The sequence below is a fragment of the Falco peregrinus genome, chromosome 1 (assembly GCF_023634155.1).
Source record: "Falco peregrinus isolate bFalPer1 chromosome 1, bFalPer1.pri, whole genome shotgun sequence".
NCBI lineage: Eukaryota > Metazoa > Chordata > Aves > Falconiformes > Falconidae > Falco > Falco peregrinus.
The window spans coordinates 27,683,521-27,789,639 of NC_073721.1; the positions used below are offsets into that span (position 1 = coordinate 27,683,521).

At 36.6% G+C, this 106,119-nt stretch overlaps 1 protein-coding gene across 7 annotated transcripts; it reads left to right on the plus strand.

The window, feature by feature from the left end:
• Positions 1-1,956: 1,956 nt before the first annotated feature.
• Positions 1,957-63,318, plus strand: LOC101919371 (heparan sulfate glucosamine 3-O-sulfotransferase 1-like). Of its 7 annotated transcripts, none has more exons than XR_008744946.1 (4): positions 47,066-51,015; positions 51,308-51,421; positions 56,732-59,342; positions 60,506-63,318. XR_008744946.1 is itself a non-coding variant. In XM_005238940.4 (2 exons), the coding sequence occupies exon 2, from the start codon at positions 56,851-56,853 to the stop codon at positions 57,778-57,780; it is 930 nt and encodes a 309-aa protein (XP_005238997.1). In that variant the 5' UTR covers positions 2,504-2,895; positions 56,732-56,850; the 3' UTR covers positions 57,781-59,892. The 7 variants fall into 7 exon arrangements, 1 of the variants encoding a protein (XP_005238997.1); XR_008744947.1 differs by lacking the exon at positions 47,066-51,015 and adding an exon at positions 51,816-51,919 and having other exon boundaries at positions 51,042-51,421; XR_008744948.1 differs by lacking the exons at positions 47,066-51,015; positions 51,308-51,421 and adding an exon at positions 1,957-2,309.
• Positions 63,319-106,119: the final 42,801 nt, after the last annotated feature.

The window sequence follows — 106,119 nt, forward strand, 5'->3', positions numbered from 1 at the left end:
AAGTGTAGTGAAGTAATATGGCGGATATATCCAGAAGCAGTCAGAAAACAATGAAGAAAATGAAATCCACCTGAAAAACAGGCACCAGAATTAAAAGAAAACTTCATCAGAATATTAATCCAGGACACACACTTTTAAAAACAAAATCAGAAGCAGCGCTCTCTGACAAATCTTTGCCAAATTTAATTGGGCTGTGACAAATACTGGGATGAATTCATATGCTTAATCTTAAAAGTTCAAAGTCAGCTTTACCTGTGTTCTTATCCTACAGTAAGAATGGCTTGCAATATACATGGGAACCTTCAGAATTCACGAATGTGACAAAAATGTGAACATTTTGAAAAAGAGGACAATTGGGATTTTTCTCTATAGAAGCCAAATAAATATGTTTAAAAGAAAATTCAGCTGTAATTATCAGATGCTATTGTGCCAAATGTGTAGTCTAAATATAAGCATTCAAATATTAAGTGGAGAGATTTTAGTCCTGCTGTAAGTGCAAACCACAATGCAGCCTCAGCTGTGGAGTTACAATAATTACTGTCTTGTAGACAAGTAACACAAAAATTCACAGCACAATGTGAGAGGAAAAACAACAATAAAATATCATGTAAATGATTTTTTCCCACAAAAGTGCTCTACCTTTTCAATTTATTTTCCTCTTCCTCTTTACACAGCTTTAATCCTCATAGCCTATGATTATCCAACCAAGGGCTTATGACAATTTGGGGGATCTATGTAAAGCTTATGAATTCTGTTTGATTCTTGGGAATCTCTATATATAGCTGTGTCAGGCTGAAAATTCTTTGCTAATCTAAAATCCTCAAGAGGTGACAGGAGAAACTTTTGCTCCTGGCACACGATCAATAAAGAATTGCTAAACCTTGATAACATCCTGTTCAAACACAGTCCCTCAAAGCATGATGATGTTACCAGGTAGGCAAGCCTGGTTTTATAGATGAGGTGAAGAGGTAATAAAAAATAGGTGATAAATCATCTGTTCTACACAAATTTCATCACCTGATAAGGGAGCTACCTGACTGAGATTAAAAGGTGGCTGTACGGGAGAGTGTCTTTTGCTTGGTGTTGTAGACTACATCTGGTAGCAAGTACTGGAGGGGGGTGGTGGACCTGAAGGACTTCTACTTATGTTTGAGTGGAAAACAAAAGCAGAGACATGGAAAGGGGCTCCTGCCTTCAACAGCTGTTCTGAAAGCCTAAACATCTGAGTGGTTGCTTATCCCTGCTGGGAAGAAACGCCAATTCCAGCGTACTGCAGCTTCCAACAGAGAGTATTCGAAGCGGCCCGCGCTGCCCCGCAGCAGAGGTAGTAACGGCCCGGCCGAGGCCGGCGCCGCCGGGCCGGGGCAGGGGTCGGTGCTGCTGCTTACCAGGGCACAGCCGCTCGCGCGGACACCGGGGTGCGTAGCACGGAGAAACCCGGCTCCAGCAGCTGGCCAGCGGCCGAGCTTTTAGCAGGGCTGGTGCTGGCGATGGGGTAGACGGACGCCTTCGTACAAAGCGAGCCCTGCCCTGTTAACGTGAGCACGGCCACAGGGCTGCTGAGCCGCCGCTGCCCTCGGGGACGCTTGTGCTGCCCGGCCGACCCCCCGGTGCCGGGAGGCGGGCAGCGCGGGCTGGGGCGCTTCCCCGCGGACGAGGCACCCGGCGGGCCGCGGGCAGCCGGAGGACGAGAGGGGCGCAGCTCCGCGCCGAGCGGGGGCCCGCGGCGTTCAGCCGCTGCGGAGCCTTTGCAACTCCCCGCGGCCGCCTCGCGCCGCCCGCCCGCTCCCGCGCGAGGTTCCGCGGCCGGCGGGCTGAGGGCGCGCGTGACGCGCCCGTTGCGCCCTAACGGCTCCCCGCGCGGGCGGCGCGTGGGGCGACTCGAGCCGGCCGGGCAGCCCGGGGTGCCGGCGGCGCGGGTGGGAGGGCGCCCGCTCACCGGCCCGGGCGGCTTCCCCCGCCCTCAGACCCGGCAGGGCGCGGGCAGCCTCCCCGACCTCCGCGCCGGCGGAGCCCCGCGCCGGGGGCGAACGCGGGCAGGAGGGGCGCTCCGTGCGCCCCCGCCTCCCCCCTCCCCCCGCCACCCGGGGCGCATCCCCACCCCGGTCACCGGGGCCGGTGAATTCACCGCGGTGCGGCCGCCGTTAACGCACGTCCGCGGAGCGGGCTGTGCCGCCGGCTCGCGGCGCAGCGCGGCGGGGCGAGGGAGCGAGCGGAGCGCCGGCCCCCGCGCTCCGGTGCGGAGCCGCCGTCGCCAGCCGCGCCGAGCCCAGGCCGCGGCCGCACCGCTCTCCATGGCTCCGGAGGAGGTAACAGGCGTCGGGAGTCGCTCCCCGTTCCCCCGGCAGCCAGGGGAGGGGTAGGGCTGGCGGGTGCGGGGGGGAGCATGGCGTGGCAGGGCACTTCTAACTTGCGGGGAGGGGGGAGAGAAACGCGCGGGCGGGCGGGTGTGCGGGGGGTGCTCGCCTCACACCCTCGAGGCTCCCCCCGGACCCTGCCCGCGGTTTAAGAGCTGCGCTCGGCACCGCTGCGCGCAGCCGGGCTCGCTTTCACGGCCCCGGCGCCGTCCGAGGCGCGGCGGCTCCGGCAGCGCCCACAGCCGGGCCCCCCCGCCCCGCTCCGCCTGAGGAACCCCGGCCTGCCCGTCCCTCCGCTGCGCCTGCCCCGCCGCCGCCAGGCTGAGGACGGCTCGCTAGTCAATTTACATAGGAGGGAACGGTCTCTGAAGGAAGGGAAATGTATCCCGTTGCACCTGCTCCGCCGAGACTCGTCGCCTGAATCCGGAGGGGCTATAAATCATGTGCAGTGTGCGCGGCGGGTCGGCTGCTGAGCGCTGAGGATTATGTACCCGAATGCTGAATTTGTATTTCCCACTAGGAAAAGACTGAAACTCAGGTCAGATGTAAACTATGTAATTTCATTTAAAACTAAACTGTAGTAATTTATTGTAATTGTAGAGGGGATTTTTCTTCTGTCCTGATTAAATGGAAAGTACTGTTGGTGCACGTAGTAATGATTTACACGTTATAGCCTGAAATCTCTTGCAAGTTGGAAGTGGGCGATAGCGTAAGGATGATGCTTTAGAATCACATATGTCCTCCTATTTTTGCAGCACATGGGAAGACTGAGAATGACCAGGCTGTCAAATTTTACTTTCAGTTTTTAGTGTGTACAAAACCGTATCTTCTGAGATACAGAATAGAGAAAACTTGGACTAGGGAGACCACAAATTCCATTGAAAAGGTTGACTTTCTCAACTACAGCAACTAAAATCTGTATGATGTCTGCTTTACTGCCACCCTTTAAAAAAAAAAAAATTAAAATGTGATAAGCTACTTCCAGGAACCTAGCAAGCTGCCTCTGAGGCAGTACTGCAATAGTTCTTGACACATGTGTGTTAAATGAGCTGAACTGGGGAGAACTACTGTTCAGAATGATGTTTGTGTTTAGGGATATTTATTCCTGTAGCAGGTGTTTCCTCACAAAATAGGAAATGAGGGTTTTAGGCTGCTAAGATGATGGTTTCATATTGTAGAAATGATTAATACTTTAGTTTTATGACATCAGTGACTTTCATGTATTTGACTAGTTTTGTTGCTGGCAAAACTAGACTTAAGGTTTTGTCACTTCAGATGGAACCAATTTACATTGGGGTTAATTGCTTTAGTAGCCTAACATTTTTCATAATACTGTAAATGGCAAACCTTATTAAGTTCTTTTGTTCCAATTATGTAAAAATACTGTTTTCTGGTTAAAAAGATGTGTGTTATAGATGGAGCCTGTACATTGCATTAAGTCATGTCATCAGAATGAGGGAATTAAGGAGTTTGTGTTCTACAGTGGCACATGTGATTTGCAAGTTCCATAAGTTGTGAGCTTATTGTAAAAGTGTGCATATGTGTGTGGCAAGAGAGCTATACAAGTAGAATAAACTAGTAATAATCCAGAAATCTATGAGGTAAGCAAGAACATATGAGTTAGGCTAACCACTCAGTATGCTTACTTTGAAAACAAGCATGTATGCAGTAGTTTTCATGTGACTGTCCACAGCAACAAAATAAGGGAGCCAAAAATAAGCACAAGCCAGAAATAAAAACAAAAAATTAAAAGGAGACTAGTGAGAGGGGGGAAAAACGTTTTGAATTGGAGTCTTTCTGTCAAATCAAAGACTGCATGTCGTTGTTGAACTAAATCATACTCACATATACAGCTGTTTATGACATTTAAGGTGTCAGCCTCAGTCCATAAAAAAACAGTTAAAAGAAATTTTGTTGGTGAGGATTTGGTTTATCACTGAAAAAAAGATGGTAGAGGTCAAATGACAGTCAATAACGGTTGACATCATCTTTGAACTTTAAACAGGAGGGCAGTTTGTTTTCTTGGATTCTTCTGTAACTGGAAATTGTCATGAACAACATTCCCTGAAGTGACCAAAGCACGCTAAGTGGTGGATGTTTATCAGTCTGATATAGCACTGTGGTAGAAATACTTTTTCTATGTATCCAGCATTGTTCTGGCCAGTGCTTTGGCTATGTAGGTCATACGTGGATAACATGGAAGTTCTGAAAAATTAGGGGTTTGAACAATTTCTGTCACTGCTTAAATTTCAGCCCAGTGTATGTTTTTAAGTAAAATTTATGTTTGGCTGCCCAAGTGTGGATCAAGTTACATTGGAAAAGCATTTGCTTATTTTCTAATCTAAAATGAAAAAAATCGTTTGTCAGGCAGAAGGATGTAGGGAAATGTGTTTACAGTCACTGGACTTTGTTGTGTGTACAGTAATGACTTGATTGTGTTTGATACAATGGATTGTGGGCTTGGTGACATCAGCGAACGACAGTCCCGCCTGCCTCTTCAACATTTGCAACAGGTTGAGCATGCTTTTTGAATCATGAAGACATTGCGCTGCATGTTTCTTGATAGAAGTAGCTTTGAAAGAAGTGGAATGGAGAAGAGTTGGATGTCTGCAACACTGCTTCATGTTCTTTTAATGCTATACAAATAATTATGTAGTAACTGGTCCGTATTGGTAGTCATGTGAATATGCCCTTGCTCTTTTCTGTAGCTGTTTTTGAATTACGCACTGCCATAAGAAAACTTTTGAACAGGTTACTCGATGATTAACATAAAAAATAGTCTGTCATGAGGAGTGCAGGTAGCTGTATGTCCTAGCAGAAGCTTATGTGAAGTTCTCAGATAGCAATATCAACATAGAAAGGGTAGTGCCAGCATTTGAGATGTATATGCAGAGTACAATTAAATTCCTTTTTTGGCTGTTCATGTAGTAAGCAGGAATCCATTAAACTGGCAAGGAGGACAAATATTTAATGAAGACCTAAAGAGGCAATATCATTTCAGTATGTTTGCAGTGCACTGCTCTGTTTAGTTGCTGATTAAATCTTTTGATCTCAAGGAGAGCTTCTAGTCATCTGCTTTGATGCAGTAATCTATAAAAACAGGCAAGCTAGATTGGTAGGGGTTTAAGTCTTAAGACTGTTTTCTCTTTAAGATAAAAAATTGCATGTAGTCTTCTCACAGCCCCAGTTGAACTTTAATGGGAACAAAAATACTGGGAAGTGGGAGAGCAGAACAGGGGGCAGTTCTTCACTGTGGTAACTCAGGGCTGAAGAAAAGGTCTTTCTGAGTTAGGCAACAGTCTTACCCAATCCCAGTCATAAAGTCACTGCAGTCTACCTGAAAGCCAGTGAAGTACTTTAGCCTGTTGCTCTTTCTGGAAAGATGTTTAAAAATCTGTCTCCTAATGCTTAAAGCTTGAACTTTGAACTTTGAATAGTCTAAATGCATTCTTTTGGTTCCTGATTTTTAATATCTCAATATTTTTTGTTATTTATAAACAACTCCTTCCTTGGTGTGTAGCCCTCAATGAATTATAAGCATTGATCATGTGCCTTCCTTGGCTTTTATGTGCTAGGATCAAGCAAGCAAAGCAAGCACCTTTCAGTTTGTCTAGTAAAACAGGATAAATAGGAAGATACAGAGCCTAGTAACTTGATTCTCCTGAATTCTGAATGTACCTCACCTGCATCAAACACCTCACACCTGAAGTGTTTCTTCAGCCTTGAGTAATAGTGCTAATGTTCCACTTGGTCTACTGAAAATACTTTATCAGATATTGCTGAAGATCAAGTTTGTTTTAAAGGTATGCCAGGTTGGCTTAATCTTCTTGTAGTAAATTAGACACGGGTATGTGATTTCTCTTTTCCTATTGCTCTCAAATGGTAAGACACCATGTAATCACAGAAATTCTGCTGTTTGTAATCATGTGGCTTTGAAGAATTGCTAAATATTTTCCCATTTCTAATATGCCTATCTCAGTAGTCCTTCAATTTCTTCTGTAAGTTAGCAAAAGCCTCCCCTGTATCAAGGGGACACAGCTTCCTGTAACCAGTTTTTATCAAAACACCTCTACTTTTTGCTGTATTCACAGACAAGGTGAGTCTGAAGAAGGATTTTAAATAAATCTATTCAATATGTCACCATTACTCAGTTTTCTGTCCACTTTACACCCCGTCTATTCCAACTTAGTAAATAATTGCTGGGTGATACCGTGTCAATTTCTTTGCTGAAATCTGGAAAGATTGGACTCTGGATTTTGTTTGCTTTAATATTTGCTTTTAAAAGTTAAATTATTTCTTCCAGACTAATATGTGTTTTTGAAGTTATGTTGAAATTATCCTGATTTTTTTTAAATTGTCCTCCTTATTGTTAATTAGCTTTCAGTTGAAAAAAAGAAAACCCCAACTTTTCATATATTGAAGTCAGGATAACAGTTGCCTAGGTGACTTGCCTCTCTCTTACCTAAGTACCACTTCTTTCTACTCTCCAATGTACTCTCCACTTTGATCTTGCTTTTTTTTTTGCTATTCACTGTTTAAAAGTGGTAGTACACTACATATTTCTGTTGATGGTAGTGGGTTCGTTGTAAATTTCCAACCCTGTGGCCAATCCATTCATAATCTAGGGAGGAGGCATGATTTAATAGTTGAGTAGCCATTGTGCCTTAGTTGTTGAGAGCAGGGGGCTGATCCAAATACTTTTTTTTTTTTTTTTTAATACTTGGTTTAACATTCTAAGTCAGTTTTGTGTCCCTACCGCTTCTTTCTTTCCCCATTTTCCCCCCCTTAAAATTATTGTCCATTGTGTTCAACTGCTCAGATGGTGTTTTCTTGGGACTTAACAATCAAATGAGATAGAGGTGGAATATAGTGGGATTTTCATGATGACATGCGCAACACTTGAAAATTGAGTCATTGAATTACTACTGAAAATGCACTAGAGAAGTAGAAAGTAGTAATTGTGACTGCATAATATAAAATTTACTTAGGTTATTCAGTTAAATAATAGACTGACCTATGTTTGTGATGAGTAGTTTTTTGAAATTATTTAAAGATATTGTAGGTCTCTGTATATTACTTCAGAAAAACAGCTGGTTCATGTGGCTCCACAGAAGACAATTACATCTTGCTGGTGAAAGGGCTTTGAAGCCCTCTTCTCAGTTTTACATTCAAGTTTCCTTGACCTCAAAAGTAAAGAATCTCTCCAGGATTCATTTGCTGGGGTGTCTTTCCTGCTTTTGTAGACATTTCTTTTCTGTTAAAGCAGGTTCCTGTTTTCAATCCAGTCCTTATTTCTACTGGGATGTGTGAAACAAGTGACAGTTACCAGAGCTTTATCAGGCTTCCTGCTGCCTACCAAGTTTTGAATGGAAACTAGAATCTCTTGCTAATATTGCTGTGGGACTGCACCTCCATCTGTAGCCTCAGAAAGCCAGTACCCTTTCATGCACCTTTAGAGGTTTAGCTTTTCTAATTATTAATCTAAGAATCTATTCTGTTCAAATATTGAAGACATTTCTATAGGGGAAAAAAAATGCAGTTAAGCCCCCTTGGCTAAAACTAACAAATAGATTTGGAAGTTTTTAAGCCTGGAGAAGAAAGCCCTTTGTATTAATGAAGTAGGTATTTCTAACTGAAACTTGAAGTAAGTGGAAAAGCTGTTAAAGGGGCATATGTGCTGCAATGGCTTGAAAAACAAGCTGGAATAGGAATATAGGTACATTTCATTAAGTTAGTGTGGTTTTGAAACAACTATTTTTAAAATGTTTCATTTTTAAAAATATAAATAGTATTTTGCATTAGTCTTATTGCGTTTTGAGATTGCAACATTTCTTTTAAACTTTCATTAGTGTTGATTTTGCTTAATCCCCAAAGTGCAGCAAGATTTCCATGGAAATTATGGTGTAGTATTATTCTTACTTCATAATTGAAATTTTCAATTGTAGAGAGGAAAGCAGAGTAGGTCAAGTGATACATTGAAAATTCAGGATAAGACATTAACATTATCATGCTAAATAACTGTAGTCTGCCTTTATATGTGTAATGGAGCTATTTACACAGAAGATCAGATGGCTATATAACCACAGAATTGCAGAACTGGAAAAGTTGGAGGGGACCTCTGGAGATCATCTAGTCCAATCCCCCTGCTCGAAACAGTCACCTAGAGCATGTTGCCAAGGGCTGTGTCCAGTTGGGTTTTGAATTATCACCAAGGATGGATACTTTACAGCCTCGTTAAGCAACCTGTTTCAGTGTTGGACAATCCTCACATGAAACATATTTTTTTCTTGTGCCAAAAGGGAATTTCTTGTATTTCTGTTTATGCCTTCAGCCTCTTCTCCTTTCACTGGATGCTGCTGAGAAGAATCTGTGTCTTCTATTCTCCCTCCTATCAGGTATTTATACATACTGAAAAGATCCCTCCTGAGCCTTCTCCAGGCTAAACAATCCCAGCTCTTCCAGCCTCTCTTCATATGACAGATTCTGCAATACCCATGTCATGTCTGTGGCCCTTTAATGGATGCACATCAGTATGTCCATGTCCTTCTTGTACTGGGGAGCCCAGAACTGGACACACTACTCCAGATGTGACCTCACTGGTGCTGAGGGGAAAGATCACCTCTCTAAGCCTGCTGGCAATGCTTTTCCTACTGCAGGTCAGGAAGGTGTTGGCCTTCGTTGCCGCAAGGGCACTTTGCTGGCTCATGCTCAATGTCTTGTTGACCATGATCCCCTACATCCTTTTCTGCCCACTTGCTTTCCATCTGGTTGGTCCCTAGCCTGTTAGTAGTTCACGGGATTATTTCTCTCTGGTGAGGAATGTGTGTATCCTGTTGCTGAACTTTGTTTCTTCAGCCTGTTGAGGTCCCTCTGAGTAGCAGCACAACTACTCCCAATTTTGTATGGTCTGCTAGCTTGCTGAGGGTGCGCTCAGTCCCATTATGCATGTCATTAAGGAAAACATTGTGTGTAACAGCATTGGTCCCTCTGGGTGCACCATTAGTAATTGGCCTCCAGCTGAATTTTGTGGCACTGATCACAGTCCTCTGAGCCCAGCAGTTCCATGAGTTTTCATTTCCCCCCACTTCCACACTTCATCAGTAGTAATGTAGATTACTACTGCTGTGTGGCCAGGATAATTTACAGGTAAAAATGTCTTTTCACGGTCTTGTTCTGATTTAACAGCACTGGTATGTGTGTACACACACACTGACAGTTGTCCTTTTCTCTATGTTTTAGTGTATATGTCAAGTATAGACACTGCATTTTTTTGCATTAAATTTATTTCTCCTCCTCATTTGTAAGGGAGAAGGACCCTCTGGGTTTTATATAGCTACAGAGATTTTGAAATGTGTAGTCTTGAAGTTGATTGTGAAATGGAGGTGAATTAAACAAGCTATGGTTGGAGTTCACGAAGCTTAAACAGACTAATTCAGCTGAAGCAACTGTGTATCATGTTAGAAAAAGGCAAGGGCTTTTAAATAGATGCTTGCTTCAGATGGTGGTGAAAAAAATTTAAAATTTCTGAATTTTTCTGATTCAAAAATTGCATCTCTATTCCACATTTTCTCTTGCTATGTCAAACTCACCTTCTTTGCCGGAAGCAGCGAGCAAAAGACACTGGACTACCCTAATTGTAAGCAAAGCTTAAGATTTCCAGGGTGATACTCAGTGCTCTGTTTGAGCTTGGTCTAGTATTAAGCGGTTTTGTCTCAGGAAAATTTATTGTCTTGCATGAACAGAAGTTTTCTGTTGGCTTATCAAGTCACTGGTGCCTTTTTTTTATTTTTTTTTTTTACTAAAAAACCTGTATTTTCTTTGTGTATGTGTGTGTGCATAGAAGAATGAGGAAAAGGAACCTTTTCATCACATGAAAGCTTTCCACTTACAGAATACTGCAAAAGATAGTACTTAAGATACTGAAACTGCTGATTCTCTTTTTTTTCCCCCTCCTCCTTGAAGTGGAGATAACGGTGTCCTAGGGACACAGTGATGAGCTAACTAGCTAACTACACTTTCAACTTAATACCTTGACACTGATTTCGAGGAGCAATCTAGTCTTTGCAATTTGGTTCTGAATTCATGTTCTGTAGGAACTCTGTTAGAAAAATTGAAGAATTTTACTTCTCTGTGTGACTGAGGCACCTTAGAATGCCTCCAGAATTTGGAGAGAAATGGCTCTTGGCATCTAAGCAGCAGTGAATGTGTGGGAATCGGAAAAAAGTACTGATGTGCACCGGTGCAAGTATGCAGCTCTAGCCTTTACCTTTATTTCCAAAATCAACATAAATTCATATGTTTGTAATCTGAATTTCAGAAAAATAATTGCTTTTTTTTTCTTCCTTTTGTTGTCTAAAATTTCCTGTTAAGTGTACATCTGTTTAACTTGTAATCCTTTTCAACTATAGAAGATGCAGATAGAGTTATTAGGTAAAATGTTACACGTTACCTGCAGAACAATGGAGAAATTTATTTAATATTTTTTTCCCTACTATGATTCTTCAGAGTGCTAACCAACCATTTTGAGTATTACATTTAAGTCTCTGCAAGTAAAGCCTTACCTTTCTGTCATCTTAAGAAATTTTTAAAGGGGAAAAGAAGGTCCCCAATTAAACTTTGTATAACCTGCAAATGGAAGACTTTTTCCTTTTTTTGCAGGGATTGTCCATAGAAAATGTGTTCTAATAATTCTGTATTTATTTACAGAGGGATCTTAGTGGATATCTGAAAAAATCTGAAGTAAGATAATAGGTGGACAGATTGTGTTGATACGGCAAAATACCAGTTAATAGAGATGGTGGGTTTTAGACATGAGTGAATAAAGTAACCCAAATATTGAGCATAACTTTTTAGTTTCTGGATAGAGAGAAAATGGGGTACTTTTGTCCTTTATCATAATTTAACATTTATGTAGTGGTTGCTAGGTACAAAACTATTTTTATAGTCATTAATGGTCTTCATTACACGGTCTGAAGCAGGTAGGTGATCTTCTACAAACGAATGGTATAGGGCAAATATATTCTAGACCTAGAAATCTGATAGGAGTTTGAATTTTATATAAATCTGTTTGAAGTTTATAAAGGGCAGACTATACCCCTCAGTATCCAAAATCAGCTCTTTACAAGATGTGCCTTCGTTTTTAAGGAACAAAGATAAAAGGTTTCATTCTGAACATTTGAATAACATCGTATCTCTTTGATAATGGAGTCTAGTCAGATGTAGTTTTTTCTGAATTAATGTGTTGGCTACTATACAGGACAATTTTTTAAAGGTTCATACAGAACAGATCTTCAGTTTACAAAGATTATGTCAGATTTAGCTTCCATTTTTGTAAAAAGGTGGTAATACATGGAAAGAGTGTCTTCCCTGTCTCCACCCTCCTTGGTTGACAGACTTTCCCTCCAGCAGTCAGTTGACAGCAATCAGTTTGAGGATTATTTCTGGAAGGAAAAGGTTTACAGCTTTACTTCAACAGTTAGATTAAAAAGAAAGTAGCTGTCATCTGTTTCCTTGGCATAACTAGTTAAAAACATAGCCATGAAAATGCCATATTACTCAACTAAGCTGTTCTGTGCATTTTATACAGTAAGCGGATCTTACTAAATGAGAGGGTCGTCAAGCCTTGTAAACAATAGTTTGTAACACAAAATACAAAAAATTAAATTTTGACTGTAACTTCAGAATTTGTTATTTATTGTTTCTATGTAAACTAATTCTTTAAAATAAGCCTTAGACAGATATTGTAATGAAATATTTTATCTTGTGACCTTGTCATATATGAAAGAGCCATAGATAATTCTTAGGATAAAAAAGTCCGTGTCTTATAATAGCTGGATTCTCAAGCATCTTTGAGACTTACCTCACATTAATTCCTACACCACCGTGTTTCCTGCTGTACCTTTTGTAGAGGGAAATACTGTCAAGTTTAAGATGGAAAATCATTTGCAACTGTCAACTTTGACACTTTTTAGTGATAGATTCCTAAGATGCAATATGAAAATAAGCATTTAAGATTTTTTTTTTCCTGGGTTGCAACAGTTGGACATCTTTTAGACCTAATCCCCAAACATTAGGTACTGCCAGTCTCAGGAAGATCCGACTCTGCTTCCTTTGTATCACATTACATTTAGTTTATTCTGTAAATAAATAGCTGTTCAGTTAGATGGTGTTTTGTTGGGGTTTTTTAATCTGTTTACTTAATTTACAGAATTTCATTTTATGGCTTTGATTTTGTTCTGTACTATAAAATGTTGAGTCTTCCAGTAGTTTTGGTAACCTGTGCATCACTGATTTTCCAGCTGGGATATTTTTCCCTCCCCTCCTATAGTAGATTAATGAAATACTCTTACAATGTGTAGACTTCTTTTGTGCTTCTAGGGTTTTCTAAATTCAGAATCTGACATGTGCACTGGAGAATGAAGAAAAAGAAAAGGCTTGTTATTTTCATACTCTACTGCATTCTTATGTTAGCTCCAAGTTTCTGGATCATAAAGTAAGATCCATGCCTGTACACTGAAAAAATCCCTAGAGATTAGGCCTCTTTAGCAGGTTAGAGAGCTGAATGTTTTTGTTGTTTTCACCCCTTTTTTTAATCTCCCCTCAGCAAAATTATGGAAGTTTGGAACATTTATTTGCATGTTTGGATACCTGGCTTTTTATGCTCGTATTTTATCTCCTGTATCCTGATAGCATAAATGGTGTCAGTGATAGAAAACAGAAATTTCATAACTAAATGTATCTTGAAAAGAGTGCTGTTACGATAATTACTTATGGAGTTTTAGAAATGGAAATAATAAAAATCTTAACCTAAGAGTCGTTCCTCAAAGTCAGGTAATCAGGTATTCAGAAAAGAGCATTCTCAAAATCACTTCTCTTTTGAATCCTTGTATGGCCATATGCACAGAGTATTGTGCTTTAGTACTGCAAGGTATTGTTCTACTTTGCTTCTATAATGAATCGGTTCCCTTTAATCAAACAGAAGCCAATAGAAATACACAAGCATCGAACATAGCTCTATATTGCCTGCTGGGAGATATTTAAATCTGTGCTAGCTTGCACTAGAAGGAAATGCTGTAAAAGCATTTTTGTTTTGTTTCTGTAAAAAATCTAATATTCAGTGTGTAAAATTCCCATTAAAAAATAATCAGATAATATTATATATACTGATTAAGGCAATTAACTGTTCAGCCAATTAACTGTTCAGCCAATTGTAAAATAATACTATACATGTTTTAACATGTTATTCCTGCACAAGCTGATCATATTGCTTTACACTGTAGATAAAGAAATGTGGGCTGCTCTGCTGTCTCTAATTTACTTGTGAACCTAGGGTACTCTTATTTATTAAATGGAAATAATAATTTGTGTGTGTATATATATCTATATATGTGAGGAAGGAAATAACTGTCTAAGTCTTAAATTGCAAGTATCTGTTTTGATGGAGATGATTTTGCATTTATCCATAAAAGATTCCTTGCTAAAAAGGTTCAGAGAAAAAAGGATGTTAGGATTGCAGAGTAATTTAAGAAAATTATGAATCTAAAAATATCAATTGTCTCTGCACATAGCTTATTATATGTGCATTAGTATTTTGACACGGTCTCTGCCATGCAGTCATGTGCTGTTGATCCTGGTCCCATGAAATGTGCTCATTGTGCATAGTTAATAATAGCAACAAATACTTTATAATTTTTCATTTGTAGATTTTAATAAGAATAATAAGATTGTAACAATGTTTATTTTTACTGTCTTATTGTAATCTTATTTTTTTAAACAGATGGAGCAACCAAAGCATATACAATGATTCGTTATATAGGAAGCTTTGGGTAAGGCTCTTCAGTTTTTGGTTTTGAAGATCTCTTATCTATTAATGAGAGTTAATCACTGTAGGTCTTCACTGAATAGTATGCCTCATGTAGAGTGGTTTGAATCTACTGCAATGTGTGATTGAGGTGAGCTTTTTTTTACCACTTAAACATACATAAAGGAATCCTAGGTGTCAGGGTAGGGCTGGTAAGAAACTTTTGGAGGGAATGTATCTGACACACTACTTCAGCTTAATATTTAATGAGAAAATATTAATTCTGTCTAATAGAATTACTGTTATTCCTACTCCTAACTGACTTAAAGGCAACTACAGGTCCCAGGAAACCCAGGTGTAAGGCAGAGCTTACCATGCTGGCAGCAAGGAATCTGTATAGCTAGGAGAGTTTGTTTCACCTAACTTAAGGAAAATCTTTTTCGTTTAACAAAATGCTTGGGGAAAGCTTCTTCCCTTTCTACAAATTATCTAAGACACTTCACTTAAGTAAGTGAAATAATTTCTTGTACTACTGAAGCTTCAGAACTTCTTAGAACATGCATTCCACCTTCCACATAACTGAGTATCCAGGTATAAAATATCTCATCTTGACCTCTTAATGCCCAATTTATTTTAATCTTGATGCTGAGTGAATAACTACTTAGCTTTAATACAGTCCTGTTTAATGTGGGATGGCTCTGAAAAGTGAATGTTGAATATTGCAGTCTAATTTGTAAGGTCGTAAGGAAAACATTTTGTTTATTTGATGTTTTATAATTGGTCCCTTTTTATATAATGTCAAGCAATGAGTTCAGGAAGGCTGAGGGAGGTGGGAAGGGCTATAAGTGGTTTTCCCCCAGAATAACTAGACAATCCTTCCTAAGGCCCATTCAGCGTTATTCAGACAGGTATGGCAGAAGAAGGTCCCAAGCAGCTCTTTGCTGATAAGTGAGAAAAAAAAACCTTGAATATATAATGCAGCTATTTTTTAAGAAGACACTTTATTCTGTGTTGAAGAGGGAGGAACATTCAGTGGAATTTAGTCATGTTTTCTTTTTAGTTACAGTTTTTACATTTCTTACAAGTTCTGGTTTGTTGTTCATTTGTTTCCTGTTGTCTGTTGTTAAGTATAATCAATATCTAGGGCAGAGTTCTTTTTATACAGTCTATTTTTTCAGATTTTTTTTCTTCTAAATCTGTGGTTCCCTTGACACACATTTATGCTTTATTTTTCTGGCTTCTCTGGTGGTTTTTTGTGTTTGCTTTTTTTTGTGGTGGTGGTTTTCTGTTTTAATATTTTTTTATTTTGCTCACACTTCCTTTCCACTTCTGTTTTTGCTCTCTGCTTGTCATTCTTCACCATCTTCCAATCTCTCAGACTTGGTTTTGTGAATTCTGAAATGAAACCTGAAACTCTGTTGAACTGCAGGTTTTGATTAGTGCTGTTGGGATGGAATTTTCTTCTGAAGTATTTCTCAGTAGATGACACCAGTTTGTCAGAACTCCTCCTGTTCACCTGCATTTTGACAAAATCAATAATTCAGTGGTTCAGTGCAGCAGGTATTTGGATTGCAGTAAACTGGACAGAATCAGGGCTTTGTCTTGCCACATTTTGCTTATACATTGCACTGGGTAAATACATGTCTTTTTTTTTTTTTTTTTCCTCTTTTTTTTTTTTTATTTACTGTTGAGAAACTTGTCTTTATTATGATGCAGCAGAAACTGTTTATAGAGTATCATATTTCTTGGCGGACAAATCTTTGACTCACCAGCTTTAGATGTAAATGAACTTTGGATTTGGGACTCTTGTCACATCTTAAAGTAAAAAATTTTGGAAGTAACTGGGTGCCAACGATATAGATGCCTGTAGTTTATTTTTTCTGAAGGGATCTTCAGTATATTATTATTCACTTCTGTGTAGTAGCAATGGGCTATGGCAGTGAGTATATAATTTAGTAGCACAGCGTATGCGAGCATAGGACTTATTCATGATTTGAAATCTGAGTTGTCTCCTACATGCTTTTGAATCCACATCTTCTACCTGCTGGGAAAGTGTCCACACTGTTAGTTCATGGGATGTTTTGTGGTAGAATGTTGAATTCAGACTTTTACACTGAAACTGTTGTATTATTTTAAATATTAATGAGATGGAGAATACAGCCGTAGTGCCCATATCCCTCCCGTGAAGAAGTGGACTGCACCTCAGGTATAGATTTAATTTGGTTTAATATTCCTGGGTTTTCTTATATGGATGTGACCTCAGATCCTGTCTATAAGGTGTACTGTGTGTTTGAGAATAATTACTTTGTGTGCTGCAGTCATAGAGTCATATTATCTCCCAGTGAAAATGCAGACAGGTTAAAAATACTGTTGTACTTTCCTGCCAATTAGCAGACTTGACCTGCTGCATGTGAAACTGTTATTTTGAAGAAGATAGTAGAGAGTAAATAAAATATAATAAAACATTTGATGTATTGTTCTTTCTGGAAGGAGCAAAGAATATGAAACACATTGAAAAATAGGCCATGTTTTAATGTAGTCTAGGTAAGAGGAATGTCTGGGATTAACCTGGTGATAAATTAGGTTCTAGCCTACTCTTATAGTCTGTGCTCATTGGACTTGTTATTATGTGGTAATCCAGTTTCTCCATAAGACACCAGTGTGAAAGAGGACTGTCTTTGCCTGCAGAGCCCAGTGCCATCCATTTTCCTGCCCTTGGTCTTACAGACCAAAAAGTGATTGTGCATTGCACTCTATTTCAAAGTATGGCCGCCTTTGCCCTTTATCAGATTCTGCATTTGGTGCAGAAAACCTAAGAACTGAGAGTCAGTTTTGTATCTGCTGGGCTTGATTTTATTGATGAATCAAAAAGATGGGGCTCAGGTTGGCTGTCAGTGGAAAAGCTGAGCTTGCTGCTGTGAATAACCAACAGCTGGTCAGCAGCCGTGTGTGGAGGGGCTCAACTGTAGAGCCTTGTGGAAAGCTAGTGTTTTATCACACACATAACTGGTGTCTAAAATCCATCTGCAGCCATGTGTCGACAGAGAGCTGAGGTTAGAAATTAAGTCTGTAGCACTAATAGCCAATTCCTAGATGCTATAAGAATGTGATAATGCTATAGTGTTTAGTGCAGCATTGGAAGTCAGGGGCGGGGGAGAAGGACAGAGCCTTAAGCCAATGTTTTAGTCCCAGAACCTTGGCCAAATTCTAGTTTGTCTATGCTGTCTGCCTACCCTGACTGTCTTACTTAGAAAATTATGTAGGTTGAAGAAAAGAAATTGTAAAATGTCTGTGATGCAAAGGCGCAATTCTAATTCTGGCATTATAAAAATCTGAGACACCCAAAATTAACCTTGTGAAGTTAATCTTGCATGCCCCCCATACTCAGTTCTTTAACATGAGAAGATGGGGGAGGTTGTGGCAGATGCTTACCTTTTCCCCTGATTTTTATTTGTGCCCATCTTAAATGAATTCTGTGTTCAGTCACTTCTGAGGCTAGTGTAAGGAAGTAACATCTGTTTGGCTCAAAATTCTTGCTATTTGCTTTTAAGTAAAATAGCCAGTTCCCTTTTATCCCTCTCTTTTTTTATTTTTTTTTTTTTTCTTTCCCAAGCATGGTGAATGTTTTTTCATGGAAGACAGCAATGCCCTTGAACGTCACCCTGCCATTCTAATTCTTAAATTGAAACCTTTGGTTTTAGCTTTATATCATCTTGGTGTATATACTGTCTTTCCTTCTGTTTGTCAGAAAGATTAATGTGAGAGTAGAGTATTAGCATAGCACGGCACAGGATTGTGATAGCTAGTTCTTGTCTCTCTAGAAAGGACCCCTATTCCTTTAACCTTTATTGTATGTTTTGTTTGAATTTTTTGACAGTAAGAGTAGGATCCCACTGAAGGGAAGAATCACCTCTTTGGAAAGCTAACAAAGGAACAATTCCATGTAACAGAAAGAGTCACAGAAGAGTGGTTGTAGTTTTCATTGCTCACACCTTTAAAGTAAAAAGCAGAAATTGATCCAGTCATTTAGTGTGATTCTTGAATACTAGAATCACACTAATTGAGAGTAGTTGTGTAAGTGGACAGTCAGGAAAATGGTAAAAGCACTTTAGTATTTAAGGGTATATGCTGTTTGAATTCTTCCCTGAAGAAGCATGAGGTCACTATTTTTCACACTTAGGTAGGATGACAGAATAATTTAAACTCTATTTGTAACTATGCTAACTGAAGCTGGTGAGCCACTGCCTTTCATTTAAGAAGCACCAAATCAAAGGTATGTCACTCGGTAAGAACAGTACATGTAGCCTGCAGGTTTTGCTGAGTAATTCTTGGGAGAAATGAGGAAATGACATGAAGGTGAAAATGAGCCAAATGCTCATGACCTTGCGTAATGACTACTTGAAGTGTGAATACAGACACTGCTTTGTAAGAGCTCTTTAGATATAATAGTAGATGAAGGTGAGTAGTAAGAAAGAGAAAACAATTGCCTGCTTGCAATTTGTTGTGCTAAGAAAAGTGGAACTTAAACACTCTCTGTAAATAAACAAGATTGCATCAGACACCAAGTTCCATCATGTATTTCTTTCCTTAATCAGAAGAAACCTTGAGAACACTGTAATTTAATGTAGCTGTTTAGGTTAGCTGTAGTTGAGTTGATCCCATCTTTAGCAAGAACCAGCTCTTTTCCTGCTAAAATAATCAAGATAAGAATGGAAAAAAACCAAGTTCATCGTGCTTTGAAGCCTTCCATCTCTGATCTGAGTGATTGTCCCAAGGGATCTCTAGAGAACTTCAGTTTTCTCATTTATTTTTTTAGAGCACCAGGAGCACTTTAGTCTGTTGGGGAAGCAGTTATTAAATCTGCACAGTGCACTCTAGCTCACTTTTGAGAGACTTGCACCTGCTTCCATTGAAATGTCAGAGAAGCCAGCCTAGGTATTGGATGAGGAAAGGACTGAATGTGCCTCTGCAAGACGCATCTGACTTGTTACACAACTGCCTAGTAACAAGAACTATAATTGAAAAAAAAAAAAAAAATTACTTATGTTGAAAATCAGGAGAGAATGATTCTTCCAGAATGGGATGTTGGCTTTTTATGTTGTTTTATAAACTTGGATAATTTTGAAGCTGTAGGTAATACGGCCTTTTATCTAGGGGGGCTTGAAATTATGAGAGTCTGTAATCTACAGCATAGGTAATGTGTAAGATACTGATGTATATCTACTAAAAGTGTTGTTTCCTGTACCATTTTGACTCTTGCTGTATGCCTTGGTACTTAAAACCTGTTACAGAATTAGCATTTAACATTTATTTCTCATACTTACCTCTACTTTTAAAACCGTTTTTCCTATTCCAGAGCAGTTCTTGCAGGAATGTGTTATTTGGTGCACATTGTGTGTATTTCCAGAATGTAGATATTGGGTGTTTTGGTTGGATTTTATTGGTTTCACAGTGGTAGAGCTAGCTCAGACCTTATTCAATTCCTTAAAAATGAATTGTGAATACTTTGGTTGTAGATTATAGGGTCATACAATAATTGAGGTTGGAAGAGACCTCAGGGGTTATCTTCATCTAGCCCTCTGCTCAAAACAGGGTCAGTGTTGAAGTCAGGCCAGGCTACTCAGGGTTTTCCCAGTCTGGTCTTGAAAATGTCTGAGGATGGAGACTGTACCACTTCTGGTGGCAACCTGTTGCCTCTGGGACAACTGGTTCCAATGCCTGACTGTCCTTATAGTAAGAAGGCCTTTCCTTACATGCGGTCAGAATCTCTCATGTTTCAGCTTAGATTGTGTTGTGTCCTCCCACCATGCAATACTAGGAAGAACCTGGCTCCACTGTTGTGATGACATCCTTGTAAGCAAGCTCCTTTGTTGTTAACAGTAGCATTACATATGTTCAGGTACTCTGCCTCACTTTAAAAATGGGCTTCCTGGTTTTGTAGTTCTGATACCAAAAAGGTATTGAAGGCAATTAACCCTATGTGTCTAATCTGTCATAAGTGTGCGTGCTTAAAGAGAAGGCTCAGAGAGACCTTATCAGTGTTATAAATACCTGATTGGAGAGTGCAAAGAAGATGAACCCATACTCTTCTGACCAGTGGCAGAATAAGAGACAATGGACATAAACTGAAACACCTGAATTCAGTCTGAATGTAGGAAAACAGTTTTTTGTTGTGAGGAGAGGTCTGGAGTGGGAGGCTTGGGGTTTGGGTATTTTTATTATTTGAAAATAATCTCAATCTCATATAGGTAAGTAAATTTTACAGGATGATAAAGAGATGAGATACAAGTTAATGAAAGCCAACTGAACAATAGGTAAAATAATGTTGGAAGAAAAAAATTTTTAAGCACGTTCTTAATTAATTGCCTTTTATTTAGAAGCATATATCTGTTGAAATGAGAATAAAAGATCTTGATGTTCCTGGTGCCCTCTGTGAATGCTCTAGGTCTAATCACTTCAGTAACATTAAGCATTTCAGTAAAGCTTGTAGGTTATGTCTCCAATCAGTTCCTATTGTTCCAGTAAGAAAAAAGGTGACGTATTCTGAGTCATCATATAACCAAAAAATATTCTTTTTTTTTTCATTACATATCTCTCAGATTTTATAAAGCAAGTAAGGCAGGTAGAAGTTTATTCTATTAGGTCTACAAACCAAAACTGATTTTTCTTTTTTTTAAGCGAGATATTCCATTTCAGCCTGAATTAAATTTTCCACAGAATAAATTAATTCAAAAATGCACTCAGATTTTTAGGAGCATTTTAGGATTTCTGGCTTGTAACTGAAGTTATTCAGAATTACAGATTAATTACTAAATTGCAAAAATAGTGTATATTGAGGGATTGCCAAACATTTCTAAGATGGTATTTAAGTCCTTTATTTGCAGACAAGCACATTTCCTGAAGTATCAATGTTCTGTGCTAGTATTACTACTGTGGTTCACCACTAATGCACTAATTCATCTAGAAGGAAAATTTCTGGAAGATCATCTGACTGGAGCCAGTGTTTTTGTTCCTTATAGACCATCCTTCCATGCTACCTTGATCAGCCAGAACTCAAGCACAGAATGTGTCACCCGTGTTATTCTCCTGTGCCACACAAAGCATGAGACGTAAAGGAAATAAAGTGTAAAAAATAGCATCAGAGTTAAAATTTCTGACCACACTTAAAGTGTTTGTACTGTTTCACTCTGTACACAAGCAGTAGGTGCCAGCAGAGAGAAAAGTGTACAAAAGTTACTCTTCTCCACCGCCCCGAGTTGTTTCTACTGCATTTGGTGGTTTTAGTTGTTTCTTAGTTCATCAGCAGAAATCCACCAGTACCTTGGAGGTGAGCTGATGTTGTTTCTTTATGTCTCAAAGCTTATTTGGGAAAGGCAACTTGAGGAGTTGTATCTCATGCTAGATTCATTTGGAGCTGATGATGCCAAGAGCCATATTTAGGTAATGCTGACCATTAGAATTCAGAATGTTGAAGCCAACTAGTTAGATAACCACTTCCATCATGTGATTACACAAACATCCCTCTTTGTGCCCTATAACTTTGGCACCCAATAAAGTTAAAATTAGGAGTCTAGGCTCTCTAAAGTCAGTGGTGGCTTCAGAGACTGATTCAACTAAGATAGGAATACTATCTGCATTGCTTGCACAGAGGGTGCTAATTTCATGCAAACTTAAAACACCTAAAGAACAACTCTTCAATTGAATTGTGGATCTAGGGAGAAGGGAACTTTCCTTCTATTCCCATCTGTATCTGTCCTCTCCTTACAGAGGAGCTTCTTGCCCTCTCAGAACCTGGGAAGGAAAGCAGTTTGCAATAGACTGTGCTTCTAGTTTTGGTGCATGTTGGTTTTTTAGTGTAATTTACCTCCACTCCCCTCAGACTTAGTTGAAGACAGGTCCAGTGTTCCTTCCTCTTGTCCTAGTAGATAGAACTTTTGAGTATGAGACTGAAATTTTTTCAACCCTGTGCCACCCAAAGAGGTGATCTTAGCTTTTATAATCTAACAAGTCTAAAATGTTTTAACTGATAAAAATGGAAGAAGAGAATCAGTGTGAATAATTTTTTTAACCTGTAGCCATTTCATATTATATATATATGTATCAATTAGCGAGACAATATTGCACATCACTAGTGACGTGTCCTAAGGCAAAGCTCTGTGCAAGAAATACTCCTTGAGACCAAGCTTTCTCTGCTGGGAGATCACTTCTGCACCTGTGAAACAGTCCTAGAGAAACTAAGGAAATCAATACAAATGCAGAGATAGCAGAGAGAAAACCTTACATGGATTTTCCTATCATAGCATGTCTGCCGTGTAAGTTTTTACACAGAGGTTTTTAGGCTTCTACTTTTACTTTAGGAAATGTGTCTCCAGTAGATTGGTTGGCAGGGTTTTATGAGGACTTTATTTTTTAGGAACAGTGAAAACAGAAATAAAAGCTTTCTTTCAGAAGCTAAACCTCTAATCCTTGATTACTTGGCTAGGAAAGTGACAGTTAATCCACTGGTACTATTAAGAATTACATCTCTGTTAAGGTTTTTATTTTCTTCTTGGATAACAAAACCCAAAGAATTTAGTACGCTTGCCATATATCCCTCCCCTGCCAAAGTAGTAATCATAGAATGGTTTGGGTTGGAAGGAGCCTTAAAGATCATCTAGTTCCAACCCCTCTACCATGGGCAGGGACAGCTGCCACTAGACCAGGGTGCTCCAAGGCCAGGGTGGATGTGGCTTTAACACTTCCAGGGATGGGGCGTCCACAGCTTCTCCAGGCAACCTGTGCCAGTACCTTACCACCCTCACAGTAAAGAAGTCTTTCCTTATATCTAATCTAAATCTACTCTCTTTCAGTTTAAAGCCGTTATCCCTTGTCTTATTACTCCATGCCCTTGTAAGAAGGCCCTCTCTAGCTTTCTTGTAGGCCCCCTTTAGGTGCTGGAAGGTTGCTCTGAGGTCTCCCCAGAGCCTTGTCTTCTCCAGACTGAACAAGCTCAATGCCCGCAGCCTGTCTTCATAGGAGAGATGCTCCAGCCCTCTGATCGTCCAGAGGTCCATGTCCTTCTTATGCTGGGAGCCCCAGACCTGAACGCAGTACACCAGCTGGGGTCTTGCAGGAGCCAAGTAGAGGGGGAGAATCACCTCCCTTGACATGCTGGTCACACTTCTTTTGATGCAGCCCAGCATCTGGTTGGCATTCTGGGCTGCAAATGTGCACTGTTGGGTCATGTTGAGCTCCTTGTTAATGTTAGGATAGCTGCCATGCCGAGTAGACTGTTTTGCCAAATCTTTTATGTAGATTCAAAACATCTCGGTAGCCATAGTATTCTTCAGGGCTTTTTTGGTGTGAATTTTTGTTCTTGCGTTGGTTTTTTTTTTGAGATGCACTTCTGTGTATGGTTATATCTGGGTGGACTTCACATTGTCTTGACTGGGAGTATGCAACATCTTCCAAAACCAATTTGTTTTTTTTGCAGTTGTGCACGAAGTTAAGCCAACTGCTTAGGGAAACTATCTGTAAATAATACTCTTCAATTTTACTGGAACTTCTGAAAATGAGGTATTGTACATATTGACAGCCTAGATTATATTTCAGAAATGAAACTCATGGTTAGAAGGGTCTAACTTTTGGGATTTAGTTACTTAAAAAGGCATCAGAATCTGTATCTTTAGTGGAGTGATTTGATAAAGTTTGTTTTGGGGGAAAAAAAAAAAAGGAGAAACAATCTTTGAATAAGAACAAATCTGGCTCAGAAGCATTTCTGATACCATCAAGTTTCCTCTGTCAGCCATGAAAGAGAGAATCATGCTCTGAGATAGAAGATTGCCTTTGGATTTTAGAAATTATTTATTTTCGTGCTTGTTCTTTTATTATTTATCTGTGGTGTCTCTGCATTAGGTAAGGTGTTCTCTTGTATTGGTAAGCTTTGCTAGGAAATAACTTGCTGATCATTCCAATTACTAAGTTTTACAGCTTTGACATCCTGGGCATTAAATATAAATGATGTTTTATTCAAGCTTTTCAGTTTCTATGCATTTCCCAGAAAATTAACTGCAAATGCAAATCAATGTACTCAGGTTTAGAGACTGGTGTATAGAGAGAGGTGGCTGTTCTTGAGGAAATGAACCTAAATGTAAATTTTTGAAATTTTTTTTTTTGAAATGTGATTATTCTAGTTGTTCCTTCAAAGAGAGAAGAATAAGGTATTGTCTCCACCCCCAAAGCCACTGTCATAGAAGCACCATTCAAATCTTCCAATTTTTTTTTTTGTAAACATACTTTTGAGAAACAAACAAAAAAATTTCCTGGGTTGAAAAACTAATTTACAGTTTTCCCTGTCTCTTATCATCCTGATTATTAAAAACAGAGTTGTGGGTATAATAATAATAATGCTTTAATTCGATCTCATCTATCACTTTAAAAATGATACATTTAAACTCTCTCCAGATGTCATCATTTCCTTTTTAAATTTTAGGATTTATTTTCAGGAAAATATACATATACAATAATACTGCAGATATGCTGCTTCCTACCGACACTGTGTAAAATCTTACCAGATTGCCATCTGTTTCAAATAGATTGTAGGAAATATTGGTTTACATTCTATATTGACTTGGTTTTAGTATGCCCCTCTTTTCCTCAGATTATCCTTTTGGGATGCTGTGTATGGCTTCAGGCAGCACCTTTTTAGCATTTGCTAATTGGTAACACAGCAATGAAACTGAAAATGCATTTCTTAAAATGAAAATCAGGAAGGACAGTGTAGAGCACAGATATGAAGTACAGCATACAGTATTACAGAGCACCTGCTAGTTGCTGATGTTTATGTGGTTGAGCAGTTGGCGATACTTAAAACTGGCACGGCACATTGAAATTCATCAGTTTAGTAGCAGTGAGTCCCACGGTCCATGCTGTGGGCTAACACAGACACTGGTGAAGTCTAGTCAGGAATGAAGTACTGTGACTCTAACTGTGACAGACAGTCATCCCTACCAGTTCTCTAAGTAAATAGATACATAAACTTCCTGTTATGCAGCTTTTAATAGCCTAGATGTAATATAGTTAGGCTCTTTTTCCTTGTCTCATAGATCTAAATTAGAAATTATGTAATGTTTTTGAAATTTTCCTTTTTCTTCCTTAATCTTTTCTTCAGAAAAATGAGCTACATTAAAGGTGTTGCAACCGTATCAGAGTATTCTGAGCTGCTTCGCTTAGTTATCTGTTTTGAAACACAATATACACACAAAGGCAACAGTTTATAACTTCAGGGAAGTAACTGATTTTGAATAGTAACTTTATTGCTAAAGTGATTTAGTAGTATCAGCAGTGGTAAAGAACAGTGCTTATTGTTTCAATAAACAAGGATATCCTCTAGATACTCCACCATAATCTTTTATTTATGTTTATATATACACCTTCACTTACCAGCTTTCAAATTAAAATATAGTTGATGAAGATGCATGAATACATCGCTTTTGCTACAGACTAAAGTATTTTGCAATGGCTCAGTGCAGGGCTAGATAGAAGATTGCTTGTTTTAGACATGAAATGATACCAAGTACACTTTAATTGCACATTCTTCATTACCAATCTTCAAGATTTCTTCCCCCCCCCCCCCCCCCCGGCCCATCTATGGTGACCTGTACAGATACTGCTGTGGCACAACAGAGCTCTTAAGATGGTTATTACAGATACTGTAAAGTAACATGAGTCAATATTTTTAATGACATCCTAACTCACACCTGTAACTCTTATTGGTTATTTTGAAGCCCTGAAGATGTGCCACAGAATAGATTATATACAGTAGCCGTTATTACTGGAGCTGTCCATATTGTACATTGTTAGAATTATAGACTAGTGTACTTTTAATTAGTCAGATGTAAAGGTTTTTCAGCTGTTCTGAGAAACTTCCAATGCTTTTACCACTTCTCATAACTTTGATCTCTGATTAAAATTAAATAATACTAACAGTTGTTTTCTGAAATTCTTGCTGCTTTATAATTGTTTCTAAGAGCATCAAAGACTAGAATGAAATTAATATTCTTATAACTTAATTAAAATGTTGTTTTACTGCAGAATACTAAGCATAACCTTCCTGATCAGACTGTGCATATGAAACAACTCATTATTAAACTGCAGAAAAGAATCTGCACACATTTAAATACAAATAGAAGATGCAAGCCAGACTTAACTTCACACTTGAATGTACAACTTCTTTCCTTAAGCTTATCTGTTTGCTCAGATGTCTTGACATTTGATGACTTTTCCATGCTGTATTCACAAATGTGTCAGTTCTAACAACAAATACTCTATGGGCAAGTATACTTCATCTCATCCTGGGCTGAGGTCAAATCAAGTAAATCCCTGTGCCCGAGCATGGGCCATGGAAGTCATAAAGCTTTATATAAAGATGTAAATATAGTTTGCTCCTCAGAGGGATAAGACTTCCTGTGTGTGCACTAATGAGTTCACACATGAGTAGTAGCTCTTATGTAGGATGCAGTGAAGCTGTTGCTGGTGCACTTTGCAGTTTGATGTGAGCATACTTCATGTATATCTGCTACTGTTGCTATGATTGTAGCTCTTACATTGGCTCTTAAGGAGCTGTTTTGTTTATAAACTGTGTCTTATGCTGGTAGATGATGTCAATTTTCAACAAGCCCAGATGTTGAATAGAAGTGTAATCCCATGCTCTCTCCAGAGATAATGCTGTCTGAGAACTGTAAAAAACCAACTCTTGAATGAATGAAAGTGAGGAATTTCATATATTTTTAAATGTATTTGGGTTTATGCACATTATTAATACTTTGTGGTTTTTTACCTAGCAGGACGTTTTTTTCATATTTTTTTTTTTAAATGATCAGGAAATGTTCCATAGATAAACAAATACGAGCAATGCCATGCCTTCACAGCAGGTAGAGAACAAGGTAAGACTTACAACCAAACTGTGTTTGATGAATTCTGTGTTAAATAATAACTTTCAGCAAAGACTTTTCCCTTTTAATTATGTTCAGTTCCTGAGTATCTGAGAATGCTTAGTGGTCACTGTAGGTAGTGTTCAAATTAGCCCATACTGAGCATCTAAGTGTTTGGTATTTTTGGTTTTGGATTGAATCTTATGGAGATGAGATGATCTAAACTTCTTAAAGCTTCCTGTTATACTTCTTTCGGGGAAAACTTAGGGGAAAACAAGTTGATGCTTTGATATCTGTGTTTTTGAGGGGGTTGGTTGGTTGGTTGTTTCGTTTTGGTTTGTTTGGGGTTTTTACTATGTTCTTGCAACCATCTGTTCTTTTTAATTCAGTTTTATGCCAGAAGGTTCTTACTCAGGGTAAAACTAGCTTTATGCAAAACACTGTGTGTTTCTCACATCCTAGTAAAAAGGTGTTGGATTCTTGCACAGGAATAACATTCCTTTGTGCAACAGCCTCAAACAGGAAAAAAAATGTTAAATTTAACTGATGGCTTACTTGTGACCTTTTTCTATTGATACATTTTTAAGAACATGGTTGGTAATATACTAATATTTAATAAGTGGCAGTTGGTGTTGCAAGGAGCTCAAAGGCTTTTGTTCTTTGTTCACTGATACAGGATTTCATGTGTGAGGCTGTTGATAGACAGCACTGCTTGCTGTAACATTTCCTATCCCACTTTTGTTTATGGTGTAGTTTAGGTGGATCTTTAGACATTTCAGCAGGATGCAGACAGAATACTTTATGGAAATTAGCTTCTTCCATTTTTTATTTGTGTGTTACTTAAAGTTTACCTGTTTCAACATATATTTTACAGAGGACAACAGTTACAATCAACCAAGTTTGCTGATTTAAGAAGTAATCCTTGGAAGCTAAAAATGTGGCATAAAGTTAGCTAAATACTTCTTGAAGAGCAAATGGCATAGTTAAAATTTTTCTTGACATTTGGTGTTGATTAATCATGCTTTACTTCAAAAACTAATCAACAGACCGTATGTGACATGATGTTCTATATGTCCTATATGTACCAGCTTTATAATCAAACAGAAACCACATTATATTAGAAACCCTTGTAGTACAATTGTTAGTAAAATTTTACCATTTTCTGTTTATTACAAATGCTCATTAAAAATACAAATTAAATACTACAAGTTGGTAAGGGCTTAGCGGAAGTCCTGCTGCCATTCATACAGAGCAAACAGTGCTTTAAACACAAGGGGGCTGAAGCTGATACCACCTTGCTTTTGTTGTGGAGGTGGCTCCTTCCTGCTGATGTGTCCTAGCAGAGAGACTTGCTGTCTTAAATGCATAGAGGCAATAGGTTTTCTTCAGCTTCATCTCTGGATAATTTCTGCGGAATCTCAGGATCACAAGGAGAGGCAATGCTCAATGAGAGGAGGGGACATGAATGATACATGTCTTAAAAGGGACCATGGCCTTTTCTCATCTAGCCAGATAAAATTCTCCTGATTTCTGAGAGCTGGGCTATAGGGTAAGGAAAGTCATAGAGATTTCATGAAGCTGTGGCTTTTCCTGTGTTATTCAGTGGGTGTAAAAGAGTCTGATCTGAACAGAGAGGAAGGAATTTCATGGAGACAAATACCAGGCTTCTAACGCTAACTAATTTGTATCAGACAGGTTCTGAAAAGTGGCCCTCCTCAAGCCTCTTTCTTAAAGGACCATTTATTTACCCTCTGACGGTTTATTTGAATTCGAGTTCTTTAATCTTAATAAACAATTTCTGGATCTCCTCCTCACCTACCCCAACATTTATTTCACTGCTCACGTTTTCCTTTGAGGTGACAAATATTTGAGGAAAAGGAGTAGCAAGGCAACTTCTCTGTGGATGTTTCAAGTCATTTTACTTGCAGGCAAGTGAAAACTTGAAGATTGACTCTCAGCATGGGTGATTACTGGCAGCACGCTGCCAGTATTCCACAGCAGAAAATATTTTATTATAGGTGCAGCCAAAAATCTCAGTCAAGAGGTGCATTTCAAAGAGTAACTAACAATTAAGTGAGAAAGTATTAAAAAAAACCCAACCAAACAAGCAAACCAAAACAACAACAACAACAAAAACCAGCAAAAAACACCCATTTACAATGGAAAGGTGAAATAAAATTATCAGAAACAGGGAGAGCTCCCTTTCAGTACAACTTCATCAAATTGAAGTTTAAAGGCTTTCTAACTCTTCTGAAGACTTTAATTTAAAAGTTCTGGTAGATATTTTTTAATGTATTTTTCACTGTGTCTGGATTTTGATTCTTTATTTAACGCTACCATGTATTCTCTCCAGACAGCTTAGTAGCTCAACCTCATTTATGATTAAGAAACCCAAAAAAATGACCAAAGGGCAGGGAAAGAATACTAGTCTTTAAAATGAAATCTTACATATTTTTTTCCTGAAGTCTTTTTATTCTGTTATCTGTCCAGGGGATCTCTAGTTTGTCACTAATGGGGAAAAAATAATTAGGCTTCAATATAAAGTCTATGTAGTTTTTAAAGTACTGTTTACTTCAAAACCAGGTGTACAATAACACTGTCAGATCTTTTTGCCAGCAGAAGTATATTGTAGATCTCATGCTGAGCAGAGTAGACATTAATAGCACTAGACAGTGCCTGGGCAGGAGAGCTACCTCACCACCTGCAATATCCGAACTAAAATCAAGACTATTTATAGTGGCAAGGGGTACACCACAGTTACTTCTTAAAAACAGTGTGCTGTGGTGGACTGAGGTCTCTGTGTGCCTTGACTTGTCACCCAGTAACACTGTGCTATTGGAACAGGACCCATTGTTGCCAATAGCAGCTGTGGATCCTTTTATTACCTTAATAAGGTAAATAAAGCAATTAAGTAGCCAATAGAAGCTTCCTGTTTCAAGTCCAATCTCTATTACCACAAGTGTGGGAGAGTCCTTTCAGATTTTTAAAGTACTAGATTTTCTAAGATTTTTTTTTTATGTCAGTTGGCTTTACAAGCAGCATCTTCTATTGCATTCTTGTCTTTAGGAATTGCAGAAGATACATTTTTTTACAATAATGTCAAATTTTCATTTTTAGAGGAGATTAATATAAGGCATAGGTGGACAAGAATGTAAAAGTTGCAACCACAAATCAGAAACAAATAAATGTTTATTTTATTTTATTTAAATAATTTGGACATGACTTTTAAGTAATCAAAAGCATGCTTGGATGTAGTACTGTTCCTTGTGCAGTGAGAAGAAGCCTTTCAGTCACCTCTGGTAGTTCTACTAATGGCTTTGCCATCTGAAGATTTCTTTCAAAACAGATTCACTTTTACTGATGTTTTCTATTTCATTACCTACTCAGATTAAACAGCCTGTTATTAACTAGTAGTAAGATTTGGTTACCAGCCACTCCAGGTTTGTCCTCCAGGCACACAAGGGGCTTTACAAAATAGTGAAATCTTAACTGTTGGAGGAAGACTAATGTGGCTTGGAATTCACTTGGACCACTGGGTTGGGCTGTACAAGTGCCAGAGACTTCTGCCTCCAAGAGTTTATAATCTAAGAAGGAGCTAAAAGACAACAGACGGACACAAACCAAGGAGGAGTAATATGAGGAAACAGTGAGATGTTAGAAGGAGTCATTCAGCAAAGGAGCAACTGGCTTTTGAAGGCTAAGAAAGGAAACAGTTTAAAATGGGGCAATGAAGTAGCTTTGTTAATAATTTCTAGGATGTTTTGTGTGCAGAAGAGCACCATAAGACAAAACTCTGCAATCCTTCTGCAAGTAAAGGAATGGACAACAGAAATAAGGTGCAGTTAGATGATGATAAATGAAGGATAGTAACAGAAAAGGTAGATTATGAAGCACTGAAGAAAATGAGGAGAAGCAAAAGACAATGCAGATTTTTGGCCTATATTGTGATAGCTTCAAATAATTTTAACACTTTTTCTTTTAAAGAATTATGTTGTGGAGCATTAGAGTTAAAGTATCCATCCTACATATCCATCCTACATACATGCATTCTATACATATGTATAACATATATAAAGTATGTTATAATTTATCAGAAAAGTTGCATGTTAATCTGGCATAGTTTTTTCTGTTATCTTTCAGTTGCAGTAACTACAGAATCCAAATGATTTAAAGATCGAAGCCTTCTGAGAATACATCTGATTATTTCCTTTTGTGTGTCAGGTTGTTGAAAATGTCGCTATGTGTAGCTACTGCCATGCTTAATTAGCAAGCAGATCATAAGAGAAACTGATTCTTCACCGACTGTGACCAGCAGGTATTGACAAGAAAGCCACGTAAACTCTACAAATGACTACTGGTGTGCTTAAAGCAGCAGAAAAATATGTTCACTTCAGTGTCCCTGGGGCATTTAGCTTTGTATATTAGACAGCAGCTTTTACTGGAAATGGGAGCACAGCACTTGTGAACCTGCAAAAATCTATAGATAATGTTCCAGCTGTTTCAGAAAGCTCACACACACTTATTGATAGAGTATTGTCAATATTTAACTCGGCAAGTTCAAAACTTTTTTCTAGGGGACATAAAACCAAAAAAGAGATAGTGAACTATTTCCACTTTTCAAAATGGTTTTTGATCTATTTTTGGTACCTTTTTCTTCCAGGTATCAGGACTAAAGCCTTAAAGCAGTCCCTTTCCCATAACAGCAAAATCTTTATCTATCTACCACCATGAAAATTTCAATTTGTCTAGTAAAATTATTCTCATAAAGCAGAAAGAAAAAAGAAGGGGAAAAAAAGTTAGAAGCCTTTGTTAATCTCTATTAAATTCTGGAAAGAACTGATACCTTTACAAATAAAATCCTGTTGTTATGTTTTTAGTAGATAATTAATTCTACATCCTAATTACAAGCAACTGGAATTCCCAAATCATGCTTGCAAGTGAACTGTTGTATTGAGCCTTCACTGCAAGTCAGGATGCAGACAAGTTTCAGGACCCCACTGGCTTGACCATAGAATCCTCGTTTGGTGAAGGCGCTAATTTATCATTAGATCCTTTGCTTCAACAGACCTAGACCCACTGAGAATATTTTGCATTATAAATCTGTTTTAAACCACAGCCCACCTATGGAGGATGTTTCTATATACATATGTACATGAAAGCATCTCAATCCTTCTGTATAAAAATAATACTAAAATACATAAATTTATTTAGCACACAAATTACACTATCGGAGAATGCAGTGTATTTTTACCTTGATTAATTATGAAGTCCTCTGTAACTTAAGAGTGCTCATGATCAGCTATGCAGAATTTCTCTTTTTATAAAATTGAAAACCAACACACATTTTCTAGACCTAGTCAGAGAGATGTGTGCATTGTCTGTATGAATTCAGGAGTGCCATATTGTGCATTAAAACTGGCAAAGAATTAATCCTGCAGACCAGTGTCAGTAAGAACTGTTTGCTATATTGAGCAGTAGACACAATTTGTAACGGTATTTTTGTAGATTGCCTAAGGAAGCTGTGGAATTTCCATCACGGGAAATTTTTTAAGATTGGGTTTTGCACACATCTGTCAAGAATGATTTTAATATAGTTGAATCCTGCCTTGGGGCAGAGGCAGACTAAGTGACCTCTGGAGGTCCCTTCTACCTCAGTTTTCTGTGATTCTGTGCCATTGTAATGCCACATGCTGTAGATACTTATACAAAAGCCACCCAGTTATAAAAGTTTGTTTGTACTATTTTATCCCACTCCTATTTCTTAAGCTTGAGGGATTCATATGTGTAATTAGGAAGGAAAGGAGAATGGTTCCTAATTAATTATGGAAACTTGAAATACCATTTAACTGGATGCTGCATTTTAAGATCTACCTTGAGACTGATCAAGAACAGAGTGCAAGGAAGAGATAAAAAGCAAAGCAGCATAGATCAAGACTTGAAAGTTCACTAAATCAGCCTTTTTAAAGTATGTTTTAAATGGAATGCTTTCGTAAAGACAGGAAAGAGTATTCTTATGACAGGTTTGAGGAGGAAAGACTAGCATTGCCTGAGAGGAGACTGAAATGTTGGAACCGACAGTGGAGAGATGAATTTAGTGTGAAGTCCCAAACACGCAGGGTGCTGGGGATTCACAATTAATGTTAAGTTTAGCACAGTCTTATGGAGTGTAAGAGTTACAGTGACAAGTACGCTTTACACAGTGGATCGTCTTGTGCCAGTGATTCTCTGTTTGTGCCTTTATGTGGATGAAAGCTAGAATTCAAAAGGTAGACTGCTTCAAGGAAGAACATTTATTGAAGAACATTGCTTTTATTTCTTCCAGACAATGATGGTGTGTTTGGCAGAGTTGTTAGCTTTTATTAATGAATTGGTGATACAAATAACATGCTTGTTCAGACTGTTCTTCTGTGAAGGTCATCAAAATGCACGTTTGCAGCCTTTTACTTGTATGCCTTGTCCTGTTGATGAAGTGAATGGTACAGTTACCTTTAGGACTCTTCAAAACTATATATGGCAGCAACAACGTTTATGCCTATGCAGCTATGCCTGCAATTTATTATCAACTTCCCAAGCTCAAGAACTGAAAAGCCAGAGGAGGTGGGAATTAAACTGGAGTTGAAAAAGTATACTGTTCTGTAAGATGTTTCTCCTTTGAGAAAAGGATGGAAAAGCTGTGGTAAGGAGGAGAAAACACAAGCATTATTCCTGAAGTGGTGTGGTCTAATAGTGGAAAATTAGTTCTCGATCAGGCAGATCAAGTACTTGACTGTGCTTCCACAAGCCCAGATTAGTGTCCTAACAAAGACTCATCAAAATACGACTTTTGTTAAACATTGAAGTGTTTCAGTTTTGGTTTTTCTGCAGAAGGAACATCAATTTGAAAGCTTTGGAATTTATATGGCTTTGCAGTAGTGATCTCCAGTACATGTTGTAGCTACAATTAAGATAACTTAGTTGGTGCGAGAAACACAATGTGGCTTCTTTCATCCAAACTAGGCTAAGCATGCTAGAATTAATTGAAATTAAACCTTTTATGAAAGTACAGCAGTGGTTTCACTGGCAGAACAGAATTCTGGTATGTTGACTCTTGAAGCATCCTTAAGCGTAAGTCATCTTTCAAGCCGAGTCACAATTTCTTTCTGTGCATATGCACGTGTGTGTCGTTTTTTGGTCAATTGTAGACATGTATTATTTTGGGTGATGGGACTCCCCATGAGTATTACTGTGTCCTGATTTTTTAAATTAGCATTATTTGATGATATTATTTCAAATTTGTCATTAAAATACACATCTACTATTAAACATCAATTCTTGAGAATACTTTTTAAATACTACTGTATACTAATGGACTGCAGGTATTTAGATTTTTGCAGCTGACCCATTTTTAGAAATTTTTGCAACATTTGCAGGTTGAGAATACAAACAACTACTTCCATTTATAGAACACTCATTAAAAATGAAGTAGCAATTTAGTATAGGAACAGTTAAGAGGTCAATGAAAGTCCCTGTGGCGTGGGACTAGAGAGTTTCATTTTATTTGTCATACTCCATACCATTTTCCATCAGTAAGATTCAAAACTGGTAACATGGAGGTAACATAACCTGTTAGTTACCTCAGATCTATGTGCATGATTAACTTTCTTAATCTGACTATACATATTAAAATAATAAGTACTGATATTGGTAAGCAAATAAGTGAATATTCACTTTCAAAGAAAATCCTATGAGAAAATATTTTCTGTTGCTTTGAAAAATATTTAACTTACATTTTCTAAAGTACTTTAAAAAAGTACTTTGTTGACTTCATGTGTCTCTCTTCTTAGCTGTTTGGTGTAGTTCTTATCGTGTGATGTGTACCTGGCTGCTCTTGTTAATTTGGGCCGTATTTGTAGAAGTCTTGCATTTGTGAAAACTTGGACTTTGATATTAAAGGTTGTCTATTTAGAATGGAAAAACTGAAATATACTGGAAGTTTCTGGAAAAGGTGCCCTGTTCCCATCTCTATGGAGTCTTGAAATGTTGTATGTATATTTCCGAATCTAATTTTTATTGAACGTGACTAGTTTGAGCCTTTTTCCTTCTTACTCATTTGTCACAGTTCATCAAGTCTTTAAGGATGTGTGAGCAATTCCAATGGATCTTGAAAGGGAGCTCTTAACATGAGCCTAAAGGTTTATACTTGCTGAAGTGACGTCCAAGTGCGTGATACAACAGTGTAGTTAAAATATTCCAGGAATTGATGTGGAAGATATGCCAACTGAAGATGTTGCTGAAGCTACAGCATGATACGGAAATAATTATATACATATTTTGCTTGGTTGTCTTTGTTAGGGGGTGAAATCTCTGATAACAAAATAATGTAAGAAAACAGTTTTAGAGTTAAGTGTGGCTTTTTTACCTCAAGGGATTCTAATGTGTGCTTAAATTCAAGAACATGGCTAAGAGCTTTATTGGATAACTCTCTTCAGTCTTGTCTTTGAATAGAGAGAAAAAGTGAAAATGTAGTTGTAAAAGTTAGTTGAGATATCAACAATTGATCTTAAAGAAAAAAGTTGTAACTACCAAATGGTCTTTTGTGGATTGTGCTTCAAATGTGTATTACGTTAGAGAATTTTTATGTTTCTCTTCTCGTGCTGAAAAGGATTACAGCTGTACACATTTAAAATGTTATGTGTCAATAGGTAAGCACTCTCTTTTTTTTGTTCTTTTTTTTTAAGTCAATATTATGTTAATGCTTTTTAAAACACGGTGGAACCCAAAATAGATTGCAGTACTCTTGACAAAGGCATAAACTGCTAAGATTCTAATAGCATCAAAACTATTTTATTCTGGTTTAGGAAAGGAGAAACAAAGCTGGTGATATTTATCATTTCCTTACTTTCTGAAGAACCTTGAATTTCAATGCATCAATTTACTTAAATTTTATACATGAGCATTTTAAGCAAACTTTACCTGTGATCAGTATACTGAACAGCGTATTTCACCGATATCAGTTGCTGTAGTTCGTGTATTATATTTGAATATTCAGTGAAGTTTGTTAGTGGAGCAAATTACCAATGTACTACCATTTAGATTTTTTTTTAAAAATGAAGTTACGTTGCATAGAAAAGAATAAAAACTTTGTGAAAGAAATAGTAAAGTCCTTAGTTATGGCAGATAAGCTTCTGGGGTTTTGGGGAGGAAGGGTTCAGTGCAGGTGTAATTTTATTTGCAACATAAAGAAGAATCAGTTTACAGAAATTTGGTTTGGGCAGTTTTTGTTAGAATGGGAATAGAAACAAAACCTTGAAAGCTTCCATATCAAGGTAGAAATGGCAGTAAAGTTGAGCAGGTTTAAGAATATTCAAAGTTGGATTAGATGTCTTCTTTCTTCAGAACTGCAAAAGGACAGCGAGAAAATGAGAAGGTTTGCTGGGCATCAGATACTAGAGAGACAGCTAAGACTTTTTTTTATCTTTAAAATAGAGTTTCCATGATGTCATGTCTTGGAAGTGGCTTCTGGGTAAGAGAAATCTTGAAACTACTCCTGCTACACAAGACTACCACCAAGAAATAATTGTTCAACTTTTATCTTTTTAGGATATATTCTAAATTCATACAGTATGAGTTTTGTTGTATGGGCAGATACAGCAAGCATTTTCACCATTATTGCCGGTGTATGTCTCTCGTGTAGGTGTGCTCCACCCTTTGATTGAGTTCTTGTGCTGCCTATTAACTAATTCTCTGAAGCATGCTCTCGTCCTTTCTTGATTGTTCTGTAAAACTCTTTTGGACAGTAACATACATTTTTCTACAGTCTGCTAATAACCTGTAAGTACGCATATGTTACTCTTACACAGGTACTTAAGGGAATGTGGGGATGCTGCTGTCTATGCAATCATTTAAAGAAATGCTAAATTGCAGCAGTTACCTATAATTTGGGTGCAATTTTAAAGTTAAAATCTCAAACAGTTGGGTAGCAGAAATGAAAGACAAATTGCTTTTTGTAATTTGTTGTTTTGTTTTATTTGATGTGACAGGAATAACTTAGACTATTAGTCCTTTTGCTCTCTTTGAGTTCTTCTCTTGTGCCTAGTAGTACTTGTTTCACAAGTATTGGGGTTTTTTTGTGAAGCTTTAAATATGATGCAGCTGCAAAGCTGGCAGTCTAAAATATAACCACAGTGCCATAGGTGATGGAGGCAGCCAGTGTAAGTAGAGAGAGAGGAAGGAAAGCTCAGGATGAGAAAAGTAGAATCAGGGTACCATTCAGACTAGAAAGAAACACATCGGTCAGTATTCAGAATGCAAAATTTGGCAGTTCACATGTTACTACAGATTTTTCCAACGACATGATGTGCAGGCATCCTGTGTGCAGTGAGTTTCAATATGTATATTAATTATTGCTGATCTCTGATAATTGCTTTCTTCATGCACAGAAGAGAAGGTTGTGCATTCAGGATTTGCAGATATCAATGGACTGGCCAAGGTAGTAGATTCACTTAGAAGCCTATAGAAGACTCAGAGGGTGGTCAAATAAGGTGTTTGCATGGACAGGTCTGTAAATGTTATGTACAAGTTCCTGTCTTATAGAGGAAGCTAGAAGTGGTGCCTGTATTTCATGTTGCAGATTAATAACGTCATTTTTTCATTTTTTCATAATGCACCAGTTACCAGCTATTAGAGGAGACAGTTTCAGGCAAATCATCTAGCTCAAGATGAACGTTTCTCAAAATTAACCTATTTCAACTGGATCGGAGAATTGTTTAAAAATAAAACAGGGAAAAATATGGGTATAACCTCTTAAAACCAGAAAGCTTGAAACCTCTGTTAGTTGTAGAAAGGGTTTCCCTCTATTGGATTCACTTCTTGGAGTCTAGGGAATGGACTGTAAGTGATTACAAGCAGCTAAGCCTCTAGCTCCTCTTTGGTCCTGTAGTATTGAAGCACACTTGGTCTTCCTTTCCAAGTGCCTCATCCCTTTCTGTCTCTCTCTTTTGGCTTCTTCAGCACCCTTGTGGCTTTTATGCTCCCTTGTACCATGCAGTTTTTCATTGTGGTGGGCTCGAGTGTGGCTGCTGCCGCACAGCCTGGGTGCACAGCGGGGGGGTCCTGCTGTGCCTGGCAGCTACTGTGCGGTAGTGGGGCAGGTCTGAGGCGAAAAAAAGCTGTGGGAAGGTGGAGCAGGCTGTGTGTAGTGGGTGATTCAGAGTGTTTTGGCATCCAGGTTTCAAAAAAGATGGGGGGCGGGGGAGATGTAAACAGAAGTTAATAGAAACTCTATAACTTGGCCAAATTTCAGTGAAATTTTCATGGGCTCAGTAAAATGCTGACAATTCTTTGCCATATTACAAAACCCCGTTTAACGAAACAACACTAAAGCTTCTTAAAGAGCAAGTTGCTTTATATTTTTCTTATTGTAACCTGAAAAGACAATGTGATTTTCCCCAGCTTCATTCTTGGAAGCAGCTCAGCTCAGTAAGTTGCCATTTTTAAGAAAAAAGAATCACCTTGGGCAGGCACACAAGTGTGGAGAATTTCAGCTGACAGATTTTTGGCAAATTTGCATACAACTAGAAACTAGATTTGCTAATAAACTGTGTTGAGGAGCATTGGTGTAAGTCATTCTAACTGTAATTAAAATGGCAAAGATAGGCAAGACTAGGGAGGGGGAGAACTGAAAAAGGAGGGAGGAATAAAGTGCAGGAAGAAAAGGAGAAAGGTGAAGCTATGAAGGTAAATACTGAGTGCAGAACAAGTTAAATAGGAGAGATAAAGATCATGGAGAGCATACAATAGTTGGATAAATGTAGATGATAGGTATCATTTTACTGTAGACAGGTGTCTGCTTAAGTGTTTTGGAATGAGCAGTGCATAGAGTTGTTGCTCAGTTTCAGAGAAGTTGCATAGTGTTGACCACATAATAAAATGTCAAGAGTAAAAGCGTTATAGGTTTATTAACATTATTTAACCCATTTTTATGAACTCTTCCAAGGCTATTGAATTCAGTGCAGGTAATTCTTACTGACAGGTGGGGTTTGTATCACATACTTATTGTAGAGGACCTTTACTGCAAAAACATCATCAAATCTCAACAAGTGAACTGCAGAATGCTTTCATCTAGACCACTTCCAAAGCAGTGTATTGGCATCTTGAACCATCTGCTTGGTTTTGGTCTTGGATTTAAGTACCAAATCGAAATCCACTAGAATGCAAAGAGGTTCCACTGAATTTTTCTAATTCACTATATATTTGAATATATATTTGAAGATATTTGACTATATCTTAAATGGCTTTATTCAGCTATTTTTGATACATCTCTAACAGGTGTATGTTTAGTCTGTTCAACAATTCAGGTTTTGGCTAAACCTTCTTACAAGGAGGCACCAACAAATCAGTATGTAAGAAATGAAGACATGCCTGTCAAATAGAAACATAAACCACAATAACATAGACTAAGAAAGAGCTTACTAAACAGTTTGTTAAAGACCTAAGACTAGCATTGTTTCAAATTCACCAGGAACAGGAAGTCTGCTTTATACAGAAAAATTTGCAGGTCATACTAAATTACTCAGAATACAAGAAATGAAAACCAACTGAAAAGAAGCACCTCGGTGATACTGAGTGATAAAGTGACAAGTGAGGTTCATTGTAAAGAAATGTAAAGTAGTTCTCAAAGGGTAAAAAAAAAAAAAAGCCTTTTTGTGCCCAAGAATGGACTTCCAAATGACAATTACTGTTCAAGAACTTCACTGTGAGATTATATATTCACAGATATGTGTATTCAGTGTGAGCTATGAAAATAGTAGCAGTCAAAAAAAAGCAAATTTAATAGTAGAAATTTTTAGAAAGAAATAGAACAAAGTAGAGAACATCATAGTTACAAGCAGTGTCAACGGTGCATCTACACCTTGAAAAGCTAAAGAGAAGAATGAGTAGGATGAGTAAAGGATGATTAAATCTTTTAAACAAGGAACAAGTAGAACTACAGGTTTTCATTCTGGGAAGAAGAAAATTGGAGAAGGCTATGACAACTTTATGCACTCATGAGTGGTGAGTAAATAGATTATGAGTGATTGTTCAGCAACTTCTACTACAAGGACATTGGGCATTAGATGTAGCTGGTAGGCGGTATGTTTAAGTTGAACCAAAGGAGGTATTTTTTTCATGTTTCATATAGTTATGCCATGGAACTCCTTGCCACATGCTGAGTTTACATTGATTCAAAAAGTAGGAAGACTGGTTACCAATACTATCTGTTAAGGACTACAAAGATGACAATTCTGTCTGAGAGCCACTGAAGCTCACTCACTGGAGGCTGGGAAGGTCTGCTTGGATGTTTCCCTGGACTTTGTACACTCCCATATATGTCCGTGTTGGGCCACTGCTAGAGAGGGGGCACAGGACAAGTGAAATGTTTGGTCTGACCAAGTATATCCTTTCTTAGATTAATCTTAAGAAATGTTTCAGTTAAAACTGCTGCCAAGATGCAAGTATGCTTCAATTTGCATGTAGTTTCAGAGACGGAGCACTGGCTTTGTTTCTTTTGTGTGTTTGTTTTAATTTGACTTAATCTGAAATTAACATCTCCATTGAGATGAATGGGATAGCATTTCTAGATCTTTTGTGTTATTGTTACATGAAAGTATGTTCCCTTCATGGCTAATTATATTTTAACTTACTCACTGCATATATTCGTATATTTTTTTCTGTATTTAATCACATGTCAACTGTTGCCTTATATTTCATTCCTATACTTTCTTTTTAAGACATCTTGAATGAGAGTTGCACTGTGTCGTTCAGTCTTTATTGGCAGAAACCTACATCGGAGTACACGGTTTCTGAGCATAAGAAAAACAATATGCAGTATCTTTTATTAATGACCTGGATGATGGAGGAGACATAGGTGACACTAATTGAGGAAGGGTGAAAAGTCACTGGAGGACAGGACTGTGTGTCAAAATGTTGTTGCTATACTCAAGATATGGTTTGAATAAAATAGGCTGCAGTTTAGTAGGGGCAGATTACAAGTGAAAATAAACAGAAATGTTTAACTGTACAAATCCCAGGTTTGGAGTTATTGACTAGCTAAGAGTGCTGCACAGAAGAATGTCACGTGATTTGATGGATTAGAAACTGCCCAAGAATTAATGCCATCCAAGCAAAAAAGCAGGAAGAATGTAAGGATTAATTACACAAGCCATAGTCTGGAAGACAAGTGATGTGTTTGGCTGTTCTATGTTAGTGAGGTCTTATCTGATGAGAGAGGCCTAGGGGTTCAGTGTCACCATCGATGTGGATATGAAGCAGCAGAGTCTAGAGATCAGTGGGAATGGTCACAAGTCTAGAAAACATGACTCACAAGCCAGAATTAAATGAACTGTGTCTGTTACTGTGTACCTTCTTAGGTTTTTCTTTGCATAGTATAACATCTTCAAATTCATTAAAAGCTGATACAACACAACTGTTTAGGATTCATCAATTGATCATGTTACTTTGTGCCCTGGCATCTAAAATATGTGGGAGGATCTGAGTTCCTAACTTTCTGTTAGCTTGCTTTATTGTTTGTATTTGCAGCCTCTTCTCTGGGACACGACTCTAGTCTGTCATGCTGCTGTCCTTGTCTTCTAGAAGTCATCCAATTTTGCTTATACTTTCAATATCAATGTTAGACAGTATGCTCTAATTGTATAGTTCCTGGTCTTCAGTAAAGTTAGTGGAACATTAGAAGCTGTGCATTGAGCTATGACAGTGGAAACTATGGTCATTTAGTCAGAATTTGAGAATTTTCTCTGCCCCTCTTTCCACAGAACTCAAAACCCAAACTCATCCAAACCTATTAAAATTATTTAGTCTTTATTATATAAAATTTCTTCAGAAAATATATTAAAATACGTTATTATGTATTTTATATGATCTACCTCTTAGTTATTATAATCCCAGAAGTGAAGATTTCTCAAATTGAAATCTGTTTCCCCTTGAGCTCTTGTAAAATCTATTTTATGGTAGATTGCTTAAAACACTGTATACTATATTTTTCAAATACAGCTTAAAATGTCTTTGTTGGCTGTTCTTGCCTTCTTTTTTTATTTGTGTTACATAGGTCTTCAGTAATATTTAGTGGCAATGACACTCCTAGATTAATTGTGCATTTTTCAGAGCATATAACTTTGTCGGGTTTAATTTTGTTGTCTTTTTGTTTCACTGAACCATGTTTTTCATGAATTTGAAAGGGATGAGTAAGGGTTATCCTAGTTCATTTATCTAATGTAGCAGTCGAAGCACAAACTCCTGAGAAAGTCAAAAGATGTGTGTATTTTTCTGTCTCCTTATAATAACAAATTATTTATGCTTGCAACTGTCTGTTGACAGCCGCCTCTGAACTCCCTCTCTTTTGAGAGAGATTGACCAGAATGAAATTCACTGTTTCTAGTCACTCTGAACCATTATTTTACCAAAATACATTAAAATTGTACTGACATTTTCTGTCACTGCTTTTGCATACTAATAGTGTGCTTGCCATTGTCCACTACTGTATATCAAGCTGAAGTTTTCATTGAGATTTTAGAGTGTTTCACAAAGAATCCTAAGGGTAGGGCTTTCCAGGAAGACTGAGGGATCTAGGTGTCCATCTCTAATTTGAAATTCAAATTTCAAATGAACGAGTAACTGAAGCTCCCTTAGGCTCCTTTGAAACTGTCAGCCTGTATCTTTTTGTGAAGAGATGCATGGTGCAAGGTTCTGAATTAACTGGATGCTAAAGGTTGCCTGTGCATTCCTACATTTTGGTTTCTGAGCTATTTTTTTAATCCACATTAAATCTTTGCTTTTTACCTAGAAACTAACAGTGAAGCACTTTGTCAAAAGATCAAGTAAACTATGTCAGCCTGTGCTTTTCCCTGTGCTATTTAGCTTGCATGGTGAATGGAATTTAAAAGCCATGTAAAATTTTGCTCAGCAAAAAGGGATATGTGGTGGATTATGAGGGGTATAATCTAAATAAATTGATTTAATTTTAGCATATCATGGTTCCCTTCCTTTAGCATATAAGATTCCCTTCATGTTTTTTCAATGTAATTTCTCCCATTTTATTTCAATGACTGTGACTTTTTTTTTTTGTTACTATTGTTGGTAGCTTTAAAATTGTTATCTTTCAACATGGGGGCTGATACTGCTTGATAGTTTGTCAACCCTGTAATTGAAAATCCCTCCAACATGCTATATTTCCAAATCTGCATGGTGATTTAACATTTCCTTTTATCATTCAGCTGTAGCAATGTAACTCACCATTACAATTTTAAGGAATCCATTTTATGGTTGCCTCCACGTTTCCGTCACCTGGACATTCAAGGTATTTAAATTTGCCTTTATAGTATCACTGCAAGGTGAAAAACACAATTCTGAGGAGCATAAGGTGAAGAAGAAAGTGGAATATTTCAAACTTCCATAATTTTCATAACTTTGCTACTAAGTAAATTATTCCATGGCTGACTTCTGTGGGGCTAAAATTAGACTAGTGTAAATGCTTCTGAAAAGTTTCACACTCGAGGCTTGTCTTCAAGGGGCAATCACTGTGAGAAAGCTCAGGTGTAAATTTTAAAACGTATCAGCCACTGAGCTCTAACTCTCCTTGTGAATAGTCTCAGAGTTTGTGGAGGTTTCTCTGCTTGGAGAGCATGTAACCAACTGTAAATTCAAACTCCATCTCACTTTGTTATAGCATCTGCTGTCCAAGGTATGTTTGCTCCAGCCCCCATGGGAAAATGTGGAAATTGAACCTGGATTCATTGTCTGCACTCCAATCACAACCACAATGCCATCCTTACCACTTTTGCCTTCCTACAAACATGCACTATAGTAAAGTCTAAATTTTCCTAAGCTTTGTTATGTGGTAACAAATCTAAGGCCTTCTGTGCTTGAACAGCTGTTCATGTTTCCAGTGTATACACATTTATCTGTTTGCAATAAACTTTTATAACCCACATTTATCATGCATTCCTCATGAACCCAAGTAATTTAAATTCTTGAATCTGAGTACATTATTTTATATTACTGTTCTTTATTTCTCTGTATGCTATATGTGTGTTTATTTGCACAAATATAGAACCTAACTCTGGCCATTAATATGATTAATAACATGGTTTTGCCTATGGATGCTTGATATTTTGCTTTTTGTAACTTCCATTGCTTTCTCTACTCCTTTCCTCTTTCACTACCAGTTTTGTGGTGGTTTTGGTAGAAGTTGGTTACATGTTATAGTTTAAAATCCTTCACATTAATTTTCTCTTGCATACTTTAGAACACAGTAGATCCACAATGCTTTATGAAATAGATCAAACTTCATGATTTATTTCTCCTCGTACTTCTAAATTTGACTGAAATTTTGTTTCTGAAACAATTCTCAGACTGTGAATGACAATGATATCCATCATTATATTAAAAAATGTCAGGGGAAATAGCTTCATTTTATGAATTTTTTTGATGTGCTACTATCTAATTTCCTATATAATTTTGGTGAGCTCCATAGTATAGGAATTGACTCTTTACATTCAGTAATTGAACCTCTTTATTTCTCACACACTGGCACTTCAGTAACATCTTTGATTGTAACATCTTGATTTTGATCTCAAAAGTTTGCTCTGAACTGTTTATTATCTATAAACTCAAAGTGACTTTGTTCTTTTGACTATAATTCCCTTTAAGGCATCAGTAGGTGTGACAGCTTTCTAGGTACATCCATGTCAGACTTTCCTCCCTGGACAGAAAGGTTTTGGAAGAAACTTAACCCACTCTTAATATTACTGTTCTTTTTGCTTGAAATGTATTTAATTAAATAGGTGCCATAAAAAATGAGTGGGACATGAGTGTGAAAGTATTTTAGCTAAGAAACATCAAACTACAAATCTAAGATCAAAATTCAGCATTAAAAATGTAAAATAATAAATAAAATTTATAGTTTCTAGAAGAAATACTGTCATCCCTTGAGAGGAAAAGCTATTACCATTGCTGTAAAACAGAGCTGGCATCAATAACCGGTAGCTTACACTGCTTACTTGCATTACCTTTTTTAGCATGCTATAAACAGAAATAACTATTCCGTACTTTATCGTTGCAAATTAAATTTAAAATCCAGATTTATTTTCCCCTGTGGGCACGTTCAGTCCTCTTACCTTAAATATTCATAATCAGAATGCAGAAAAAGTCCTTTATTGCCACAAAATTAAACATGATGTTGCTTTAAATAGAAGTGTACATTTTTCACAAACTGGACTGGGGGGAAATAGTATTATGACTATGCTTTGCAAACCACTTTATGTAATGACCAAACAGTGCGATACTAAAAGCTGAGAGTAGGAGGATGGATAGGTTGTAATAAGTAATTCTGGGATTTCAGCAGAGATCCTCTTTCCCAAACTAAATTTCATGTTAATCTTTCTGCATTACTGCATGTTTGTGAGGCTTTTTTAAAAAAATGTGAAGTTCTTCTGAAATGGTGTAAGGTTTGGACATACATCATAGGCTGCAGATGTTTGCTGGAGAATTGTTACACCTGTGTTTGAGTATGTTTCTTGTGTCTTGCTGAGTTGGAAAATGATTGTATTGGTGTCTGAGAACAGGCGACTTTTTCAGTGGAGTTCTCAGCTACAAAAGCATCAGATGCTGAAAGAGCTTTAAAGATTATAACCACTATTTACGCAGGGAATTAAGATTCTCTAGTCTTGCATTCAGCACTGTCCAACCCTGTTTTATTAATGGAGTAAAGTACTCTTCACCGAGTAACGGCAGCAGAATGTCTTTCTGATTTTCTGTGCTTTTAGGCAGTCTGATTTGAAAGTGTTGGTTTGGCACTTCGCTTTCTGTTTTTTCTAGGAATCTCACTGGACTTGCAAGTTAACTGGTATTCAAATGCTGACATTTGTTCTTCAAAAGGCTTAAAGTAACTTCTAAGCTACTGATGAAGGATGCCACAGAAAACCTGCTGAAAATAATTCTGTTAACACTCCAGAAAAACTCATACTGCATTGAAAAGGGAAAAAATCATGTACGCAGAAGTAAAATGTACAGTGAGCTAATATTTTTTTTTTCATTGCACCATGCATAGGGACTTCTGAGTGTGTTTATGAGGCAAGAGAAACAAGGATCAGGATGCACAAGACTGTATGTGATGGTTTTAAAAATAAAATACACAACACCTACATCCTTACTTTATATAACAGTGCTTTAGTGGTAATGGAGAACAGGTAAAAGAGAGAAGAAATGATGACTGATAATCAACTTTTCTTTTTTAAATTTCCTGAGAAAAAATAATATAGAATGTATGGCTGTAAACTATATAGTAAGGAAAAAAAATTAATTGTGGCTAGACAATGGCAACAATAGATCACAAAACTGATTACCTGCTCCTACAGAAAGTAAAGGCCTTTTGCCAGTCTGGAACTGAAATAACAAAATTTAGTGCTTTGTTTTCTTGTCTTTTTTATTTGGGAGGGAAGGAAATTGAGAGGGAAAGGGAGAATGCAAGATAGTGAAAGTACCTTTTGCCTTTATGTCATGTTAATATTGATCCTTGGGGAAATGTCCCATCGTGGCAATATAAGACCAGTCTGCTGTCTTACTGTATCTTTTTGAGTAGCTGAAATTAGGGGTTTTACAAACAAAGGACATATCCCATACAGCCTACCCACTGGTAAGAGAATGACTTTGAACATTCTAATGCTTTATTGCTCTAATTAATATGCAATTAATTATGAAAACATATCAGAACCCCTCCCTACTGCTGCCTCTTTCTCCTCTGTTACAGGAGTTTCTAGCACCTTGCCAACTACCAGAATACTGATAACACCATTCATACTTAAGGAGAAATATATTAAAAGGTCATTATAGGATTTCTAGGTGCAACAGATGTTTTCCAGATTGATACTACAATTTGAAATAAAAAAAGTACTAATTGCAAATTTTAGCATCATAGCCAGCAAACACAATATTTTAAGCTAGGAGGGAATCATACCATGCTCCGACCACATCTGTTGTGGCTCCTCCTAGTCAGGGTTTGTGACTCTTTTGTCACAAGTCTCACAAATTTCAAGTCTTAAAGTCCAGATCCTGAATGTATGTGATGGCTCCTAAATATGATTTTACCTTAAAGACCTAGGTGAAAATTGTCAGAGCTTAAAGGTTCCGAAGAATTGCTTTAGGCACTCTCAGCCATCAGGAAGCCTTTCTGAGAAGTTGTAACTGATTTGAAGTGAAGCAGTATTAAATGAATAGTGCAGAAGGCTTATCTGGGTGCAAAGTAGCACTGAGCTATGGGGGAGAAGCGATGCTGTATGGCAAGGAACACATTCTGCTTGAATTAACCATGCTATTTGATGCAGTGCTACTGCAGGTATTTTTCCCCTGGGTTTTCAGATGTAAAGCACAACCACAGAAGGTGGGTTTTGTGGGGTGACCTTAAACTTGTAGATTCAGAGATTGGTTTTGCACAGGGAAGTTGTCACAATAACTGGCTGGAGAGGGAGTTGCTTTGTTTTCTGCTGAAGTTTAAGAGGTTTTGACATGTGTATGTATATCTTTGGTTGGACTACTGACACGTCTACAGGTTCAGGCTGTACATCAAGGTTTGAAAGATTGGAACTGTGGAGAAACTTACTCTTAAGTTCTGTCATTCCTAACTAAGAAGTGCAAGGACCCTTACTAAATCTCCAAAATCCTGGAGATATGCATAAGAAGTGTTTGGTATTAGCTATCTGCTCTCAGATTTTTCAATAATGAGTATTCTTTTACTGTAGTTTAACATACCACTTTGGCGGTGGGAACAGATCTGATAAAGAACAAAGAATCTGATTTCTGCTTTTCTATGATATCCAGAAAATAAACTGTCTTCTATTTACTCCATGTTTTCAGGCTGTCATCTTTGACTCTCAGTTTTAGCCTAAGGAACAGTGTGAAAGAGGCGTGAGTTTGGCACACCTATTTTCTGTGTCATACTCTGGTTATTAGGTATTTTCAAATGTTTCCTCAATTTTCATCCCTGTGTCTCTGCAGCTGCCTGCTGGGTTGAACATGCATGTAACTCAATAATGGATATGTATTGAAGGTATTGAGTTTTAATTCAACAAGAGTATTGTCTATTTGTTTCTTTCCTAACGTGTTTACCTGTTCTGTATCGTGATACTATATTTACCTTTGCAGCAAGGATTTGTTTACCAGCGTAAGACAGAATTTTGCCTTTTCACTACTTTCTGTGTTAATCAGCTTTAAGGATTGATAGGCGGTTGCTCTGTGTGGTCTCTGACTTCAAGTTCTGCATGTTTATTTACTTTGAGGAAAGGTAGACTATGAGGAGGTTTTTTTAATGTAATTTTGGATTCTTTGATGCCAAAGTCTCTCAGCATACCTAAACTCAGTGTAGACTAGGCAGGTTTCTTAGTTTACAAATCCTGTTATTGCATCAAACAAGCATACTCAGGTCTTTTGTCTCTGATCGTTATCTTGATCTTTTCTCTTATCAGGGCCTATGCTAGTACCCAAAGTTTCAAAATTAGATTTTCAGCTTTAAATCAGTTGTCTAGATGATTTATGTTTCCAATATCTCTATATTCCCTCACATCCTGTTTTATAGTCACTCTTTAAAAAAAAAAAAAAAAATTGCTCCTGAGCTCTTTTCTATTTTTCTTCGCAGTACTTTTCACAATCTTGGCTTAACTAGAAACTACCAAAAATATCAAATACTTAAGAAGTAGCTGTAGTCAGAAAAATAAATATGCTCTTTGGCTGCATGCAGTAATGAAGTACTTCCTAAACTTTGTTCAGTCATCCTTTATAAGGCCAGATCATTTGAACTCTGATGGGCCTTTCAACTGCTTTGTTTTACTGTGGATGAATTCTCAGCTCACTTTTTACAGCGATGCTTTTCAGTATATTCCTGAGCCAAGAAGTTGGCTCCTTCTCTTAGTGTCTCAATTTGACATTAGAAGGTCTCCAATCTGCTGACTGTTGGATAGTAGGACTTACTACCGAGGGAAGGATCAATTTATTTCATACTTTGTACAGTGGGTATATACAGCAATTAGATAAGACCCAATACAGCAGTATTTACCAGTCAACATCATGTAACTACTTCCCAGAGACTAATGCCAAAGCCTTGGAAAAGTTCTCCAAAAAGATATTATAAGCAGAGAGTAAGGTACTGACCTTGGCTCTGCAGACTTGGCTGAAGTCCTTAACTGTGTGAGAGCATTCAAGGTGGGGGACAGAGGAGCCTCTTTGCCTGTAAGACTAATGCGTCGTGGCTTCTCTTCCAGGCCAGCTCATCACGTGTCACTCCTGGCTGTCTTAGGTCGCTCCCCATGCAGCTGCCAATGTCTGGTGAGCTCTGCCTGGACTGCTCTCACCCTGCAATAGGACAGTGCTGAGAGCATAAGGTTTAATATTGGCAAGTTCTGCCCAGAACTCTTCTGTGAGACAAAGTCTTCCCTTTTTTGGAGTCCTTGAAGCTGTAATGCTTTCGAGTACCCACCAGTTCAATCAGGGGTTTATGGTTTGGGGGTTTTTGAATGTCAGGAAGCTCTGCTTCTTATAAGACAGCGTAACGGTTCTAGGGTCACCTGTCTGACGTGGATCTTCTGTGGGAGTTTGCTGTTTTGTACAACAGAGCACTAACTTGTCGTCATCCCTACTGAACGCTTCTGTTGCCATCTCTGACACTCTGAGGAATCTTTCCCTTTGAAAGACAGGTCTCATAAACCCTCTGCAGCAAAATCTAATTTTAATTCTTAAACATCAGTGAGTATTAAGGTGTTATTTATGACAATGAGTGTGGGCAAATGAATAATATTAAATTAATTATACCAGAGGGAGAGAGGTTGAAGTTTTACCTTAGTAAGCTCTGTAGAAATAAAACAAGAGCCAGTTATCAGCCACACATCATTACACCTTGCATCTTTGTAATTACACAGTTACTGCTTATTTGGCTGAAGACCTGGCGTGGCATCTTTGTTACTTCAGTTACTTTAGTCCTGATGCATAATTAACAATTAGAGGTGTAAGTTTAATTCAACTAAATAATAATGTGATTCCATTTGAAATATGCCGGTGTGATATACAGAGTGATTAGACATACAAAACTGGCCTTGTCATCTTTATTAATCTGACCACTATCTATGCTTTACATTTTAATAAGAACAGAAAAAGATTTTATGTCTTTTTAGAGGTATGCTTAGAATGTACCTGCCGTTATGGACTAAACATATTAAGGGTCTTTATGAAATTGTAATTCAGTAAGTTTTATGTGGATGGTTTGAATGTGGTATTTTTCAAAGATAACGTAAAACATAACTGTGCAGGCTACAGCTGTAGAAGGCTTATTTAGCTCAGAAATGTATTAGTGTAGTTATAATGTATATATTACTGTATATAAGGTACTGCTATATATTTGCAGTCATATTATCATCAGGGAATTTTCTATCTTGAGTTATCAGAAAAGGGAATTAGAAAATGTAATGCTAGCCTTAGGGGAGCAAAGTTTTTTCAAAACTCATATCTACTAATATCACCTGTCAATGATTTAATGTGTTTATAGTTTATGCTAACCTTTCTTAGCTTTCGTTTTTATCTGTTATAGTCTGTGTACCTGGTAGAAGGGAAGCCTGCAGCCAATTGCCATTACTTTGTAGCTCCTATCTTTACTCACCAAATTGCTACTTTCTTTTTTATTCCTTTTTTTATTTCTGTAATGTAGTAACTGTTGGCTGTTATAAAGCTGCAATGTCATTAGCAAAGGTTCATTCAAATAAAGTCACTGCTGATATTAGGACTTTAAAATGTTAATGTCTTTGTATTTCTTTGGGATAACATATGTTTTTATATTGATGCTTCAAGAGACACATCTAGATTCTTTCATTTCCAGAAGAGTGGTTGTGACAGCAAGACAGAATATTGGAACAGTCTGTGGGATCATGCCTTTTAGGTAGTGCCTCATTTAAAAATTCTTAGTACATCTCCCTATTAAAAATATGTCCATAGTTTTAGGAAAATGAAAGCAAACAAAATTCTTAAGTGCATACAAGAATGTTAATGTTCTTCACGAGCAATACAAACTGCTGCGATGTTTGTTTGACTCTGGGATCTGCAGTCCTTTTCATATTTTCTTAGTCCTCTGCTCCTTGTATAACCAGACACCACTGGAGCTCAGACTGAAGCTCTGTTACAAAATGCCATGTCATATTTTACTCACACTCAACCTTTCTTGCTTTCTCCAGTTTGCATCTGACATTTTTCACAATCACTGGTGGAAAGTATTCTTCATGTCTGATCTGTGCATATTCATTCATGAAGACTGCCTAACCTCTCCTAACAGACTTTGATAAAGCCCGGTAATGACATCACGGGAGTGTTATTTAGTTATTACACTTAATCTGGTAACAGAATGTAGAGTAAATGTCTAGCAGAATAGTTTCATGCCCTATCTGAAGATAAAAGGTTATCATGTGCTGGGATAACTGTCTTTTCACACAGTCTTTAGTTTCATGGAATAGTTAATTTGGGATTCTTCTGAATCTGACCTCACTGGAACTTTTAGGACACAGCTCTAAACATATTCAATTGCACCTATTTCTAATTGATCTCATTCTAACGTAAACCTGAAGTAATTGCACTGCTTCTAACAAAATTAAGGTCTACTCACAATTGTTTCTATGTAGGAAACTTTTCAAAATTTTAAGTATTTTTCACACTCATAAATGTGTTCTCATTGTCTCCTTAACTCAGTCTAGGTGTTTCTGACCTGTACAGATAGAAGCAGCTGAATTTTGTTTCTTTTTACTTCATACTAAAGAGGATACATTTTTGTTCAAATGTTGGACATGTGCCAGGTATTTTTCAATGTCCATTATTTCACAAACTATTCTACAAAGCAGAATTAAGGTATTATGAAGAGGACTTTTGATGTTGTATTACTTCTAACATTTAATGCTTAGAATTAATAGAACTAGTCATTACTTTATTGGATTTGAACAAATTGATATTGGATTGTATTAAGCAACATGTCCCATATGCACTGGATTATTCATGTGCCTGTTTTTCAAAAAGGTATAAGTCATACTGAAAGCAGATTTGCATTTATTATGCTATGTAACTAGCTCTACTTTTACCAAAGGAAAAAAAAACAACCTAATTTCAGATACTTGAAAACTTTTAGAATTGTGGTGGCGGGGGTGTTATTTAGAATTATTTTTTACGTAAAGGCAGTCTGTATATGGATACTTTGCACTGGCATAACTGTCATCAAAGTGTGATTTTCTTTTAAAAAATTCCTGAAAAAGTTCACCTTACATGAGCTTTGGTTATGAATACAGTTAGGCTGCTATTTCTATTTATATGGTTCTTTTATATTGTCAGCGTTAGAGATGTACTTGATTATAAAGATAAAATTGAGCTGGTACAGATTTGAGTGCCAGTAAGCCTTAAAATCTTTGAATTATACTCTTCTCAATGGTTGATCTCAGTGTTGGGATGAATTGATATATAATAGGAATAAACAGGAAAAGCAGTACACTTTTTTAAATCCAAACACATTTTTAAAAATAAAGACAAATTTGTGTTTTGTTGTACTTGGTCTGACCACTTCCCATTGTTGTAGTTTTCAGTAGTGGACAGAAGTATTTCTGCATAAATACCTTGAAACAACAAAATCCTGAGTTCATACTTTGTTTCAATTTGCAGGGGTGAGCAAGTAGGAAGAATCTTCCTGTTCCACAAAATACTCTAATCTTATGCTGAAGCATTGAGGAGTCTTTGCTTTTTAGTTTAGCATGTAACCCAAGCATTTTTTTTTACCGTAAGAGATGTGAGTGGCTGCCATGAAATGGCACAAAGTTGGAATGGGAATTGGAAGCCCTGAGGCTTTTATTCTTGGTTGGACTATAAACCTGTTATATGACCTTGAGCAGATCACATTAACCCTGACTTTCCAAAGCATTTGCACTGCTGAACTGGATCTATAGGTTGGTCAGTTGCAATTTCCTGTAAGGTGAGAATGGTACCTTAATAGGGTGTACATAGATCATTAACACAAAGTGCTGTGAAATTCTCCAATGAAAAGCATTACAGGCAGCGGAAAGTATTATTAGAAATTAATAATATTATAAATTAGTAATGATAATCCAGTTAGGTTTACCCTATGATGTACTTTACCCCAAAGCAAGATAAATCATAAGCTGCTTAGAAGGTGGGTTTTTTTACAGTAGAATGCAGCAGTTAAGGGTCTTTAGAACATTTCTGCAATATTAAAATGATTTTTCAGCCAGCATCTGAGCTTCTTCAATCTAGTCTAAGGTTTTAAAAAAGTAAAACGAACAAAAGCCCAAGGTAGTATCTACCTAATTAGTCCTCTCTGCAGCATGAATTTCTTTCTGAACTTCATTTCTGCTTAATAAGTATCATACCTGTTGAGGTTCCTTATGTTACTAAGCAACACCAACACTACCAAATAATGGGGGGGGAAAAACCATAATAAGGCACTATAATTCTGATCATGTATCATGGGGTTAATTTCTTAGGAATACTCTGAGATTCAAGGAGTGTGCAGTACAGCAATGTAAAATATATTGTTTTCATTACAGAAAGCAGTTCATATCTTCTAAAACTGTGCATTTAATTGCATAAAGGCAGAAATGCAACACAAAAATTATTCAAATAACATTCCAATTATATTTGATAAATCATCTTTAAAACCTTTACATTTATATAGCAATTATAACCTAACCACAGGATTTAACATCTTAGAGCTTCATCAAAATCAATCAAATATCTTAGGCTGAAGCTGGAATGTTGTTCTGATGGAATTGCTCCCAAAGGCAATTCTGATCTATTTAGGCACCAGTTTTACAGCACATTCTGATTATTTCTGGTAGTGTTTCCCGGGTAAGGTTTTCTTCTAGCAATGAATCTAAGAAATTTCCACTATATAAAACAACTACGCAATTGTAAACTGGTTAAACTAGTATAATTGTTTTCAAAGATGCTACTAATACATTGGTCCATATAAAATGCAGAATCTCTTCTGTTACTTGGCTTTCTACATGTTTTATAGAGAACTGCTGATTTCAGATGGTAAATTAATTTAGACACTCACATCACATCTGAACCTGATAATATTTTGGAAGACCAATTTTCTTTAGTTCCAAGTATGGATTTCTCATTCAGGTTACAGGCTTCTTTGACAGTATTTGCACCTGATTCTTAGGTACATGAAACCAGATAACTATCATTTAATTAGGGATAAAATAATATTAGTGTTGAGGTTTTTAAAATACATTTTTTTAAATAATTTGAACATTTTTTTATCTGTCATTAGGTCTAGGAAGAGCATACCTCTGTCTATACCACTGCAGAGCCCCCAGTCTCAAACACTTTTGTATCTTATTTTACACTAGTTTTAGTTGATTTCAGAGAATTTCCTTCTTTCTTCTCTCCCTTCCTATTTTTTGTTTAAGCTGTTAACCTAGTTAGTCTCAAGAATACTTCTTCTCAAAAACTCCCAAAATACTTTTCTTTCTGGTTAAATAAATATGCCAAATCTGCCAAAAATAACTGTCAAGAATCAGTTCATTAAACTGTTTCAGGATGGGATACTTCCAGAATTTAAATTAAATAATGAACTATATGTCTCCACCTTGGTATTTGCAAGGCATCCTTTGATTGGCAGATATTCAGGCTGGTCTTGCCTTAGTTTCAAAGTTTGTGTAATCTAATGTATGCAGGTGTATACACGTTATAATGTACTGTGTGTATAGGCACAAAAAAAGATAAATTAAACAATTTTAAGGTGTTTACAAAAACAATTCCCCAATCTTCCTGAAAGAATTTTAATTTAAAAATGAAGACAAATAGAATCTAAATTAAAACCCAGTGGATTTCAGAATAGGTTAAAAGAATGATTAACTGCTCCTTGCTCCCTTGCCCCCCGGCTCCCAAATCATTGGCTACTGGCTAGCATTTTCCAAACTTGCCATCCAAAAAAGAAGTCAATCTGAAAAATGTAGCTACAAAGCTACAAATGGTTTTGGTGTAAACATATTTGTTCTTCCATCCTGTAATTGCCACAGAAACACTTATATTCCCTGGTTTTGAGAACTTTCAATAGAATTTCACACAGAAGTTCTTAGTAAAAAAAACTTGTGACCTTTCAAATTAAACTTCCTCTCAGGTTTGTAAAGGAGAGCAGTATTTTCTCCAGTCTCTGATTACAAAGCCAATTTGTACTTGGACTTTTCCAATATTTAATAAGTGTATGCTCACACATTTTACTGGTTGAAACCCTGCTATTTTTGAAGAAGCAGTTGCCCTTTAGGTCTTGCTTGGACATAACAGGGAATGTTCTCCACAGATTTACTCGCTAAAGGTCATAGTTTATTTTTAAATGGCAATTTTAGGGTTAATATTTGCTATCTATCTGTGAGTTTAGAGTGCATTCAGGCTAACAAGAGTCATTCCCTAGATATCCAAAAAGCTGGAGTAGCTTTTAATAAGATTTAGCAAATACATTTAATGAGTCTGCTGCATTGCCTAGACAGTTGTTATCAAAAATGTTATGTTAAATGTTTAAGTCTGTAAAGTAAGCCTCAAAGTAAACAATTTTTAAATAGAAATACTGAGTGCTTCTCAGAGCCATGACAAATGGGAATTGGCTGTGTTTTCTAAGGTCGTTTCTAAGAGGTGAAGTACTGTGACCAATATATTCAGAAAAAGAAAGACACTGGCAGTGGAACCGAAAAAGAAGCTACAGATGTAGTATTTCTGAGACTACTTTACTTTAAAATATGAGCCGCAATTCAAATAGATTCCAAAACCAGTTTTGTTTTTTTTAAATGACTGCTGCTTCACTATATGCAAAACAGCTTGTTTCCACACTCTGCATTGAAAACAAATCAAGTTAAGGATGTAGATGTATCCTACAAATCTTTAAATGTTATAACTGCTCAGAAATGGAATAAAGTCCAAGAATCCTCTCAATGAGGATTTGTCCTGAACGATTTTTCAGACACAGAAGCAGGCAATATAAGCATAGTGGTTCCAGTGCAGGTGTTGCATTTATCTGATTTTTTTTTTATCACTGCTATCTGTTAGTGATCTGTTTCAAATAATATCCGTGCTCTGTTTTCTGTGTCCAGGTAAATAGAACTCTTTTTTTGTATGATCCATAGCTCACTGGAAACCAAATGGTTGCACCACCATCCAGTGCTATTATTTAGATAAGTATATATACTATTCTAAATTAAGGGAAAGGCACTGACATTCAAAATGCTTTGGAATTACTATTAATATCATACTGGGTATGGTATATATGGCAAGAGAAGTATATGATATATGTAGAAAAGAACTAGGGAAATCAAAGCAAGCAAATAATAGTCAGGAATTTAAAATCTGGTAAACAATTATAATGTTCTGCTTAAAGGAAATAAAAGCTGTTGGAGGGTTAGTAGCCATCATTACTCACCTGTGGTTAAGGAAAAAAAGCACGCAGGTTTTTTCTGGTTCTTCTGAAATAAAGTCAGGGAAAACAAATAACTTTGGTATAAATTTTCTGTTGAGATCACAGATTCAATTTGTGAATTGAATTGTGAGTGCAGTTTCTAACTGGTGATGGGTTTAGGAATACTGACTTGTCTTATTTTATTTTGTAGATGCTTCAGAAACTTGCTGTGTGTTTACCACGGGTTCTGCCAGCCAGCTCGAGAGGGGACTTACCTATTCTTTCATTAGTCGAGCATAACATTATCTTGAACTAATTACTCCTCTCCACATGGCCTTCCTACTAGTGTCAGCTTATCTTCTGCTGACTCATGCTCAGGGTGCTCCTGTTGAGGATGGGGCACTGTTGGAAACACTGAAGTCACAAGTAGGATTATTCAGCAATAAAAGTGAACACTATTCGGCACAGGTGAGACCTCCTGGCACAAGCCGGCAAATACCTCAGACAATCATCATAGGAGTTCGTAAAGGAGGGACAAGGGCTTTACTGGAAATGTTGGATATTCATCCTAATATTGTGGTAGCAGCTACGGAAGTCCACTTCTTTGACTGGGATGAAAATTATGTGAAAGGAATAGACTGGTATAGAAGTCTGATGCCGTTTTCTTATGGAAATCAAATTACAATTGAGAAAACACCAGGCTATTTTACATCACCACAGGCTCCAGGAAGAATTCATGACATGAATAGCTCCATTAAACTGCTGCTTATTCTAAGGGATCCCACTGAGAGAGTTATATCTGACTATACCCAAGTATATTACAACAGAGTAGAAAGTCACAAGCCTGTTCAGCTTTTTGAAGATATTGTTATTAAGAATGGAGCACTTAATACCAAATACAAAGCTATTCAGAGAAGTCTATATGATGTTCATATGGAAAAGTGGCTTAAGCATTTCAGTTTGGATCAGATTCACATAGTGGATGGCAATACTTTAATCAAGGACCCTCTTCCTGAATTACAAAAAGTTGAAAGATTTCTAAATCTTCCTTCCCGAATTATGTCTTCTAATTTTTATTTTAACCAAACCAAGGGATTCTACTGCATTAGAAGCGATGGAAGGGAGAGATGTTTACATGAATCCAAAGGGCGTCCCCATCCTCTTGTTAACAGCACTGTTTTAGAGCAACTGTATTCTTACTTCAGAGAGCACAATGCAAAATTTTACAGAATGGTTAATCATTCCTTTGACTGGCATTAATGCATTTGGAATCAATGTTTCTTAAAAAGGGCCTGAAACAAACTTTTTCAAACGGATCTTTCTAAACTGTAGAGAACAGTATTATGAGAACTTAACATCCTGGTTATATGCTTCGTTGGAATAACACCTCTAACTCATGGAAATGGTACCCTTTATGTTGGGGAAAAACAAGTTTCACATATTTGTATGATTACTGTGAGTCAAATTCTGATCTTCTTTCTCTCATCATGCAAATACATTAACTTCAGCAGACTTATTTCAGATATGTATGTTACAAGATTTGAGCTGTTTTGGAAAAATGACTACTTTGAACAGTGTAGAAAATGTAAATGTTTGAAATGGTATTATTCTAACTGTTCTGTATTTTTTGTTGTTAGTATTTTTTTTATATCACACAATGATAGTGGCATTGATTTCTAGAATTTTTCATACAGTAAGTTAAATTGTATCTTAAAACAGGGGGCATATATAGTGGCTCCAATAAATAATTCATCCGCTGATAATACACCGAAGTACTTAATTAATAATAGAGGGAATCTGTTTCACTTGTGATTTTGAATAGGTGAACTAGAAGCTCCCTATCAGTATATCATTAGTATTAAACCACACTCTTACCATCTTGGGTTTACAAAAAAAAAAAATCTCCAAAGAATATAACTGTTTGATGAAGCTTAAACTGAGTCTCCTGAATGTAAAGAAATTAAAATATCCCAGGCAACCTCAATTTACACTGTTATTCTGTACACTAAAAACAACAACAACAAAAAAAAAAACCTTAATGGAAAAAATAATTTATATCAGCAACTGTACAAATATTTGATTATATAAATTATGTCACTTTGCTCTTGAATGGAAAAGGTATCCGTTAATACTACCATATTAATCATGTTTGCATTCTGTGACTAGTTAACTCTCCCTCTCCTGGCTTTAGTTTACGTATCTCCATTGGTACATTGATTCTTGCTGGGGGAAAAAAAAAATTGCTTGCCCTCCAAAGCATCGAATATTTTTATTTTGTTATTTCTAATACAGATCTTGGGATGTTCTCAAAGTTAAAACATCTTGTTATACTGTATATCTCAGGCACAGTGTTAAGTATGCTAGGTATGACATACTCAGATTATATATAAAAAACATCCAACTATACAACTGCATTATGCATTTTTTTGTTTTTAATATTTTCTTTGACAGTATTGTTCTTCTTTTTCATGTAAACATTTTGTTATGTATCAATACCAAAGAAGAAAATCAACTTGAAATGTTAAATGTGGTGCCAGATAGCACTACAGGTGCAGATGTGCTTGTTTGACATTGTACCTTGCAATCCAGACACTCTGGTGCACCCCCTAGTAGAAGGGTTCACCAGGCACAATCCCTTTAAGCTTCTCAGAACACTGGTGAGCTGCAGCTGTGTGAGCCTGCTCGGAGCATCGCAGCATCAATCTCTGCCTAACCCCGGTGAGGTTCCTGAATCTGTGTCCTTCTCTCTAAGCCACTGCTCAAGCCTACAGGAGTGTATGTCCCTAACATGGGATTCAGTCTTCCATTTCACAGGCTAAAAGGTATGTATTGCAGCGCTAATATTTAGGCTTGTAATACTTCATGTGGGGGCTACTTAGATGTTCGGCAGGTAGCAGTGTTCCACTAAAGGTGGACAGAATCAGACCCAGCCAGATTATGTGGAAATAGCCTTCATCAAATATTCCCTCAATAAATGTAAAATGTTAAAAATAACATAAAAAATCTTATTCTTTATCTCTTCTGCTATTTCTATGTGTATATATGAGAGAAAATTATATTTGTCATTTTATAATTAACTTCTGAAATTATCTTTCTGAAGCCTGATTTTTTTACTACATATCTGATTTCTACAAAGGGCCCAAATGGTTATTTATTTCTTCCACCTATCCTGAGATTGTGGCTTCTTCATCATTAATATTGATCATGTGGGGACTACTCAGAAGTACAATGTTGATCTGAATCAGGTGCAGAAATACAGATATATTTCTTTCAAATTAGCCTAAGAACGGGATGTTTATGCTGGTTTTGTATCGTCTCTACCAGGACACCGGATAGGCAAACTGTAATAAATACAGCTGTGTAGTCTTCCAATATCATCTTTGTCATCTGTCAGGTTAAAAGTTAACTGAGAAAAATTCTGAACTCCAAATAAGCAGGGTGATTTTATATTGGACCAACACTTTGCATTTTGTGGGCACAACATTTTTATCTGATAACAGAAGCCCGAAATCCACATTCCCTGTATCGTTTAACCGAGCCTGTTCTCTCTGACCAATGCAGTCTCAATGATGAACAAAACTCATCCCAGTCCACTAATTTCAGAAATACAGTATTAAAGGTAGCAACATACCTGCAGTTCATATCATAGATGGTGGCTTTCTTTCAGCATTGCTTTCTGTTTCTCATACATTCCAAAACTTTCCATATTCTTCTTTTGCTTCTTCTCAATGATGATTCCATTTAATAGTACTGAAAATAAGAATAAGGTTGTGTTGTTGGTTTGGGTTTTTTTGGCAAGAAGTTAATTTGAAAACAATGCGTACTTTAACAAAGGTTTCAGGTAGTTGCCAGTAATTGAAGAGTTCACTGTCTATATGTCACATGCAATTTCATGGGCTTCCTCTGAAGCCTATGAAAAGAAAATAACAAAATAGAAATAGAAAAGAAAGAAAAATCTAATGTCTGTCTTTATTTATGCTTTCAGGCATCAAGTCTTTCTCCTTCTTCTCTGAAGTTTACAGCTAATCTTTAAATGAGTTGAATGCAGCAACACCAGTTGGCAGAAGCTGTACACATCTTTGAAAAATGCAGGTCCCTTTGTGGAATTTACATTTCAAGGAATGCTGATCTGTATGGATTAGTGATGCATATATCTACTTGATTTGCTAGCACTCTTCACTCTTGCTCAGCATTTTTGGGAAGGACGGAGTTGATGGGTTGAGTTCAATGATCATTTTAGAGTTTACTAATACTGGAAGAAATATATTCTGCATAGTATAATTTGGGAGAAGGGGTGGTTGTTTTGGTTTGGTTTTACATAAATAACAAACCTCATGTGAAGTTTTGTTTTGGTAAATAAATGGTCTACAAAGATGCAACTTAACCTCCCCATAACAGAATTCAATAAATATAGTAGACTAATTTAACATTACAAACTGTTTCCATAAGTTTCTCATTTTGTGGTCTGAAAAATATTATTTCATGCAGTCTTGACCTTCTTCATTCTTACTATCTTCAAAAGATAACCCTCCTTCCCTCATTCTCAGGAGGGGGATCAGATCAACTTAGAAGATCCACTGAGGCATACTTTAGTAATATTGAAATAAAAAGCACTGAATTTTTGGCACTTGGAGTTCAAAACTAGTAAAATTTTTGAAAAAACTCAAGGCTCACGATCTGTTTAAAGACATTATTAACAAGTCAGTTCTCAATTTAAGAAATTACAAATACCTCTTAAGATTTTCCATAATTGATAGCAAAACATAAACTATGCTTCTCCAGATTATTCATTAAAGGACTTTCATTATTTGATACTCGAGGTGTTTGCAGAAATTAATTTCATGTGTTAAGGGTACTTAAAGAGATCATGCAATTGTTTCAAAGGTTTTTTGGAGCATCTGAAACAGATGATAGAGTCATGTGTAAGAGTACAGCAGAATTTATGATGGTTTGAGCAGCTCTTTGATGATGTTTTGCATTCCACAAATATTAAGCTTTAACTTTAAATACTGTTCCTTTCCTTTTTAGTTAAAATGAGTAAGTTATAGCTGCTTTCATCTAATGTCACTGAGAATTAGCAATGTCAAGCAACTGCAGCTCTAACTGGATCAGTTTAGCCTTTGCCACTATAAGCAACGCACTCATACTTAATACATAGATGAGTAATATTACTGGGGTTTTAATATGGGCTACATATATTACTTGTAGTACATAAAGACAAAGTGCTGGGAAGCTTAAGTGCTAGATTTTTGCCTCAAAAAGCACCTAGTACTTCACTAATGGGAAGAAAACAAAGAGGTTCTACTATTGCACTCACCTCCATTCTTTCACCAGGAGGAGCGGTGGATTTTTCCATTGTATCCTTGGTATCCAGCTGCTCAAAGGCCTTGGGCTGGCTTCTGGTCTTTCCTTTCACCACTGAGCCTTGATAGAGCACTTACAGTTCTTCTTAAAGAATATCTGTTAATGTAGAGACATTTTTTGGAATATCCATAGACAATATTGTGGAGAACTTTACAGAGGGCATATACTTCATGCATGTCGTTGTATGATGCTACACAACATCAACTCCTTCAGTATCCTTTTGATACAAAGCCAATAGATAATCCTATAAAATGCATCAAAGAAAGATTAGATTGACTACTGTAGGGAAGCATATCTGCATACAGTTTTCAGTCTTCACGCACATTTCAAGAGCTCATTAATTAAAAATTGGGTTGGTTCCAGCAAGTTTGGCTGCTTATTGCCTTTGTAAATTCAGATGTTTTCATGAGTTGGACAATAATTTTAATATTGTCATAATCCCTATAGTTTCTTGTTTATGTGGTCAAAAACTAAAATAATAGGAGTTATTACTTTGCTTTGTAGGAGCACAGTTGGGAAGAAAAAAAAAGACACACACACACACACCCCTCAATACCTTGATTCTTAGTGAGAGTTGCACAGTAACAATACTCACAATAACATTTCCTTGCAGGGAAACGAACATTTAAATTATTTCAGTAAAAATTATACTCCTATAGATTATTATTTTCTGTACTTCTGGATTTGATACTTCATTTCCTTCAAAAGCCTGAATTTTGTTGTAGAAATGAACAGACACATTGTAATTAAAATCAGTAGTAATTTGCCTATCACATTAATCATTACCAGCAGTTAATGGCCAGATAATTTCCACTTCAATTACTTCACATTTCAATATACTTACTAAATTGTTTTGATATTTTATAACACAAATCTAAAATTTAGAACCAACAGTGGATAAAAAGACTTTGTAATGTCATTCTGTGATTACAGAGGAATTGTCATGTCTTTAAGGTTAATAAACAGTGATATGAGCTTACCACAATTCCTGGAAAAATTTTGGAAGCCAAGATACTAACACAACTGCAAACTATAAATTAATACTTGAAGTTGAATCTGCTACTTAGGGAAAATACAACAGATTAAAACAGACTGACAAAAATCATACTTTCCTGGTGAAATAGATGTCATGTAAAATGTACAGTATCATGCATTAGCTCCATGTAACAAGTACTATGAAGTCTGTTTTCTGATGCAAAATGATTTTATGCTTTTACGTTGTATATTCTTTCAGTTGCATTACAAAAACCTCTCAGTTAAGTGTTTAAAGAAAACCATCTTAATGTAAACTTTTTGCCAGTGGTACAGTTTTTCTCTGAAATGACATTTCTCCGGTTTTGTGTTTTTTCCTCCAAGATAAAAAGGTGGATTGAGTCACACTCCAATAAAAGTAGAGGGTTATCGTGCCAGAATAAAGAATATTACTTCTGTTTATTACAGTCCTTAGTGAAGAACATTTTTATGTAGGGACTGATAATAGTTTAACGATCTCTTTGTATTTTCTCTCTCTTCATTAGAGAATACAACTATGCCATAGTTTTTCTTATTCTGAAGAATGTTACTGTAAACTCTTACATTGCTACTCTAAAGCATTTACTTAGAGATTTAAATCAGGTGGCAGTAATGAAAGGGAAGCACAGTAATTAAGAATCCATTCCCTTTGCCACTCAGACTGGCTAAGATTTTTTTAATTTTTAACTTTTTTTTATGTGAACATTTTGATCCATCATAAATGCTCTATTAGGAATCAACCAACTTGCAATAGGAAAAAATAAGGCAAAGGCAAGTAGAATGCAACAAAACCTGAGCTGAAGGCCCTCTTCTGGTAAACATTTGTTCACGTAATATGGCACAGTTAAAAAAGATTACGATTGGCCTGAGAGGACAATGCACAGGACTAAGTAACATGCTACTCCAGGGATTTATCTAGGTATTCTATGTGCCTGAATTAATTTTTCAATCATTAGGCTAGTAGGGACATACATGAATATACACTTTTGGAACACTGTGTTTCACTTTGTTAGAGAATACTATAATACTTCAGCACAGGTTAAATATATTGTGTCTATCCCTGGGTGAAATGCTGCAGTGCAAATTGGATAGGAAGTAACAACTCTTTAGACAAAGTGTTGGGATTTGTTAATTCCTTATGGAAAATTAGCAGCCCTAGTGCAGCAGGTTTGTTGTTGATTTGACAAGGACTCTCAGCCTAGAAACATGCTGTGCAACTGTCAGGAGAAGATTGAAGATTCCTTTTCTATACTCTGCCAAAAGTAGATACAAAACTACAACTCAAGACAAGTGATGCAGATGGAACACTGTAAACTGCAGGGGTTCATTGCTGCCTTGAGTGAAGAAAGATTAAAGGCTCATAAACATCATATGCTATAGCTACACGTGCACACATCATACACAGCTTGCAAAATTCACTCATCTAAAACAAAAACAAGCAGAATCTATAGCTGTGCACTGAGTTCATCCTGTTGAAGGCATACTGATCCAAAGGCAACAGTTGCAGTATGAGTTATCTGGAAGTTATTATTTGTGGTACTCATAAAACTGAAGTCTGTTTAGGCCACGTGCTAGGCACCTTCTGTGAGCTAGCACCATATACTGCTCTTACTATCTGACCTGGCAGACGAAGGGTATTGTATTCTTAGATTCAAAGTAAACTTCATCCATTATGTGTTTGCCAGACAACTCATATTTATGTGATTGAAGTTCTTTGTCAAGTGTACATACAACAAAATGAATAAAACAGATGAACAGATTCTCTGGGAAAAAATCGCTAATGATTTATATACTTAGGGCCTGTTTACATACAGTGAGCATAGCTGGACAGGGTTCAAGTAAACTGCCTTTCATACTGCTAAAAAATAAACTTTCTGTGTGTTTTCATTTCATTTAGAAAAGGGAAAAGCCTCTTCTACATTGTTTAGTAACAAACTTGGAATTTTAAAATGCAAATTCATCTGAGAGGTCAGAAATATTTTGGTTTGGTGTCTTAAATAAGAAATTACCATTCAAAATTTACTACATTTTTAGCAGCATTAGAAAACTGTTCACATTTTTTTCAGTTCTTTCACACCTTCCTGCTTCTCCCTTAAAAAAGAATATTTTCATCACAAATACCCCTTTTGCCAGCTGATTTCAGTGGTTTATGGGCAGAGTTGAAAATATTGCTTGTATTAAAACTACGAAGATGAGGTAGGGTGATAGCCAAGTCTTACATTTCTACAAGCGGAAAAAATGGCATATGAGGTAAGACTATGGTCACTTAAAATCAGTACCTGCTGAATCATACCAAGTGTTCTGTGCTCCAGATTATATAGCAAGGGATCGGGGCTGCTTCAGCCATCCAAATGAGCACTTGCAACATCTTTTGTGAGTTTGGGAAGGGTGGCTTCCCCCTTCCATCAAGCAGGTATTCAGGCTTCAATCTGAGAAAAAAAAATCTTTTTTCCAGTTCTTAGGGTGCCTGTGTGGCAATGAATGGTTGGGTGTCTTTTCTCCCCTGGAATTACCCACAGGACGGATTTTTGCCAAACTGGAGTCTGTATTCCATTGGTAACAGCAAACTAACATTGGAAGTTCCATTTAATTTCTTTCAGTAGATGCTGGGTCCTCCATTATGATTGCCCAAAACCCCACATCACAGGTGGTAATTATTCTTAGATAAATACAGGCTCCCAGATAAGTATGAATAAAATACACAAATCCAGCTTTCTGTAGCTATTAGATACAATGAGCCAGAAATTCAGAAGCTTTTTCTGTTGTTAGGGTCCTTTGTCCATGACCCTTTTTATCAAATAAGAATTGGGTACAGTTACATATGCTTATATGACTTCCTATCCTGATCATCTATCTGTGTATTATGATCAAAGAAAACAGGATTCTGTCACCTCGCTTTAATACTGAAGCCCAGAATGCTTATTTCATATAAATGCAACTTCACTGTCAGTCACCCTCTATCTTTGATTTACTTCTCTATCTATAAATTCTTCTCTGTGGTTTTTTCACTTAGTAATGAATTCTGACTTTTCTCTTTCATGGAATAAATAGTTTTGATCTTAAGTTGAGCTTTCCTGATCCGAGTAAAGTAAAAACTGAAACATATACTATGGCTTTCAAAAATAAATAAATTATGTCTCTGTGCTGTATTCGTATGTTGGGGAATCAGATAACAAACTTGCAAGCAATTAAGACAAAATAGCTAGTCCTAACACACACAGCAAGAATAATGATTGAAGATATTTTTTGGAGGATAGGAAAAAAAATCATCTTCCATTTTCAAAAAAGTATTTTATATTGAACAGAAACATTTAGATTCATGTGCTCCACCAATGCAAAGTGGCACTGACTTCAGTCAGCTACGGTGACTGCGGTGAAACTACTCTAATTTGTAGCTAAGGATCTAGCCAAAAACATCTATATGTAGAGAATGCTACTTCAGTCTTAGGGGGCTGATAAACCCAATGAAATAACTGTGCTTTTTGAAACATGAATATTCTTAACACTTAATACACAACTTAAACATTTGATACTAATAGAAGCTATTTCTCTCTTAATTTGATTTTTCTGTTGAAATTCTAGTCAGTGAGTTAGTCAATGACAAGCAATAAACTGCAAGGAGAGGGGGGGAAATTCCTTTATTTGCATCGCTGGCCTCATTCTGTCAACATATCACCCAGATTGCTGGATGCACACAGAGATGCATTCTGGCAGCGCGAGGAAGGGACCTGCGCTTCCTTCTGTCTATTTCAACTTATTAGTAATAGGATGATGCTTCTGGCACATCTAAAATAAATTAATATTGGATTAATTCAATGTCAATTGATTTAAAATGGTGTCAGGAAAACAAACTGCGGATTCATTCATTACAAACTTGAGACCAATATGTTTTAAAAAAAAGAGTACCGCAGTAATTATGTTTACATATATAATTGCCTAAAGCTGAGCCAAATGACAGAATACATTCTAACACTTTCCAACATGCCTTCAGTGCTGATTAAGCCACCAGTTCATAAAATAAATATATAGTATTTTCAACACTAACAGTAGCACAAATATTTTGAATAGTTTTGTTTTATTTAACAAAGCAATTTATCTGAACTACTGAAAGATTATATTTTTATTGCTGCTAATTCAAAGTTGTGTTCATTGACTATTTCTTTGTTGTTCACTGATGATCATTTAGATCTTTTTGAATATCAAGAAACGACAGTGCAGCTGTATTTTTTTAAGTGGTAATAGGCTGGGCAAGAACAACTGCCAAACTACGTAATTGACTTGCAGGTAGTACTAGTTTAAAACTTTTATAAGACCATATCTAACCAATTTACACATAGTATAATACATCGCCAAAAGTAAGAGCAATAGTAAAGTCTGAATAAACATTTTCACTTTTATGGTAGCTTATTGATAGGAAAATCAAAGTAAGCAAAAGGAATAGGCGACTGATTCTGTAGCCTTTGACCAGAAAAAAACTACCTGTAACAGACATAACACTTGAACTAAGGTGGCAGATCTGGACCATTGATTTGAATGTGCTGTATTCTGATATTTTATTCACATTACCTGTGTGTTCGGTAGGACCTCAGATACAGTTACATCCTACTCAAGGTAAGTAAACCTGTCAGAATTTCACTGGGTGTGAGGATGAATTCAGATTTACTCATCTTGTAGTCATGACAGGCAGATGAAATACAGATAGAGTAATAAAGATACCCCTAGCAGGAGTCCCAGCCTGTTTAGTAGTTTGCTTTTTGTGCATTTTACAAGTGAAGAGCATAAAAATATTTTTTGTCTGAGGTATTTAATATATTATGTTTTAAAATAAGCAAGCATAATAGCCTCTTAAAGATTCTCAAAAACACTGAAAAGTAAGCTGAAAAAGTCAGATTAGTAATTTTTCATAAGCAATGCCCAAGGCAAAGAAAGATGACTTTAATATTACATTTCCACAGTCTTTCTTCCTTAGTCTGTTATTTTAAATCATAACTACTAACAGTGAAATGATTACATCTAAAAGTATTGTTGCACAAATCTTTCTGGTTATAGGTAGAAAGTGCATTTTTAAATTTGTGACACATTTGAGTTCTGGAGGGGAAACATTACACACACACAGTACTCCAGAGGAAAAGACTGTGTATACTCTCAGTTTATTCCATTTCAGAAAGCCCTCAGGCCCCAAAATCTCTCTTTACTAACCATCAAGATTGAAATGGAATACAGGACGTCAGAAGCTAAAAAATGCACTTGGGATGCAATCCTCTTGGGACTGTAACAATTAATGTGAAAATTCTTAAACCTTGGGCTACCAGGCAGCTGAGACAGATAGCAACACACCGTGAAGCCACGCTCCCTTCTGCTAATCTCTCCTCGCAACAATAACACACGACTACATAGTGAACCAGCTGCAGGCGACATCACGTATTCAAGTTGCCCCGTGTTCTGCATGTATTTCTTTAATCTGCCTGCCATTTCAGAAAGCTGTGCATCGTGATTATCATCAGGGAATTCAAACAGCGCTCAATCTCATTTTCATCGCAATGAAGTGAACAGTGACCCCAGGTCCATGAATTGCAGTCTCTGGTCAGTAACAGCACGTGGACTGCCCAGTCTGCCAGCCCGCAGGAATGGTACCTCATCACAATTCAAAAGGCCTAGGGGAATAACACTTTCCTCAGACCTCCTGCCTGAGCCCATCATGATAAATCTGTAGGGATTCTGTCTTAGCTAACCTCTAATTTTTATCATGTATTTCGGTCATGTAAATGGAAAACAATTGCACATCCTCTTTAGTTGCAACTGGATATAGATTTGCTAATGGTAACTCAGGCCCTCTTGCTCTTGAACTCTCACAGTCAGACTGTCCTTCACGCATAAGTATAGGAACCAAACCAGACCCCTGTGAGATACAATGCTAGACAAAAACAGGCAAGAAAATAACTAGGTTCAAAGGTATGCTGGCACCATCTGCCATCCCAGGTGGCTTAGAAAAATAATCCAGTCCCAAAGAAATGCAAGACAGGTTTCTTTATACACTTCAGTTTGACTTTACCTTCCACATTTTCAAGCCTTCAGCGTGTTCCAGTGTCATATATCCATGCTTTTCTTTCTCTACAACCAGAAAACATAGGCATTTTCTTTAATTAAAAAATAATAAGCCAAGATACTTACACTAATATATTCCCAAACTTCCAAAAGCTGAAACCTTTTGGGGAAAAAAAGCAATTGCCTTGACACTTGAACTTCAAACATGGGAGCTGGCAAAGTTGAAGAGATATTCATCACGCACCCACTTTCTAGCTAATCAGCTGAAGAAATGTCTGGACCCGCGTTTCAGAGAGGAGATGATACAAAAAAGTGGTAAGGGAAACTGTTATAGATCACAGGGGCCAACCTCTACTCATCAGATCCTCATTTAATTTTATGCTAAATGGCACAATTCAGAGTCAAATTCTTCTGCTAATCTAATCTGAATTTGGCTCATGGTAAGAATTTGTAACACTTAGATCAAACTCTATGAACACCCACTTTTAATCTAGGGGATATGTTCTTTCCTTGATAATAATCAATGACATATTCTTTGCATTCTTTTTTCCTTACAAGACCTATTCATTAAGAAGATTTGTGCAGTAAGTTTTAAACGGAAACTCCACATTTCCAATCTCTGCCCTACAGTGTTCTTTAGATTACTTTACATTTTCTTGTAGATTCTGATATTACTCAGTCATGAAGCTTTCCTATATGTTTATGCAAGAAAGGAGATAGATTAGAGCTAAATTCATGCTGTCATGCATCCTGCCTATGTCAATATAGTCAAGCATCCTGCCTAGGAGAATGAAATATAAATATATAATCTAATAAATGTCTGATTTGATAGACAACATAGTTGTGTTTTCATGATGAATAATACCTAGAAGATAGCAAGTCTGTTACAGATGGGAATGACACTGAGTTTGCATTTATAAGCCCAGTAACAAATGAAAGATCAATTTATTTCTTAAAGTGTTGGGAAGCAACAATTTCACAATAGTCTTTTAGTTTATCCTCAACCAAATACCTGTACTCTGGCACTTTATAAAAAATTACAATGTGAAATTTCCTTTCTACTCTTCAGGAGCCAGCAGCGTATGCTGGTAGATCCTAATCTCTCCTCCATCCAATTCACATCTATGTCAGTTTATCCTTACCTCAATCACTGTGACCAAATAACTGGAGAGAAACTAAATTGTTTCAAAGCTTTTTGTAAAGAGGAAGGAACAGTTTTCTCTTCAAAGCTTCAGGCTTGCTGGCCAGCTGTTAATTTACTGTGACTTCCTTCAGCAGCAGTTATATTGCAATTGCATACATGTTTAACCAAGGAAAATTTTGCAGAAAGGAAAGGCAAGTGCTGTTGGGAAAATTTCTTCACTATATGATGCTACAGGATTAAAAAAAAAAAAAAAAAAAAAAAAGCACCACTCTCCCTTTGCAGACAATGCCTTTATTGATGTGGACCACTGTTAGCATCCTTTATGCACATAATTCTGCACCGATCAATACACAGTCACAAGGACTGCATTATTCCCTAAGCAGCTCCCTGAACTGTGCAGACAGAACACAACTGTACCTCTGCTACGGGCAAAACCTCCCCAGGGACAGGTAGCCTGTTCTCTGTAGTGGTGTATCAGTGGTGGTTTATTAGTCTGATCTACTGATAAACATTGACAAAGAAAAATGTAATAGAAAATAGATTGTATCCCAGATTTCTTAAATGCAATGGATCCATGCCTTGCAATAATGGGGGGTGGGGGAGAATCAAACTACTGGGAATGTCTGAGAAGGAAGAGAGAAAAAGACATGCATTTATTTACTCCAAAAATATTATATTCAACACAGCTTCTGTACAGAGATATTTCAAACTGCACAGTAGAGGTCAACACTAAAAGCATTCCTGTCATACATGGGGCATATAAAACAGTGCCCGTATTTCATGTGGGAAAAGTCGAAATTTATTCTGGTAAGATGCAAATTTACTTAGATGCTGGAGGAGAAATCAACAAATGCTAAATAGCTCCTTATTTTAAAAGCAAAAATAAATCATTAGTTAAACAGTAAAGAAAAAAAATGATCTATCATATAAGTAGAACATTAGATAGATAAAATTAAGTGGGGCACTGTTTCTCATGTAGATATATTATCAGAGTGTGTTTAATTTCATCCATTACATTGTTATTTTTAGATATATCAGATGGGGTTTTTCCTGTCAAGATTAACCCACATTGTTTGAATACTCACTGTAGTGTAAATAGAATACTGATGATTTTAGAAATATTCTGTATTCTAAGAATTATCTCTCCAATAAACTTATTTTATATAATATGCTTCTAATGATAGAAAATGACAGTATGAACATTAACAACCAATCACGTTGAATCAGATGCTGAGCCAAAAAGAACATTTTTCAGACAAACTAAAGCCATGGTAGCTGTTCTTAGATATTAAAGATACATCTTAGCTGTATAAGTTTCACCCAGTTAATTAGAATGACTAGCAGCCTGAACTGGCAACTGCAATTACTATTTCTCTTGCCACAGCAATAGGGTTTTTTTCCAGGTAGTTGCTTGTGTTTCTTGTGGGAAAGCAAAACAGAAAAAATAGCACTTCAGAGTTAGTTTTCCTTGAAGAAGTCCTACCTGTTTCCTTTTGACTAAAGATAAATTTTAATCACAAATATCTACTTTGTTCGACTATTTTTGTGTATTTCTGTGTATTATCTTTACTTATCAGTGTCAAACAGGCATGCAGGATTTTCTGGGTAGTCAAAAAGACTCTAGCAATAAATACGGATATTTTTTTTTAGTGCATGCAAGAGTGCAGTATGAATTTCTAAATAAGTGTTATAAAATTTGTTATTTCTATGTAAGTGTAAGGAGAACTGGTACCAACTGTAGGCTCAGTAGAAATTTCAGATGTATCTATTTAAAATGCAAATGTGTGTATATGTGAATATCAGGATCTATGTCTATAAAAAGCCTTTTAAATGTTCAAACTCCCAACTATTTTTTCAAAATATTCCTGGGGAATCTTTCACTCAGATCACCTTTCATTTTTTAATTTACTGTATTAAATTCTCAATAAATCATCATATTGCCAACTTATCTATCTGAAATTCATTAACATATCAGAAGATGATTTATCAGCCACATCTCATATATTGCTTCTCATACATCAATTTGTCATTCCTCTGTTTTCATTCTCCTTTGTAAGAACTCAGAAAATCTTACCTCATTTCACATTTCTATTAATCCAGGACATATAAAGTTTAACTATTTAAAGTCATCTAAATGCTTGAATTAGCTAAGTTTACATATGTCAAATTTTTAAACTTTTTTTCCTTGATAGATGGAAAATACACTGAACGACTGAAGAATAGAAAAAGTTAAATTTAAGATTCACCAATGCTGGCAAAATCTTGCACTAACAGATTAATAACCATCCACACACAGCTAAAATACATTTAGCTCTGACAGTATTAGCAGCATTGATAAAGCAAAGCTTCTGTTTTCTGTGCAGTCTTGGACAAGTCACTTAAACCTCCCTGAATCCCAGAGCTCTTCTACAGGACATCAGTCAGAAGACTGGAGCAGCGCACTAAGTAAAACTCTTTCCAGCATACCTAAGGCGCTATGGAACAGCTACAGGTTTCCCCTACTCAGAAGAAGCAGTATTCCTATTTCATGGAAGCGTAGTGAAGATGAATCATGCAAGATTATAAGGTAATCAGACACACACAAAACCTAAAGGAGGCAGATGAGTAACCACACATGTCTGAACTAATAAGATCAAAGCGATACTAAAAATGCTTTTGGTAGCTGGCCGTCTGCCTCCATCTGCCAGGTTTTCATCTGCACCTACATTCAGGCAAAATACAGATCTATTCTGAGTTTCCCCTGATGGCAAGGGTGACAGAAAAGCTACTGCGCACGTACATGGGATTCAATCTTCAGACATCAGGAACAGAGGTATATTTTACAAAATTCAGTTACAGTATGCAGGCTATCATTAGATAGAGGAGAATCTCATCTGGATTAGCAGCAACTGGAAAGTCACTAAGAATTTATGTCAGTTAAACATACTATTGTCTGGATTCTGAAAAACACAAAAAAGCCAGCTCCTGTGCACAATCGTTCTAGCAGATCCAAAATAGTCCCATTTCAAAACTTTGTGATATAAACAGAGGACTGATTCCATAAATACCTGATGAAACCCATCACCAAGGATAATAAAAGCTATATGATGCTGTAATCACACTTTTGCAGGAGTGACTATAGTAGAATTTATGGAATGGAGACACCAAGTACAAACAGAAGAGGCTGTACACGATCTTCCTTAACATTTTGCAGGACTGCAACTATAAAAGGCAGTGAGTAATTGCAAGCAATGATCAGTGAGACTCCTCTCACCTAACTTTAGATGCTTGCTCACACCGTAGCTACCTGGATGTAAGTTTATTGTCTAGATTTGTTCAGTAAGAACAAATGCAGCAGGGGAAGAAATATTCACTTCCAGAGCACAGTCCATCTCAATACAAATCATGCCCTGAAAGTATCTATTTCCATTCATTAAAATCTTCAAGAGTTAACATTTGCAAATGTTTATTCTGGAAGTTTCAACAGATGAATCTTGCCCAAATTGATGTCAATGAGAAGAGCAAATGAAAAGTATTTATCTGTAAACCTGGATGACAACAACCATATTTATCCCCACTTTGACAAAAAAAACCCCCAAAAAAACCAGCCATTGTGGTCTTAAATAATTGTGAGAGTTCAAGTAGAGATATATTCTTTAATTCATATACCTCCTATTGTTCATATGCTATTGTGCTCTATCTAGGTCCTTGGTTTTGAACCTGTAATCTGATTTATTCAGTAGCGCTCTGCTAAGTACTCAAAGGAAAAATTTTCTAATTGCTGTTAATGAACTCTTAAAAGGCAGCTACAATCAGCTCTTGACTTGTCTCCATGACCTCCTGAAAGAGCAAATGCCAATGAATGATTATACTCAAAGAAAAAAAGTCCCTTTGTCCTTTAATTTCACATTATCTCCTTACTTCATAGTTTGAGATAGAGCTAAAAAGAAGACAGTAGTCATTTCTTACTAACCTCACCTCAATCAAATCCCTATTATTCACCTTATTTAGACTGAATTACCCTGTTCTTTTCAATCTCTCTCTGTTCCTATAGGAGTACTACTATACCTTTAATCACTTTCTTAACACCTGTCTGGACTCTTTCAGTCTCAGCTTTATCTTTCTTAGGCAGCTGTCAGAGAAGGCACTGGGATCACAAACATGTACAGAAATACAAGTAACGGTTTCTTACTTAGGGTTTCTCAGATTACCAGTTGAACTTAAAAAAAAAAGATGTTCCTGTGTCAGTTTATAGACTGTAAATGATCACCTAGATTACACAAAAATATGAGGTAGAATTTGTGAAAGTTTCAAATGACAACAGAAACTTGTGAACTCATGTAAATATAATGTACTCGTTAAAACAAAGCGGCAGTCTGCTGAAACAAATATTTCAGAACTCCAGGGGAGCACTGTGGGAAAATAGTGCAAATTGTGTGATATGGGCCTAACAGGCACAGAACTGAGAACAAGCATAGAGAACAGAATGAGTTAAGATAAAAGAACAAGTCATACGAAATAAAAAAAAACTAATAGAAAATTAGTTGGTCTAGGGAATCTGTCTAGGTGGAAGGAGGAAGAGTGGCAGGAGAAAGATACTTTAAGAGATCCGCGGTATTCTACTCTGGCAAAAATGTCAGAGAAAATTAATTCCCATAAAAGCCTGTATAAAATTGTTCTGAATCCCATGAAGTTTATCTTAAGAGATAGACATCTTTTCTGCCCTCTCCCCTCCCTGCCAAAGAAATGCACAATGATTAAATGAGTTTTACTCCTTTATATCAAGATGGATACCAAGGAGAAAACATTAAACAACAACTTTTCTTGAACAAAAATTTAACTATCTTTGTAAAGTTTTATTGTTGGTCAGAAAAAAAGTACAGAGGTGGCATAACACAGCTGAATGATCTTGGAAGTAAAACCATGACTCAAACTCTCGAAAGATCTCTCTCCAATGCATTTTTCATATAACATTGATAGAGTATTTGGGTGAAAATGATGTAACTGTTGATACCAACCCAGTTACATGAGGGGTGAGTGAGAGTCACATTTTCTTAAAAAATTTGCAGCCATTTCAAGTCAAAGAAAAGAGACTAAGCATTCCATCAGAAAGCTTCTTAAAGATTCATGACAGCAAGGAGTGGAAAAAAAACCTAAAGGTTTGCAAAGAACTGAAAAAAAACTTCAGGACCAAAGATGAGCCAAGTTCACTGAAACAATCATTCTCTTTGAATCAAAGGTTTTAAAATGTTTTTTAGACGAATTTTGCAGCACCATGATGACATCAAGTGGTTACTCAAGCCAATTACTTCACAGTTGCTGGAAACAGTCATTATGACATCTCCTTAATAAGCTATTCCTACTGTGTAAACATAATTGTATTACCAACAATTGCCTCTATTTTAAATTCAATTTTTGCACATCTTAATTACAAGTCCTCCGTGCTTTCCTCGAGCCTCTCTCCAGAAATAATAAACCTAGAAACCTTCCAACTCTGAAATAAATCTCTTTTTCATCTAATACCTTTCAAATCAGGAAATCAGAAATACAGATTTCTTTGTATTTAAGAAATTTATTAAACATTTTAATAATTGGAATAATTAGGTTTAGCTAGTCATGCTTCAATTAGAGGGAAAGAAATTCATCTAATACCTTGAATAATCTTCCTGGTATGTAAGTCAGGTTATTAATAACTAAAATAAATTTCACAGCTTAATACAGTGAGAGCAATCATTCACTGGAACAACCTCCCCAGTGACATGGTAGAGTCCCCATCAATGGAGGTTTTCAAAATGCAGTTGGACAGGGTGCTAGATAATCTCATCTAGGCTCCCTTTCCCAGGAAACACTGGACCAGATGATCTTTTGAGGTCCCTTCCAACCTGGACTATTCTGTGATTCTATATTCTAGGCAAAGAACAGCTGTAGCTTCTGATACGCTTGTATTAAGGCTGTAAAAACTAGAACTATTTAATGGAGAAACACTTCAAGCACCTTTTGACTTTATTACTAATACGATTCACTGCAGTTTGTATTTCTCAAAATTTTATTCCCAGAAACGTCCATCTTTAAACCTGGCAGTAAGTATTATAGTCCAAAACTGAAATGACAGACAACCGAATATCTAACAGTATTTATAAGACATCTTTTTCCAACATGAAGAATTCAATCTTAAAAGTTTACATGTTTCCTTCTTAGCTGTAGCACAAATTTAAGAAATTCTTCTCAAAGAAAATAAAATAAATTCATAAATAGCAGAAGTAATGGAATCTTCCTATTATTCGTATCCTTTTATCCCTCTACCAAGCTCTACTCACTGCAAGAACCTTTCCCTTGTTCCAAAGAACCAGGTGCATTCTTCCTGCTTTTCCCTTAGTGGGAAATTATTTTGAATAAATTTCCTGCATCTAAATGCCAGTTTCCACAGATCTTATAGGAATTTAAGTATATTTCAAATTTGCTTGAAAGTAGCTATCATTTCTGACATTATGGGTGCAATGACCAGATGAAGAGAAACAGAGAGACAACGTTACTAAGTAAGCCTTGTTTTCTCAGGGAGGTGGGAGGAATCAAATCACAACCCCCACACTAACTCTTGCCCTAAAACAGATAGCAATTTTCAAGGTGTCCATTTCCATTTTTTCTCTTGCTCTCTCAATGTCCTATATAAATATTGAAGGCAAAATCTTTTTGTTCTTTCCTTTTCGCCCAGTCTAAATGTACTTGAAAAGGTTACCTGCTCTGAAGACACCTTGCAAAATACACCTACAGGAGATTTGTCCAAACCTTGTCTTGGCAGCAGTTTCTACTCTGCTTGCACATCAGCTAATACCTTTATTCAAATACTCAAATGACACAAAGCTGTAGAGTTCTGCCAAAATTCCTCTAAGTCGTGTTGTCATGTTTTTATTTAAAAGCTCTAACTGGCTCTTGGAAAGATGTTTTTATCTGCTGTGAAGCCCTCAGTAAGCAGATCTCTGCTAATTCCTAGAAAAGCAGGCCTTAAGAAAGCTACTCATCAAGAACTAGGCTGCCCTTCAGAGTCTGATAATCACCCAAACACCCTCAGGGACTTTTTTAACAAGAAAGTCACCTTGTCTTGTCTGGGGTTTGGGGTTTCAGAGCTGGACTTGATAAGGAATGACAGCTCTTAGTCATGGCAAACTCTGGAACTAATAAACTTCTAGATGACAGACAGAAAACCTGCTGTATTTCATCTGTGATTTTATGGTACTGGGTATAATATGTTTTTTAACGTATTTGTCCTCTAAATAACTACTCTTTTTTTTTTTTTTTTTCTCCAATCATTTATTCATATTGAAAGTAGGTTTAGAACAGTATAAGCAGTAGGGTTGCAGGCATTATCAGGATTAAGTTAACCAGTGTTACAGTACTAGCAACTTTGAAGTCACCAGAGGCAACATAAAAGCTTGATTCTGTTTTCACTGAAAGTCACAGCAAAATACATGAGTTTTAACAGGAATAGATTTGCGGTCCTAACATTTTTAATACTTTATTTTTTAATTTTTAAAATACTTCCTTTTAGTAAAGCACTGCACATTCAAGCATCTGTAAGGTTCAGGCCATTATTGCTTTGAAGACTTCAAACTATTACTAGCAGCTTAGTCTTAAAAGTAACTGGCCAAGTATTTAGCTGAAATAGTTCAGTTGGCTTCTAGTGGTATTTCCTTTTTACGTCCACCTTTGGCAGCTCTACCAAATAATGTTCTTTTCTCACTGTAAGATCAAAATAGTGTTTGTTCATAATGACTTTGCTTTTCTTTGTTCAGATTTTTTTTGGCCTTTCACTTCTAGGACAAACTAAAGAGTGAACTGTAAGCTTTGAAAGTACATTTGATCGTCATGATGCACAGATAAGAAATCATGCTCCTGTTTTAGTCATCGACTGAAAATAATACAGAATTAAGTGTTGAACTGACATCATTAAGTCACTGTCTGTACAACACTGTCAGAGAACAGAAACATGGGACACTCATCTGACATACTTCATGCACATTACTTCCAAAAGTACTCAATAAATAGCAATAAACATCAGAGTGACACACCACAAAACCTAAAAGATAGACAGGGCATTATTTCTTAATAAAGGACAGATATAATCAATTAGAAAACCTGTTATTGTTATGAGATGCATGTTCCAATTTCCATATTTTATTTTTCAAAGTTGCCAGGTTTTTTCTCTAAATTAAGGCTAATGATGTATGGATGTCAGAGAGAGCATGTGTGTGCACAAAACCTACTGAAAGTCATTTCCTATAGGCTTGAGCTATAACAATGGAAACAATTTCACAAGAAAAAAACAACTGTGGCTACTTAACAATCTCTGTTGGGTTTCCTTTTTAACAATAATTTACTATGTTTACCAATACTGACATCATTGGGAAATTTGAACTTTTCCAGATAGAGGCAAAGGAACAAAGGGATTGAAGTGGAGCATTCAGCATAATGCCAGAGAGAAATGCTTTCTTTCCAAATTCCAAAAGAATTTGCTTCCTCATTTTCTTTTGGCATAGAAAACACTGAGAAAGAGAACATGGTCTGAGTACCAACAGGATGCTTGGATATCTTCCTTTTTAAGGATGGGGAAGGACCTTTACTGGCAGACAAGAAGAAATGAATTAAAGAAGTTGAGATAATAGGGAAAAAATAAGTTACTGAAGCAATTATATTGAATGCTAAGTACTTTGTAAGCATCAGAATTACTTTATTTTGATTTGATTTTTTTAATGAAAAAATTCATGGAAGTCCGAATAAAAATCTGTGAATGCATTATTACCTAGCAACTTGAGGCTGGTTTTGGGTTTATTTTTTTAAGGGTCAGATCCTTACCTGATGGAAATTCAGATAGTTCCACTGACCTAGCTGTACCTGACTCAGTTGAAGTTTCATGAGCTACAGCCAGTATTAGCAGGAAACATACATGTTTCAGAACTGCAATGCCTGCCCACGATGATAACAAACGACTTTTTCCTCTCTGATGTAGAGTGCTACTATAACTTGAGCTATAATTGGTCACAAAGGAGGAATAGGGAAAAGGAAAATTTTCTCAATCCATTTTGTGTCCTACTGACATACACAGAACTTGATATTGCAAACCAAAAGCAGGCTGTAAAACAGCTAGATAAAATCATATAGTTGTATTTGACTTATTAATGCAATCCTGCATCGTGATTCCAGCCACCAAGAATGCCTATGCTGTTACTTAGTCAACTGCAGGCAAATTAAAAGCTTTAGAAACAGAATACAGAATTAGATCCTTTCATTGTCAGACCTACATTTTCCCTTCGCTACTGGCATACTGGTAACATCACTTATGGCTACTCATTATGTCCTTACTTAGTTTTAGCTCCAGCTAAGCTTGGCCTTAGAGATCTCATCCCTAAGAATTTTAAATGCTTTTATAGAATCTTCCTTTGGCACCTATCCTTCTTTCCTCTTCCTGTATACCTTCTTTTTGCATTAAGAAGCCATAGCTGACTACCTAGTGTTGACAGCAATCTGGTTTTGAGCAGGAGGTAGGACTAGATGACTCCCAAAAGGTTCTTCCAACCAATATTTCTATGATCCTGTGAATACTTATTTTCACTAAATATTGATTTCTAAACTGATATTAAATGTTACATTAAAAACACTACATAAAAGAATTGGGGTTTAGTGCAATTTACTCATCAGAATACAGTCAATATTAGTTTTGGCAGCCACAGGATACCACTCCCTCTTAATAATCAATGGTTGTTATCTTAGAAAAAAGCTATTTTGACAAAAATTTTGGTGCTTACTCTGAACTGTTGTTATTTAAATGAAAATATTTTCTTTGAAGAACTACTACTGTGCTGGTTGTTAATATCATCAAAAAAAAAAGGTTACAATTGCAAGCCTTCAATGTTGATTATTGGCTGGTATCATCTGATGATATGCATAGATGTTTTAATAAAGACAGGCAAAAAAATTTTTATATTTTCCACATGATGGGAATCGGACACTTCATTTTGCCACAAAGGGTTCAATTCCCTACTCCTTTACATTTCATCACAATAATTTACACCTGTTCAAAGGGTATGCAACTTGTTACCAAACTGGATGGGTTTCATTTAACACCTAATTTCACTCTGCATATGTGCAAATTAATACACGAGGTGCAAACCAGCAGAGAATTAGGATCCAAGGCAGAAAATTATTGTCTGGCTATTAAAATTTCAGAATACACTTATAGAATAAAAGTTCATCTGAGGCAATTCCTAAGAGTACAACTAAGTACACATGAAGATATTTGAAACTCTTAGTTCTGTCACCTGGCAAAAGGACAGAGGTTTGGGTTAGCCCAGGGATGTAAACTAGATAGAAGTTATTCCCAGATAAGTGTCCAGAAATAGCTGTTCCCAGCTGTCTCCAACTCTGTGCCACTGGGACATCCCAGGCAAACTAGGCAGTAAAACCTAAGTACAGTGGAACTTATAAGATCAAGTGTCCTTGTAGACTCTGCCTCCAGATCTGAATAAATTAAAAACTGTCACAGGCAAAGCAGGCTTGACACTCAGGGAATTAATTTTTACTTAATTTATTGCAAATTAACACAAACTTCTAATCGCTGATTCAGGTATTGGGAAAAAGAAAACATAAGTAATTAAACAAACACTTATGGAAACATCTTTCTTCCCCCTTCACCAGGCTCAGCTCAAGCCAAACTCCTACTCCTTCCCACTTGCAAGTCTCAGTTTCCTTTATTATCACCATGGGATACGTTCTTTCCATCCCAGTTCCCTCAGTGAGATGACAGGCAGTGCAGGAGGCTAGCATCCAGTGTGTAAAGATTTCTTTCTGCAACCCATTTCCTGGGCCAGGAAAATGAGGTGCATGGCCAATGAATGAAGGTGACAGCAAGAGGAAGTTCATGTTACAGGAACATCCAGTCACCAATATTTGCAGGGAATAAGGAAGCTTTCTGCTGGGAAGACTAAACTGGCAGAAGGCTTCTGAATATTTTTGGCCTTCTTTAAAGTACCAGAAGAAAAAGTAAAGTCCCTAGAAAAAAAGTTGTCATGCAAATTTGCTGCAAGCAGACTATGAACCCCAGCAGGCAAATTCCAAGGAGGCTACTTCACAGGCTGACTTCTCTGGCTTGGACCAAAATATAAGTGAGAATTGACTGGTTAAACAATACCAGAAACGACTGAGGAGAAAAAAGGAAATTAAATAGGAAGGTTACAACAACTGGTATCTCGATTATGTATGTATGTCTCTGAATGGTTGCAGTTGAGTGGCAATGGGTGGGGAGATTTTAGTCTCTCAGCTGCTTCCCCGCCGTTTATCACAAAATGCATGCTGTACAGGACTGAGACAGGAGTACAGTCCAGTTCTACTACAAATGAAACTTATATTTTGAATGGCCATTTTTGTTTACTTGCAGTTTCAGTTTGTCTTTTATATGACTGTAAAAGATGTGATTGTATCCAGGAAACTCCTCTGGAGGAAGGGATGAGTCTTCTACCCTGAAATCCAGCACCCAGCAATCTTAGATAACCCATGTCTTTTGAACCCTGAAGTTCATTGCTTCAGGGGTTTGGGTCTTGAAGCAATGAAAAAAACCTAGTAATCAATGGATATAAAAAGTGAAGTCTCAACATGAAATTTTTCTTCTGACTATGTGTTAGCTACTGGTTTTTCTCTGTTACTTTAGGTTCAAGAGTCAGTGCTTACAGTAAAACAAGTTTCAGTTTTTCTAATTAATACAGCACACAAATAACCTCTGGCATAAAGATAATAAAAGACCCTACAAAAGATACTTTTTTCTCTCTCTGGACAATATATACCGACAGTGTATACACTGTCCATCTCTGGCAAATACAAGTGTATCATAGGAATAGGTCAGGGACTAGAACCACTCACGCAGTGTTGATAGTGAAAATATTGACGAAAATATACCATGTCATAATCTTTTCTACATTACACATCTGCACTGATAATTTCTACATAAGAGGTAACACAGACTGGCTTCATCTTACTAATTACAGCTTGAAGTATCAGACCCATGCCAACGAGGAATTCAATAGTTGAATAAATAGTGCAAAACTCTTCACAATACTGTCATGGGAAAGCAATAGATAGTGCAACATATAACTCAAATTAGACTAGACATGAAACAGACTATTCATCTTTAAGTATGAACCTTAAAATTTACAAGAAGGATTGTGGTAAAAAGCAAAATAAATGAAGACCCTCTGGTGACAGAGCATGGCAAGATTATAATATTTCAACATAAAACCAGTTCATAGTATTTAAATATAAACAAAATTATCTCCTCCTCAAAGTGAAGTGCAGCGTCAATGCAAATCAGAATTACAGCACAGATTCTGGGGCTCAGACATCCAGCTTGTTGTGTAAGAAGAGTTTTGTCTACACGTGTTAAATACAAAAACCAAATTAACCTCCCCTTCTAGCCTGTTTTTTATTCTTACTAATCTCTTGCTGTTCTAATTTATAAGGACCTCAAACTATCCTAAATTTGTTCTGTTTTTTCATTGTTTTTACTAAGTTCACCTTAATGATAGCAAAAGGAATAGCAATTTTTTTATTTTTATTTTTTTTTTAAGCAAACCAACGTAGGAGTCTGCTGAGCTGGCAGATCTTCCTGAGCTCTCACAGCTTTAATTTTAACATTGAAAGGCTAATCAAGTTGCATTTTGAAATTCCATGAAATTTTACTTCCTGCTGCTAGATTCAGTGCTGGCAATTACATACGGTTTTTTATAGAGGGAGGGGAGGAATATCTGTGTAGAGACTTCTTACCTAAACTTGGCAGAGTGCCTTTCTGCTGTTTGGCTGGCTTTGCTGCACTCTCATTTGTGTTAAGGTCACTATGCTCTTGTGAAAGCAGGTTCATTGCCTGAGCTCAGCTCTTCACAAGAAGTTCAGTTTGAATCTAGGAATGTACATAAGGCAGACATTTAACAACAGAAGTATTTAAAAAAATATTAGCTTAATTTTCTGAAGACTTTATGGTAAACAGAAAAACTTGGTACACTATAACATTACTGTAAAGCACGTTTAGGGAGCAAAATCCAACTAAATTGTCTTCTGAGTCAGAAATATTGCATTATTTGAATGGGATAGCTACTCAGATGGTCTAAATATTCTTCTATATGCCATGAAGCATGCGTTCTTTGACTTTCCTGTCCATAATAATTTTTAAACAGGTACATAACATACAAAAGACCTATCTGGTTTGGTCACAAAATTCTCAGAATGAGAACAATTAAACTGATGAATGTAATTATCAACAGTTCTTGTGCCCTCCCCCTCAATTTATTCAAGCAAAGAACAACAGTAGAACAATCTGAAATTTAGTTTAAAATCAGTAGGACATTTTCGGCAGAATTAGTTAGTGTATTTCTGACTTCTTTTAAGAAGGAGGGGGAAAAAAATCAACAGTATATCTCTCAGCTTTCTGTATGTTGTTAACAGAAAGCACAGAGGAAAGCCCAGAATTTGTCTGTTGATTCTAGGTTTACTTGGGATAAAACTGAGCCCTGTCTTACTTGGCTGTTACAACAGCTCTTCCTTATCTGTTCCTGGTGAAGTCATTGGAGGCAACAAGGGAGTCATCCTTTTAAGTTCAAGGGCTGATTTTGCTACCTGTACTCAGGCTGATTGGTTCCTTTCAAATTGCTGTTTGTGAAGAAAGCACTATTCAGATACAAGAAAAAAAGACCAAAGCTGAGTCTTACCTAATCTTTACTGCTGTTAAAGTATATATTGAAAGGGTAGTGGTAATATTATTTCATCCCTCACACACCGAAAGATACTGTGCATAGCACCTGAGATCTGGGCAGAAAGGGTGCTACGTCAGCGTGAGTTCATTGTAATAATACAAAAAGTGAGATGTTGCCTGTGGCTGAGCACACGGATCTATTCTATAGGAGACTGGAAAGGAAGAGATGAAACCGAGTTTACTTTAAAAATTCTCCAGTCTGTAGGCTATCTAATTAAAAGTTTGTTACAAATGAGGATGTTGATTTAGAGTCAGTATCTTCATGGCTGCCTCAGAACAGCTAAAATAATCTAAAATTTTTTTCTTTCCAAATAAAGATACGTAGCTTTTCCATTTTCATGTGCAGGTGATACCATCTTCTCATTGGAAGATAAATGAGTGTAGTTGACAAAGTAGGGAAGATAAGGAAAGCTTTTTGAGGGGGTGTTTAATGGAGAACAAAAAGAGAGCAGAAAAGATCAAGGAACATTAGTAAAGAGACCCAGAACGTGTATGGGATAGCATTTAGTGTATTGAGATTGGAAACATATAAACAAATAAAGAATGGCAAATTTTTAATAAGATTCAGTTCCAATAGCTATTGAACTATTTTATATATCCTATTTAAAATGTCATCTGCTATTCAGCTTATCGCCACAGTGTGGCAGTGTGCCTTCTCTTGTTTCCTTCCATGTTCATAAACGTGCACCTGTCTGGCTATCAGATTATAGGGTAATTTAGATCGGAAGGCGTCTCAGGAGGTCACCAGACTAACCTCCAGTCCAAAGCAAGGTAAGCTTTGAACAGCTGAGGCTCTCAGACCAGTTACTCAGGGCTTTATCCATCTGGGCTGTTAAAGCCTCCAAGGGTGAAGCTGCGCAGTCTCACAACGCTTAACAGTCTTCACGGTCAGAACCTCTCTTCTTTATGTCCATTGTTTCTCATCCACCTCCAATGGACCACTGTGAAGGGCCCGGATCCAGCCTGGTAAACTTGTACTGCAAAGCTGCTGTTAGGGCCTCATGAAGCCTTCTCTAAAGTGAAGAAGCCGAGTTCCCTCAGCCTGTCCTCATAGGGAACGAGCTCCAGCCCATTTCTGACCATCCTAGTGACCATCCACTGAACTTGCTCCAGTTAATCAATGTTTTTCTTGTACTGGGGGACCAAAAACTGGATGCACTATTCTAGATGTGCTCTGCTAAGTAGAGGGGATAACCACTTCCTTTGAGGTACTGGCTACACTTCTGCAACTACTTGCAACCAGTGGTTTATCGAAACCAAGAGAACTCTGCTAGGAAGTTATGGCCAATTTCTCCTTGTCCAGTGTCACAAAGGAGCTATACAGCACATTTGTGATGGAGTTTTTTCCTTTTCTAGTGGCTATATGGCATACCTGTGCCATGTCACAGTGGTGACATAATACACATTCCCTAATAAATACAGAGATGTAAAGACTAAAGTAATGACTAAAGACATCAGCTAACATCTTAAGTAACTATCTGGATTTTATAATTACTGTATGTTTCCTTCATGCCACCAACGCTTTTTCTACAATTCTCTTGTTTTAAGCTTATTTTTTACAATTGGACACTATTTTAGATGTTTCAATTTACATATTATCCAATAGGATTCTGAAACAGCAGCTGCCTCCTGCTTGTAAGAGTTTATATTCACTATTTCACTTCCTGTCTTCTAGGCTCTGAGTCTTACTATATCAGAAACAGCCACTTTGGACATTGGGCACCTAAATTCCTGGCTGTTTACTTTTTTAAAACAAACAAAAAAAAAAAAACCAGAACAACTTGAAGGTTCAAACAGGATCCTCAAGGCCCTAGAAAGCATTGCAAACGTCCTTTTGTAATACCTTATATCCTGTTAACAGACCTATGAATGATTATAATTTTTATATGACCTGGATTTGGACATAGCAAAATATTTCAATATTAAGAGATGGAATTGAAAATAAAACCCTGAGAAGCTTTAGATGGCTATTTCATTTCACTTGGCTATTACTGCCACCTAGTGATGTAACTTACAATCTTCAAAACTTTCCATTTAGAAATTATATTGCATCAGATGTATTTGGAGAGGTGCAGGAAATACTCCAAAATATACATTTCATTTACTTGCTAATATGATGTCCCATAATGGTATGCAATTATGTATCATTCAGGTTTGAAAATTAGTATTTTTCCCATCTTCCCTATAAGTATGTACTTGAAGACCCAGATACTTGCCTAAAAAGAAAACCATTCAGACTTATAGTAGTTTATAATGTATTCAGCTCTTTCTCTTCTGGCGAGTTTCCCTTGAATAGGCCATGTTATTTATGACTGCAGTGGTTGTTAGTAAATTATTCATAATTAGTTATATTAATATAAATTATGAAAATAATTATGGCCAAGTGAAGGGAGCGAATCTCTTCCTCTTTTCAGTGAGCAGAAAGCGTCCCACCTTTGTTTGAAATGTAATCACTTCCCAAATCTCCTACCTACCTAACATGAGACCTTGAAGCGAGAAAACACAAAAGTGAAAACTGACTCCTAGGATATTACTGGAGGCTGAAGTTCAAACAAGAATAAAGCACACGATCTTAATCATGAAGGTAAATTGCCTACTAGGAACTATTATATATGTCAGTGATTTTATATATTTAGATCAAGATTAATCTTTCTAAAGAATTTGCTAGAGCTTAAATTGGAAAATTAATTCATTATGAAAAGATGGGGGTTTATAATTATCTGGTTTTACTTCCTAAGTAGCAAACTACTTTGCAGTTTTCTGTAGATACGTGCATTTAAATTATTTTTTTTGATCAATTATCTCACTTCCCTGCATTGCCATCCAATTCATAGTGCTCTTGAGTTTAAATAAATTTATGCATTGAATGTAGCAACACAAACCCCAGTAAAACAAAATCAATACCTAAGAATCTCAGATTTGACATTATGACATCAATTATATTCAAATTTGGTTTCGATTGTTAATTGAATTGCACATGAAAAGCCTTCCCACACCATCCTACCATGGGACAGTTCAGACTTTTACATAGCTTATCACAGGTGCCTGGATCACAGCCCAAGCACTGAGGGTTCAGTCACAGTGAGCTCTATTAACGTTTCCTTCACAGTTTGATCTTTATGTTTCTCCAAGTGCTGCTAGAGGCCCCTAGGGTACATTTTTACATTCGTTTGGATGTCTCTCCTTAGTATCTCCCCTAGCTCTGTAACAGAAAAACCTTTCTGCAAGTCTTTCTTCAGCTCAGCTGAACAAAATCTGTGTGACCCGCTTCAAAGTCTGTGATATGGCAAACTGAATAATATGGCCACAGAATAGATTATATTTGCACTTTCTTGAAGAACCATTCCCATCAGAATCAGTTTAGCAGAGTGTTTAGCCTATGTATGTTAAGCACACATTCTATAGCATGTTGACATTCTTTAAGTAATGCTTGGGTCATTCTAGCAGAAACTTGTATATTAAGCGCTTTGACTATCATTATCATCATGAGCTGATGAATATTCTGTTTGAATAAATATACCAAATATCTTCCTGTATTTCCAGTTCTCAATGTTAAAACAGACACATTTAATTCTGAGTTTGGACTTAACCCTTTGTACAAAATGAAGACTGATAATTTAGCACAAAGATAATCCTATTGTCACATATAGAGGCAGTCTCAGTTCTAGCTTGCTTAATTTGAATCAGCTCCAAAATCCCAGACAGCTTCATTCTTAGTTTTCCAGCTTTTTGGTTCTAGCTAAATCTCATTGTAACAATACAACCAGGCAAACGCACCTCTGATAGTATTAACTATGCAAATTAGAAAGAAGAAAATGCATGTCAGACATAGTATTCTGTACAGTGGATTTCCGTTTTTCCTGGAATCTCTTCAGATTTAGATACTATTAATAAATATACACTCTGCCATATTACAGTCAGACATTCAAAACACCTATTTCCAATCACTCAAGTAAACTGGAAGAAAATGCTACTTCTGAAATCAGAGAGGTCTCAGCATTGTTAATTAAATGCACAGATTATACTGTTTACCACATCTATGACTCCTTGCATTCTCTGGATCACTGTAAAAGTAACTATGTTGATGGACCACTAGCAATTCTAAGTTATGCTATTTTGTAAGCCAGCGAGTTAAATGTCATATCTAAAGCAAGAGATGGCTTCACGTGATAGAAAAGCGTGCATTTTGAATTATCTTTTGAATAACCCATCTGCTAGCATCAGAAATCAAAGCAAGGACAGAAAGTGGAAATCATGCTTATGCTGAGAATTTTTCTTGTCAAACGCTGTAACTTGCCAGACCTAGCAAAGGGGATCTGGTGCTTTCTATTTAATATGTTACCCGGAACTGGTGCAGGAAAAAGGAACATTCAGTATTTAACTCTGAAATGAAATAAAGATAATAAATAGGAAGAATTATTATTATTATTAAAACAACTGCTGGGCTGTTTTAAAAAATAACAGCATGAGATTACGCTGGACGGTCTTGAATTAATTAACTAGTTTGTCACTACCAAAAGGGGGGGATCTTGTTCCTCCTGCTTCTGACTGTATGCACCGTTTTTTCTCCTTTCACATTCTGCTTGTGCTGGCTTTTCCACACATGACACCCTGCATTGAGTCAATTCAATTTGTTGAACCAGAAGAAAATTAACGTAACAAAGAAAGGAGAATGAATAGTTTGTCTACGATTTAAAGACTTCAATTTATCACACAATCAGTTAAGTGCTAGAGATGGTGTGAGGGAGAAGGTGGGATCATGCAGCTAGGAAGTTGAGGAAGAATTTACCTATTCTCACAAGAGCATTACATCAGTCATGAAGTGTAACTTTATCCTCAAACTGTGCCTCCAAATCCTGCTCATTGCTGAGATTTAGCTCCACTTCCAAGCCATATATACGATCTTGCTCTCTCCTATGCCTCAGTTCTGGTGCTTTTCCAAGAAGCGTACTACCATGATTAAGAGACATTCATTTTTTCACTGTCACTGACATATTTTACTGGGTTAGTGTGCTTAAACAAACAAAAAAAAAAAAAAACCAAAACCAAACAAACAAAAAACCCCACAAGTAAAACAAGACATGCTGAAACTGACGTAGTAAAAGAGCAGGAATTTTTAATCAAGGTGTTTGAAGAAGCCAGGCTAGTCCACAGAAACCATACTGGCTTAGTTTGCCACTAAATTTTAGTCTCCCTCAAACTCAGAAAATTCTTTCCCCCACCCCAAAAAGAAATAAAAAAATATTTCCATACACTATTCTCACTTTTCGTTCCGTTTCCCTTTCATCAAAGTTTTGTACACCGATTTTTCTTGAATTAATGACATGTCAGTGATAACAGAACAGAGTGACTAGCAGATAGAACTGGGGCATCATTTGGTAAAAGGACAACTAGAAGGTAAGTGGGGAGTATTTGGCCGGTATTTAGCCTACAATACTCCTAATCTTTACTGGAAATGGGAAACTATCTGAGGCTTACAGTTTGAATTCCTCAGTAGCAGACTTCAGCAGCCTGTAGAATTATTACATTCTAATAATAACTGAAGAAACTCTGCTGAAAAAGATTACCATATTGTCATTAATTGAAAAAACAAGACTGAGCTAAATGTCAAGTTTCAAAATATTATAATCTTAAATTGATTTATTTGCTGTAATAAAGGCAAATCTGTTATAACTAAGCCCTGTAAAGACAATATGCCAAAAATTCTAAAACAACCACCAATAAGTCTATAGAATTCAGCAATAACATACCCACTATAATCACAGTCTTTGTATCCTCTGATAAAAATGAATTAAAAGCACAATCACAGTAATAATTTTACCTTATCACAGTTGGCTACTTATCTTCATGTATTTAAAAAGTAATAATACAAGGTATAAGGATTCTTTTTTTTTTTTTTTTTTTTTGTTATAAATCTGAGTGGGTTTTAAGCAAACTTGTACATAACAGTTGCAAAGAGATAAAAGTTTAAGTGTTGCAACTTTTGTTCTGGTTTAGAAGAAACGTGCTCAAAAATAAAAGGCAGGGCAAGTCACTTTTGCTTTTTTTATTTTGCTAATTGTAATACTCAGGGAAAGTTTTGAGCTGGCATGACTAGGGATGCAGTTTGACAAAGTTCAGCACATGCAGCAATCAGCTATTGAACCAGCCCATCAAAACCATCAGCTCTGCAGCGACCATCTCTAAAAATTCAGAATTCACTCTCCTTCAAACCCTTATAATTTCTCACTGGTCTGTTGAAAATGGTTAGGCTAACTCAGGCGTGATCACTGTGGTGAAACAATCTCGAGATGCACCCCTTTTCTCCCACAGATACAGCTCAGTGTTACAGCCCTATCACATAAAATGGATCAACTACCACCACTCGCACAAAGATCAACTTTCATGTAGCAAGGAGGTCTGTAGGTGCAGCTTCCTGCTCAAAGCAGGGCCAGCTTTGAGATCAGATTAAATTATTTGGGGCTTTATCCATTTAGATATTGAAAACCCCCAAGGACAGAGACTGCACAAGTTCTCTGGGCAGCCTGCTCCAACGTTAGTGCAAATCTGTCCTGAAAGAGGATGACTAAACTATTTTACTGTCAGACACTGTTGGGCAGTAATAACACTAAAGAACTATGCTGAATTTTAGTATAGAAAAGATCCTAAAGTCTGATATCTGGCAAAAAGAAAAAATGAAATACATGGAACAGTTGATATACTTTCTGCAGAGCAGCCTCTTCCTCTCTTAAAATGGCCATGAGGGATACAACAAGAGAAAGCAGTCCCTTGTAAATACTCTTTGAAATACTGATCACTTCTTTGCCTTTATTCCTCAAAACCAGGTTACCCAAAAAGTTGTTTGGTAGTTTGGGGGTTTTTTCCTCCTCTCTGACCTGCTCCTTCTTGATGAGAGGTGAGCTGAGAAATTCTGGACAGCTGCTAGTTCAGTTAACACCAATAAGGCAGTTTTCTCTTTAAATTCAGATGGCTTTACATCTAAACAAAACAAGGCTGAAAACAGCAAGTCTTAATTATTTCATTCAGCAACATCATCTGGCAGAGTGCATCTGAAAGAAATTATTAAACGAACTGGTAGGATCAAGATCCATTTGATCTTAGAACACTCAAATGAATGATGAAATAGCTACCTTTGTTTCTAGCCACACACAAATGCTCCTTCTCAGTACTGGAAACCAGGTTGAGGCCCAAATAAAAATAAAGACCAAGGCACTCGGAGACTACTCAATATATATTTAAATAGTTTCCCATCTAAATTACCATATCACATTCCATAATTGTCCATTTCACTCTTCTGGGCAGTAGTTAAAAGAAATGAATATTCAGAATTAATTCCTTAATCATCTCTGAATTCACAATTTCATTTTTATTTAAAAAATACGTTACATAAGACAATTATCAGAAATAGACAATGGAACTTTTAATTATTTCAAGGAATGAAATACTGAAATCCTTGTGCTTTTGATGAAAAGCAATATACTGTGAAAAGAGAAAAAAGCATTTTATACTGAAAAGTTTGGAAATCTATATTGATACTGGTTCGCATTTCTAACTTTGCAGCTCTCAGTGAATGCATGTCTGCCTTTTTGCTCTAACTTAGCTGCAGAGGAGCTGTTTGAGCTTCATCACAGAGCAATACAAAGTATCTTCATGAAGAGAAAATACTAGACAGAGAATTCTCTAATACCTAAGGAACAGCCCAAAAAGAACCACTAATGAGAAGCTGAAAAAAGGGAAATGCAAATCAAGATCTTAAAGGGGGGTGATTACTGAAAAAGGATCCCATCTTTTGGTATTTCAGTCAAAATTAGGTAGCCTTTGGAAAGACAATGTTAAAACAAAATTACTAGGCTCAACAGCAAAGGTGACTGGGTACAAGATAATAGTCTGTTAAGTGGTCACCTCATATTAAACCTCCTAAGGCTTCCTGTCACCCTGAGTTCCATGAATTTCAGCTCATTTACAATGTTTTGCATCAAAACAAAATCATACGTTTTAAGTTTCAGAGCACGTTCTAGTGTAATTATAACAAGGGATGGAGAATCAAAATAGAATTAAGCTAGATCTTAAATCATGGAGAAAAACAATAATTCCAAGAAGTTTTTATTTTAGAAGGCTTTACATCATTCAGAGGTAATTCATTCTAACAAGATACAAATCCTTTCACTATGTTGTCTGATAAGATGCATTTTCTGGCTGTAAATTGAAAAATGAAAGTGCTGATATTCCTATTTGAAAGAATAATATTTAGACAGTAATTCTGGTCATTTTTGTGTAGTCCTGTATTTCACTTGTGTATTTCTAAGCCTGATTTGAGAAGCCTTTTTCAGTATTTTGGGGGTAAGGGCTTAACATAAATAGCTTTTGATATTATTAATAAATTCCTTATGAGAATGTTTTTCCATCTAAAAAGTCCTTTCCACAAAAAAAAAAAAAAAACTTTTCACCACAAAGAAAAAGTCAGTGTTATCAAAGCTCTGGTTCATATACATATACATATATATATATCTGGCAAGCTTCAAACTGTTATTTTTATTCATTTTTGTGAATAAGCCTTTTCAAAATAAACTCAGTGAAAACTTTGGTAAAAGAAGTAAAAAAGATAAAATATTGGAGGTTCTTTAACTCTGCACAGTGAAACCGAAAAAATCTTCTATTCAGAAAAGTATTTTAAATGGTTTAATTTTATTAGTCAAAATAGTGTTAGACATTCTTGCAATTTGTTTGTGAGACTCACAGATCACCCAACATACTTCAGAACTTGGCATAAAGAGCTAAGATTTGGAACAACTTTGTGAATGCTTACTGCACAAAAAGGAAATATTTTTCTCTTTGCTGTTTATCAGTCTCTGGGAAAAAAAAAGTTGTGCAGACAGTACAGAGGCTGCTTAGAGATATTCCCAGCTACAGATACTGCCAGATATGGATTACATTTGTTCGCAAACTGAAATAGTTTGCTTGTTTTCTTTCTCTGTCTTAGGAGCTCACAACTCTGCTAAGAAGAGGAAGAAGTCTGTCACAATTCAACTGATGATAGAAGAATAGACCATTGTGCAGTCCTGCACTGAATGAATCTTTTGGCACAGCCAGCCATTGCCCAGTACTACTATGGGAATCCCTCAAAGCAAAATTTATAAAAATATTATCTGTCTGTATAGCTACCGAAGTGTCAGGAGACCCTCATGTTCAGGAGCATGAAAGAGAATAAAAACAGATCTGAACAAATCCATGTAGACATCTGTAGCGAAATCCTGGCCTAGTTTCATCTAGCAGAAAAATGTATTTTTTACTTCAATAGAGCCATAAAAACTTTTTTCTGATGTCCATCCGTTTCTGTCCTTAGCATATAACAACTTTCACACAGCCTGTATAAAGTCATCAAACTTACAGATGTATGAAGCCAGCTTTCTGTCTTGTCAAAAGACCAAATCATCATATTGCTCTCTCATTAAAAGGGAGGGAAATTTTTAAATGGGAATATAATTTTCTCTAATTCTTCTTTCTGTAAATCTTGAAAACCTAAATAATATTTGGACCTTATGCCACTGCAGTTGATCACACTGCTACAAAGGGACAGAATATATATCTAAAAGCTTCAGGAAAGTTAAAATCCTTCCAAAACGCATTTATTCTCATACAGTTACTAATGATAATTCTCCTTCTTTAACTTCACATCTCAGTCCTTTTCACGGTGATAAAAAGTAACTACTACCTAAGCTACTATGCCCTCGGCTAAATGTAAAATCCAGTCATTTTCATGTGTTCATTACATTGTACTTTTCTCTCTTTCTAATTGCCCATTCTGTACTATGATGCCTTTGTTTCATTAAGTGCTGGAATGCACCAGGAGAAATTTATTTTTCATCAGAATGGCAAAACTGTCCACCAGCATCAAATTGCCAGATAGGAGTTTTCAAACTTCAAAGGAGATTCCATCTCCCATGCAGCAGAGAAAAATAGCACACTGTAATTCATTAAGTATTATTTCCTTTAAAGACTCCCCAAAGAAAAGAGACCAACTATAGAACATGTTTTTAGTGCAATACAAGACAGCAGTTTCTCTCTACGGCTTCTGCAAGCCTAGAAACACTTAGTATTTTTTAATAACTTCAATTTAAACAAAAATGTTGACTTTTAAGAATAGTATTGTTCCAGAATAGAATATATTCAAACTTCTTCCACACACAACATATGTTAATAAACTGAACACAATGTTTAAATGGCTCTGAAACACAGAATAAACACAATCACAGAAAACATGGCCCATAGTCATTCTGCTGAATTTCTGCTACAGGGTCAAGATAGCTCCTGCAGAACTATTTAAATGGCCAAGTTTAGTTCGCGTTTAACTGGTACTTGTCAAAATTTTCTATTTTGAAAACAGAAATGCAATGTTTCATGGATCTTTTTAGGTTTGGTTTTCATATAACAATTATCCCTTAACACTATGTATCGATTATCCCATAACCATATTTAAATGAAGATCTCAAAATATATAATGAAGGCACCAATATTATACCCTAGGACATACTATTTCTGAAGGAACAGAAATTTAAAAAAAAAAATAAAGGTGTTAGAAAATAGACAAGAAGACTTTGTCACAACCAGCAAATATTAGCAAGCAGTCTACAGCAAATATGGTCAAGTTAGTATGCCCCACTGACCTAAAAATTGTATTAACAAATTCTCATGTCCTGAAATATAAATTCTAACCATAGCATATGGAATGCATGGTTGACAGCAACCTGCTGAAAAACTACAAGTAGAAAAAAATATTCTCAAATATATCAAACAAATCTGATTTTTATTCATACTCCACTTAATTTTTTTAATCTTGCAGACTATCTGAAACTGAGCCTGAGGCAAGAGCAAGAATTTTAAATCTGACTAATTTTGCAGTGCTGTATTTTTGACGTTCAAATTGGATACCTGAACGAGACCTTGCTTTTAAGAAAAGGTATGAACAATATAATATTTGAAGAAATCTATCAGGCTACAGAAAATAAGAATATACTGTATTTGAACTCAAAAATCTTAGCACAAATATGTCTGCTGTAACATTACTTTAAAAACACAGTAAATAAAATGTAACTGCCTGTAATCAGTTAAAAATTGTTGACCTTTCCATATCCGTAACTTTAACATTGTCTCATACTGTTTTCACAAGAATGCTCTCCAAACAGTTTTCAAGGTTAATTTTGCTGTTACTCCCTCTGGCAGGGTAAGAAGATAATTCTGTCTCCTTGCTAATTTCTTTCCCAGCTTTTTTGATATCAGTAACTCGTACCAGGGCTAAATGAAGTTCTCATCGTTTGCCAAGGCCACTGTTTGAATTTGTCTGTCTGTTATATTTCTAAAGGTAATGCTGATACTTCAAAGGATGTAGAAAAAACATAGAATGTTTCTTGTTAGTGAGATTGCTGAGAATGTTGTATACCTTCAGTGACAACATTGTAGAGCAAGCTCCTATATTTTTACATTTCTATTTCAGAGTAATTATAATTGAAGAGGATTTGAGTGAACCTGATGAAAAGTATTTGCCCCTGTGGCTGTATAACACACTGGGAAAAAAAAAAAGTCACAATGTCAAACAATAAAATATAAATTAACTGTATATGCCTTAAATTTTTTTTTTCAGATCATATCCACAAGAAAGTGTTCCATTCCTCACATTACTTAACATCAGTAATTCTACTGAAATAAAACCATTCTTCTAAGTATGCAAATATTTTTAATTTGGGGGTTTGGTGCCTTTGGACACAGGCAGCTTAGTTATTGACAAAATTTATAGTTTCATACTTAAGCCAAAGACTAGATGTAACAACAGATGTAGTGAGTAGATGTAACATGTTCAGAAGTCCCTTTTATTAATGCACATCTTTCAAGTTTGAACAAGCTCCTAAATACTAAAATATGAACTTTTGTTCAGTGTACAGCACAAAATCCTGTGGGTCTGCTGCTGTGAATCAACATAATTTCAGCCCACATACCTTTACTCATTTACAGCCACTGAGGATCTGGTCCACAGAAGGTGCGTTACTTTGCATTTGAGGCTAACATTGTTCAGATGCACTACCACCATTGCCTAAGCACTCAGGAAAATGCTTGAAGTACTCCAAATCTTGTGAGTCAGTCCACATATTTACAGATGAAATAAATCCTCACATTTTATTAACATATAGGTTTTTATCCACATGTATCTGATATTAATTTTTTATTTTATCCAATGACAATAATAATGTGTAATCTATATGGAACTATTGTATTACTTGTAATAAGCGCTCAAGCAAACAAATGACAATGACACTGATCCACACTTGCTAATGTTTTATATATTAACAAAAGGCCTTCAGCTGACAGACTGGCATAGAGCTGCAACAACAATAGAGAAATAAAATAATAACAAAGGTTTTGATTTCACTATGCTGTTTAGCAAACATTATCTACTTACTTTCCAATTGGAATAGAGACAAAATCCAGTCTGTGGAGACTGCACACTCTTACACCATCCCAGGACAAGACACAGAAAGATTACTATTATTCTAACTATAATTTGAAGGTGGTTCTGCAGTCAGCCCAGCCAATCTTGGTTTTACTGAAACGTGGAATCCTGATTTCCCCTTCTTTTTCCTTATACCTTGCTAATCTGGCTGAAAGCTACGTTTTTTGTTAAATTAATCTTTCATTGAAAACAAACTAGTGAGTTGACCTAGGTTATGGAGAGGTACACCAAAAGCCAGAGCCAGCACAGACGAAGCAGCAGGAGCATGTGGCTGGGATTCAGAAAGAAAGGTAATAGCGAACTGTTAAGGTTGTCCTAGCTGATGTCAAGAAACAGAACCTTTAGAAAAGTTTATAACTGACACAGTTAAGGATTTGCTTCCACCAAGAACGTCCACTGGATTTCCATGAACACGAGGAGTGAGATTTAACTTTGAACATGCTGGATTCCACAGTATTATACTGATTTCATTAGTACTTCAATTAGTGCACTAATGAAGCACAGTAAAGATAGCAAAGTCACCTGCAAACAAGGACAAACTGAGATTTTTTTAAGCTATCCACACATGCTCCTTTCTAATGAAATATGACATACCTGTGGTTCAAATACTTCTATCAATGTTCAACTTGAAACATAACTTTTTTTTTTTCCTTGAAGTCAACGAGTCTGCAGGGACTTAAAATGAAAATTATGTAAGAGTATACCTAAATTGCTAAATTAATTTGAGTCATCCACTCAGGTTGTACAGGAAAATGTAGCTCAGATATAAGAAGCTAGTAATGCAAAGCCATTTTATAGAGCATTGATTCCACTGTACGTGTTTGGTAGAGATACAGAGGCTTGGAACAGCTTATCCCCCCAGTCATAATATTTTTTCCAGGGAACTGTGGAACGAGTTGTTTGTCCTACTAAGGACGCAAGGGAATTGTCAGCTACTGAGCTGTTTAGCCTGTTTCCTCACTGATACTCTGGGGAAGATGCCTGCATACAAAAACATCCTGCTACCTTTATCACACACTTGAGATGGGGATCATTAAACATATGAATAATGGAGCATAACATTTTAGTTGATACCACTTGCAAGGGCGAGAGTGGCTGCCATCAGCACTTTAGCAACAGTTCAAATTTAGCCTGCTCTAACGTACAAAATTGAAACCAATTATTTTTATTTTCCCTTTAAGAAAGCTGGGCTGGTACCCTGGTAGCCCAGAGCAATCTGCAGTTGAAGACAGCTCTGCACCACACAACTGAAAGGTACAACTGTGTACATTTAAATTCTACCAACAGATCACCCACACAAACACACAGCTAAGCATGAGTTAACAGTATTTAGGGAGGAGGAAGAAAAAAAAAAGTAAAGGTCACACTTAAAGAAAAAAGAAGATTGATCCCATATAAAATATTTAAAGAATGAGAGCCTTTCCTCCTTAAGAACTGCATCAGTGGGCAACTGAGGGCTAGAAAAACTTTGGGTATTGAAAAATGCTTGTATCAGCTAATATGTAGTTTAAGAAAACCAAATAATTCTATTCATTGTGCTGAATTTCTGATGCATCTGTACAGTTAAGCTGCGTTTCAGCTTTGATTTGTCAAATATTGGCACTACATATATTATTCAGACAAGATGGAAAAAAATGATGAAGATATTAAGGCTTCTCTAAAGTCCAGAGTTTTCACTGAGAATCTTTTACTGACTTCAGTAAACACTGAATCAGGTCTCTGAATATGAGTTTATTCCAGTTTAGTTTCATAAGCTGATTTCTGCAGTTTGCATGCAATCAACTTTGTTCACCCTGCTCGGCGACCCAGAAAAACAGTTTTGAAGGCCAACTACTGTATCTTGCATTCTTTTAGTAGTTAAGATACTTGTCAACCTCATTCTTTCAGAGACAAAATGTGCAAGCTTTCTTTCCAACGTCTTTCACCATTGCCATTCACGTCAACAGCATATTTTTTTATATTTATGTTTCAACTACCTGGCCACAGTTCATGGATCTTAATTTTAAGACAATTTAGTTTAAAAAACCCAACAGATTAATAGAATAATGCATCTTGTTACACAATTAGAACTTGACATTCGCAAACAAGAATGGTCATTCTCTCTTATTTATACAATGTTTATATAAATGGACTTTATATAAATAAAAGTTTTTTGCAAGGATCACTCACCATTTGGTTTTACGCATTCAGTATATTTTCCTGAAATTAACTTGCAAGGTCCTACTTTTAGTTAAATACCTAAGATCTTAGGCACTGAGCAGTGAAATAATTTATGTTCTTTAAAAAAACCCTGAACCTAGTTAGAACATTACTTCTTGAAACTTTCAAAGCAGCCTAACATTACATATAAATAATATGTACACCAGTATTTTTTAGTTATGCTTTCCATTATAAGGTTTACCTCAAATACTACAAATAATAGTAATTTTATTACATGTTTGTTCAGGTAAGTATGTTATGTTACAGAATAAACTAAAAACTTATAACCTGACTGGGTCATAATTTAAATACAGCAGTTTGGTCTGTAAAGCCCTTGGCAGCTCCCCTGACCAGCTATTAAGAAGCTGCGTGTTGACTTTTGTGTAGTCAAACACCCAGGAAAATGCAGGGCTATAGTTTCATTGAAAGGAGTTCATCATTAGAGAGAAAGACCCCAAATGGATCCTATTAAGCTCATTATAGAATTAAAAAATATAGTTCTTGCTCCGTACAGCTAAGTACAAAATATAAGTCAGGGAGTAGGTGAAAACAATGAGACAATTAGTCAGCATGATGAGCAATATGATCAGCTCCAAAGCAACCTAGCTATCAAGGTAGTTCTTGTAGGTACCATGGCAAAAGGTGAATTTTAACAGAAGATTTCTAGAAAGCTAATCAAAAAGCTTTGTACACGTATAAGCAAAGCCATGTTGCAGAGTAAACAGAAAGCCAAAGATTTTTCTTTGAAAAAGTAACAATGAACATTGTCATCCCTGTTAATCAGAGGCACTACTTCTCAGTAGTGAATGAAAGGAGACTGATACAGGTATTGATTGTGTATGGACGGCCTTGAAAGCAAAAAAAACACACCAGCTCTTGTTTTATACAGTAGGAAAGGGGAAGGCAAAAAGGACACAACCCACTTCTAAATAATGTTTCTATACATGGTATTGGATATTTTACTTTCTATAGGGCAACACATTAAGAAACACTAAAGCTGTATCTAACAGTTGAGAAGGAGTGTTTCTCTCTTAGGCACTCACAGAAAGTGAAAATACAAATCAAACTATTTCTTAGAGCATGAAAAGTCATCAGATGCCTTCATCGCAAAGTGCTTATACATTAGTCCTAAAAAATCCCAACTTAGGTCACTATAACTCAAAGCACTTTTAGAATATAGCAGCAACAATCCTTCAGAATGTTTTTAAAGCTGTCTTCAAAATGTGCATTTTAATTAACATAAAGACAGAAACCAACTGAAATCATACATATATACCTATCCAAACATACATGCACCAACCACAGATTTATCAATAATGTCAAATTCATTGTGGATACTAAACATCCTTAAATGTCAACTGTCTGAAATTGTACCTCTGATCACCATGTTGCTAATTAGAAAAGCTCCACTGGTCCAAGAAAATAAACTTTTTTTAACAGTATGGAACTTAAGCAAAGGAAAGAAGAAACCATATATACAAGTGTATGTATGTGTTCAACTGTGAAAGCCACCACAGTAGGCTGTCAGATCCCATTCCAATTAACATTCATCTTCAGTCTGTGTTTAGAATATAAAGAGTAAAAATCAGGGGTTTATTTCTGATCTTCCTGCTTTCAGACATTCCACAGAATGTGCAATTATGAATGAACATTCCCATTTTAATTCAGATGCTATAGTAGAAGGTCTAACAAATACCATTTCTATATTTAAAATCTATAAGAAATTCATTAGGAAAGCCCAGCCCTGTCATATCCAAAGTTCTGTGAGAAATACTATTCTAAAAATTTGGGCTTAGTTTGATTGTAAATTGTATCTTGAGCTAACCACTCAAACTGCTGATACATCTTCAAACTTCTAAAACTATGCCTCCAACCTGATCATACTTTTGCAAACTGCCACACAGGTCTAATGAATTGCATTCCAACCTATTTTGTTTCAAAGCTGCAATGCAAGCATTATAAATCACGCAACTGATGGAAGATAAATCTAGGGCTTTCTCTCACTGTGTGTTACAGCCCAGTTAGCTTTCCCTTCTGGCTGCATTTTCTCTGTAGCAGTCATTCCTGGAAAGACAGGTTACAAGTGTTTTAGATGAGCAATCTAGAATAGCTTTTAACATTAGAAAAGGGCTGTTCAGAGTGCTCAAAGATTGGCAGCTATGTACAATTAAGAATGTTCTTTATTTAGGCCATTAGATTTTAAATATCAGTTTACAAATGCCAAACTCTCCCTCTTCCCAAAGGCAATGATCAATAAATTAATAACACCAAGAACACTGGGATAGCTTTTTTCAGATTCATTTGCCTTGACATATATATATCTTTATATCCCATACCCATAAGAACACCAAGCATAAAAACATAATTTCAAGTGATTAAAATAAATTGTTAGCTCCACTTAAAAAACATCATAAAATACACCATATAGAATTACTGAGGTTTAGATGGAAAAAACACACGGATTTATCCAGGCCAGTGTTGAGTCAGTGTAGGAATCTGTTCGGACATGTTTGCCCAGTATACACACACTGAAGCTAAAAAGGAAGGTTGATTGCTGATTTTAATGAGGGTATTCTCAATCCTACAATCACCCATCTTTGGAGTTCCTTAAGAGAAATAGGTCTGACAAACATCTGAAATAACCTACGTTGTCCCGCATATAATGCCATGCGAGTTCACTGCAAAATATAAAAAAGAAAAAGCAAGGTTCACATACTAACCAAGGGGTCACTGCTTTTCCACCTCTGCAGCTACTTACAGCATTAGACTGTTCAAAAGATATTATTAACATTATCATGATACTGTCTCTTTGAGGTCAGTAAGTTAAATGAATAATCTCTTAATAATAGCTGAAGGGGGGGGAGGTGGCGGCGAGTTGGAGGGGTGGTTGGGAAGGGCTTGGGGGAGTTAGGCTGGTGAGGATTTTGGGGGTGTTTATTGGTTTGGTTTTGGGGGGAGAGTTTGTTTGTTTTTAAGAAACTCATTTATCCTTCCCTGTCAAGGTTCAAGTATTTGGGCTTTGTAGGGAAGCTGGATATTGACAGGACCGAATTCACATACATAGAAAATGCATGAGCCAAATATTCTAGTAGCCCACTGCCTTGGAATACAGAACTCTTCCTATCCTATTTGTTGTTTAATGTAAAAGCAAATCTTTGCAAGATGTCTTCTGCCTGCTTGGTGCTATGTATCCTACCATTTTACTTAAAATTCAGCATGAAGGAAGTTTTCATCAGACACTTTCTTCAGCCCTCACTTGCACATTCCACTGAGAGTTTCTGTAGCAAATAGAAACTCATCCCAGCCCTCAGCTTTAACAAGGCATTGTACCTCCAATACATTGTGAGTTATGAATGGTATTAATAGTATAATACTTTCTTATTTTGGGGGGTTGTAAGCAGCAACTTAAAGCCAAATAGATCTATACCACTGCAGGCAGTCTTATTCAACTTAAAATCACTGATTTAAAAAAAATAAAAATAGTATTCAGCAATATCCAATAAGAGTTTGTAACCAAAACCCTGCTCCCCAACTCTGAACTTCCTTTATTCTTAGGGGAAGCACTCGTGTTTTAAGTGAGGCTTTTTCCAATACACTTCAACCTCTCTCCCACAAGTTACATGCTTGAATTTAATCAGCCTTGAATTAGTCAGGCAGTTGGACTAGATGATTGCTGTAAGCCCCTTCCAACCAAAATAGTATGTTCTGTTCTATTTTAAATCGCTCACAAAGCCAGAAATATTGAAAAATGAAAGTTCTACACAAGGCTGTATGTATCATAATACACAAAAACCGTCAAAATATTCCCAAAGCAAAAAACAACTTGATAGCCATAAAAAAATCCTGGCAAAAACACACATACGTACACACACAGCTGCCCATAAATGAAACCAAACATCACTTTCACACTGTTTAAGACAGCAGCTAAGAAAGCATTCTGGTGTAAGCTGTTGAAAAATGTGTTCCAGAACTCCACAAGCACTATAACCTGCCCTTTTGAAAATATATTACAAGATAATTGGGATTTCTAGTCTCACTAATTCTAACTGCTCAGAGGGGCTTAAAACAATAAATATCCTTCAAGATACATCAGTGCTACATAATTCATTTGACTGTTTCTTTTTCTTTGTGGGGTTGGTGGGGGTTTGGGGGGCTTTTTTATTTTCTTTTTTTTTTTAACAGCAGCTATTAGCCATGATCCACAGGTCTACACATATGCATGAAGTAAAGTTTGCATGGATCTTTTTATAGGAAAAGGTTGTTAAATATAAACATTTATGATACCAAATTATACATATAATGCATAAAATACTGGAGACTTCAATCCTTGTAAGCATTAAAATGTCAGGCTAGTTATTTTACACCAGTTACCAACTTTATGTGGCTTTCAGAGGAATGCCTGAAAAGGGGTACATTTCAGAAATCATGCCTCAAGGTTAAAAGGGATCAGATCACCTCTTTTTTTTTTCAACATCAAAAGCAAAAGATTGACTAGTATGTTCATTTCATTATTACTTTTCTAAAATTTCAAAGTTGCCTGGTCTATATATATTTCTGAATAAAACATATAATAAAGATTTAATCCTGTAATCCAAATCAAAACCAGCTGTGACTATGTTGTTAAAAGACTGATAAATTACAAATCAGCTGTGCCAGGTACTTTCCCAATTTACAAATAAGTAATACCAATCATAAACCACAAAAATCAAGAGAATGCTCCTTCACACACAAGTAAGAAATCTTACTACTTTCAGTAAGAATACTTAGCTAAATAGCCTCTCCTGTCCAGAAAGACAGAAGCCTCAGACCCTATTCCAGATATCATGAGGGTCTGCTGTGGGTATAGGCTTTAACCATACCTACATATATATATATACACACACTTCTCTGAGTATATATACTCATATATATATATACACGCACTATACTGAAAAGTGTATATATATATGTACATATATATATATATATACACTTTTCACATACCATCTAATGTCAAAACGCAACATTCCTGAGTTTGGTGATGCTTTCACCCTGCATTAGACAGCCTATCTAGGATTCAAAACTAAAGTACAAACAATGCCTATATTCCAGCTGCTAATCCAGCAATTTAATGTTCAATCCCCTAGGGTAAAAAAAACCTCTCTCTCTCTACCAGAAGAACACACCAAACCCAAAACTGACAAGTCCTCTACCATGTCTGTTATATGAAATGCTGTCCCACACCGCTCTGAACAGTCTCTGGTTTTGTGTAGGATAAGTTTTCTCATTCCAGGTGACATAACTGTCTGACTGAAGGCAGAAAGCCCAGCAAAGCTGAAGTAAGCATTGAATATTATAAATCACAAAACATATGATACTTGCTTCAGGATACAACTAGGATGATTTCAGGCCAGAAGCACAAAACCCTCTAAAGAAAAACTGAAAGAATCATTTATATCTTCTGTAAGAATCTAAGCAGAGAATCATCCTAAAATAAAAACAGAAATATTTTTATTCCAAGTCACTGTATACAATTCAGAATGCAATGACTGCTTGTTAGTCAGGAAGGAACAAACTGAAACTGAGGTTACAGAACGAAAATTAGGAAATTCAGGAAACTGGCAAATCTGCTCACACTGGAAGAGCACACAATGGATTTCAGAAGTGTCCAAACTTACAAATAAACAGCAGCACGTAACAATTAGTATTGTGGCTACTTGTGACACTGTAGTTCTCTGAACTGATTTGAACCAATCACTCCAGACTTCTAATATATAAAATAGATCATCTTTACACAGGAGGTAAAGTGTTATAGCACAATAAAGGCCCTAAAAGAAAGGCAACAACTTGAAAGCAAATGGTTAAAGAATTTGTTAGCAAATAGGATTAAATATGGTGAAAGATGTTTCCCAGCCTTGGCATCCAGCAGGGAGGCTCACTGGTGCCTGGATAAGCAGAGGAAAGCCTTGTACACAGACCTTGCTATCTCCCCAGTAAAGTCGTATTTGCAGTGAAGGACATTGATAGAGAATCTCAAAAAGCGTGCTGGGGAAAGGGGGGAGCTAGACAGAAAACACAGCACAGGCTTTGAGAACAAGAAGTTCTCTCCCAGATCTTCCAAACAGCACTGACGTATGTGAAAGAAAACACAGATGATAAATTCTGATTCTCAGCGCACGCTTCCTATCAGTCCTGTTGTCCATTGCACTCTCATTTCTACCTCCCCCAACATATGAATGTTACTTTCCATGTTTTCAGCAGTTTTACAAAGCAGAGTTTCTTGTGCACCCAATCTGCAGGTGCAGCAAAGACCTTGGCAAGGGGCAAACCGATTATCACTTATGAAAACAGTTACGCTGTATTGTTCATATTTCTTCAAGGTCTTGAGCAAAGCATAAATACTCATGAAACCCAAGTTAGTGCAGTTTAAGCATCAGACTGCTAACCAGGTAAGCCTTACTGCTCTTTCTAAAGATTATTTTACAGTATTTTTTAATTTCTAAACCTTTCCTCTCCCCTCTCATGAATTGCTCTCTCAGTTCTCTCAGTAGTTCAAGTAGATATTTTCACATTTTCACAGCTCTTAAATAAAAAAGCCTCAAGATATTGTGCAATATTGCAATATACTGAAAACGGGATATTCTTACTGACAAAATGTAATTAATCTTCAGGTCAATTCTACAGCAATGACTTCATGTTTTTGAAGAAGAACTCTACATTTTCTTTTATGTATTTCAAAAAATGAGATTGCTCTGATGAATTTTTAACATACTAAATACTGTTAAGTCTCTGCTGAATCCTAAGCATTAATGTTGGTTGTCTCATACTTTAACCTCCGTACCTGCACTAGTTTTTAGCAACCCTATAGTTCAAAAGAAAATGCTCTGTGTAAAGAATATAATTTATTTTTATTCTCCTTAATCTATATATTTATATTCCAGGTTTACTTTTGCCACAAGTGGAGTTGATCTTGATCTGGCTCGTTGTTCCTTTTTCCTATGCATATACTTCTTTGAGAATTGGATCTAAAGAGGCATAGAGCATGGGAAAATGGGGCGATTGAGGTACTTCACCATTTCAAACAGCACTGCCAAGGTGACTGTAGAAATCTATATCAAAAACAGGTATATGAAGAGATGAAAAGTTAATTTATGAAATTCTCACTTAGCTGTCAAAAAATGAACAGAAATATACCAGTGTTATTTACTCTGATGTAATGGTTGAATGTTGGTTTCATGCTAAAAATCTAATTTATCACAAGAGTAATATTATAATCATTTATCCAACTGCAGTGGATACATTGCTTAGTTTAATGTTCCACCTGAAATAAATGCACTGCTAAAAAGCTACTGCTGTAGTCCTTATTCCCATAAACATCCAGTTGAAAATAACGGGAATGTAGTCATACAACCTGCAAAAATGCAGCTTTTTGGAACTATCTCACAGTTGCTGGGAATCAGTCTTCACTGAGTTCAGTCAGTGTTGACTCAGGTGTTTAAAGCCTATGTATGTGTATTATTTATTCTTGGGACTTGATGCTTTAAGATCCTAAGTACCTTTTACATGATACCTACATGTGTGGAATTA

Excerpts from the sequence above, each read along its gene's own strand:
- LOC101919371 (XM_005238940.4), top strand. The coding sequence starts at position 56,851 with ATGGCCTTCCTACTAGTGTCAGCTTATCTTCTGCTGACTCATGCTCAG.